General features: G+C 38.1%; 4 protein-coding genes across 9 annotated transcripts; 2 read left to right on the top strand and 2 right to left on the bottom strand.

The window, feature by feature from the left end:
- The first annotated feature begins 97 nt into the window (after window positions 1-97).
- On the top strand, window positions 98-8,127 carry snx5 (sorting nexin 5). Of its 2 annotated transcripts, none has more exons than XM_067385371.1 (13): window positions 98-260; window positions 1,031-1,135; window positions 1,342-1,452; window positions 1,666-1,787; window positions 1,880-2,003; window positions 2,442-2,537; window positions 2,658-2,763; window positions 2,870-2,948; window positions 4,569-4,608; window positions 4,692-4,796; window positions 5,188-5,347; window positions 5,704-5,789; window positions 6,696-8,127. In XM_067385371.1, the coding sequence occupies exons 1-13, from the start codon at window positions 225-227 to the stop codon at window positions 6,744-6,746; spliced, it is 1,221 nt and encodes a 406-aa protein (XP_067241472.1). In that variant the 5' UTR covers window positions 98-224; the 3' UTR covers window positions 6,747-8,127. The 2 variants fall into 2 exon arrangements, with proteins under 2 accessions (XP_067241472.1, XP_067241473.1); XM_067385372.1 differs by having other exon boundaries at window positions 101-260; window positions 4,710-4,796.
- Window positions 8,128-16,106: 7,979 nt separating this feature from the next.
- rrbp1a (ribosome binding protein 1a) lies at window positions 16,107-42,587 on the top strand. 2 transcript variants are annotated; one of them, XM_067386536.1, is made up of 29 exons: window positions 16,107-16,316; window positions 18,068-19,681; window positions 23,877-24,031; window positions 24,167-24,289; window positions 25,860-26,012; window positions 26,401-26,519; window positions 26,885-27,038; window positions 29,731-29,869; window positions 30,157-30,308; window positions 30,543-30,577; window positions 30,881-30,956; window positions 31,063-31,100; window positions 31,206-31,287; window positions 31,379-31,416; window positions 31,529-31,604; window positions 31,887-31,927; window positions 32,053-32,140; window positions 34,608-34,700; window positions 36,076-36,168; window positions 36,288-36,377; window positions 36,458-36,550; window positions 37,633-37,704; window positions 39,652-39,747; window positions 39,839-39,922; window positions 40,064-40,144; window positions 40,786-40,869; window positions 40,952-41,047; window positions 41,242-41,385; window positions 41,473-42,587. In XM_067386536.1, exons 2-29 carry the CDS (start codon window positions 18,085-18,087, stop codon window positions 41,509-41,511), a joined length of 4,131 nt encoding a protein of 1,376 aa, XP_067242637.1. In that variant the 5' UTR covers window positions 16,107-16,316; window positions 18,068-18,084; the 3' UTR covers window positions 41,512-42,587. The 2 variants fall into 2 exon arrangements, with proteins under 2 accessions (XP_067242637.1, XP_067242638.1); XM_067386537.1 differs by lacking the exon at window positions 40,064-40,144.
- Window positions 42,588-47,174: 4,587 nt separating this feature from the next.
- On the bottom strand, window positions 47,175-49,705 carry cfl1l (cofilin 1 (non-muscle), like). The gene is made up of 4 exons (XM_067386567.1): window positions 49,496-49,705; window positions 48,417-48,715; window positions 47,772-47,848; window positions 47,175-47,606 (listed from the first exon to the last, which is right to left on the bottom strand). Exons 1-4 carry the CDS (start codon window positions 49,496-49,498, stop codon window positions 47,494-47,496), a joined length of 492 nt encoding a protein of 163 aa, XP_067242668.1. The 5' UTR covers window positions 49,499-49,705; the 3' UTR covers window positions 47,175-47,493.
- A 33,898-nt stretch (window positions 49,706-83,603) lies between these two features.
- Window positions 83,604-140,948, bottom strand: jag2a (jagged canonical Notch ligand 2a). Of its 4 annotated transcripts, none has more exons than XM_067386539.1 (27): window positions 140,879-140,948; window positions 140,681-140,748; window positions 139,855-140,175; window positions 118,764-118,824; window positions 108,190-108,444; window positions 107,250-107,310; window positions 106,162-106,292; window positions 103,590-103,709; window positions 103,342-103,455; window positions 103,134-103,247; window positions 101,414-101,527; window positions 100,505-100,551; window positions 99,375-99,548; window positions 99,136-99,286; window positions 98,771-98,935; window positions 98,570-98,683; window positions 95,477-95,590; window positions 95,279-95,392; window positions 95,081-95,197; window positions 94,824-94,851; window positions 94,461-94,546; window positions 92,103-92,216; window positions 90,802-90,917; window positions 90,263-90,517; window positions 90,015-90,146; window positions 88,005-88,158; window positions 83,604-86,915 (listed from the first exon to the last, which is right to left on the bottom strand). In XM_067386539.1, the coding sequence occupies exons 2-27, from the start codon at window positions 140,741-140,743 to the stop codon at window positions 86,449-86,451; spliced, it is 3,702 nt and encodes a 1,233-aa protein (XP_067242640.1). In that variant the 5' UTR covers window positions 140,744-140,748; window positions 140,879-140,948; the 3' UTR covers window positions 83,604-86,448. The 4 variants fall into 4 exon arrangements, with proteins under 4 accessions (XP_067242640.1, XP_067242641.1, XP_067242639.1 ...); XM_067386540.1 differs by having other exon boundaries at window positions 140,821-140,881; XM_067386538.1 differs by having other exon boundaries at window positions 140,681-140,904.
- Window positions 140,949-144,179: the final 3,231 nt, after the last annotated feature.

Raw genomic sequence — 144,179 nt, 5'->3', positions numbered from 1 at the left:
TAATATGTTTTTCCCTCTCTTTTCGCGGTGATAAGTCAATATTCGAACAAATGAAAGCGTTTAAAGACTTTTATTTTGACGTGTTGCCAGAAAAAATTCGAGCCGGATGTCCATAGTGACAGGCGAGAGAGGAAAGTGAGGAGCACGAGCTGCATTTGGGAAGTTAAAAGTACAGTTTAATGTACAACCCAGAGACGATAAAATAAGTGAAATATCTTCTGAAAATGACATCTATATCAGAGGACAGCGATAAGGAGAAGGTATGTGTTGCCATATCTCTCTATTATAGAGTCAAAGTTTGTTAATGAAGACTGTTTTGAACACTCAACTTGCTCGGTTGCTTAAAAACCGCCCAGCTCTGCTTAGTATTTTGTACTGAGCAATCGCAAATTATGTCGCTCTTACTGATAGCTATAACTCTTTACTAGCTGTGTTACCCAATAACAACTGCAAAACAGGTTTTAAACTGTCTTCGTGTCATAGTCTATCTATCTCTCTATCTCTCTGCCTGTCTGTCAATAATGATAATATTTTAGCTGGCAGTGTAATTATAGTGATAGTGGCCAGTGCGTCAGTAGTTGTATTTGTTTTGTCAATAAGTAAAAACGAATGTTTTTTTATATATATATATATATATATATATATATATATATATATATATATATATATATATATATATAAATATATAAATAATTTGAGAAAGTTTCTCTTACTGCTTTTTCCAAACTCAACGACTGATCACTACACTGTTTATGCAATGAACGACGTTATGTTCTGTTGGATTACTGAATAACATGTTTTCTTTGCTAACATGGTTTCATAAGCATAGACAATAATATATATATATATATATATATATATATATATATATATATATATATATATATATATATATATATATATGTGTGTGTGTGTGTGCGCAATTTTGTCCCCAAACGCATTCAGGAGTCACATTCAGGAGTTTATTTGAAGCTCTATTCATGATTTTTCTCAAGACGTTTGACATTTTTACAAATCATGCTTTATATAGGTGCGTTCTGTATCAGTGGACTTGAACCATGATGCATCTCTCCTCATTGATATCCCTGATGCCCTCTGTGAACGTGACAAAGTCAAATTCACCGTCCACACTAAGGTGAGCCAACTGATCAAATTTATATGCATTCAAATAAGTCAGTGCTTGAGTAGCTTGCACACGTTATGTATTATTTAGTGTAACTTACCATGATCTATAATAGTTCTTTGACTGTCTGTCAGTGTTTTTATTGTCACATACATTTGATGTAGTCTTAGATGAAGTCTTTGACTCATACTGTCAATTTGCTCTTCACTTCCTCTCAGACCACACTTAGTTCCTTTCAGAAGCCAGACTTTTCTGTGCCACGCCAGCATGAAGATTTCCTCTGGCTCCATGACACAATTGTGGAGACTGAAGATTATGCTGGGCTCATTGTAAGTTTAAAACCCATATTCATATTGTCTAGATTTATGAAAGCTCATCACCAGCAACAGAATGCAACTGTTGGCCGACATGCAAACCACAGAGTTTGTCTACTGACAATCAGTTTGCATTGTACATGATTGGAATAGCCAAGTAGTCTCATATGGAATTGGCTTGCTTTTACAGTGTACTTTCCTTCTTCCTCCCTTCTCGATATTCCTTAGATCCCTCCCGCCCCACCAAAACCTGACTTTGAGGGTCCCCGGGAGAAGATGCATAAATTGGGAGAGGGGGAATCGAGCATGACAAAGGAAGAATATGCCAAAATGAAGCAGGAACTTGAAGCGTGAGTCGAATTCTGCACTATATATTTATATTTTTTCACTTTTTTTTTGCACATAGGTTGTGGCGTATAATTAAATCAGTGTATCGTTTCAGAGAATATCTTGCTGTTTTTAAGAAGACCGTGCAGGTTCATGAAGTTTTTCTTCAGCGACTCTCCTCCCACCCCGTCTTCAGCAAGGACAGAAACTTCCAGATATTTCTGGAATACGACCAGGATGTGAGTCTTCCGCTTTGTCTAGGCCTGTCCTGTTCTTCCCAGACCAGGAAACAGAGAGACAGTGAGAGGGACTGTTGCCATTGCTTATTTCCTGCAAAGCTGCAATGTTGGCAGTTTACACACAAATGGAGAGAGGTTGAAGGATGAGTGCAGAAGATAAAGGGGGATTGGAGGAGGGAAACTTCCTGCTTAGTTCAGCGCAGAAAATCTCTCTGACTGGACAACTGTTCTTTTGCTGATTCATATATATAGATAAAGTCTCAGCCATAAGCTGTAAATCTTGTATTGTACTGATAAGTGTCAGTTATACTGATAACAAAGACACGTGACCTTCTTGGATCTCAGCCAGTGGCGATAAAGACTACGCACTGTGGTTCTGCCTTCTGATTGGTTCATATTGTGCTTGACTTTGTTCTCCTCTTTTCATTTGTTGTTTAGCTCACCGTAAGGAGGAAAAATGCCAAGGAAATGTTTGGTGGGTTCTTTAAGAACATGGTAAAGACTGCTGATGAAGTCCTCATCTCAGGGGTCAAGGTCAGTGTGTCAATCATCTCTTTGTGGGTGTGTTTTTATTATCAGCACAACAGACAGGCAGCAGTGTTCTGACTTGTCGTGATATGCCAGTTTTTTTTTTTATTATTTTATTTTTTGTAGGAGGTTGATGAGTTTTTTGAACAGGAGAAGACTTTTCTGTTGGATTATTCCGGTAAAATCAAAGATGCCACTGCTAAGGCTGAGAAAATGACCCGTTCACACAAAAGTAAGACCATTTCATACAAATGAATTATCTGGCTGCAAACATTTTGGCTATTTGTTTAGGCTAAGAGATATTAATATTCACAAAAAGATTGTCTTTCTTTTCTTAGATGTTGCTGATGATTATAACCACATTTCTGGGGCTCTGAACAGCACTGCTGCAGACAACAATAACTCTGCCTTTAAAAAGTAAGAAGTGTATTATGTCTTGCTTGCTGTAAAAACAGCTTTATCAAAGAACAGTAATACATTTTTGATACATTTAAAGGGTTAGTTCACTCAAAAATAAAAATTGTGTAATTTATTACTCGCCCTCATGTCATTCTACACCCGTAAGACCTTCATTCATTTTCGGAACACAAATTAAGAAATTTTTGATGAAATCCGATGGCTCAGTGAGGCCTCTATTTCCAGCAATGCCACCGAACTTCTCAAGATTCAGAAAGGTACTACAGACATATTTAAAACGGTTCATGTGACTACAGTGGTTCTACCTTAAAGGAGATAAAGAGGATCTTTTCGTCGACTGAGAAACCAAAGACTGTTACTGAGTGTTTGAAATGAGCGCATGCGTAAGAACAACCCCCCTCCTTCGAAGGAACGCCTCCCAAAACTCGTGCACGAGTATTGGAACACGAGTGTTTACCACCAGCATTCGCTGTGTCGAGTTAGTGGATCATTATGTCGGACTCACCGCAGGTAACTCATAATCTGCAGTTGTTACTCCTGTCTCTGGACAAAAACATTGCATGCGGCGCCTGTGGAGTGTGGAAAGTTACTGGAGCGCACGTCTCTCACAAGGAACGTCATGGCAGTGATTGACAAGCCAGAGGGCCAATCGCGTAAATGATTGGCTGATGTTTTTAAGGCCCTACCTCGTGCACAGATGATGTATATTAATATTATTCCTTTCAGTGCACCTAATAAATAGTCTTTTATCAGTTAGTAAAGACAGTTTCAAGTAATATTGCAAAAATGTATAAAACAAAACATCCTCTTTAGCACCTTTAATAATATAAAGCAACGAGAATACATTTTTTTTGCACCAAAAAAACAAAATAACGACTTTTCAAAAATATCTAGTGATGGCTGATTTCAAAACACTGCTTCGGAGCTTTACGAATCTTTTGTTTCGAATCAGTTGTTTGGGGCACCAAAATCACGTGATTTCAGCAGTTTGGCAGTTTGATACGCAATCCGAATCACTGATTCGAAACAAAAGATTCGTAAAGCTTCATGAAGCAGTGTTTTGAAATCGCCCATCACTAGAAATTGTTGAAAAGTCGTTATTTTAAAATAACTATAATATTAAGGTAGAACCACTGTACTCACATTAACTCTTTTAAAAATATTTTTAGTATCTTTCTGAATCGTGAGAGGTTCAATGACATAAAGAGGCCTCACTGAGCCATCGGATTTCATCAAAAATATCTTAAATTGTGTTTAAAAGATGAACAAAGGTCTTACGGGTGTGGAACTACATGAGGATGAGTAATTAATTACATTATTTTCATTTTTGGGTGAACTAACCCTTTAAGCACCATAGCATAAATTGATATGCAAGTAAATCTAGTAAATTAGTAAAGTTAGTAGCTGTTAACAGTTGGTAAACTGGGTGTGTGTGTGCATGCATTTTTTTTCATTTCACCCTGCCAACATTTACACTAGCCCCATCACATGTTGTTTTTATATTATTTAGATTTAAACATTTAAATCAGCAGAATGTACAACAACAAATGCACTCCACAAAACAAGTGTTGAAGCTTGATGTAAGATTTTTTTTTTACTTAATCTTTGTTCTCCTTCCAGGCACTTAGAAAAATGTGCTGATGTGTTTGAAAAGCTTCGTGTAAGTATCTCTGTAGGATTTTTCTAACCAACTTACCAACCAACTGTTGCCATTTTCATAAGATCATGAGTAACATGTTACAGCATTTGTGTGTTTTGCAGAAAGTGGAGGACAGGGTGGCATCAGATCAGGAGCTCAAGCTGACAGAATTGTTGAGATACTACACAAGGGACATCCAGGCTGCTAAGGTGAAACCTTCCCTCTGTTTGTGTTACATCAGTTGTATAACGTTACATAGACCAGATTGTATAATTCAACCAAGTGTTTTAGATTGTATGTTTTATAGTTATTTCCAGAATGGGTTCATTGTAGGGTGGAAACTCACATTTTTGTCCACCAGACCTGCCTAGGGTTTTGTTTTTTTTTTTCATTTTTACCCGTCAGTCAGACAGACATATACATTGTTGTGTTCTTCAAGAATACATCATTGGTTCTTATACTGTAGCTCACCTGCCACTGTGTAAGAGAGTACCCACATTTGGCTGACAACCCTGGGTCGTTGTTCACTAACAACACTCAAATAAGTTGATTTATCCTGATTATAGGTTTAGCAATAATGCATTCCATTCCGTCCTTCAGGACCTTTTATATAGACGTGCACGGGCACTTGCCGATTATGAGAATTCCAATAAAGCTCTCGACAAGGCTCGTCTGAAGGGTAAGGACATCGCACAGGCTGAGGAAAACCAGAAGCAGTGTCTGCAAAAGTTTGACAAGCTCTCAGAGTCTGGCAGGAAAGGTGTGTTGTACAATCAAAATCTTTTTTTTTTTATTTAACTGTTTATTTAACTGTTTTTTATTTAACCCTAATGAATTATACTATGATTGTTTGAGTTTATAATATGTGAAGAGTTAATATGGTGTTTATAGATCTTGGCTGGTAGCCAATAGACTATAGGTTTGAATTCTGCAAGGAGTGATTTTTATGAACTATTGCCATTGTACCCGGTTAGCTGGTTAACTGCAGAGAAATTGGGAAGAATATTGATGATGAGACTATAAAGTGTCTAAAAAGTATCAGAAAATAATTGAGTTTTTGGTGAACTTCCTTTAAGTCACTAATTACTTACTAACATTGATTTCTTGTGTTTGTAGAGCTCACCAGCTTCAAGGCAAGGCGTGTTGTAGCCTTTCGTAAAAACTTGGTTGAGATGACGGAGCTGGAAATAAAACATGCCAAGGTGAGGATGATGAAGTGTCATGTGTCCGGGTGGCACAACTGTTCCTACAGTCATGGAAAACTTGGTAATAGCAGAGAATTTTAAAGTTGTGATTACCAGGCCTGGTAATTTCTCTATTTAAATTTCTTCATTTAAATTTCTATATTAATTATACACTACCATTCAAAAGTTTGTGGAAAATAAGATTGTTTTTAAAGAAATATATACTTTTATTCAGCAAGGATGATGCATTAAATTGATCAAAGTGACAGTAAAGAGATTTATAACATTACAAAATTTTTCTATTTCAAATAAATGCTTTGAACTTTATATTTATAGAGTCCTGAAAAAAAAAAGTATCACAGTTTCCACAAAAATATTAAGCAGCTCAGCTGTTTTCAACATTAATTAATATTAGTAATTGTAAGAAATGTTTCTTGTGCATCAAATCAGCATATTAGAATGATTTCTGAAGGATCATGTGACACTGAAGACTGAAGTAATGATGCTGAAAATTCAGCTTTGCATCACAGAAATAAATTACATTTTAAAATATATAAAAATAGAAATTGTTTTACATTGTAATAATATATTTTACAAAACATTTTACTGTATTTTTGATCAAATAAATGCAGTCTTGTTGAGCATAAGAGACTTCTTTCAAAAATCCATTTAAAACTCTTACTGACCCCAAACATTTGAACACTAGTAAACCTTTCTAGATATACTCAGCTGTAAAATATTTCAACATCTAGGATTGTTTATAGTTTAAAAAAACTTAAAATATAGTAATCATGATCGATTAGGAAAGTCATGGGGATCCGTTAATCAGTAGATTTTAACATGGTTTGGCCCAACATGTTGACTTTCTTCCATTCATTCTCTCTTTTTCTCTGTCGTGTTCTCTCTTCTGTACACTCACTACAGAACAGTGTGTCCCTTCTGCAAGGCAGCATTGAGATGCTCAAAAGCAACTGACCCACACGATGAGCTCACTGGACCATCTTGAGCTCCCTGCATTGTTACCAACCCATTAGAGGGGAACCTGGATGCACCTACTTTAAATGTCATTTATGTGGTTCTATAACCACTCTAAAACATAAAAAAGAGCCACCACCAGCAATGTCACTACCATGTTTACACTTCATCCATTTTTTTCTCATGCCTGGTTTTACTGCCAGAAACTTGCCACCAAACTGAGGGAAGTGTACATGACATCACCCAAAATCTCTCCCATTTATTTGAGTTCAGTAACACAATTGCTGTGTTAGCCTCCATTTATTTAAGTATTCCAGATCTCGCAAGCATTAGCTGAGATGTTTTAGCTCAGATTATGCACACAGTTATAACCACCACAATGACAGAAGAAACAAAAGTGCATGACGTGATTTTTGTTTTGTTTTTGACTGCAATTTTGTACCTTTAAATGTGATTAATCTGCTTTTTGTTGTCACACTGGAAAGCTGATGCATACTTAACAAAAACATTACATAAAACTTGATGTGTGATGACAAACAGCAGTATAAACCTCAGAAGTGTCATGTGACATGGCATATTTTCTATTCAATTGAGATTCATCCAAAGACATGACCCAGTTTCTCATAGATTACTAGACAAAAATATAAGCGCCAAGGGAATGTTGACATTAATATACATTCAAATTCTGTCAAATTATACTTTGCAAAAACAGCACTTTTTGTATTTCATCTGGTTATTTTTATGTTAAATGTAAAGGACAGACTGTAAAATTGAACACTGACTCTGATGTCCCCATTTGGTGTGTGTGGGTGAATCTCACAACTTTCAATTTTGTTACTATTAGTAGTTTGTGGAATCCAGAGCTTTTTATGGTAAAGGTTATGCAGCCATGAATAACTTCCATGATGCTTCCATAAATGTTTTCCTCAAGCTGCATGTTTTCCCTGAACTTAACTTTTTCAGTCATATGTGAAAAATGCCTCTGATTTAAGATTAAAGTAGGTAATTAATTTAGTTTGATAATTGCATCCACACCATTTCTTTATCAAATATAAATCAGCATTCCTTATTCAAATGTATTTTTCTACATGACTAAATGTTTTCTCTTGATGTTGTTACTAACAGTTTAAGACTTGCTACATTTAAATTCAGTGGACCAATATATGTGTAAAGTTTGGTTTTATGTAAAGCCACAAAATTATGTATCTGTGCTGTTCTAATTATGGTGATTTATGTTTTGTAAAAGCACTATTATAATCATGTGCAAACTCAGAGACGACAAATTTTATAAATGATTGTATAGATTAAAGAAAAGTGTTTTCATATGGATTATCATCATTTTTATGAAAGCTTGCAATAATGAAAATAAATATGCCCTGCTTTCCCATTTTGTGGCTTTTTATGTCTTTTCATTCCTCCTTTTTATATAACGATGTAAACGTGAGTTTTTATATACAAGATGTTGAGTGTTAGATCTAAAATGCAACGTGAAGATTTCCCTGAAGTTTATGTGGTTACAAATCTCCATATTCTCACATATCTTAGTGTTCATTGAATGACATATGCTACTTTTAAACATTGTTATTGTTTTAATTTAACCTTTTTTTTCCACCAGAGGGTGGCAGTGCTTATATATTTTTAATGATGTGTTAGTTATCTGTTGCTTGATGTGAGAAATGCTAAATATCAGACATCATAGCCGAGATACAGCTACAAAGAAGCAATAGCTCCTTACCAATGGCGTTGGAGGAAGCTTTAATATTATATTTTATAGATTCCACCACAGCTAGAGATCAATTAATGGGATTACCAGACACATTTACTTCATTGACTTCCTCATTCCCTTTTGCCTAAAACACACTGATTGAAGGTTTCCACGTAAAGCTGCTGCTGTCCACTTTTGGGCTGTACGGCTCATTACATTATCCACTGATTCATATTTTTCTGTCGGTGAGAAAAGGAACTAGTTACTTCCTCATTATGTGATTGTTTCCCTGTCATTGGCCTCTGAACTGTAGGTCAGCAGGCCTTATCTTAGACTTCATGGCCCATTCTTTTTTGAAGTTGTTCAGCCAGTGTTACATAATAATGACTTAAATATATGTAAAGTATTTGTCTCATGATGAAAGTGTTTTCACCAACATGCTGTGACGTTGCTAAATGTTAACAGCTTAGCTCATTAATATTAATGAGATTATGACTATAGGGGAGGAGCTTTCCACAAGACTTTCCACATTTTGACTTCATCAGTTTATAATAGCACAATCTATTTTTCCAATAAGCTGATCATGGTGGTGTAGTGATGTACAGCCTGTGACTCATCATGACTGGCCAACCGTCCATGTGCTGACGCAAGAATGCAAGAATTTCATGGCAGACCACCACGCCATGCTCTGCCAAAAACCAAAAAGCTTCATTTGTAAAATCAATGATGAGGGAGGTTGGACTCTCAAACAAGTTGGAAAATGTTGTCATTTCAGTCAGGATGTGGGTCAGCTCTTCCAAACCACACAATAGATATGGTTGATGTCAGCAGTTGAGGTGGAAATTTTGTGGTTTTGCATTTGAATTGTTGTACATAGGTGTAGAGTTCCTCATCTACTGTATATCTGGAGGCTATCCAGTGACTATTAGATCAGATGTGAAATTCAATGATGAACAACCTAGCAGCACTTCAGTTTTTATGGCCTTTTTTTTTTTTTTTTTACTATCCACTATGTTGTGCTTTGACCTTAAAGCGTAATTGAAACTTTGAACACCAAATAAATGAAAGACTAAAACCTTTTTCCCAAGACTATATACTCTTTATAACAAAATCTGATTAAGTTTGGCTCTTAAAATAATATGCATAGCTAAAAGCCTGTTTGGAGTACTTGATTCTGATCAAAAATTATATTCTGCGCTCAAATATTTTTGTATAATGTCCCTAAACTGGTAACTGATGTGCTAGTTTAATGTCCTTCATGTCACTCAGCAGTCAGCTGATAATAAAATAATTTCAGAAATAAAATAACAGAAAAAATAAAAATAACTGAAATTGAACGTCCATTTATTCATTTATTTGATTAGCAAATAAAAGGTGAATAATGTCAGTTTGTTGATCATAATAACAAAGCAAACCCCCCCCCCCCCCCCCCCCCCCCCACAGTATGATTGGGACCCTGAAGGGAAGTGCACGGCTGAATGTATACTCTCCCTTACATATACAACAAAGTTGAGCAGCTGAAACAGAAATATAAGACGTTAAGTGGGTCATCCAATACAATTCCACCTTCCAGTCATACTAGACTTTCATTGTGCACTTATGATGTCGTTAAATCTTTATATAGTCTACCTCTGTCCCAGTTTCCTTTTTCCTACTTTTCTACAGTTTTCAATATTGCTCTTGGATTACCCAATCACATGTCAGAATTCTGGGTCAGAGTGTCTTGTCCTGTGTTAAAATCAATGACTGCACCTGAACAAAATATGGAGACAGCAAGTACAAAATGGGTCCCCCACCTCAATGACATTTGATAGCATTTAAAAGAGAGAGAGAGAACTAAACATTTGCTTACAAACTTATGTGATTTCTTTTGACAAAATATATCATGAAATATAATCGTATATTGGTAAAAGAGAAATTATAGCTACAATTAGCTTCAAGCTATGACAAAGAATGAGATTAACACAACACTTTTACTTAAAAGTCACTATCGGTCACCATTGAGTGTTTGTAATAACTTCTGACTGTGATGCAATGTGAATTTTGACCAAATGATGAGGCAGAAATATGTTGTTAGTAACATTTTAGAGGAGTTTTATGGGGAAGATACACAATTACAACTTCTGTGGGCCATGAAGTTTTAAGAAAAAGTATGTGAACCACTTGCAGAATCAGTGAAAATGTGAAAAATTTTAACAAAACAAGAGAGATCATACAAAATGCATGTTATTTTTTGTTTAGTACTGTCCTGAATAAGATATTTTACATAAAAGATGTTTATATATAGTCCACAAGAAAAAAAAAAGCAGAATTTATTCAAATGGCCCCATTCATAAGTATGTGAACCATTGATTCTCAATACTGTGTGTGGTTACCTGATGATCTACGACTGTTTTTATGCTTTGTGATGGTTGTTCATGAGTCTCTTGTTTGTCCTGAGCAGTTAAACTGAGCTCTGTTCTTCAGAAAAAAATCTCCATCTCTTGCAGGTTCTTCAGTTTTTATGCATTTTTTTGCATTTTGAACCCTTTCCAGCAGTGACTGTATGATTTTGAGATCCATTTTATCACATTGAGGACAACAGAGGGACTCAAACACAACTATTAAAAAAGGTTCAAACATTCACTGATGCTCCAGAAGGAAACACAATGCATTAAGAGCCGAGGGGTGAAAACTTTTGAATTTGAAGATCAAGGTAAATTGTACTTATTTTTTCTTCTGGGAAACAGTATCTTCTGTTGCTTCCGAAGGGCAGTACTAAATGAAAAGCAATGATATTTCAATAAAATAAGAAAAATTTGGACGTCTTCATCCTGTTCAAAAGTTTTCACCCCCCGACTCTTAATGCATCGTGTTTCCTTCTGGAGCATCAGTGAATGTTTAAACCATTTTTAATAGTTGTGTTTGAGTCCCTCAGTTGTCTTCAGTATGAAAACACAGATCTCAAAATCATACTGCCACTGCTGGAAAGTATATGCAAAAATGCTTGAAAACTGGTGAATCTGAAGGACCTGGAGGATTTTTCTGAAGAACAGAGCTCAGTTTAACTGCTCAGGACAAACAAGAGACTCATGAACAACCATCAGAAAAAATAAAAACAGTCGTAGATCATCAGGTAACCACACACAGTATTGAGAATCAATGGTTCACATACTTATGAATGGGGCCATTTGAATAAATTCTGCTTTTTTTTTTCTTGTGGACTATATATAAACATCCTTTATGTAAAATATCTTACTCAGGGCAGTACTAAACAAAAAATAACATGCATTTTGTATGATCTCTCTTGTTTTGTTAACATTTTTCACATTTTCACTGATTCTGCAAGTGGTTCACATACTTTTTCTTACAACTGTAACTGGTAGTAAAACTAATTACTGTTGCCAGAAATTAATAATATTACGTTTAAAGGAGTATAGTAAGGAGTAATAAATTTAATTTTTTGAGTAACGAGCCACACAGTTATTGATATATACAAAGTGTTTATTTTTGTTTTTGTTTTTTTTACTCATATGTTTAAAGTGATAGTTGATTGACAGTTTAATATTTTATATTAGACAGAACATCTTGAAACGAACAAAAGAATTAGAGAACAGTTAAGTTGATAGTGACAAATGCAATGCTTTTCACGATCACAGCCAATATGAGTATATATTTTCAATGTACAGTGCATCCGGAGAGTATTCACAGCGCTTCACTTTTTCCACATTTTGTTATGTTATAGCCGTATTCCAAAAGGGATTAAATTATTTTTTTCCCTCAAAATTCTACAAACAATACCCCATAATGACAATGTGAAAGAAGTTTATTTGAAATCTTTGCAAAAACGAAAAAAAAAAGAAAAAATCCCATGTACACAAGTGCTCAATACTTTGTTGAAGCACCTCAAGTCTTTTTTAGTATGATGCACACCTATTTTTGGGCAGTTTCTCCTATTCTTTGCAGGATCTCTCAAGCTCCATCAGGTTGGATGGGGAGCGTCGGAGCACAGCCATTTTCAGATCTCTCCAGATTTGTTCAATCAGGTTCAAGTCTGGGCTCTGCTGGGCCCCTCAAAGACATTCACGGAGTTGTCCCATAGCCACTCCTTTGTTATCTTTGCTGTGTGCTTAGGGTCGTTGTCCTGTTGGAAGATGAACCTTCGCCCCAGTCTGAGGTCCAGAGCGCTCTGGAGCAGGTTTTCATCAAGGATATCTCTGTACATTGCTGCATTCATCTTTCACTCGATCCTGGCGAGTCTCCCAGTTCCTGCCACTGAAAAACATCTGCAGCATGATGCTGCCACCACCATGCTTCACTGTAGAGATGGTATTGACCAGGTAATGAGCAGTGCCTGGTTTCCTCCAGACATGACGCTTGATATTCAGGCTAAAGAGTTCAATCTTTGTTGATCTCATGGTCTGAGAGTCCGCAGGTTCTGTCATGTGCCTTTTTCTGGGGAGTAGCTTCTGTCTGGCCACTCTACCATACAGGCCTGATTGGTGGAGTGCTGCAGGGATGGTTCTTCTTCTGGAAGGTTCTCCTATTTCCACAGAGAAACGCTGGAGCTCTGTCAGAGTGACCATCGGGTTCCTGGTCACACTAAGGCCCTTCTCCCCTGATCGCTCAGTTTGGCTGGGTGGCCCGCTTTAGGAAGAGTCCTGTTGGTTCCAAACTTCTTCTATTTACAGAAGGTCTGGACTCTAGTCTATCGTAGCTTTCATTGGCCAAGGACCACTCAAAAGGACGTTTGACTGACATGTAACGCCACCAATCACAGTTCGTTTTTGTTCCGTGTCATGTTTAGGGGCGTGAAAATGTAAAGTTGATGTCCCTAATAACAGACCTACGTGCAAGTTTACTGCAACAATGTATCCGCAAACTTTACATACTTTTGAAAATCCAGCGTTTAGTTGATCCTGATAAGAGCTCATTGTCACAGTTATAAACACAATGGTGTTCTTGTTCCATGAGGGGGTTTGGCATTACGGCATTTGTTTCCAGGTAGACCATTAAAGAACGCAACAAAAACATCTCCCGGACATTCAACCAACCAGAAGACGACTTTGAAAATCTTGAAGTGTTTCCAGTAAGGGTTATGCGCAATCTAACTTCCGTATTCCGTAAAACAAATCAGATCACTTCCGGTTTAGGTCTTTTGTATGTGCTTCATGAAAAAATTTGCTGTTTTATTCAAGATAACATAAAAGGAGTAGCAAAGATGAGCATAACTGATGTCCCCCTCATATGCAGACTGATATTTAAAAGTTTTTTTCATTTTTCTTCTTCACACTAACGTTTAGATATTTAATAGAATAAAACACCTATAACAATGTGATAGGTAGTTCCGCTGATTACCATAAAAGTCCATAGATATGCCGTCAGATCATACAGCTGTTAACAGTTTCTCTGACAAGCGGATGCAATGAGACCAGTTTTCCGGTTTGGTCATGTGACGTTCGACATATGCTACCCTGTTATATGCATCAGAAGTTCAGCCAACGGTCTGTGGGCGTGATGTCTGAGGCTGAGACTAGTGCTATAGGCACAGCGGCAAAAATAAATAGAAGAGAATTAAATTTAAATTATACATACATGTATCCCTTTTCTATACCTTCAATAAGCAGACCAGTGTGTCCACTTCTCTTGATAAAGTTAAAGAGAAGCAGTTTTGTTTACTCTGAACAGACATCAAACACTGCAGTAACAGGTGAGACACGACCATGCCGTCATTTATGGGTGATATAATGTTCTGGGCTCCATCTGTGCTCTAGAGAACAATGCACAAGACTTTTAAATGTTTTGTTTAAATGCAAAAGCATCTTATTTTTTTCTTAATATTTATTATATTACATCTTTGCTTCCAACTTTATTTCTGAAAATGAAATAATGGTAACATTTAATGTTAATATTCGTTTGTATTACATGTACCTTTAAGGTTGGGGTTAGGCAATATTCAACAAACAATGAATAAAAATACTCCTTTGACAATTACTTTTCTAGACCATGTGCTACTGCAGCTCTGACTCTCTCACTGACTAAGCAAACAGACCACGTTGACTTGACCTCGAATGGCTGACCGATAAATCTGAGTCAGCAGTATAACTACAGTTTCATGCCAGATATTTCTACCATTTACATGCGGGACCTGTTGTAAAATTCAAGATGATTATGAAGCAATTATGAAGGATTTTTTTTTTTTTTTATCCCAAGGGTAAACATTTGGAAATATTATGGTATTTATGGACATGTTGATTTGATTTTTAAGTATAATGTATTTATCGTGTACATATTGCAGTATACTTTTTGCAAGCATGTATGATCTGTTATACATAGGGCCAACAGTCTCAGAAAATTATGCACCTAGAAGGAAATAAAGTCTGAATAATGTAATGCATACTATTCTCATATATTGAGATACTGTGAAGTATCACTGCAAAGAAAAACAACAAGACATTTCACCTATAAAGTAATTAAATGTAATACATGAGAGGTGTTTCTTAAGAAGGTTTGGATGCACTAAATTCAGGTAAATCTGCTCTCTACTGTATGTGTTGTTCTTTCAACGCCTTCCTATCCAGTTTGATGTTGTGAGTACTGTTGCTCCATTCTACACAATAAAGAAATGAATGTGGAATGTGAGCATCCACTCCTTCAAAATAACCATTAGTTCAATGCATATGAATCTGTCCTTAGTTGTTTTTATTCTGCTGTGAATTGTACATAATTTCTTAATTATAATTAAATAGTATCATGTTTATAATATAAAAATAATATGTAAAATTTGAAATGTTTTAAAACATTTGTACTAATTTTATATGCCACATTCTTGCAGATAAAAGCCACACCCAATGCTAAACAAATGAATGTGACACCACACACCTAACACAACACAACCACACCAAAGAACAACCTTTCAAAAGTAAATAATTTTTTTTATAGTCAATAAACAGCTCCTAAACTGAGCATCATATTATAAGCTTAACTTAATAAATATAAGTATAAATATATATTAACAAATAAACATAATAAATATAAGTTTAAGCATATATATATATATATATATATATATATATATATATATATATATATATATATATAAACTAATAAAGTTTAATAAGCATAATAAATATAATTTTAAATAAATATAAGCAAATAAAGATAAATGAAGACTGATCCGATTGATCTGCAGGACATTCATATAAATATTCAGCAATGTATTATTTCTTAATTTTCCCCACCTTCTCCATGTTTACTTTCAGTCCTCTAAATTATATATTTTTATGGGAGATACAATCAGGGAAAAACAAGCACTGTATTTAGAATAAAATTAAATTGATTCATATTCTATCTGAAAATTATAAAATATTGTAGACCTGTTTCTGGATATTTACGGAATAATATAGGATAAAATATTTAAAATAAAAAATAAATAAATAAATACAAGCAACCAGACTGGCGCTTTAAAAGGATGCCAAAAATTAATCGTTTGGTAGTCAAATAATGTTTGTAAAGGTAATTTTTTAAATGCCTGGTTGAAAAACGAGTAAAAAACTACAACTCCCATTCGAGTCAAAAAGACCAGCCTTCTTTTACGATAACAAAATTCTATTGGTTTGCTAATGTTTGACTGACTCTACTCTAGCCAATCAGCTGTCTCCTGGATGGACGGAATGTGGGCCACTGACCGGCGTAATGCCAGCGCGAGAAAGTGCCACGACTCCACACAGACATCGACTGACTCCTCAAGCTGGGAATAAGATTTTTTTGTTTTTTGTTTTATTTTTTTTTGCTGGCGTGATAAGGCACTTAGGTTCGAGATAATCACTTCTGTTAAAACTCTTCCTGAAGTTATTCATCCAAACGGAAATCTGCCGCGAGAAAAGGTGAGATTTAAAAGCTTTTGTTATGGCGTTATTCATTAAAAGCTAAAAAGATTTTCAGTAGCAATTAGACGTAAACTTTGATCTCTCCCATGTTTTTACTCTCCTCTGTAACTAAATCTTAACTCATGTGTGTGAAAGACATCTTATTGTAGCTACGAAGCGAATGGCATGACTATAATAAGCGGATTCACATTTTGATTTGGATGATGCTCCGTTGTAGGCAGACAGTTAATATCAGCTTTTCCTTTGTGAGCTAGCAAAGAAAGCTGTCCATTAAATAACACTTTTATGCTTAAATGTATGTAAGAATTATCCGAAAACTGTTTAAAATATAATTCTGGTTGTTCATTGTCTCATGTTTAAGGGAGAAAAGTACAGCTGTTGAGAGCAGAAACTCTCACCCTTGACTTCTTATCGTACATTCATTCAACAGCTATCTTTTGAATGAATGTCAAAAGCGAGTATGTAGTACAAACACTGTTGCATCTAACATTGAACAACCTTTTCATTCAGTTTCGTAGCAAAATGTTGAGTCTCCCCTTCAGTTTCATTTCTTATAACAACTTTATGTTAGATAAAACATAAGTCAACGTAAAGGTGGCCCTCATAATTTCCCATTGGCCCAGTTTACTTTTAGTAGGATGTCACGGTATTAGCATAATGCAGTGTTGTTTGATCTAATATTTATTAAAATCTCCTGTGTGTGTGTGTGTGTGTGTGTGTGTGTATATATATATATATATATATATATATATATATATATATATATATATATATAAAATAATATAATATAATATGTGAATATCTTTTTCCCCAGAAATTTAGCATTCCTACTTACAAGTTACAGATGGCCACTAAACCTCTTTATTGTATTTATTGTGCCCTGAAGGCCGTCTAGATTGTTCTTGCTTCTGGAATATGGAGGATTTTTTTTCCTTTTCTTTCTTTCTTTCTTTTTTTTTTTTTTTTTTGCCATGCATTCGTGCTTTGGTGCACATTTGAAGTGTGAGGTTGGTATGGCAAGAATCCCATGGAAGCAGCAGAGTATAGAAATTTGCTTTGGCAGAAGGCAGCACATGGTGGAATGGAAAACTCTGCATAATTCAGTCTTCTACCAAGTGCAGTGTTTGCATATTGTATAGAAGAAGCTTTTTCTTCGAAGTTTATAGTAGTAGTTGAGGGTAGCATGCTTGGGTGTATTTTCCTACTCACAAGTTTCTGTTGAAAATCATTTTTGGTTGCATGATCCTCTACTACTGAACGCATTGTTTGCATAGGGCCTACTGAATGGTAGAAGCTTTTGTTCATATTTTATAATAGAAGTTGTGCATGTTTGAGCATCTTTTCCTACTCACAAGTTTCTGTAGAAACTGTAGTTTCTGTAGTTTTGTAGTTGCATGGGCCTTCTTTCCAGATTAATAAACTGGATGCTTCTGGAACAGGGAATGTCTATTATGCAGTGTAAAGTTTGTGTGAGTCTTTCTTACTTTCCTCCAGGCCAACATTCAAAAGCCAGCCTTTATGTCCTTCGAATAAATAGTTAAATAGTAAAGCGATAAATATGTGTTTGATAAAGATAATCTTGGAAATTCTAAGGTAAGATAGCCCAACTTTACTGGGACATTGTCATTGTTTAAGGTGCCACTCTTGTGTTAAAAAGCCTTTATGTGGAACTTTAATTGAATATATAAAACATGATATTATTAATATAAAAATGCCATAAACCTCACCTTTTTTTTTATTTTTTATAGAAAGGCCACTAGCAGTCATGGACATCTACGATCCTCAGACCCTTGGAATTATGGTGTTTGGTGGCTTCATGGTGTTCTCAGCTATTGGGATTGCTTTAGTCTCAACATTTTCCATGAAGGAGACATCGTACGAAGAAGCTATAGCCAAGCAGCGGAAGGAGCAAGGGAAGTCCCAATCTAGTCAACGATCAGACAAAAAGAAAAAGGACAAGGCAGCTGAGAAGAAAAATCGTGGTAAGAAAAAGGATGATAAGCCCAATGGGAAGCTCCTGGAGTCAGAGGCCACCCCTGAGGTTACAGAAGTACCGGCCGAGCCCAGTCCACTAATTCCTCCAGCCCCGGAACAAGTTGTTGCACCAGCACCTAAACAAGATGCCCCAGCTCAGTTCCCCCAGCCCACCCTTTCTCAAAAGACCACTCCACCTGCCCCGGCCAAGAAGTCAGCTCCACCTGCCCCGGCCCAGAAATCTGCTTCACCTACCCAAAAGTCAGCTCCATCTCCTCAAACCCAAAAGTCTGCTCCAGCTCCTCCTGCTCAGAAATTGACTTCAGCTACTCCTGCTCAGAAATCCACTTCAGCTCCTCCTGCCCAGAAATCCACTCCAGCTCCTCCTGCTCAGAAATCCTCACCAGCTTCTCCTGCCCAGAAACCTTCTCCAGCTCCTTCTGCCCAGAAATCCTCTCAAGCTCCTCCTGCCCAGAAATCCTCTCAAGCTCCTCCTGCCCAGAAACCTTCTCAAGCTCCTCCTGCCCAGAAACCTTCTCCAGCTCCCCCTGCCCAGAAATCCTCTCAAGCTCCCCCTGCCCAGAAATCCTCTCAAGCTCCCCCTGCCCAGAAATCCTCTCAAGCTCCCCCTGCCCAGAAATCCTCCCAAGCTCCTCCTGCCCAGAAACCGTCTCCAGCTCCTCCTGCCCAAAAATCCTCCCAAGCTCCTCCTGCCCAAAAATCCTCTTCAGCTCCTCCTGCCCAGAAATCCACTTCACCTGCCCCAGCCCAAAAGACCATTTCAGCTGCCCCTGCACAGAAGTCTGCTTCAAATGCTTCAGCCCAAAAGGCTGCTCCATCCACCCCTGCCCAGAAAGCTGCCCCTCCTGCCCCCACACAAAAATCTGCCCAAGCCCAAAAGGCTGTACCAAATGCTCCAGCTCAGAAATCATCTCTACCTGCACCATCCCTGAAGTCTGCTTCAGATTCTCTGGCCCAGAAATCCTCTTCACCAGCCCCAGCCCAGAGTGCTGCTCCACCTGCCCCAGCCCAGAAATCCTCTCCACCTGACCGAAAACCCAGTCCACCTGCCCAGGCCCCTTCCCAAAAGGCTGCTACAGGTGCTACCCTTGCTGCATCCCATCCTATTCCTGAAGATGCCCCACCTGCCCCATCTCCTAAGGATAAGAGGAAGAAGAGAGTCAAAGCAGAGTCTGCTTCTGCTGAAATTCAGTCCAAATCAGTGGCTCCTTTGGAGATGGTTACCAAAAAGGTTCCTGTTATGGCAGTGCCTCCAGTGGGCACTCCAAAAGCTGCCCCAGCGACTGCTTTGCCGGCTAAAGCAGAGGAGACCAAACAGGATGCTCCACCCAAGAAGAAATCAGGATCCAAGAAGAAAGCAGAGCCAGGTATGCTGTTATCTCCACAAAACCACAATTAAGTGGTCAGATAATTGCTAGGCAGGATACACAGACCTGATGGAAGTGGAGGAGGTTGCCCCCTCCTGGTTCCTGTTGAAACCTAAATTTGTTAATATTATAAGACATTTCACTTAATTAGCATTAGGGATGCTAATGATTATTTGATGAATGATTCATTGTCTTTTTAATTGATAAAAATACAAATATACTGATTGCATATAACAAAGTTACAATTTAGTAGTAGTATTCATTTCAGGTACAAAAAGGTAATAATTAAATGTAAAATAACACTATAGTGTTCACTGTGTAAATTTAGAGGATTAGTCCACTTTCAAATAAAAAGATCCTGATAATATACTTACCCCCTTGTCATCCAAGATGAAAAGAAATTAAGAAAAAGAAAATTAAGGTTTTTGATGCAAACATTCCAGGATTATTCTCCTTATAATGGACTTCAATTGTCCCCAAACGGTTGAAGGTCAAAATTAGAGTTTCAGTGCAGCTTCAAATGCCTTTAAACGATACCAGACGAGGAATAAGGGTCTTATCTAGTGAAACGATCGGCCATTTTCTAAAAAAATGAAAATAAAAATGTATATGCTTTATAAACACAAATGAAGCAAGTCTTACACCTTCCCTATTCAACCTACAGAGTGAACATGGCGCCATTTTCGTTTTTTTTCCGTTAGTTGAATAGGGAAGGTGTAGGACATACAGTAGGCGTTTCTCAATGTCAAAGATACTTCCTTGGCAGGACTGGTCCTTCCAAGTCTCTTCCTTCAGAGGCTAGGCGAGGCTCCTCTTTAGCATTCGGAGAACACGTAAATGGAACAGACTAGCAAGTGCACGTCATTGCGTCATTACGTCAGTGAAAAGGTAAAAATAAGCCTATGTGAATGATGGGGGGGGAGAAATAAAAATAAGATTACACAGCTATAATTTCTGAACATTAAATAATTTGCTTCTCACCGATATCCGTTCGCCACGGTGTCTTTTTACACGGAGACATATGAACGCCTTTGTTTGTTCCTTAAAAAAGACGAGAAAGCTATGAATAACGCTGTGAATGGTATAATGGTATAATATTAGCCTTTAATTACTTTGGACAACTAGTTATTTATAAAAGAAATGCCGGTGACGGCAACCAAGCTAACAATTGTTAAATGACGGTCCGGTTCAGTTAGCCATCAATAACGTAATTTGTATTTGTATAATTTATAATATCAACACGGTAGTAATTTGTACTTGCATTTAAATGTTAAACTTTATTTATCTGACATATTTACTACAGTTATAACAAATGTTTGGTAACGTAAATATACTTTACATTTGAAAGCATATTGCCCAGTTACGTCCGGCATTTAAAAAAAAAAATTTGAACAAAATTGCAAAGCTGCGTGCATAGGATTGTGGGTGATTTGAGAACGCGATGGGCGCGAAGGCTACACATATGCATCCTTTCCTGTATATGGGATATTTTTCGAAAGAAGGGCTCAGTCCTTGTTTGAAATTCAGAGGATCCTCGACATTGGAACAGTCCTTCAACGGATGTCGATGATGTAGCATCCTCGAAATTCTGGCTTCCGAGGATCCTTCCTTGACATTGAGAAACGCCTATTGTAGAAGCACTTGCGAAGCGATCATTTGTGTTTATAAAGCATATACGTTTTTATTTTTTTTCCCCGGAATGTTTTCATCAAAAAACTTAATTTCTTTTCGAATGAAGAAAGAAGGGCATGGACATCTTGGATAACATGGGGGTGAGTAAATTATCAGGACATTTTTATTTGAAAGTGAGCTAATCCTTTAATATAGATTAATCTTTAATGACATAGACAACAGCAGGTATTTATGGGCTGCTGTCTCTTTAAGACCTAATGCACAGAGATCTAATATAATCATACACATCCGATTTCTTTCTCAACTGTTTACATTCACTTAAGGCATAACCGACTGTGTTTATGAGAATACTTGCTGAGACGGGTATTTATTTTGACTTATTTGTGTGTATGTGTCCATCCAAGTGCAAGGAGACATCAAAGAGTAATCAATTCGGAGTTTGCATACTATTTGAAACATGCCTGTCTCTGTGTGCGCACCGATAACGGTGCGTGAGTACCGAATTAAATTCTCTTTTGCCTCTTCTAGTGCTGGAATGGTTTAAAACCTATTGAATGTGTAAACTGGCAAGACAAAACGTGCAAATTATAAACTTTTACTCTATGGTAGTTAAACTCGCATTTAATCCGTGAATCACATGTGCCGAACTGTGGGGCCTGGTTCGTATGGTTCAACTACGATCTGTTTAACCTCTAATAATCTCATTTATTTATATTTGTCTTATCTAAGACAGACTATTAATGTGCATGCTCCTCAGTAGATGCTAATATTAGACCCAGAAAATGAAAAAAGCCAGTAGGACCCAGGTATGTCTTAAAGGAAGTTTGGCTTCAGTATGCAATAACAGGATACTTCTGATTGGTTTGCTAGACCCATTTAATACACAGAGATAAAACTGTTTTGGCTAGACCACAGAGATGACATCTACGTGTAATAAACCTCCAAGCTGAGCTTGGAAAACCTGAATATATGGTGTATGTGAAGTGGCTGACTCATGAGTTAATATGCGTGTTACTTCCTAATGTCATTCATCTAATTCAGAGTACCGTCTGGGTTTTCTCTTCTGACAAATAGCGCTGATGTGCTCTATTTCCTTTGTGGGCGGGGTGTTGGAATAGCACTAGTCCTTATTTGCTGATGTTGGCTCTGATTGGTTGCAGAGAGCTCAGAGTGGGTTTATGTCTGAAGTGCTACTCACAGGGGAATGGAGGCTGTGAGCTGCATTCTTCTGCACATGTGCTGGATTTCATGCACATGTGTGCTAGTTCACAGGCTAGACGCATGCGATAGTTTGAGTTTCATTTAAAAATGGTTTCATATTCTGAACATGTCCATGCTGTTGTGCATAAATTTGGCTTTACTTTGTCTCTATTTTGCACAGATGTGCAAAACTTCATATTGTTAAAATCGGAATTAAGCAATGCCACAAAAAAAAAAAATAAAAACATAAATTACTCAACCTCACTCATTAGTTAATCTGTTGTTAGAACTGTCAGCCATTCAGTGTTTTCATTAACTACAAGAAAATATAAAAAATGAATGTTAAAAAATAAAAATAAATGTTAACTAAATTAAAATTAAATATAAAAAATGTAAACATATTTATTTCAGTTAGTTGCGAGACAGCATTTCTATTGTTTTATTTTAAGTTGAAGTACTAAAATTACTAAAACTAAAAAATAAACTAAATGGACATATCTTTAAAAAAAAACTAAAACACGTCAAACACACAATAAAATAAACTTTAAGGAAAATGAAAACTATAAAATAAATTTTTTTTATAAATACTGTGATGTAACGTTCTTTCTCAAACTCTTTTGAACACCTTCCTTCACACATACACAAAGAGTCAGTCCGCATAAATATTTCCCCTCACTTGTCATGAGGTATTGCACTGCTTTGACCATGGGAAAACGCAGAGAGATTTGCGGCAGCGCGCAGGTGGGTTTCCAAATGCACTCAGAATTCCACTCTTCTACGAAGCTCAGCCCTCTTGGCCCTGTTCAAACAATACTTTTGCCTCAGCTGCTCCATTAGAGGAGCACACAAAGGCCTTTAGTGACTGGACAATAGGAGTTTATCGCCAATCCTGGGTGCCATCTCACCCTGGTGCCACACTGCAATCATGCCATGCTGGCACTGTCTAAATAACACAGTGAGTCAATAAAGAACATGATAGCACATGCATACACCACTGTACGAGTCCAGTTAACTGTATTGTACATGTTATTCCCCTAAAAGCTGCACTGTCTGTTCTGTTTTCATTACTGTGCTGATCTGAACTAGAGGGAACATCACTGATTGGATGCTGATCATGCTGTGGGTGTTTAGGAGTGTAATAAATGGGTTGGCGAATTCGCTCTTAAACACGAGGAGTTTAGTAGACACCCTGCTGCGACCAGAGACTGATCTGCCACTGATCTAGCTTTCTGATTTGGTGTCAAAACAACATACTAGCATTCCAAAAGAGGGCAACTCTATCTTCTCAGTGGATGGAAGTTATCTCTGTGTTTTTCTGTGATTTATTTGAAACCTTTAATAAATGATCTGTTTTTCTTTCTAGTGGTGGCTGCAGACCCTGCAGACAGTCCACTGTACCTTCCCTACAAGGCTTTGCTATCCACAGTGAGGAGTATGGTGTTCAGTGAAGGAGAGGCCCAGCAGCTCATTGAGATTCTGTCTGATAAGACTGGCATTATTCAAGACACATGGCACAAGGTAAGGACAATTTCCTAAAGTTTTTTTTTTTTTTTTGTCTTGTTTTATGTTTTTAAATGAGTATTCCTATACCTATCACTTTATTAAAACTCAAGCAGGAAGTTTGTTTAAACAGTGTTTTGTGCATGTTTATAGGCCACACAGAAGGGTGATCCAGTAGTTGTGCTGAAGAAACAGCTGGAGGAACGAGACAAGCAGCTGGCAGCTGAGCAGGAGGACTCAGCAGCTGCTAAAAGTCGACTGAGGGATTTGACTAAAGTGAGGCCTGAAACACTCAGTCCAGTAAAAAAAAAATTAAAAATTAAAAGTTTGACATGTGCATACGCATCAAACATTATAAGTATTCTATTATTATAGACTCTATTAGGTGAAAATTGGACAGTCCTTTGACTAAATGTTTTGCTTTAGTATGATGTTGATCGTTGCAAGGTTTGAACCTAGGATACCATTCAAAAATATGGGGACAGCAAGATATTGTTTTATTGTTTTCATTCACTGCTCCATGCTGGTGGAACGATCTTCCTGCCTTCATCCGGAATGCAGAATCCCTGGCAATATTCAAAATACAGCTGAAAAATAATTTATTTCGTGAGCACTTAACCTTATCTTAAAATAGGGCTGCACAACGATTAATCGTGATTAATCGTTTGCAAAATAAAAGTCTGTGTTTACATAATAAATGTGTGTGTTCTGTGTATAATAATTATATATATCTATATATATAAATACACACACATAAATATGTATATTTAAGAAAAAATGTATATTTATATATAAAATATTTATATTTATATATAATATAAAATATATTTAAATATAAATATTTATTTATACATGCATATATTTCTTAAATTTATACATGTATGTGTATATTTATATGTATACATAATTGTTATACACAGAACACACACATTTATTACGTAAAGACTTTTATTTTGCAAATAATTAATCGCGATCAATCATTGTGCAGCCCTATCTTTAAAAAAAAAATCCCATCGGTTCATTACCTATCCTTTCATTTCACTTCCTTTAATCCCTCTCTGTTGTAGCTTATGATACTCTGAGCAATGTCTGAAACTTGTATTGTGAGCACTTCTTGTGTCTATTTGCCTCTTCATGATGACTCGCTTGTTGTATTCCTCACTTGTAAGTTATTTTACATAATATATAATATAATATAAAAGCGTCTGCCAAAAGAATAAATGTAAATGTGAATAAATGTAATGATCCCAGTCATGAGTCGGAAATGCAGGTGATGAGTAAAACTGCTTCAAATGTCTGTTTTGTTGGCAATAGACGCCTAAGTGCATATAATGTAAACAACACAAATGTAGTGAAATCATAAATTCATTATTCATCATTAACTATATGCTGTATTCCTTAGAGTGATTCAAAAGTTATCTAAAGTGATTCAAAAGTTATCCAGGGATAATGCGATAGTGTATTGTGTTTGTTTAAATACATTTGTTTAGCTGACCATTGATAGCTTGCAGACGATCTCTACGCAAAAGCTGCCCGTGCTCGTCATTCTTTAGCTCCACTCACACAGCACGCCTCCAGGCGCTCGGCTGTTTTCAGAAAGACTCGGTTCAGCGTATGTATCTTTTAGAAATATAATAAAACTAAAGACTTTTTGGAGATATGAAGGATGCACTACTACTCTATAGGTACTCAAGATTAACATGAGATTGGCAAAAACTGTGTGTGATACCGCTCCTTTAATATTGATGTTCAACCACTATACAGCCCTTGAACAAGAAGCCACAAGTATTGTGATGCCCTATTTTCTCGCCAGATCATGACCTGTGTTTGGTTTGTTTGTGTGTAGGAGCTGTCTGTGGAGAAGTCAAAGGTAGCGTCTGTAGAGACCAGGCTGAGCTCTCAGCTGAGCAAGCGAGAGCAGGACATTATCGCCCTGCAAGCACGTATGCAGGCCAGTTATCAAGACCACCTCGCTGAGGCTCAGCAGCTTAATGCCAAAGTGAGAATTCAGCACAAATTCTTTACTGTACACCTGCATGGTAGTGAGACGCTCTGAAAAGTTATGAAATTAAAGTTACATCAGACAAAGAATTTATTTAGTGGGACAGTCATTGAAAATAATCATTGCATTGTAATTTAGGTAATTAGCATGATTAACCACGTTATGAATTGGCTGAAGTATAACTTAATAATTTTTTTTATTTATTATTTTTTTGTAGTAGATTGTACCAGCGATGGTGTTTTTGTCATTAACATTAGTTGTAATGTTAAATTAGGTAAATGTATTAAATTTAACAGGATTAGATGCTTTTAATGAATCGCATTAGTGAGATTTGGCAGCCCTAATGTTTACATGACATGCCTAAGCAATTTCTGTTCGTTCTCAGATCTTGGCTCTCCAGGACCAGCTGGAGAAAGGCCCTAATGCTCAGCTTGCCCGTCTACAGCAAGAAAACTCAATCCTCAGAGATGCGCTTAACCAAGCCACCAGTCAGATGGAGAGCAAGTATGAACCTACAACAACTGCCAAACCCAAACATGTCCTGCTTGCCTAATTGATCTTTTTCACAATAGTTAGTGACAAATATTGTTTAATATCAGAGACCACACCTTGATGTTCAGAATGTTGGACCAATGACATTGCAACAATCGGCCAATGACATTTATTTTTTATTTTTTTTATATCCTTTCAAGTCCCTGGCACCGTTCTCATATGCAACATACATTTTGATGGATACCTGATAGATTTTAGCTTGGCTGTATGTCAGTTTACAATAGCAAAATGTGTTGCGAATAGAGTTTCGTGTTTACTTTTAATCCTACACTGGAGTGTTCAGAATAGTGAAAATAGAATTTTTTTGGGTCCATCAGACAAAATGCTGAACTGGCCAAACTGCATCAGGACTGCATTCGACTGAATAAGGACCTGGTGGAGAAGAATGAGGCCTTGCAGACTGAAGAACAGCTCAGGAAAAATCTGGAATCTAAAGCTGCCACGGCTGAGAAACAACTAACCCAGCTGCAGGTCAGAAGCCCACCCTTCTTAAACCATTCTGTGCACCACAGACACCAATCGTTCGTTTAGTTTGCTGAATTATAGTTAGTTTTGTACCAAAGAGCTGAACAACAAGGGCCCAAGTAGTGCCTCTTATGAAAGATTTCAAAATGCCGCCCTAATTCTTATAAAACATCTCCCAGCATGAGCCCCAGCCTCATTAGAGCATTCTGGTACCACTTGCTGTGCTGTTTAGCCTTGCACATTTGCAGGTACAGTAGGCAAGCTTAGTTTCTTGTAATCTGTGTGTGTATTAAAGAAGCTTGATTAGGCTTGCTGGTAAAGCTCAGACTTTGACCCCCCCCTAGTGCTGGTGCCTCTACTAATGGGATTGTTCACATGCTGGCAGAACATTTGATTGCCAGTTTGATTGCTCAGCAGTGCTCCGTTGGTTGGAACATGGCCCGAGCTACAGGGAAGCGCTTCTTTGAGCAATCTGGAATGTGAGCCTGTCTAAGCAGTACAGTTTCAGACAGAAGTATCTGATTATCCATACTGGAAGCACAGATAAAACGACTTTAGCTTTGAGAACAAACTGCGTTTCTTCACTAATCCACTGCTACAAATCAAAGGCCACTGGATAAAAAGCAGCCTTTTGTTGAAGTGTTTCCTAAGCTCATTTTGAGAATCTAGACGATGTACTGGCATGAGAGAGACATGGGTAATGTCTGGAGAGTGAGTCAGTCATCTAAATTGAAGTGTTTGTGTAGAGCTTGCAATGACTGAAACTGTAAGGTTGTGATAAAATCAATCCAGTACAATCCAGAGAGAATCAATGTTCCAATTTTAAGCTTACATAGTCCCTCCTGGTTAGAAATTTGTTTAAATGAACATTAGGACCTAAAATGACAGTGGCTCCAAACTGTAATTGGACACCTAAGCCACTCTTAGAACTAAATTAATGCTTTTATCATAATATATCAAAATATCAAATTGCATTATATGTAAAGGGCTGAAACTGCAACAATTTTGATAATCAATTAGTTAATAATTGAGTCAATAATTATTAGATTTATTCGATTGATCGGATAAAAAAAAATCCCAATTTTAATTTTTTAAATTTTATTGACAAAACACAATCCTGCCCAATGCTGTCCTTCAAAGAAACGTACCAACTGCTATGAAAACATATAGTGAATATAAGCTGCCTATATCTATGCTACATGCAAAAGAACTATAGAGCAAAATGAATGCTTAAATCCCTTCATTAAAAATAAAGAAAATAAACTCTGTGTTAACAAATAAGTTACTCGCATACATTTATTCTAGACACAGTAAACTGTTATTGTCATTTCTTTATCCTGTAAACGCAAGAAACAGCTTACATTTATATACAATTACACAATGTTATCCATTTACAGTTACCACACTCATAAAATACTTACATGTTGACTTTTTAAAAAAAATGTAACTTCCAACAACAGCTATTTCAGCAAAATAAATATTTTTGCGCTGAATATGAATTCTTTCCCTCTTTGAATGCGGTATCCCGTCTGTGTGATGCCCATGTATGCATCAGTGCTCATTCAGTAAAGTCTGAAGTTTAACGCAGACTGTCAGGATGAGCCTTCATGCAAAATGGAAATACTCGTGTGAATTTGTAACATTTACAGATAACAGATGCGCTGAGGAAACATATCACATTAAACAGCACACGCATCCGTCAAAGCACCTGACGGCAAGCCATGTTAACAAATTATATATAGATAAAATTATACAATTATAAAAATATAATGTTTGGAAACATTACTATTTTTAATGTTTTTGAAAGAAGTCTCTTATGCTCATCAAGCCTGCATTTATTTGATCAAAAATACAGAAAAAACAGTAATATTGTGAAATATCATAACAATTTTAAAATAATGGTTTTCTATTTTAATATACTTTAAAATATTTTTTTTTTTTCTGTAATGCAAAGCTGAATTTTCATCATCCATTACTCCAGTCTTTTGTCACATGATCCTTCAGAAATAATTCTAATATGCAGATTTGGATATTATTTGTTGGAAACTGTGATGCTTTTTTCAGGATTCATTGATGAATAAATAGTCAAAAGAGAACAGCATACAACATAGAAATATCTTCTAACAATATAAATCTTTACTATCACTTTTTATCATTTAACACATTCTTGCTGAATAAAAGTATTAATTTCTTTAAAAAAAGAAAAGAAAAAAATACTGACCCCAAACTTTTGAACAGTAGTGTATATTGTTACAAAAGATTTAATTTAAATAAATGCTTCTTTTAACTTTTTATTCATCAAAGAATCCTGAAAAAAAGTATCACATTATAAACAAATATTAAGCAGCACAACATTTGTAATAAATCAGCATATTAGAATGATTTCTGAAGGATCATGTGACACTGAAGACTGATTTTATGATACTATTTCTTATTATAAGAAAAAGGTTAGCATCATTTGTTTGCAGATGCACTTGGTTTGATGTTTTGTTATTGACATTTTTGTGGATCCAGTTAGTGGGATTTAAAAAATGTGGGTGGGAATACTCCATTCTGTAATGCTTCATAAGAGGGCAGATATGAATATATTTGACTAACATGATCAAACCTGCTTTGTTGATTTAAGACTGATTTCAGCAGAGTTGAGCGATCAAACTTGACCTGTGTTTTCTGTGTTATCATGGTTTGTCCCCTGCAGGCGACCTGGGTGGGCAGCGAACAGGCCCTACAGAAGCGTCTGGAGGAAGTGAGTGAGGAGCTCAGACAGACCCAGAGCAGCAGAAATAGCCTTCAGACACAACTTGAACAAGCTCAGAAAGACACCACTGCTCTAGCAGGTCAGCACCCACTTTTGTTCTTAAGCAGGAAGCACATTGTAGAACCACAAGATGGATACAGACTGTTTCAAAAACATTTCTGTATAACTGAAAAAGCAAGATAATATTTCTATGTGGGCTTCACATCCTGCAAGGTGTGATACTTGTATTATCACCAATGTGCCCTTGAACAAAACACTTAACCTCAGGTTGCTTGTGTACTGTATGTTGCTTTGGAACAAAACATCAGCTATGTTATGAATTAATAAGAAAAAATAAGGTTTCTCTTCCTAACTGCACTGTTTCAGATGCTCAAGCTCGTGTGGCCAGTGTGGAGTCGGAATTGAAAGAGCGGTCCGAACGGTTGGAGAGTCTGCAGAGCCAGCTGAAACAGATACAGGCAGAGAGAGAGCAGCAACTGGCGGCAAGCCAGAGCAAAGAACAAAACCACATTTCAGAGGTGACACTCCACTTTCCATGTCCCAATACATTTATCTGTGCCCCTGTATAATAATGGATTCTGTGTTAATAATTCAAATTCACCTTATATAAAAGTCTCATAAAATGATTTGTAGATGTCAATAAACAGCAACTTACAAATGGGAAATACAACAAGCAGAGATACATATGAATGATTATATGTCAAATGGTGGAGCAGTAATTTCATAAGCATTTGCATTTATCATCATTACAGGTTTTGATTGCTGAACTGGAGCAAGCAAAGAGCAGGTAAGATTTATCTGATTTATCTGTGTTTTATTTAATCATTGTTTTTGCCTTGTTTTCCAATGAAAATATCTATATATGCTTAAAACAGGGCTTTAACTTGAAACAGGACATTTACTTGAGATGCAAATTTGCGTAAGATAAAACTTTTTTTCAGATGACAGTGCATTGAGTTTTTTTAATGGACATTTTCTTTTATTACAAGAATATACATCACAAAATTTTAGTACGTTAATAAATTTGAAGCAACTTTGCCCCCTCAACAGTTGTTTATAATGAAACTCACATTAACTGTTTGTTCTCTAGCTTGAAGGAGAAAGAAAGTAGAGTTTCAACTCTTGAAGAAGAGCTGACCCAACTCAAAAAAACCATTGCCAATCAGGTACCAGTTTCATTAGTAAATTTGACTTTTAATGTGTGTAATGCGTGTTTTTTAAATTTTTGTTTATTGTACTACCTTTTTTGAACCAATCACATGTCTTCTTCAGGTGGATAACACAACAGAGATGCAGCAATTGCAGCACAGGTACAATGAGGATTTTTTCTGCTGCTTCACTAGTGCAGTCCAGTAGTGCTTTGTTGATTTGAATGATTTTAAATCTCCTATTTGATCTCTTCATTTGGATTTAAGTATAAAAGAAAAGGATGAGCAAATGGCAACTCTTCAGGGAGAACTACAACAGGTTAAAGAAAAAAGTTCAGACCTCAACACAGTAAGTTTATCATACGCAAACTTGCAAACCTTAAACAACAATTAAATTCAGACTTGACCATTAATGTCATTTTTCTTTTAATTATTCCCAGCTTGAAAACACAGAAATGCTGGAAAAGCTACAAAACAGGTATGTGTCAGTTGTGATTCAAGTAACAGCTTCAAATTCATATTTTTTTCACATTCTGTTAAGAAGTAATGTCATGTGTTTTTTTTTTTTGTTTTTTTTCCTGTTCTTTTAGTTTGAAAGAAAAGGAGTCTCAGGTGGTTTCGTTTGAAGAAGAGATGAGGCAGTGTAAAGAACAGTACAACACTAAAGTAAGTGAAACTTTGCTGTTATTATTCTGTTAATATGTTTGACTTGTTAAGCTAAAGTGTATAATTTATTAGTTTAAAGGGGTCCTATTATGCTTTTTTTAAATTTTCAACTTTCTTATAGGTGCTGCAACAATGTAAAATATATATATATAAAATAAATAAATAAATAAATAAATAAAAAGACCCCAAATACTAAATCAAGACTTTGAAAAAGGGCATAATAGGTCCCCTTTTAAAAAAAGTGTTTTGAACCGTTTTTATAAACACACTCTTCATTTACAGCTGGCAGACAGCACAGCCAAACTGGAGTCACTACATAAAAGGTACATATTCAGTATTATTGCATGTTTATGTTCCTGTCAGCTACCCATATCATTCATTGTAAAGTTTATTCCTCCACATGTTGAGTGTTTTTTTTTTTTTTTTTTATTATTATTATGTTTTTCAGTGTATCTGAAAAAGAGAGCCTAGTGACATCACTACAACAGGAAGTGCAGCAGCTCAAGGAACTAAATCAGTCACAAGGCAAGAGTTGCGTAAGTAGCTGAGACAATTGTGGATGTGTCATCTTGCATGTACGCAGTGATTCATAGAAATATGCGTAGGCACACATCTCATCATGTCAGCTGGGTATATGGCCTTGCTGTATAAAGTAAATTGTTGCAGTGCTCTTGCATTTCCGTTTTAGGAGTGTTGACAAAAAATACCATATATAGGTCTTTCTGTGTGTGTAAAATGTGATCGGTACTACTGGTACTGAAAATAGTGACACTGATCAAGGAATTATTATGATTTTACTCCAGTTTTTAGTTTCAAAGAAACCTCAAATCATTTCTTTCATATTATTTAAAGGTGCCCTAGAACTTCTTTTTAAAAGATGTAATATCAAGGTGTCCCCTGAATGTGTCTGTGACGTTTCAGCTTAAAATACCCCATAGATTTTTTTAAATTAATTTTAACTGCCTATTTTGGGGCATCATTAACTATGCACTGATATAGGTTGCGGCCCCTTTAATTCTCGTGCTCCCCCGCCCCTGGAGTTCGCACTTGCCTTGAACAGCATAAACACAATTCACACAGCTAATATAACCCTCAAAATGGATCTTTACAAGATGTTCGTCATGCATGCTGCATGCATACATCGGATCATGTGAGTATAGTATTTATTTGGATGTTTACATTTGATTCTGAATGAGTTTGATGGTGCTCCATGGTTAAAGCTAACATTACACACTGTTGGAGAGATTTATAAAGAATGAAGTTGTGTTTATGAATTATACAGACTGCAAGTGTTTAAAAATAGTGACGGCTCTTGTCTCAGTGAATACAGTAAGAAACGATGGTAACTTTAACCACATTTAACAGTACATTAGCAACATGCTAACGAAACATTTAGAAAGACAATTTACAAATATCACTAAAAATATCATGATATCATGAATCATGTCAGTTATTATTGCTCCATCTGCCATTTTTCACTATTGTTCTTGCTTGCTTACCTAGTCTGATGATTCAGCTGTGCACAGATCCAGACGTTCTGCCCTTGTCTAATGGCTTGAACATGGGCTGGCATATGCAAATATTGGGGGCGTACACCCCAACTGTTAGGTAACAGTCGGTATTATGTTGAGATTCGCCTGTTCTTCGGAGGTCTTTTAACCAAATGAGATTTATATAAGGAGGAGGAAACAATGGAGTTTGAGACTCACTGTATGTCATTTGCGTGTACTGAACTCTTGTTATTCAACTATGCCAATGTAAATTCAATATTTAATTCTAGGGCACCTATAACTATTTAAAATTCCTTTTGGTTTGGTCAGGTCACTGTTTAGTTGTGCAAAAAGTCTCAGCTCTTTCTCAGGGTTTGAAATTACCACCCGCCAAACGCGGGTGAAAATCCACTGTGGTTGGTAACGCATATCAACACACTAGCCAATTTGGTGGGTTGTGAATGATTAATAAATTTAAAAAAATTCTAACACTTAATAAATTCTAATAAGAATAAGAATGATTAATAGGAGCCTCAAACATTAGCAAAACAACGTGTAAAGATAAAATGCAGTGCAGCACCACGTCTTTAAAATTTGATCACATTGTTTTCTATGACCGTATGCACGCCGGCGGTGCCCAAACTAAGACTCCGGCTGTTCAAACTCATACTGCACCACAGAGTCACTTGCATAGTTTTCCATTAAAATACAACGATTTAGGACAAATATATATACTTGCTGACTTCACCCTAGGAGATTTTTAACCAACAGGTTTGTGTTTGTGGCTTGAATAAATATGCTTCATACTGTATATAGAAATAATATACATCGCACTTTGTTTTTTCAAATACCTTAACTTGGACTCATTGATGCCACTTTATCCATTCTTGATGTGAACTTATGCCTGTATTGTGATTAGATTCACTGTTTTGAACTTGAGAACGCAAGTACAGAATGACGCGACGTGTGCGTTAAGCCTGCTGTGAGATGTCCACGGCGCAGCGCTTCCCGTCTGCTGTGCGACCGGTTGACGCTCTGCCAGAGCCTTAGGAGACAATTAAGAACCCACTTTTTCCAACCTGTTCTCATATATGCCAAAAAAGTCCCTAGAGTCTTTATTGCTGCGTGCAGTTAAACTTATGGCAATCATAAGGGAAGTCACCAAGATTTTTTTTTTTTATTACATTTTATTTTATTGTAATGGTATCTGCAAAAAGTGATTGGCTGTTCAGCTAAAAGCAGTACAATGATTCAGAATCGGATAAATATATTTAAATCTAACCTGTGAATTTGATTTGGTTTCTCTTTGATATTTTTGTTTTAGCTAGTTGAAGTTCTGAATGGCTGGTAACTTAATGTTGTAGCCAAATTGGCTGGTGAGTGAAAAAGTTAATTTCAAACCCTGCTCTTACCTAAAACAGAAGATAAAACAGAATGTCAACTTTAAGAGGATGTTGTGCTCTTAATGTAAATATTGCGTTCAGTTGTCTCTGAGCATATAATGTCATTACAGGAGAGTTTGGAGGACATGCTGAAATCTTTCCAGACCGAGACCAAAGAAGTTCTTCACTCTCTTTTCCCACACATCAACATAGAGACAGCACAGGTGTCTAGGATTTCAGTTTTCTTGTGGTTTCATTTCTCGGTTTTGTTTTTGGATTCACTTGTAATACTGGCTTGTTTTGGAAATGCAAATATATGTAACATCAGTCCCTCTATAACAGGGGTTCCCAATTCCAGAGCCTCCCCGCTCTACACATTGTATGTCTCGCTTATCTGACACGCTCAGTTGAGGGGTGAGTTCCATTTGACCACACATGCGGTACAAAGTGGACTTAAAAGGGCATTTTGCCATCTTAAGGGAGATTCCAATCTGAAGCAGATGAGTTTGTACGCGGTTGTCCGTGGGTGTAAAGAGCAAAAGACACTACATTTACAAGTCAGCTTTAATGATTACAGGTTAAATAAGATAAAAATATATATTGCCAAATTGTTTATTTACATATTAAACATTGCAACTTATATTTATCACTCAGTTAAGGGTTTTGAATTGGACAGATTAGATTGTGAAATTTATAATTATTTATATGGATGTATTATAAATGAAAGTATGGTAGTTTATAATTAATATTTGTTACAGAAGTAGCTATATTATTGCATAAAACTGTAAAACTCCTCTAATATGCATGACTTGAGACACTGCAGGGTGTTCCGAATAAATGCATTTTATCAAATGAAGTGAACTTCAAAAGATATCCAGCAGTGAACATTTTGTAGGGACACTGTCAATCGGGACACGCCTAAGTTCATTGAGCTCTCTTCTAATGAGCTGATGATCTGAATCCGGAGTGTTAGATAAGAGACATACAATCTGTGCAGAGCGGGGAGGCACGAGGACTACTTGGGAAGCTCTGCTCTATATGTACACTACAAAAGTTTGGGGTTGAAAGCAAGCTCACCAAGGCCTGCATTTATTTGATCCAAATACAGTAAAAACTAAGTGAAATATTATTACCATAACTGTTTCTATTTTAATATCTTTTAAAATGTAATTTATTCCTGTGATGACAGCTGAATTTTCAGCTTCATTACTTTTCAGAAATTATTCTAATATGCTGATTTGGTGCTCAAGAAACATTTCTTATTTCTTAGTTTTTAACTGCTGATTAATATCTTTTGTGGAAAACATGATACATTTTTGTTTCAGGATTCTTTGATAAATAGAAAGTTTGAAAAAGAACAGCATTTATTTAAATGATCGTTTGTAATGTCGTAAATGTCTTTACTGTTACTTTTGAGCAATTAAATGCAAATTGCTTACAAAATATCTTAGTGACCCCAAATGGTAGTGTACTTGTACTTGTCATAAACAATAAGTGGAGTCACTTCATGAATAAATGGATGTACATATCTTCATTCACCTTCTCTATTCACATCCTTAAATGCTAGCTAATCCTGAGTCTCTCATTCTTTTCCTTTAGACCAAATGGCTGCAGGACTTTGCTGTGAAAGCACAAGAGGTGCTAAATCAAAAGCAACAGAGCCAAGAATCCCAGCAAAGCACAGAGCTGGAGGTGAGCATGCTGCAATTTTTGGCCTTGTGCTATTACGATCTTTAGGTGGCTCTTTGTCACCCCCTAGTGGGCATGTAAGGCATATTTGTAGCTATTACAATGCTGTTTTTCTTATGTAGGAGTTAATGGGGAAACTACAGGCAGCCCAGGAGAGTCAGTGCACACTACAGTCTGAGTGTGAACAGTACAGGAGCGTACTGGCTGAGACGGTAAGATTATACACTAACAATTTGTTTCTGCTTAATGAGAATGGTATTAAGCCAGATTTTTTCCCCCTCTTGTTCTATAGGAGGGGATGCTGAAAACACTTCAGAAGAGTGTAGAGGAGGAGGAGAGGGTGTGGAGGACCCAGATAATGGAGTCAGAGGACAAACTTAAGATGGTGGGTCTATACACTGTATTAACACACACATTAACACACACACAAAGTAATTCTGCAGACAGAGAAAAAGAGTTTTAATTCTATTACAGAAAATATTTTTAATAATTGGTTCTGAAGTTTTCACAGACAAGCTTTATTTATGGATAACTTTTCGGCAGGAATAAGAAAGAGCTTTATTGTCATGTGTGCTTGCACACAAGGAATTTACCTTGGTATTGAGTCTTCCAATACACACACATAAACACAAATAGGTTTAGTCAGAATAAACATTTACAGAAAATGAACATGTTTTCAGTATTGTGAATAATATTATGAATAAATAGGAATAAATGAATTTATGAAGACAACAGTGCACACAACAGTGGAGTATTAGACTGGGTAAACCCAGCCTGATCTGCCGGTGATTTGATTTCGCCCGGCAACTCAGTCTGGAAACCCGTACATTCATTTCAACTGCTTCTGTTACACTTTTGCAGGAACCAATCACAGACTTGCTTATCCACCTTAGTCGCTATTGGCGGTAATAACATGATGACGATAGAGAAGCGACAGCAAGCACAACCGTCAATCCAATTCCTTTTAACCTCTCGACGATGCTGTATGACTTCTTTAGTTTAGCAAACAAATTGCTCGAGTGGGTGTAAATACCACTCACTTTCATGTTTTTTTTTTTTTTTTTGCACAACCTGCAAAAATCGCTTTATGCCATTGCTGCTTCTGCAAACTGCTGATCAATGCTACAAACTAAACCTGTCTGGAGTTTTTGCGTCGCTCTGCAAAGTACGTCACCTGGATCGTTGATCTGATTGGTTGAAGGACTATCCAATTGCGTGAACAATGCTCGTTGATCACGCCTCTTGTGCAGTAGAAAATACATACAGACTCTCCAGACCAATGTTCAATTTTAAATTGAACTTGGTCTGGTGATAGCCAGACAAGTGGAGTATTGCACTTGCAAGGCATTTAACTGTTCAAGAGGGAAATGGCTTGGGGGAAGAAACTGTCCCTGTGGGAAGATCATTCCACCAACAAAGGACAGTGAGTGTGTGAAAACTTCAATGTGTCATTTTGTGTTTTCATAGGCACTCAAAAAGGTGCAGGAATTAGAAGAGACAACAGACAGCTTGAGAGTGGCAAACCAGAGCACCCAGCAGGTATAGATTTCACCCGTGGAAATAAGTTTTTGTACTGTAGGAATACAAAAGATGAGATCTTTTGTACAAAAATGTATATTGAGAAAAATGTGTCGGGCTGTATAAATAAACTGTAACCTGAAAATATCCTGTCACTGTTTAAAATATCTGACAAGTTCCTTTATATATGACGCATACAGATAAAGGCATTTATTTCAATAGTTATCTTCTACCTTTTAAGAAAATAAAGTATTATTGAAATATTAAATATTTAATATTAGGACTCAACTGAGTCACATTCAGTTCAAATTTGAAGTAATATAAAGTCTTTAATATCTTAATTGGTAAACAGTTTTAAGTTTTAATCATTTTAAGAGATCTTTAATTTCGGAATGGAAATACAGGCCTATTAAATATAAAACGTGATTATTAAACTTCCAAATTATATGATTTATTTAAATGTAAACACTGCCCTTTTCTAAGTAAAATCGTGTCGCTGTTGCGCATACAGGCTTGCAGCTTCAGTGCACTTCACAATCAGTGAACACCACGGTGAATGTTTACATTATGGTGTTTACATTGTAATACCCTGTAGATGGTTGTAACTGCATATTTTATCTCTCTCATCTGTTTGAATGAGCAGTAGACAAAATATAATTAATAGTCTAGCATCATGCATAAAATTATTTGTACTTTGCTCACACAAATTAAATCTGGCGATTTAATTCAACAAACTCTTGTAGCTTCGGGCCACTCTGTCTAATACAAAGACTAAGAACTTTTTTTTTTAACACATTTAGCATAAAGATTGAACTAGTATTAGCACAATAATATTTTATGTCTGTCTTTAAGCTCATTATTATTGTATTAGCAAAATCTAATGTCACTAATTTGTATGTATTAATATATTGGTGCATAATTTTTTGGAGTATTTTAAAGGGTTAGTTCACCCAAAAATGAAAATAATGTCATTTATTACTCACCCTCATGTCGTTCTACACCTGTAAGACCTTCGTTCATCTTCAGAACACAAATTAAGATATTTTTGATGAATTCCGATGGCTCAGTGAGGCCTCCATTGCCAGCAATGTTACTGAACCTCTCAAGATCCAGAAAGGTACTCAAAACACATTTAAAACAGTTCATGTGAGTACAGTGGTTCTACCTCAATATTATAAAGCGACAAGAATACTTTTTGTGCACAAAAAAAAAAAGGAAAAAATAATGACTTTTCAACATATCTAGTGATGGCCGATTTCAAAACACTGCTTCAAAGCTTTATGAATCTTTTGTTGTTCGGAGCGCCAAAGTCACGTGATTTTAGCAGTTTGATAAGCGATCTGAACCACTGATTTGAGACAAAAGCTTTGAAGATCTGCCATCACTAGATATAGTTGAAAAGTCAATTTTTTAAAAAAAATTTTTGCCGCATAAAAAGTATTCTCGTCGCTTTATAATATTAAGATATAACTACTGTACTCAAATGAACTGTCTTTAGTACTTTCCTGGCTCTTGAGAGGTTCGGTGACATTGCTGGCAATGGAGGCCTCACTGAGCCATCGGATTTCATCAAAAATATCTTAATTTGTGTTCCAAGGATGAACGAAGGTCTTACGAGTGTGGAACGACATGAGGGTGAATAATAAATGACATTATTTTCATTTTTGGGTGAGGTAAGCCTATTTTGATAAGCCATATTAAGTCCTGATAGGATTACATGATACTGAGATTTGTTCTGTACGTATATATGGTATTATTATATTTGTGCAGGTAAAAAGCCTTAATTGATTATTTGATTATAAAAACCCTGCAGATACCCTGCATTTAAACACGAAACAAGCCGATGTTTTGGTTCATGTTACTTTAGTAGTTTGAACCAAGTGTATAAAATGAATTGCATTTATAACACCTCAATATTTCTCATTGAATCTGTACCCTTAACTTTCCATGTTCTTTCCCTGAATGCAGCTGGAGGAGAAAATTGTGCTGCTTGAGGCCCAGTTGGAGAAACAGCTGCAGTCAGCTTCCACTGACAGCCAGAGTCAGTCTGAAGAGATGACGCATGTGAGCACACACTCCTGCCTATTCTGCTTATTCGCTAAAACACAATATGAGATACAAAAGCAAGGTTAACAGCTTGTTTGTTTGTTTTCAGTTGAAGCAGATTTTAGCAGAATCTGAAAGACAGCTGAGTGTGGCCATGATGGAGGCACAGACACACAGGGAGGAACTTTCACAGGTTGGTTTCCTTTGAAATCCAAACATTTGCTAAGGGTTAACACCCATTATTCTTTGTTTACTCACAATCCTCTGCCAAACACGAGGCTTCACCAAATAATAAAGCTGTTGGATTTGTTGAGTGACAGCTTTCATTTTCCAGGTCAGGCAGCAACTGAGTGACGTGACAAAGCGAGCTCAGGGAGTGGCGGAGAACGGGCAGCCTGAGGCGGAGGAGTGTCAGGTTAGGGTGCGCCGCAAAAAGCACCCTGCACCTCACTTGGCAGTATTAGATTAGTACTGTTAGATTTTACAGTACTCAAAACGAAGCAATGCAAACCGAACTAGTCTTTCAAAAAATGGTTTGCTGACGGTCTGTATACTACTGTTATTATATATAAAAAGTCAGTGTTACTGTGTCTCAAATTTGGTCATATTTTATTTAAAGTACTTGACCTTCTATTATTTTTGGTTTTTGAGGATAATTTCCCCAATACCGAATGGTATATTTACATACCATATACATCTTTTTCTCCCTATCCAGTGCTGCCAATGAGATGTTTTACTCATAATTCTAACCGTTCATATTTCAGCATTTTGTTTCAGCAGCTTCTGTTAACCCAGGCGCCTGTTTTCACCTCTGAATATCTCCACTCTTGGGTTTTCTCTCACACTTACCTTTTTAACCACTAACATTTGTCTTTTGCGTTTGAAACTCATTTCTTTGAAGATCTTACAGTTTTTCCGAGGATTTTATGCCTGTTTTCACTCTCATTTTTGAATGCAGTCTGCACTAATGCAACTCTTGTGTTGGCTGGCATGGAAAGGTTTCGCAGTAGCTCTCATGGGTTAGCTGATGTGGTACTGTTTTGTTGGCTTGATCAGGTCCAGACTCAGCTGGAACAGACATTGGAAAAACTGCAGGGTGAACAGGCTCTAAACCAGCAGCTCTCTGCAGAAGTGGAGCAGGTACAGCAGCGTCCATGACCTCGTTTCTTCTTGATTTTTAAAAGCCTATTATTCATTAAACTCATTATTCCATCCTTTTTAGGCTCAGGAGGCCCTCAAAAGACATATTCAGAGCCATCTCGAACAGATGAAGTCAGCTGAAGACACTGCAGCCATGGGGGATGTTGTTCAGCTGAAGGTACTCTGCATTTTGACCAGCTGATAACCAGTATGATGGGGGTTTTTTTTTCTTTTTTTTTATGTGTTCACAAGCTCCAGAATTTGACGCAGCATGTGAAATCACTCTCAAAGAATGGAACGATTTAGTACTTTAATTTTGAATGTAACCTCTAATGCTGACATGACAATAATGCTTGTGACTTGGTGATTTAGGAGTGTCTAGAGAAGGAGCGAAAAATGACCAAAGATTTGGGCCAGGCAGCCACCAAACTCCAGCAGCTGCTAAAAAACAGTCAGGACCAACTTGCCAAAGAGAAGGAGAAAGTCAGAACCCTGCAGGATCAATTGCAAGACAAGGTAAAAACATCATACAAAATAAGTTTATGCAGTAGCACGAATAGCTGCATGTCTATGTTAATGTCGTTTATGTGCTTCGATTTCCAGGAGGGTGATGGAGAGCTGAAGCAAGGCACTTCTGTTTGAGGTGGAAAATGAAACCTTTTGCCAAAAAATGCCTTAAGATGACCAAAATGAAGCATTCCGTAATTTTTTTTTCTTCCTTTTTTTTTTTTTTTTGTCGTATTATAGTCTTGGGAGAAATTGTATGAAGACTTTGAGAAATCTAACTCGTGCAAACATTTTATTTTGGAGATGTGCTGGAACTATTTTCACTTTACATTCCATCTTGAACCTACTGGCTATGTCAGAAATGATTCCTCAACTGCCTTATATATTCTACGTGTTCTCGCACCTCTCCTCCTGATGTCAGTGTTAAAAGGGAAACCGTATGTACGTTACACGTACATCAACTAGTGCAATTGATTACTTGTAAGTGAATGAGTATGCATAATTGTATGGTACATGGGTACAGCATTTTGAATGCCTTCTCTGTAGCTGGCTTCAACACCACTGTATAAGTCTGATAATTAATAAAAAATAAATAGCAATATGGCTTTCAGTGTTTCTAAAAGGCTGTTCATTTCGGCATAGATGCGTCTGGATTTAGAATTTAATCATTTGAATAAATATTTTTAACATTTTAAAAATATCCTCCCGAGAACCAGAAAGTTTTGTGAGTTTAGTATTTTTTCATGTCGTTACATTGTTTAAATGGAAAAAATGGAAAACTGGAAAATGGAAAAATAACATAAAAATTATATTTTATTCATACGTTATGCTATGTCCTCACTAGTGGACACCAGGACTCAATTTAAAACAAAAAAAAACAATATGACATGAATTGGCAAAAACAATGTGATTGTGACCAATACATTTTTAGGTTTCCAGATTTTTTTATACCAAACTTTGTATAAAGATGATTATCAACTATGTTCTGAAAGATTTAAAAGAATGATTTGATACCCCTTTTTCTTTATGCACTGCATCTAATTTGCACATTATGTGTTCTTGGGGCAACATGTAATCAAAAAAGTGTAATAATGGGAGCAGTGATTGGTAAGATTTTTTTTATACTATTATCTAATATTTCATAGGAATACTGAAATATAATTTCTTTCCCTGTTCACTTGTCTCCCAAAATGCCCAATAAACATGCTTTAAAGGAGCGGTGCAATGCTATTTCATGCATTCTGACTTATTTACACTGTTAGAGTTGCAGTCATGTTAAACATGGCCAGAGTTTTTCTGTGCCAAATATACTACTTCCGGCTGTGGGTTCTGGGTTTTTTTACTTAATTTTTTTTATTGCAAACAATTCACAGATGACATTAATAAAATACAACTTTGCATACATTACACAGAATGTATCAACAATACAATTACAACCAATGTCAAGAAAAAAAATGTTGACAATGACTGTTAAAAGAGAAAGATAGCTTTTTTTTTTTACATAGCTAAGAACAGAGAAAGGCAGGAACAGAACAAATAAAGAAAATAGGATTTAAAGAAAAAAAGTATTAATCATGGTACATGAAAGATCTCATATCGCTTCAAAAAAGAAATACATTTTTTGCTATTAATTACTCTTAGTGATTTGATTAAATGTTCTACTTAACATAAGAAATCTATAAAAGTAGGTATCTTCGTAAGAAACCTGTTTGTGAAAATAGAATTTTGCCACAAGGATAAGAAAATTAACAGTAGATTCTAAAGATTTGGTTTTCAAAAGAGCAAACAACATCCTTAATGTGTAAATTACAGTTCATATTAACTTTAGAAAAACAATAGTAACTCAAATCTTTCCAGAAAAGTGATGAAATGTTACATGAGATAAATGACAAGTATCTTCACTTTCTTTTTTACAGAAGGCGCATATATATCGGCTACATCACAAAATTTCGACACAAAAGCATTACAAGGGTATATATTATGCAAAATTTTAAAATGCATTTCTTTATCTTTATTTGATATATACAGTATTTATATGGTAATAACCATGTTTTCCTCCATTGAATTTTATCTACTTTAGAACCCCCAAAAAATTTCCCTTTTGGAGAAATTGAGTTTCGAGATTGAGAAAGTTGATGAATAAATGTATTATTACATTCTTTACTTAAAAGCGAAACACCTCCCAAACATAACTGTGAAAGTTGTATTTGAGTATGAAAGGGAAGCTTTCATCAGACATATTAAAGCATCAGGAATCGCCTTTATAACAGTTAAATTCTTTAAACGGAACGGGACATTGATGGATATTCATAAAACATTCATAAGATAAAAAATCACCATTAGAGTTGAATAGATCAGCAACAAAAATTGTTTTTATTAAACCATTTATCAAAAAAGACTGATCCATTTCAAATTTTAATATCCAAATTATTCCATAAGATGGTTTTGTGGGAGGAACCAGTTTCCAGCCTGATGAATATAGCCAGTTTAATAGGTAATTTACCAGTGGAGTAATTGCATTTCATCAAAAAAGAAAGGCCACCTACCCTAGTAAATATATTATTAGGAACAAAATACCACACATAATCTGACCCAAGCAAACATCTTTTTAACCAATTCATTTTAAATGTATTGTTAGTATAATCAAAAATCAGGGCTTCAAGACCCCCATCACTCCTTTTGTTTGCTAAAACATATTTCTTCAATTTGTGAATTTATTACTCCTCCAAAAATATAGATGAGATTTTTCTTGATTTTATTTGGTGTGATTATCTACAGCTAAAGACAGGGAAGGGTACACAGATCTGGATAATCCTTCTGTTTTGGATAAGAAATCTCTGCCTAAAATTGATAAATCTCTTTGGCCAATTATTAAAAATATATTTTGTTTTCAATAACCATTGAGAAAAATACTTACTAATTACATTTTTCATTATATGAATCCCCAAATATTTCACTTCATTTTTAATTGGTATATTTTCAATTTCAGTTTCTACAGTGTCAAATAAGCAAATAATTTCACACTTAGATCAATTAAGTTTGAGAAGCATTAGAGAAGGCATTAATTGTAGTTAAGACTGCAGAAACTTGCTCTTTATCCTTCAAGAATAAAGTATCATCTGCTAATTGTAAATTTGAATCTCTGTTAAAGGTGATAGAGAGGATTTTTTCATCGACTGAGAATCCAAAGACTGTTACTGAGTTTTTGAAATAAGCGCATGCGTAAGAACAACCCCCCTCCTTCGAAGGAACGCCTCCCAAAACTAGTAAACACTCGTATTGGAACACGAGTGTTTACCACCAGCATTCGCTGTGTCGTGTTAGTGGATCATTATGTCGGACTCACCGCAGGTAACTCATAATCTGCAGTTGTTATTCCTGTCTCCTGACAAAAAACATTGCATGCGGCGCCTGTGGAGTGTGGAAAGTTACTGGAGCGCACAGCCGCGCTCGTCTCTTACAAGGAACGTCACGGCAGTGATTGACAAGCCAGAGGGCCAATCGTTTACACGATGATCGCGTAAATGATTGGCTGATGTTTTTAAGGCCCTACCTCGTGCACAGATGATGTTTATTAATATTATTCCTTTCAGTGCACCTAATAAATAGTCTTTTATCAGTTAGTAAAGACAGTTTCAAGTAATATTGCAAAAATGTATAAAACAAAACATCCTCTTTAGCACCTTTAAAGATAATCAGGCCAGCAAAGTTATTTCTGTGAAAAATATCTAAAGATAAAGTTTCTACAACAAATAAAAATAAAAAGGGGTTCAAAAGGCAACCTTATTCCGTGAAGAATAGGAAACCTTGGTGATGTACTTGAATTTAAAATTATACAACCGGGGTTCAGGTTTTTTTTTTCCCAGAGTATGGCCTGTATGATGTCATAAAGGGAGAAGTGCCTATACAAGGAATTCCACATTCCTTGTATAGGCACTTCTCCCTGATAAGCGTGTGCACACACATCACTCAGAGCAAGAGCACCCCCATCAACATGCTTCATTCGGGATACGGAAGCCGAGAGATTTTTCAACAATGGCTGTGTCTCAATTCAGGGGCTGCTCCCTTTGAAGGCTGCATACATCATCGAGTCATTTAAGAAAAATAACCGTTAGATTGCAACGTAAGAAATTACAATATTTTACACCTCACAATGAATATCAGTCAATTTTATTATGGTTACTTTTCTTAAATATGACATCCTTGATGACATATGCAGCCTTCAAATGTGACCTCCGGAGGACGCAGCCTCTGAAATGAGACACAGCTCCTGTCACCAAAGGACTGTGTTTTTGGTTGTGAGGGAAAGATTACCTTTTTCAGCTTCCCAAAGAACCCAGCATTAAGGGAACAGTGGATGGAGTTTGTTTTTCCGGGGCAGCAACGGAGTTGTATGTTTGTTTGTTCCCAGGATTTCTGTGATGAATGCTTTGTAAACAAGTCCCAGTTCGACGCTGGATTTGCAGATCGCGGGTGGTGAGTAAAGCTGCATCAGATGTCTGTGTTTTGTTGGCAATCGGCGCGCAAGTGTATAAAATGTAAAAAACATGAACGTTTTTGTTCCCTTTTTATTTATAATGATGACAGTTTGCAGACGATCTCTACGCAGAAGCTGTGTGCGCACGTGACTCTTTAGCTCCGCCCACAGCACTGACGGCAGGCACGCCTCTAGCAGTTTGGCTTTTTTCAGAAAGTACAGCGTATCTATCTTTTATAAATATGATAAAACTAAAGACTTTTCTGAAATATGAAGGATGCAATACTAGTCTATATGTACTCAAGATTAACATGAGATTGGCAGAAACTGTGTGTGATACCCCCCTTTAAAGGTACAATCTGTAAGATATTCGCAGTAAAATATCCAAAAACAACTAGGCTAGTGTTATATATTTTGTCCAGCTGATTACTAACAATATCTCTAATGTTTTCAACTACTTGTAAATCATGAGAAAATTCCCATTCTAAACCATGACACGGGGCAGTGCAGTCGCCTGTCAATGACGTCAGTTACCCTTTGTTACCGCCTTTACTGATGTAGAAACCACATGACAACAGTGCCGTGGACAAATGCGGAAATAGTGTCTAGCGTCCAGCAAACCACTAGCTGGCTTCAAGAAATTACTTATTTACTTCTTGCATGTTTTATGGTGGATTGTGTTACTTATTTATGGAACATAATTACTGTTTACCATCTGCCGCTGGTTCTGTCGACAAGGACAGCTCCCGTAAACCTCATACTCATGACCAGAAAAGCGGAAGCGGCGCCGGTGACTGTGTCATAATAAAAGTCCCGCTGCTCGTGAGGCATGTGTTGATCAATCGCTCCAGCTCCTCGTTCAGCTCCCGCAACACTCGGTCCTGCTCTGCTTCATACTACAGTAACGTTAATAATTGCATCCATGAACATGAGTTCTTCCAGACTCCAATCCCTATTCTTATGCACTGTCCGTTGAGATGGAGACCACATGTCCCAAGTTTCCACTCTAAAAACTTGGCTTCATCAAACTACGCCTTTGTTTTGAATAGGCTTCTAGCGACCTCTAGCGGAAAAAAAAATACAGATTGTACCTTTAATGTGCTCTTTACAGGACATCCAGAATTGAAAACTGTGACATGCTGTCAGGGAAATTCACTAAAATATTTCCATTACAGAGGACAAATATCTATTCCTTGTTCCCAGGATAATATGAATGAAACTGTGTCAGAGTTATTGGTATCTTTTGAAAAAAAAAAAAAAAACTTTGAGAGAAACATTTTTGAGAGTTGAGAGAGACACATTCAAAGTTTTTAAAAATCGCATGATTTTATTTTTCAAGTACACATTGTTGCTTTAACAGACCAATTGTAATTTCTGGCATGGGATTTTGGCTGTCACTATACTATATTTGATGGTTTGTCATTGTAAACAACGTCAGGATTTTCTGAAGAATGATCATTAATGTAAATGATTAAATATGGGTTTTTCTCACTTGGTCAAATGACATACAAATACTGGTACCAATGAAATACAAAGTTTATAAGCTAATCATTAGCTAAAACACATTTCTCAGAGGTAAAAATCTTTTGTTTTGACCAAAAGACTGATAATGGGGGTGTTGGCTCAGTGGTCTTTTAATTTTACACACTTTTCCCCTCCAAAGACTTTACGGCACCCTTCCCACCAAGTTTCTCCACAAGATTTAATACATCTTTGTCTGTATGGTCATTAATTTGCCACTCAAATTTCACACCTGTGAGAAGAAAAAAAGCATCAGCAATGAACACCATGTATGTTATTTTAAATTTTTAGTCTTTCTTTTTTTCTGTAAAACTGCTTTGGAACCATGTGAACTGTAAGAAGTGCTTTAAAAATAAATTGAAATATTCATCATAACATTAAAAGGACAATAACCAACCTGTCAATTTCTTCTTAAGATCAATCTTTGAACTTGCATAGACCATTTTACTCCTCATGGGGGCATCATCAGGAGCACTGTACAATAAAGAGGAAAAAATTAGGAAAAAGTGTTGTCCTAATGGCTGCTTCACACAAAATGCATTGTTGTGTTCCACCGTGTTGCTTTTTAATTGTTATTCTATTCAAATGTGTGCTAGACGTGTGCTCCACATTTTTTATATGTACTGAACCCCTGCCCTCTTTTCAATTAATAAGCATTTTAATGCAGTTGTACAGTGGCTAATCCTTTTAAAAGCAATAAACACGATCTGTCATTCTGTGTGAACGACCCCTATTTGAGCTGATGTTATATTTCTGTGTGTGTTTCTGTTGGGTGCTCAAGTTCCCAACTTCAAATGTCAACAATGAGCATGTATTACCAAAGGAAGCATAGGCTAGACTTCAGTAGGATTTTTTCAGAGATATTTTTGACAAATGACAAAGCTACAGCCTAAATTTGTCCACTTACTAAGAGTAGCTCATCGAAATGGCACAAATCACCATTCTTGCTAATATCACTAATATTCTTAGCAACACCCAAACAGCCACAAAGAACACAAGCCTGCAGAAGAAGACTAATCAGTGAGTTACAAGGGCCTCGTACCTAATGATGAAGACCAGGTCCTCCTTCACACTCTCCTTGGTCTCATAGGTGCAGTCGTACATGGCGTAGCGGCACTCTTTAGAAGGAAGCTTACTGATGACAGTCTTGAAGACGTCACCCGTGTTTGCCACATCTTTGACTTTCAAGCAGTTGCTGTGGTCCACTACGATGTTCTTTAGATCTTCACTCAAACGCATGACCACAAGTTTATACCTCTCTTTCTCCTCTTCACCCTGGCGGCGCACCTTAATTAAATTATAGAACTCTATCACCTCATCATGGATTGCTACACCTGAGGCCTGGGTGACAGATGGGAAAGAACAATGATAAAACAAGTACAATTGGACTGTTGAGTAAGATTTTCCTCCAGATGACTTAGAAGAAAAAAACTATTGAAACACAAAGCAGGCCATTGTATGAACCTCAAAAAATTATCTATATTGGATTAGGGAGACACAGGATTACCAATAAACTAGTTTTATTCTTTTTAAAATCTGTATTACCCATCTTTATATATGCTTTAGTTTAAGATATGAGATGGAAATCTGAACCAGTTTGCGGCCTTCACATTCCATTCCTTTACAAACAAGTCAGAGCAAGAAGCCAAGTTACACCTCTGGATATGTTATCTGGAGGGTTATTAATAATAATAATAATAACTAAAATGTTATATATATATATATATATATATATATATATATATATATATATATATATATATATATATAGCCTATTTATAAAATATATAAATAAATACATTATATATAGCCTATTTATAAAATATATAAATAAATACATTATATATTTATACATTATATAAATAAATAATATATATTCCATATAGTTCGTTTATCAATGATAGATCAAATCACAAACAGGAATTAGCATAATGCAGTTTTCAGATTAGTTATAGATTGAGTTTAGTAGGCTAAATCACACTGTAGCACATGTAGCGTACGGTTTTGAACAGTTTTAATGCAAATAATTGCACTGCATTAACAAGAGCCAGTTTTTACCAAATGGTTTAACGGCAAGCAAAGTGCGCACTGAAAGAAAACTGCCCCAGTCTGAGCACTTACCATGCCTGCTGCTTGTTCTGTCTTCTGAGACGGAAGAGAGAAGTGCGTTGATGCCCTGAACCGTAAAGAAGCGCGCGGATCTGAACACGCCCTCTTCACGACAGATCAGTCCTGAATTACCTGACTTTCCACTTGTTGTCCGCAACTCAAACACCTTCAATTGCTTTGTGTTGTGATATATCCCGTTGTCGCCCAATTATTTATATTTCGTACTTGTGATAAGAAAGTCAGATAAAGTGATACGTTTATGGCACATGAAAGAGTTCAGGTGAGTCAGACGCGGTTTGGAGGTGGAGATTGAACAAAACACCCTTATAAGGAAGACAGAATCTCAACAGAAAGCCTGACAAAAACCCTTATTTGGTGAGAGGGGCCCAAATATTACATTTGCATGGATGGGAGGATCCAGGTGTAAAAATGTATGACACTTGAAGTAGGATAATCATTAAGATTATTATAGACCAGCACATTTTTAATGTTTATAATGTGTTATGTTACAGTTTTTTCCAATTGCTAACACACAATTTTTCAAACTAGTCTGGTTTTATCAAAACACTTAACACAATTCACAAAACCACACACCCAAACTGCAAAATACCTCATATATCCTGCAAAATGAAGCACTGCAACCGAAACTACACATAACATTATCAAAATCAAACTTTTGCATGAAATGGCACACACTTCATTCATATTACCAGATTTTTGCCTAACCACCTACACACTGTTGGGCATAATGAAAAGCACCCCCATCTTTAGTATGCTTTGCCATAATACTAAAATATGTATCAGATTGTTCACATGCACAGAAATATTTGCAGATACACACACATGCTGTTGCAACATTTTTATTTTTTTTCCTTCACTACAGTAAACAAGTCAGTACAACATAAGCACAGCAGGTATATTTACATGGGACTGAACAAAAATATTCTTACAAAAAAAGTAAACTGAAAAAGAAAATTTCTGAAAAAAAAAATATATTACAGTAAAAAAAAACAAACAAAAAAAAAAGGCAAGAAAAATAATTAGGCAGCATCTTGCCGCACAGCCGGGTCTGGCCACAACGCCTCGTCAACATCACAGGCAATATCTTCCCTTGCCAGACATCGAGGGAAGAAGCGCCTTGAGTGCCTTATCCATCCCTGAATTGCACCCACATCAATCTCATCACATGCCTCTTCCATGGCCTGCACAAGAGGCATGCGCACAAAGGGCTGCCGGTCGTATACCTTCCACCGCCATGCCGAAAAGAATTCTTCTATGGGGTTCAGAAATGGTGAGTATGGTGGGAGGTATTGCACGAGAAATGTTGGATGGTCAGCAAACCAGTTTTGGACTGGGTGGTATGAGAATGTTGTGAAGTCTGTCCAGAAATGTGAGAATATGGGCTGTGTTGTATGGTCCAAGTTTGGCATGACGGTGGAGGACACCATGCATATTGGAGATGGCAGCGCACATTGTGATGTTCCCACCACGTTGGCCAGGAACATCTATAATGGCTCTGTGGCCAATGAGGTTTCTCCCTCTTCTTCTGGTCTTTGCTAGGTTGAACACAGCCTCATCTATAAAGATGAACTCATGTGGGATTGCATGAGCATCCATTTCCAGTACTCCCTGAAAACAAAGAACAAAAATCACTCAATATGGTGTTATCCAGTACACTGGGAAACAATGTTGTGTGTAGTGTACTGCAGTCAATATAGTACTTACATCCACATATGCTCGTCTGAACTCTTTGTTTCTTTGAGAGTTTCTCTCAAACGGCACCTTATAAAGTGGTTTCATTCTGATTTGGTTTCGCTTGAGAATGCGAGCCAATGTGGACAGACTAACTCGTTGAATGTTGTTGAATAAGGTGTTGTCTTGGATGATGTGGCTTTGAATTTCTCGTAATCTGATTTCATTATTTTCCAAAACCAAGTTTACAATGGCAGCTTCCTGTACCCCGGTGAACATTTGGCCCCTTCCTCCACCATGGTGTCGTCTCTCAGTCCTTTAGAAAAAATAAAATAAAAATATATATAGGGCTTGGACAATGCAGCCTAAATATTTTCCCCCACAGTAGAGTACATTGTACAGGAAACTTGTACAGTTCATGAATGGCTGATGTCATACACTAAGTAAACAGGTGTCACCCAACTGATGCACTATGACATGGGGTATACTACATGTGTACTACATGAAATTTTGGTTACATACCTGTTCTCCAGTCTAAAGGTCCGGATGACAGAGGCGACAGTAAAACGGCTCAAGTTTGGCTGCACTCTCTGTCCAGCCTCACGCATTGTCAACCCATGGTTGATGACATGATCTACTAAGGTTGCTCTGATTTCATTTGAAAGTGTTTGTCTTCTTTGGCCATGAACTCCTCTACCTGCTCTACCCCTACCTCTCACTCTTCCTCCCTCTCTTATTCTCAACCTCCCTCTTCCTCTTCCTCTTCCTCTTCCTCTTCCTCTCTCTGCAATGTCTTCCATTGTTGTTGTAAAAAAAAAAGGTTCTCACCTGTGGTCTTTTCATAGTGCTTACATCCTGATTGAAGTGTTAACAATTAACCACTGAGGTGTTTGGCCAGGTGGCACATGTAATTGGCCAATTAGCTCATGTAGTGTCATTTTGAATGGCAGTGTTTTGAAATGGCAAACATGTGACTTTATGTCAGATTGTTGTGTCTTATGCAGAGAACTGTATTTAGTGAATTTAAAAAGTGCTATTTTGAAATGCAAAATGTGTGTAAAACAGAAAAGGTGTTTAGACTTTTGGAGACTTGAGAAGAAGTTTTGCTCTCTGTGTGTCAGTTTAAATAATTGTGCTGTGCATGTCATTTTAGTGTGTTAGCAATTGGAAAAAACTGTAATGAATAAGTTTATTTAACAGCTCAGTTACTCATGGGCTGGAGTATCGGGGCAGGGATGTTTTTATTCTGTTATTTTAAAAAAATAAAGCTAAATTTAAAGGTGATAGAGAGGATTTTTTCGTCTACTGAGAATCCAAAGACTGTTACTGAGTGTTTGAAATGAGCGCATGCGTAAGAACAACCCCCCCTCCTTCGAAGGAACGCCTCCCAAAGCTTGTGCACGAGTATCGGAACACGAGTGTTTACCACCGGCATTCGCTGTGTCGTGTTAGTGGATTCATTATGTCAGACTTACCGCAGGTAACTCATAATCTGCAGTTGTTATTCCTGACAAAAACATTGCATGCGGCGCCTGTGGAGTGTGGAAAGTTACTGGAGCGCGCAGCCGTGCTCGTCTCTCACAAGGAACGTCACGGCAGTGATCGACAAGCCAGAGGGCCGATCGTTTACGCGATTGGCTGATGTTTTTAAGGCCCTACCTCGTGCACAGATGATGTATATTAATATTATTCCTTTCAGTGCACCTAATAAATAGTCTTTTATCAGTTAGTAAAGACAGTTTCAAGTAATATTGCAAAAATGTATAAAACAAAACATCCTCTTTAGCACCTATAACATTTACAGTATTTGCTGATCTTAAACCAGAATGATGTAAAATATTTATTTTGAAAATGAATTAGCTAGCAAAAAATATATAGTCAACAAATGTAATTTTCTTGAATTCAATACTTTGAAAAGTCATGTATGTTAGTTATGACAACTTCTGATCAATTTGTTGACAGCAAAAATATATCTGATAATTTTAAAGCGAAATAAATGAAAATAGAGATTTCAACACTCAAAATTTTCAATTTCGATTTCAAATATTAGAAAAAAAATGTAATTAAAGAGACGGAATTAAAATCTATTCTTTAAAACTAGAATAGTTTTATTATTTAATGTTTTTTTGAGAGAAAATTCAGTTTCTTTATTCTTCAAAATCATTCTAGGGGGACAGAAATGTTTCCCCAAATGAAGAATAATATTGTAGGAAAATTGCATTCAGTGGTGTTTTCTAATTTTCTGCTTTTCTTTGTTTTTTGTTTTATTATAATCCATGATAATGATGATTCCAAAGCCTAGACAAGTCATTTACTTTACAAAACTTGTTGCATTATTTATCTGTGGACATTCACCTTTTCTGTTAGTTATAGCCTTATTTCATTTGTAGACACTTTTGCTCTGTAAGTTTAGAGGGACTGACAGCACACCTATAATTCTCTGCATTGTTTTTAAAGCTCTGAAGCTCTGTTAGTCCAGCTGAGCATGATGGGACAGGTTCTCTGCTCATGGAGGAATGTGTGTGCATGTGCAGTCCTGATAAAGACATAGAAGAGAAACAGCATTGCTGATATAGAATTACTGCACAGAGACTTTCACTTCTTGTATCACTCCTCTCTCACCTCGTGTTTACGGGTGATTCACAGCCATACTGCTGTTTACTAGGCCTATACAGCACTCTTGCTCTTGAGATCTAGCCTGATTAAATTACACTCAGTGGGTTGTGATACTTTATTAAGAGCTCAAATGTTTGCCTGTAAGTTCATGCTGTATGGAAAAGCAGATGTCAATGGCTGGTTGGAAATATCAACAACTTCATGACAACAGTTTCTGATATTTTAAATTAATAATAATAAATAATAACATTTTATTCTCTAGATGGCGCTACTACACTGCCACAATAATGGCACTGAACTGCTACCTAAACATTCATCCATCAAGTGTGTCCAACTCATTTATGCTGCATGTCTTTGGCAGCATGACCCCCCAAATAATTAGAAATTACTTTTTTTTAGGTTACATTTGAGTCTAGTCTGTCTCAGCAGTCTAACAGCGCTCAACAAGATTACGTAGTAGCGTACACAATAAACATAAAAAAGTACCAAAGTACCAAGCTAAATCACGTCTATATTTGAATCTGCATGATTAAAAAATATATAAACAGTGTAAAGGTGAATTTATGAGGATCTAATCCTAGCCACAAGAGGGCAGTGTAGCCTACCCAATAAGCCTTCTTTTTTCTTTTTTTTGGCTGTTAGTTTGAATATGTTAGCCTCAATGTTATCTAGTGTATAGTGTGCTCCAAAACAACGACAAAAGTCACATTTAAAAATTATGCAGTTTCACTCTGCCACCAATATGGATAAACAATTTTAAATGCCTCATTCCACACTTCAGCTTCTCATCAGATTTTCTGTCCAATCAAATGCTCTCTATCATCTGAAGCCTCCTGACCACTACATTACTTACTGTTTTCTGTTTTGTAAAATGGCAGATAGGCAACGATGATTGAAACAGTGTAAATTGCATTCAGTTTTGGTAAATGAAGCCATGCTTTGCACAAGTGTCACACGAATCTCAGCAGAGACAGAAGAGTAGAAAGTGGACTCACTCAAAATCTACATGCTGTAGGCTATTTTACAGCGCTGGAGGATAACAGAATAATGCATCGACATACAAGCTTTTCAAATGACACATCATTGCCTTTACTAAAATGATAATTGTTTTGCTGTAGTAACAGTTTTTATATTAAATCTAAAGGGGGAATCTATTAGACTGTATTTTTAATACAACTGTGGCTATTACAACCTGTCAAATGCAGCTTTGCCGGGCTGAAGGCACTTCAGTGTGAATTTAATTCAGAATTACTGCCCTAATACCAGATTTTATCAAGGGATTTTTTTGAGGTTACACAAGAGACCGATAAAACTGGTATTAGGTCAGCCAGACTGAAGGAAAAGATAAATGTAAAATAATAAAAAAAAAGGTTGGAGAGATGGAGACAAGAAGTGTAAAAAAAGACCATAACAGTGCTGGTTGGGCATCACTGTTGTACAGAGGGATTCCAGTTCACACTTAACACACTTTCAAAACACACACACACACACACACGTTGGTGCACCTATCATTATGAGGACATTCCATAAACATAAGGGTTTTATACTGTAAAACTGTATATTCTATCCCTCTACACTAACCCTGCCGCTAAACCTGCCCATCACATAAAACTTTCTGCATTTTTACATTTTTAAAGCTGCAGTTGATAACTTTTTTTGGTTAAAAATGATCCAAAATCAATTTTCAGGTTTCTGCGGGAAATTCGAGCGTGCAGCCGTTCGTCTTTGCCTCATTGCATCACTTCTGTAAACAGAAAGGAAGGAGTCCCAGCTATAGGCTGTGCATATAGGATGCTGCTGGTAGCAGATCATTTATAGCCTTTTCTCACAGCAGCTGAAATAATTAAACTTATTATTTTGATGGCGGATTGTAATCCAGAAAGATCCAAATGACAATCATCAGTGACAACTGGAGATTCAGCCGTGCTCAAAAAGAAAAAGACGTCAGACTGTGGAGTGGCTACAGAAATTGAAATCCACAAGTAACGCTAATACTAACTAAATACATTGTTAACATTAACAGTTTGAGAACAAAGTATAACGACAATAATAATTTGCACGGTTTGACCTGATCCGAGCTAAGCGATTTAATCACCATTGGCAGCGTGGTTTATTGTAGGCCTAATGCTTTTTTCCTCAGTTGGTCAGAACAAAAGTGGCAGACATGTTACTTACTTGTTCAGATGATATTTTCAGTGAAAATTCTTATTTTGGTCATAGTTCCAAGACATAGAATCTGTGATTCCGAAGCACAGTATCCACACCGATGTGCTGACTGACAGCAAGCATTAGATTCATCAGCGCCGAGGAGCTGTGCCGATGCACAATGCACGTAATGATAATAATTCCGCATATAACTGCAATTGCAGGTTTCAAACAGAGATGGTGACAAAGAGGCAAAACGTACAGACTGCAGCTTAAATAAAACACTGTTTAGTATGTTTTTAAGCCATTTTAATTACAAGGACTCATGAAATGTCCTCATAAACCATGTTTACGTTGTAATACCAGTGTAATACCCATGTCATTATACAAATGTGTGTCCTCATAAATCATATAAACAAGCACACACACATGTTGGGTTTTCATGTTTAATGAGGACATTCCATAGACATAATGATTTTATACTGTACAAACTGTATATTCTATCCCCTAACCCCTAAATCTTCTCCTAAACCTACCCATTACAGAAAATGTTCTGCATTTTTACATTTCCAAAAACATCATGATTTATGGGAACCAAAAAATGTCCTCACAAGGACAAGGATTTTGGATATTGCCATCTTTGTGGGTACATTTTGCATGCAAAACATACCTTATGCTGGTGGATGTTTCAACAGGGTAGATTTCAATTTAGACTAATTTACTCCAAAGCTTGGTGGTATATATCTATATTAATCAAACCTTTTGGTATTTGGAATATCCACTGTAACAGAATATTCATTTATATTTCTGTATGTTCTTATACAAGCAATTATAGCCCCTCTAAACAGGTCCTACTTGCCCCGTTCTGTGAGGGCCTCGAACCTGGCGTGGGAGTCGGATGCTCTAACAAGGAAGCTAAATGCTGCAACCTTTAGCATCAATCCCTAGAGCATCTCTTGAGATCAGAGGAGTGAGGTTTTACTTGCACAGCGACTACTAGCTGGCCTCCATTACTCATGATACAGGCAGTTGTGAAAACCTAAGCTATTGAAGAAACTCATCAGGAATAAAGAGGAGAGCAATTTTCTTCAAACATTAGAAGAAGTGATAGTAAGAGCGGTCCAAGCACAGAAATTAGTTACTGTGCAAAATTACTAAGAAAAAAAAATGAATAAAATTCTGCATTAGGATAGACAGAAAAAAAACATGCATGTCTGTTTCTTTTGATAATGCTGAGTACATATATTTTCATGATAGAGGCTTAACCAGAATATGAATCTTAATCAGAAAATAAGCATGTAAACATGGACAGAGAAACCTATTGTAAAATGTTCTTGAGTTTACCATCGAGCAATACTTCTTTGCTGTGCATCATGTCAAAGTTTCAGCACTGTAATTGTTCTCTAGTGGTGCACTTATGTAAGCGTGTGGTTATGCAGTTTTGCAATGCTAATTTAAAATGTCTTTATGTTACGGAACCGTTGCTCTGTAGGTCTGTGCCGAAGCGACTGTTAAAATGGAGTTACACACAGTGCGCAGATGAAGCAAGCGTGGCGATTGCTCAAAGACTCTGTGTAGAAGCGTTTGGATCGTTGGTATAAAAGAGATTGTCAAAGTCTGATTGGCTGCTGAGAAGAGGGCGGTTCCTCATCTGGTGCAGAAAGAGATGTTCACTTTGAACCCTGTTAGTTCAGGGGTCTCTTGTGAGCTTACACAACAGGCTTGATGTCCACTGGGTCCTACTGGAGATGACCAACACGAACACATTTTCCCAATCAAGCTGTTCCTATGTGTACTAGTGTGTGTGTTTTTGCCAGCAAAATCAACCTCAGCTCTGTGCATTCATGTGTGTGTGTGTGTTTATGGACAGATCTGCTACTGTGAACTCCATAACCTGAGCTAGTGCAAGGGAGAAGAGGTTAAAGGTTATTTCAACACAACTGTTTTTGCCCCTCCTAGCTCATTTCCAACATATGCAACATTTAAAGATGATGACAAATATCCATGTGAGAGCATTTCTGGCTTCTGATAGCTTTGGAAACATCTCCCCTCTCCAGTGTTATACACTCTAACTGTAGTATGTTATGGTATTATTCTGAAAATGGCAGTGCATACACATTCTTTGGGGGTTGTGGTTATATGAAGTCAGTCTTGAGGCTGAAAATCCCTAAATTAAATGGCAGTGTTGTTTAACAATGTCAGTTTTGAAGAGGAAGATTACCCAGAATGTGTGTGTTTGAGTAACTATCAGCCATTAAATCCAAGCAAATAGTATTAATGCTGCTCGCATTTGATTTTAGGTTATAAAAAGGACAATCAGCCTTACTTTTAAAGCTGTGAATGAGTGAATCTCAAGTTACCATAAAGAATACATACACACACACACACACACACACACACACACACACACACACCTACACACACACACACACACAGTGTGTTTAAGTTGCAGTTTATTGACCAGCTGCTATGGTTACAAAGCAGAGAGGCGGTGAAATTATTTCACTGCAGTCAGATAATGATTTATGACTTCATAAAAGGAGAGCAGAGAGCTGATTAAAAGAGTGTCATGGAAAACAACATGAAGGGACGCTGGTGCCACCAATGAACCCCAAGTAATTCCACTTCTCTCTCGTTCTTTTCTTCTTTCTCTTCTAACTTTCTTTCTTTTGGATGCTCTGGAGAAATAAAGCTTTTGCGACGAGCAAAGAAACTCTCGAGAGTATAAAATCAGTGGTCCTTTTAAATGTTGTTATACGGGTCTGGAGTTCACCAGTCAGCTCTTTTCATCTGAGAATTGAAAACATCTTAGTTGCCAATGAAAGCAGTTCACAAAGGTTTTTAGGGGCAATAATAGGAGCAGTTCAGATTTTAATTCATTCCACAAACATGGAACATGTCTTTTTAATAAATATATGTGTCACTGATCATGATTAGATTTCATTTTCAACTTTAATATACTCAGAGATCAAAAATAAAAAAGAAAATTTGCAGTTAAAAGGTAAAAAATAAACAATTAACACCCGGTTTCAGAGACAAGGCTTCCTAGTCCCAGACTAAAATGCATGTTTAGGCTGTTTTAACTGAAAGCAACTTGCACTGGCCTGTCTTAAAATATGTAAGTGACATTGTTTTGTCTAAAGTAAACACCAATAATGTTTTTTTTCTAAGGTATGTTTATAAAAGCTACTTAAATGTACTTAAATTGAACTAAGGCCTAATCCTGTCTTAATCTAAGCCCTGTCTGTGAAACTGGGCCTAAATGTTTGTCATTCGTATTACTGGCGTTGGGTCAAATGATTTTTATTCAGCTTTAAATCAAATCATTATGATGCAGAGTGACATAAATATATAAAAAAGTCGTCTTTAGATGAACAGCCTTGATGCTATTGGAAACATAGCCCGGCTTTGAGCAACACACTTGTTCTTTCTTTCCTGAATTGAACAATTCGGATGAGAGATTGATTCAATGATTCACTCATGATTACAGCCTTGTTTAGTTCAAGAATGAATCAGTGTTTTTGAATGAATTAGGTAAAAATGCTGTCCATAACTTTTTTTTGTTAAAAGTGATCCAAAATCAATTTTTGAGCATGTACATAACCAGCCAGTGTTCAAAACTCAAAATCTCTTTACCTTAGCCTGATTCACAACGGTAAGCTTGTAATAATGTTTTATAATTATGGTGGTACTGGTGGGTGTTTGCGGGAAATTCTTTTTTTTTTTCCTCAATTGGTCAGAACAAAAGTGGCAGACATGCATGATACTTATTCAGATGACATTTTCCAGTGAAAATTCTTACTTTTGTCATACTGCAAGACTGCAATCTGTGATTCCGAAGTACAGTATCCACAGAAAAACATTAGATTCATCCATGATGTGGAGCCATGCCGAGGCACAACTCACGTAAAAATAACTGCAATTGCAGGTTTGAAACAGAGATGGTGACAATGAGGCAAAACTTACAGAATGCAGCTTAAATTAATGACATGACTCACAAGACCATCTACTGCCATCTACTGGTCTAACTATGTAACCTAACAAAACAGTCTCTGACAAGAGCCAAACTCAGTGACTGGAACTATTGTATTAAAAGTCATATCTAAATCAACAATTGTAATTACAGAAAAAAACACTTATTTTATTTATTTTTCAGATTGAAATTGTCTAATATATTCCCAAAGGACAGTTGCATTAGATTTAATTCAATCTAATTGCATTAGATTTAACTACTGAGTAAGCCAAACACATTATCCTTTATTTCATGAAAATGTGCTCACACACACACTCCTCTCCCCCACAAAACAGCAACTGATAAGAAACTGTTGAGAGCAGTTGAGGGCACAAAAAGATCAGTTTACATCCCACCTGTCTGACATAACAATCAAAGCTCATCTGTCCATCGGCTCTGTCTTACCCCTCCCTTAGTCTTCAAGCAGATTATTGAACAGACAGCTAAAGGGAGTACAAAACTGTCGGTCAGACACGAGTGATAAAGGACTATTAGGCAAGATATGATGCACTGAGAAATAAAGAGATACAAAAGGGAAAGATGGAGAGAAAGACCGAAAGAGGAAGAGAGAAAAAGAGTGTTTGAGGTTTTTCTCACCACACCTGTCCATATGGAGGATATCCGCTCTGGGTCCATTGTTCCTGAACCTTGATGTGGTAACAAGCCCCCAGGATATAAACACACACATCTATACACACAGAAAGGATGAGGGCAAAGCATGGGGATCTTTACGTGCATCCTGAACAGCTTCAGAGATCTGAGTGCTCTGCTGTGTGTCATAGATCTTAATAAAATAACCTTTTTATGACCACATTTCTGCCACATCTCTTTCCTTTTGTTCCGGTTCTGTCAATTTTCCAGTGATGGCATAACAGTCGGATTTGCCGTCCTGCATCTGATGGTCTTTTAAAGTTTTTTCCAACACAATCAACACAGCAAGTCTTTAAAGGGTTAGTTCAGCCAAAAATGAAATTTCTGTCATGACCTTCGTTCATTTTTGGAACACAAATTAAGATATTTTTGATGAAATCTGATAGGTATGACTCGTCCAGACAGCAATTTAACCGACACTTTCAAGGTCCAGAAAGGTACTAAAGACATTGTTAAAAAAAAGTCGACATGACTGCAGTGGTTCAACCTTAATTTTATGAAGTGACGAGAATACTTTTTGTGCGCAAAAACAAAATTTTACTCAACATCTTCTCTTCTGTGTCATTCTCATACGTTGTTTATGTCCAGTGCTTCCAGGTTCTATGTCAGAATGCAGACTCATTATTGGCATTATCTTCATGCTGCTCACTTGATCAGCTTTGGCCAATACTAAGCCGGCATTCGGACATAAACACGGAAGCCTTCGCTGTGCTTACTGTGGCAACTACATAAGGATAATGACAGGGAAAAGAAGAGATTGTTGAATAAAGTCGTTATTTTTGTTTTGTTTTTGCAAAAAAGTATTCTCGTCACTTCATAAAATTAATGTCGAACCACTGTAGTCACGTCGACGTTTTTAACAATGTCTTTAGTGCCTTTCAGGACCTTGAAAATGTTGGTTAAATTGATGTATGGGCGAGAATATACCTCGCGGATTTCATCAAAAATATCTTAATTTGTTTTCCGAAGATGAACGAGGGTGTTACAGGTGTCGAACTACATGAGGGTGAGTAATCAATGACAGAAGTTTCATTTTTGGGTGAACTAACCCTTTAATATCTCATGCAAATGTGCCACAAATGTAACATAATTTGCTTTTGAGGGCTATGTATGAAGTTTTTAACATGATATTAGTAAAATGATTGAAATCACAAAAAGCATAAAACAGTTATCATCTAAAAGCAAATAGATAATGCAATGGCATGAAAAAGTATGTGAACCCCTTGCAGAATCTGTGAAAATGAGAATTATTTTAATAAAATAAGAGGGATAATAAAAAATGCATGTTATTTTTTTGTTTAGTACTGTCCTGAGTAAGATATTTTACATAAAAGATGTTTGCATTTAGTTCACAAGACAAAACAATAGCTGAATTTATTAAAATAACCCCATTCATAAGTATGTGAACCATTGATTCTCAATACTGTGTGTGGTTACCTGATGATCCACGACTGTTTTTATGCTTTGTGATGGTTGTTCATGAGTCTCTTGTTTGTCCTGAGCAGTTAAACTGATGTTCTTCAGAAAAATCCTCCAGATCCTGCAAATTCATCAGTTTTCAAACATTTTTGCATATTTGAACCCTTTCCAGCAGTGACTGAATGATTTTGAGATCTGTGTTTTCATACTGAGGACAACTGAGGGACTCAAACTCAACTATTAAAAAAGGTTCAAACATTCACTGATGCTCCAGAAGGAAACACGATGTATTAAGAGTCGGGGTGTGAAAACTTTTGAACAGGATGAAGATGTCACAATTTTTCTTATTTTGTTTAAACATCATTGTTTTTCATTTAGTACTGCCCTTCAGAACCAACAGAAGATACTTGCATGTTTCCCAGCAGAAAAACTAACTACAATTTACCTTGATATTTGAATTCAAAAATTTTCACACCCCGACTCTTAAAGGGATAGTTCACCCAAAAATGAAAATTTGATGTTTATCAGCTTACCTCCAGTGCATCCAAGATGTAGGTGACATTTTTTCTTCAGTCGATCACAAATGATGATTTTTAACTGCAGCCGCTGCCCTCTGTCATTCAAATAATTGCAGTAGATGGGAACTTCATCTATAAGAGTGAATAAAACTTGCTTAGACAAATCCAAATGAAACCCTGCGGCTCGTGACGACACATTAATGTCCTAAGACACGAAACGATCGGTTTGTGAGAGAAACCAAAAAGTATTTATATAATTTTTTACCTCTAATACACCACTATGTCCAACTCCGTTCATGACTCCTTTAGTGATGTCTGATCGCGCTCTGTCAACGGCAGTGATGTCTGACACTCATTGAAGTATATGCGCGAGACATCACTGCCGCTCACTGGCAGTGCAAACAAAACACTGCATGTTAAAATGATACTCTTATCTTGATAGCAGATGATCGTTTTAGAGTGTGGCAGTCTCTGTTGACTGATGCATTGTGGGGTGAATGGTGATTCTAGTAAGCGACACAGTTCTACCTCTGAGGTTTTGTTCCTCTGGTATGTCAGACTGAATTTTGCATCCCCACCCTATTACTCTGCGACAAACAGAGTTCTGTGTTCTACTGTCTCTTATGGTTTTGCTATATAGGCCACACCAAACCATTCAGCTTTTTATTGAAGACAAAAGACTCCTTGTGAGTTCTGAGTGAACAATGATGTTGGGGAACATGAAACCTTCAGAAGAGTAGTTTAACACCAAACAAAACCTCTTCCCAGTGTGATATAAAGGTGTCTAAATATGTTATCATATCTTACTGCTGGCATTTTTTCAATGGAGTCTCCTTAATATTTATCTCAGCACATTTAAAAAGAACAGAAGGAAAAAACGTACATACATGTTATAAACACCTTTAAGAACTGAATTTACTGGACATCAGCAAATACAAAACTGACAAAATACAGCAGATAAACATTATCCCCTGCCGGACACCAATGTGCGTCAGCATTAGAAGTTGATAACAAATTTTCGAGATTTTAGAGCTGTCTTTAGACAGCTGTGTGGCATAGAAATCAGTTTGAAACAGAGAGCACTTCTGTAGGACAGAGGCACACGTGTGCAACACTCATTCTTCTGGCTATGAGGAAACCAAGCCAACTTCTCCCTGGGACCACACAACAGGTGTATAAGATGTCTGTGTCTTTTAACGTGCCAGTGTTGTGAAGCCTGGGGTCTAATAGGAAAAGTAATCTCATTAAGCAATGGCCGTTCAAACCCCTCCTGTCCAGCAGGAGGCAGTGTTGCCAGAGAAATTGTGCAGGTGCAGACTCAGGGAATAACAAGAAGATGCCACACTGGGATTAAAAAGACAAAAAAGCATAGCCTGAAGGCACCCAAAGTCAGAGTTTATGACTAGGCGTGACACACACACACACACACACACACACACACACTCTCTCATGCAGATACACATTTGTACACACTGCCCATTCAATAAGTATAGCCTCTGGCTAAGTAATACGTGTTTATGACAGAGTGTCTGAGACTCAGATTAATGGCCAAGCTTCCATTACACACAATACACCTTAACAGAGCGCAGACGTGCAAACAGGTACGCACACACAGAGACTGAAGAGCTCCTAGAGAAAGATCATGCATGGATCCACACATTGAAACAATCCTGTATTGCACAGGGTGTACATTTAAAGAAAAAGACACTCAAACAGAGGAAACAATGCAACCTAATGCAATGACCAATGCAACAGAAAATTTATTTCTAAAAGTTCAGGCAGGCTCTGTGTTCCCCACGCAGATGTGCTTGATGGGATTTTCCTGATGTTTTATATTCACATAAATTTCACGGAATGAGCCCATATGCACTCTGATTGGTCACCTGCAGGGTTCATGTGCAGGAAACAGGCAAAGGACACAGGTACTTCATTTTATGGGTGCTTTTAGTGTAAGTGCATACATGTGTGTGCGCTTGTGTGATCTGAGAAGAAATGCATGTCCAGGCTTGCTGGCTGACCCAGGGCAGAAATCTCAAGGAATGCATGAAACACAAAGCGGATATGTCTTTTGATTCATTGGAAAGTTACCTCAACTTATTAAAGCAGAAACGTGATTCAACAGAACATTCAAGACAAGCAAAGTTGATTGGTGCAAGCAAATGGAGTGATACTGCAAATATTGCCTTTATTTTTTCTATTTTGTATCTGCACTATTTTTTGTCCCAATGACATTAATAAGTGGTTCAAATATAATTAAATAACAATAGTAATAAAAATTTGAAATAAATGAAAGTATAAAGCAATCCATCATTAGTGATGTCATTTGTTAAAAATAATCTGGTCATGACTTGTTTGAACCATAACGCACTAAAATTTCCCATGTCGAGAGGGTCAGCTGCATCAGTGTTATGTGAAAAAAGCCATCAATGTATTACCTTAAACCAACAAAATTCATTTTTATGAGCTTAATCAGGTAGAAATATCTCGTTATGGTAACAATTAGGTTGCCACTTCTTGCATAATATGACTATGCTGAGTGATACATTTTTGAAAAAGGATAATTTAGTCTTTAGGTCACAATGTGTTTCATCAGATTAAGTTTGTACAGAGGAATTGCTAAACAGGCATTTCAGCTTATATATGCTGTACACACATAAGCAGTTAGTGTTTTTATAGTCGTGTGAAGTAAATGGTTGTGTGTCATATTCATGGTCACGGTCCTGAGAGAAAACAAAACAAAGACAAAGTGACAAGCAACTGCTGAAAACAGCTGTTGAAACACACACACGCGTGCACGCGCACACACATTTTGCATGTGGAGACTTTCCATGGACATAATGATTTTTATACTGTACAAACTGTATATTTTATCCCATAACCGTAAATCTTCCCCTGAACCTGCCCAGAAAATAGAAAACGTTCTGCATTTATGCATTTTCAAAAAACATCATTTAGTGTGATTTATAAGCTGTTTTCCTCATTAGGACCAAAAAATGTCCCCACATGGACAGGGATTTCAGATGTTGCCATCTTTGTGGGGATCTTTGTCCCACAAAAATTGGGTATACCTGAACCACACAGACTCTCACTCGGAAGGATTGCAAACAGCAATGCCAAAGAGAGGATGTGTGAGTGTATGTGTTTGTATGTATTTGAGCCAATTAGAGAGAAAGAAAGAAAGAAAGAAAGAAAGAAAGAAAGAAAGAAAGAAAGAAAGAAAGAAAGAAAGAAAGAAAGAAAGAAAGAAAGAAAGAAAGAAAGAAAGAAAGAAATAGCAGGGGTTGTGTAGGCCTCTTCTCATGGTCAACTTTGACCCCTTCTCAGACAAGCAGCAGAACCTCAAAATAATAGACAGCAGAGACAGACAGAGATAATTACACCTTTACTGATTACTACTGTAATGATTGAAGCTCTGAAAGGTGTGTGTGTGTGTGTGTGTGTGTGTGTGTGTGTGTGTGTGTGTGTGTGTGTGTGTGTGTGTGTTCGACATGTTAGTTGCATTGCAGTTATAATAGATCCAACATTTAGGACATCATTTAAAAAAACTGTAAAACATTTTCAAACATTTACAAATAATTGCACATGAATAATAATGGCAAATCACAATTACACAATAATTTTGAGTAAGTATTAGGTGTAGACCTTGCGACAACTTCATTGTGTGACAACTAGCCCCAAATATGCTACTCATAATGCCATACAGAGGGACTGTTTTTATCTCTCCACCAGTGTTATTATTATTTATAAACCATCATAGCATAACTAATATTTTTAATTAGCTTTTATTTTTATATTTTCCTTTTAAATTTAAATTTTAGTTTACATTTTAATATTTTCATATTTAATATTTTGTCATATTTAATCGTTTTTAAATTTCTATTTAGCTTTTTTTTTTTAAAGGTGCTAAAGAGGATGTTTTGTTTTATACATTTTTGCAATATTACTTGAAACTGTCTTTACTAACTGATAAAAGACTATTTATTAGGTGCACTGAAAGGAATAATATTAATAAACATCATCTGTGCACGAGGTAGGGCCTTAAAAACATCAGCCAATCATTTACGCGATAATCGTGTAAACGATTGGCCCTCTGGCTTGTCAATCACTGCCGTGACGTTCCTTGTGAGAGACGAGTGCGGCTGCGCGCTCCAGTAACTTTCCACACTTCACAGGCGCCACATGCAATGTTTTTGTCAGGAGACAGGAATAACAACTGCAGATTATGAGTTACCTGCGGTGAGTCCGACATAATGAATCCAAAAAACAAGATATTATATTTTATTTTATTTCAGCTTTAATCCAATGATTGAAAATATTATTGTATATAGTTTTTGTTCTACATTTAGTTAACACTAAATTGTATATCCATGCGTTAGTGGTTGGGATTTTGCCTGCACTGTATCAAGTGTCTGTTTTTGTAGATGAGTCACTGAATCAACTGATTCATTCTGAAAGGGAACACCATTGCCGAGACATGTGCAGCGGTTTATGTCGCGCAGCTTCATTTGTAACTATTTTCGCTGACGGAAGGAAGATAAACTGGAAATATTTTTTCTGTACAGTAAGTTAGTTAATATTAAAATGTCTAATTGTGCAATTTTTATGTTAGATGGACATGTTATAGACTGTTTGAGAGCTGTCAGCCCTTTATCAATTCACTAAAAACACTAAAAAACTAAAAAAATATACAGCTACAGTAGATGCATTTTGGCACACAAGGTTAAGCCACAGGTTAGTGCTAATGTCTTCCAGGAAATCCATCAAATGTGGGCAGTTGTATGTAAAAAAAAAAAACCTTTGAGAGACTGCCACATTCCACCCTTATTTTCATGCAGAGCTAATATCTAACAAACGTCAAGTACTGTGAAAAAAATATTACTGGCCATGCTGTGGATGGGGAGGACTAAATTATGGAATGTAAACCCAAACTGCAAAAGGTCAGTGTTTGTGTCTCAGTCTTTCAGTGATGTCCCACCAACTGTCACCTGCCTTTCTAGATTTATCCAATAGACTAGTGTTGAATGAAGCATCATCACAGCTGCATTGCAGATGTGCCCTAGATTCAAATAGATATTTTGAGGGCTCTAAAGAAGCCCTCAATCATATTGAATGGATTTACTATGAGAATGCATAGCTCTGTAAAAGACTACAGGTGTTTTGCGCTTGGGTCAATCTCAAAGAAAACGATCCCACAGTTGCTAATGTAAAAAATCATAGTTCTCCAAGCACTGTTCTCAATTTGCATAGTCCTCTGAAGAAACTGGAAGAGGGTAAGAATAAAAGAATCAGTACATTCTTTGATAAGATATCAAGTGCTGATCTGAAAATCTAAGCAGTGAAATTCTGAGACATCAATGTCATGTTTTAGAGACGTCTTGACTTTTGTCTCATTGCCAAAGAGTGCATTAGTTTGAAGGGATGATCCTTGCTCTGCCTCTTGGCAAAAGGAACAAATCAAAGAGCAAAGTATTGCAAGGTCTAGATTTATGTTGCTCACCTAACTGCTGCTTGCAGGAGCTTGAGTTTAATATATATACTGTATTAGGCCCCAAGTAAACCTCTTGTCCTTAAAGTTGATGTGTTAGAAGCAGAATAATTGGGCAAGCGTAAGGATTTGAGCGAGTTTGACAAAGGCCAAATTGTGATGCCTAGATGACTGGGTCAGAGCATCTCCAAAACTGCAGCTCTTGTGGGGTGTTCCCGGTCTGCAGTGGTCAGTATCTATCAAAAGTGCTCCAAGGAAGGAACAGTGGTGAACCGACGGCAGGGTCATGGGTAGACAAGACTCACTGATGCATGTGTGGAGTGAAGGCTGGCCCGTGTGGGCCAATCCAACAGACGAGCTACTGTATACACAGAATACACAGTGCATCGCAGTTTGTTGCGTTTGGGGCTGCATAGCTGCAGATCAGTCAGGGTGCCCATGCTGACCCCTGTCCACTGCCAAAAGCTTCAACAGTGGGCACGTGAGCATCAGAACTGGACCACGGAGCAATGGAAGAAGGTGGCCTGTTCTGATGAATCACGTTTTCTTTTACATCACATGGATGGCTGGGAGAGTGCATCGCTTACCTGGGGAACACGTGGCACCAGGATGCTCCAACATGTCCTCCAACCAATACGCCCATATAGGTCGTTTGTCACTTCCCTGAAATTAGGAGCGTTTACTAAAGTTGCGCCCCTATCGACAACCCTTTAATTTGAACTTTTATCTGCATCATATTTCGGGTTTCGCGTAGAGAGCGTTGCAATATACAACTATATGCAATCATGTGATCATACAATCGTGGGTTCAATGGGGTATCATTTTTTTTTATAAAAAAATGAGTTTTGCTAAATGGTGTAAAAAGTCCACATATTGCATTTAAATGAACACGCATTTGGTTGGTAACAACGGTCATACGTCATTTCATGACGTAACACGACACTGTCATTATTTTTATGCCAGCTAGAGGGCACATGACTTTAAAACTTAAATATAGGTCGTAATAAGGTGGTTGAAAAACGATCTTTAGGGTCATTTTTTGGAGGAGGACAGTCTCGGATGCACTATGGGAAGAAGGCAAGCCAGTGGAGGCCGTGTGATGCTTTGGGCGATGCTGGGAAACCTTGGGTCCTGACATCCATGTGGATGTTACTTTGACATGCACCACCTACAGCATCTTTGTAGACCATACCCTTTCATGGAAACGGTAGGCTATTCCCTGGTGGCTATGGCCTCGTTCAGCAGGATAATGCGCCCTGCCACAAAGCAAAAATGGTTCAGGAATGGTTTGAGGAACACAGCAAGTTTGAGGTGTTGACTTGGCCTCCAAATTCCCCAAATCTCAATCCAATCGAGCATCTGTGGGATGTGCTGAACAAACAAGTCAGATCCGTGGAGGCCTCACCTCACAACTTACAGGACTAAAAGGATCTGCTGCTAACATCTTGGTGCCAGATACAACAGCACACCTTCAGGAGTCTAGTGGAGTCCATGCCTTGACGGGTCAGGGCTGTTTTGGCAGCAAAACGGGGACCAACTCAATATTAGGAAGGATGTCATAATGTTATGCCTGATCGTTGTGTGTGTATATATATATATATATATATATATATATATATATATATATATATATATATATATATATATAAATACTTAATTCACAGATCATTTACAATCAATCAATATATATATATATATATATATATATATATATATATATATATATATATACACACACACACACACACACACACACATATACATATATATATATATATATATATATATATATATATACATACATATATACACACTCACATATATATGGATGTATATATAGGATGTATCTATATGGATGGATGTATCTATATATATATGGATATATATATATAGGATGTATATGTATATATATCCTTCTCTTTTTTTTTTTTTTTTTTTAGATCCATTCACCTTTTTATTTGCCTCACTTATTGTCATGAATCTAGTTCCAATGGAAAGTCACGCCCTGAGCAGTCATCTTAAGTTAAAGTTCCTCCCATGAAACACACTTGTTCTTTTTCTCATACACTCCCTTTTTGTATGCAGAGTGTTTAGAGAAGCACAAACGGGCAGTTTTTTATTTTTTGTTAGTCTCAGAATATGGATATTGAGTCACAAATGTGAAGCTTTGCTGTAAATTAAGTTAACAGATTTTTATATGCATTTTCAGTCATTAGCCTCATTTACATAATCCTTTCGAAAAACCAGAGATGGTGTGTGCGATCATGTCTGTCAGCTGCTGACCACCAGCTCAACTCCCTGCTGAGTTAATGGCCTTTCCAACTTTCTTTGCACCCTCTGGGAACAATGAATAGTCTGGATTTTTCTTTGTGACTGTTGGTGAGTGGGTAGTTCATGTCCTTGACCTCCAACATGTGCTAAAAATGTATTGTCCATGACCCCAAAAATTTTTGCTGCATCCTCTTTTTCCTCTTTCACACAGCAATATTGCACACAATGTTAAATGATTCTTCTTTTCTTATTTTAGTCGGCTAAATGTTGATTGGATGGCAAAATGCCGCATTGTAATACGTATAAGTCACATGTGAAGAGTGGCAGCTTGTCAGATGGAGCAGTCAGTGTGGCACTAAATTAATGTCTCAGTGGCCAACCATTAGTGGTCACTTTAATGGGTCAGTTTCCTTTGAACTGATCTGCATCCTCTGAGGATCCAGTCTCAGGTGACGCATTCTGCAGCTACTAGTAATAATGCACGCTGCAGTGTGTGTTTATCTGTGTGTGTTGGATGGTTTATTTTAGGACTGGCTCCATTACCAAGGCTGGGAAAAGTCTGCGTCTCATTGAGGGAGACAGTAGTCTGCCACACCCATTAACACACACACACACACACACACACACAAAATCCCAGGCTACACCCCACAGCCTAAGGCCAGTTCCCAGACTCTGCCAATGTGTTTCCATCTTACAGAAGCTGGTTAATGACAGACCCTAATAAAGACTTGACTAACTGAAGACTCATAATAAATCAATAAACCACTATAATGCTCTCATCTGAGATGCACAATCACATGCCTTGCACACGCTTCCATGACTGCAGGGGAAAACATGTGTCAATGATGACGCCACTGAAGTGAGTCCAGTATCAGTGGAGTGTGTGTGTGTGTGCATACCTGCATGCACACGTTAGATTAAACAGTATTTGATATATTTCTACTAACTTCAGTGTGGGTTAACTGAATTGTACAACTTTACCCTTAAATCAGCATGTAATATGCAGATTATAAATTAACTGATCAAAGCTTTGCAGATGGAAACAGTTTTATTGTTATACTTTTATAGTATTTATTAATATCTAAAATGAGCAAAATTCTAAAAAGTTTTATATTTTCAGTTTTCATTTTAATTTTAAGTTTTGGAAAATCTGTTATGTACTTTTGTCATAATTATTTTTTAAATATTTCCATTCATTTTATTTCAGTTTTAGTAATTTTAGAACTTCAACTTCAACTTATTTGATTTCAGTAAGTTGCCAAGGCAACATTTCTAATTTCCAATTTGCAATATGTAATATTTTTGCAGTAAAATATCCAAAAACCACTAGGCCAGTGTTATATATTTTGTTCACTTGAGTACTTTCAATATCCCAAATGTTTCCAACTATTTGTAAATTTGTAAATAATCAGATGCAGCTTTATTTTTAGTAACAGTAATACAGAATTTTCTTTATCATACAATACGTTTTGAAATTAATTGAATGCCATTTGTCAACACAAGCCATCCAGCATTTAATATGATATTCTAAAGTCGAACAAACTTACTGCAGCGTGCAACAAGTGTCTCACAGCAGCCGCCGAGCAAACACACAGCGTAATGTTATAACATCATTTTCAACCATTCAACACACTCAAATGTATCCAATAATAAATAGAGCTGCGTTACCTCATACTCACGACCGGAAAAGCGGAAGCGGCGCCGGCGACCGCGGCATAATAAAAGTTCCGCAATCGCTCCAGTGGCCTCGTTCAGCTCCCACAACACTCGGCCCTGCTCTGCTTCATACTACAGAACGTTGTTAATCGCATCCATGAACATGAGTTCTTCCCGACTCCAATCCCCATTCTTTTGCACCGCCTGTTGAGATGGAGAACACATGTCCCAAGATTACACTCTAAAACTTGGCGTCATCAAGCTACGCCTTTGTTTTGAATAGGCTTTTAGCAACCTCTAGCGGACAAAATTATTACATGTTGTACCTTTAAGTTGGCTAATTTTTTATATTTTATATTATTTCAGCTTTCAATTAATGAAAATGTTTTTTGGTTTTTTTTAGTAAACAATAACAACACCTGGATAGAAAATCTTGATGCATTTGGAAAATATGTGAGTGTGAGTGTGTTCAGGCATTTCTAATCACAGCACATGACACGTACAGACACATTCAATCAAATCATCAAACATTTTTCCCAGAACAATCTTTTCCATATTGTGGCCAATCAGCTTGACTGATGATGTGTTATTTAACACCTTTTTGAAGTCTTTCCCATGTAACATTTCTACAGTTTTTCCCAAAGGTGTTTAGGTAAAGTGAGTGGGAGAAACACTTTGCATCTCAAAAACCAAGCTGTCAGAGTGAACAACTTAGTCAATGCCACAGTCTTTGCTGCCATTTTTAATTGTTGTGTTTGTGTATAAACATTTCTCTGTAATATCAGTTAATGTAACTTTGTACCTACATTTTAGTGGTTTACTGGGGTTAGTGAGTTTCCTTTGAAGAAACACACGCATGCACATGTTCAGTGATCAGAAATGGAACAGCTGAGGAATGATTGGACTCATCTGAGAGCAACAGCTGCAACTTAACTATTGCCAGAGATATGAGAGAACACTAACACTAACGTACAGACACACACTACACTTACATGACACTGTAAGGTTATAGATCTACAACATGCATAAAGGGGACACTCATTCCAAATATCTTCAATATCTTATTAGAACAGCATAGATAGCCGTAACAGCTACATTTTAATCGTTGGTAGGGTTACTGTATACCCACTATCTGATTTCAGTTTCAGAGAGACCTCCTACCACCGATGCTTGAGTGTGCACAGTAGGTGGATATGTCCGTACAGAGGTGTCCTAAAAATGACAAAGCTGTCAGTGTGTAATGAGATGCACCACTGATTAAATCACTCTTTTCTGGTGAATTCAACTTAAAAATGCATGTGCAAAGTGTTCTTGAGCACCTTGTATGTGTGAGAAACCATCTCCCTGCTGCATTCTCGTTGCTACACACTTGACACTAAAAGGAAAGTAGCCTGGAGCATTCAGTAGTTCAGTGCTTCTCACAAAGGCAATTGAGATGCAGCTTCTCAAACTAGTTTTTGACACTGAACCTGCAGCCCACACAAAGTTACATTACAATATATCCATCATTATCCATAAATATGTTCAAACTCACATACAGACACACAGACCAAAGGAAGGAGAACAAGCAGTCTTAACATTTGCTGTAACACAATACTTGCATTTGAAAAAGCACACAGACTCATGGTTTGTTTATGTAAAGGAGTAATGATTCATTGATAGGTTGACGGTGGCAGCTGCCTGTATGACGACGGACAGCTGCGTTGGGAAAGACAGCTGAACGATCGCTCAGACACATGTATGTGCTCATGGACACACGCTGCATTTTACTGTGTTGGGTTTACAAAAACAAACATGCACCTTATCTTACAATTAGGGGCAATTTGGCACATGGGGCTAGTTGTCACAAAAGTTGTATTTCTGCATCTGTAAGGTCAAAAGTCCAGCTACACAGATGTGCGTTTGCCCCTAGCAATTGTTTTACATGTCAGTTTCAAAGATCTTAAGATAAGATAATTTGTGAATGCTAGAATGCTATCCTCTAAATTGAAATTTCAATATTTGTCAACACTCGGGTAAACAAGTGAACACAATAAAATTAAACAAGCATTTAAAGGGTTAGTTCACCCCAAAATGAAAATTCTGTCATTAATTACTCACTCTCATGTCGTTCCACAACCATAAGACCTTCGTTCATCTTCAGAACACAAATTAAGATATTTTTGATGAAATCTGAGAGCTCAGTGAGGCCTCCATTGACCACAAGATAATTAACACTTCAATGCCCAGAAAGCTACTAAAAACATATTTAAAACAGTTCATGTGACTACAGTGGTCCAACCTTAATGTTATGAGGTGACGAGAATGCTTTTTGTGCGCCAAAAAAACAAAATAACAACTTTTCAACAATATTGAGTGATGGGCAATTTCAAAACCCTGCTTCATGAAGCTTCGAAGCTTTATGAAACTTTTGTTTCAAATCAGTGGTTCGGAGCATGTATCAAACTGCCAAAGTCACGTGAACCACTAAAATTTCGAAACACTTATGACATAACGAAGCCTCGTTTACTGAAATCACATGACTTTGGCAGCTTGATACATGCTCTGAACCACTGATTCGAAACAAAAGATTCATAAAGCTTTGAAGCTTCATGAAGCAGTCTTTTGAAATCGCCCATCACTAGATATTGTTGAATAAAGTCATTTTTTGACGCACAAAAAGTATTTTTGTCACTTCATAACATTAAAGGGCTAGTTCACTCAAAAATGAAAATTCTGTCATTTATTACTCACCCTCATGCCGTTTCACACCCGTAAGACCTTCGTTAATCTTCGGAACACAAATTAAGATATTTTAGTTGAATTCTGATAGCTCCGTGAGGCCTCCATAGGGAGCATTGGACACTTCCTCTCTCAAGATCCATAAAGGTACTAAAAACATATTTAAATCGGTTCATGTGAGTACAGTGGTTCAATATTAATATTATAAAGCGACAAGAATTAGCCTGGGTGCCAGCCCGAACCCCGCCCACAACATTTTTTGGACGGGAAGTTCGGTCTGGACTCGATCCATTGTGGAGTAATTATGCTCGGCTCCCAGAAGGCCGAGCCAATCAAATTGCCAGGGCGGGCTTTAATCGATGATGGACAGGCTATCTGCGGTTACGTAACCACCCACATCATCAAAGAGCGCTTGGGTTGAATTGGTTTTCACCAACGATGACTGCAGCTGGAGAAGTAAGATGTTTAGATTCCGCTATCACGTCTGTAATAAAAGAAATCGACAGCGCATTAATTTTAAAAGGCGAACAAAGAACCGCAATCAAGGCATTTGTCGATGGGAAAGATGTGTTTGCCGTCCTTCCAACGGGATTCGGCAAAAGTTTAAGTACAAGTTCAACATACGTCACTTACTGCGTTGCTCTGATTGGTTGTAGGTCTATCCAATTGAGTGCAGAGCTTTTTTTTTTTTACTGGTTCGGTTAAGACACGCCCCATAATTCAAGTGCAATGGAGCAGTATCAAACTCACATTCTGCCTAGAATATGAGTATGACGAAGTCAGGCTAGACGAGAATACTTTTGGTGCGGCAAAAAAACAAACTACCGACTTATTTAGTGATGGCAGATTTCAAAACACTGCTTCAGGAAGATTCGGAGTGTTATGAATCAGCGTATCGAATCATGATTCGGATCGCGTGTCAAACAGCCAAACTGCTGAAATCACGTGACTTTGGCGCTCCGAACTGCAGATTCGACACACTGATTCATTATTCTCCGATGCTCCCTGAAGCAGTGTTTTGAAATCGGCCATCAATAAATAAGTCGTTATTATGTTTTTTTTGGCGCACCAAAAATATTCTCAGATTTAAATATGTTTTTAGTACCTTTATGGATCTTGAGAGAGGAAATGTCATTGCTCCCTATAAAGGCCTCATGGAGCCATCGGATTTCAACTAAAATATCTTAATTTGTGTTCCAAAGAATAATGAAGATCTTACGGGTGTGGAACGGCAAGAGGGTAAGTAATAAATGACAGAATTTTCATTTTTGGGTGAACTAACCCTTTTAGGTCGAACCACTGTAATCACATGAACTGTTTTAAATATGTCTTTAGTACCTTTCTGGGCATCTGAAAGAGTTAATTGTCTTGCTGTCAATGGAGGCCTCACTGAGTCATCGGATTTTATCAAAAATATCTTAATTTGTGTTCTGAAGATGAACGAAGGCCTTACGGGTTTGGAACGACATGCGGGTGAGTAATTAATGACAGAATTTTCATTTTTGGGTGAAGTAACCCTTTAAGCATGGGACGGCATTTGGATAGTAAATGTCAAAGTTAAGTGTTATTTTATGTGCTTATGAGTAAAGGGGAAAGACTTGCTAGTATTTAATGTGCAGGTTTGTTGGAGATTTAGTAGAGTTTACTATATGTTGGATTTATTTATTTATTTATTTATTTATTTGTTTGGTTACCATTGTGTTGATTGTGTGCAGCTTGTGTTTAGGTTCTAGTTGGCTACATGAATGACAACTGCTTCACCTCATGAACAATAGCTGTGATAATGCAAATATTGAGACTAGTCTCTTCTTACTTGCTGATCTCATGCATTATAAATATTAATAAATATACTAAGAACTTAAAATGTATTGAGTTTGTTCAGCAAAACCTTATTTGTTTAAATGAACTACTTTATGCCAAGAAGTTGTACAAACCTAAATTAATTGCGTGGAAACATTTTCCTCAATATTATTACATTGAACAATGTTTTTTAAGAGTATACTGAAGATTTTATGATTTGAACGTTTGAATTGTGTTCTCAGGACAAGGGCATGTTCCATAAATATCACCAACCTTGAGCATTACCCACTACACAACATCATCTGTGAGTAACTTCTACACTTGTCCTTGAATCACACAGATTCAGACACAGCCCACTGATTGAGAGAAGACTGAGTGGTGTATGCTTAGCAAAAGTACAGCTTCAATTAAGAGCTGATTTTGGATCAGTTTTTCTCATTATGTAGCTAATCTTCTCCATTACACATATGGCAACTGTGCAGACCTCATTTTGGAAGTGACATTTGATGGAAATGACCTGCGTTTGAGACTCTGTTGTAGTTGTACTATCAACACTGGAGTAATTTAGTGGAGACAAGTGGAGATAAGATGCTACACAATGGAAAATTATGGTTGTTTAATTGACTTTTATGATCATTTTGTCACATTTTATTTCATTGTGTTCAATCTACTTAATTATGAACCTACATTAATAACGTTTGTTGCTTTGCTTTGCATAGGACTTGATAGGGAGTTTATCATGTGTTATTATGCATTTTTGAGCAAGTTAAGTGGGTGATTTAATGTCCAATTATGTTGGAATTTAGTTTCTATTTTGTAATTTTTACTATTGAAAATACCTGCCTATACACCAGCCTAATGGTCTCAACCGACTGAAGATTGTGTTTAGTTCAGGGGCTGACCAGGTTATGCATAATATTATGCATAATAGACCAGGTTAGGCAAATGCTTTGACTAGCACTGTCATTGTCAGCAGGGTACGTGGAAACCCATTAAATATTAAAAGGACAAGATTGCAGTGGATATTCAAACAGATTTTTTTATTATGAACATAGGACTGACTTGAAGGAAAATGAATCTGAATGCAGGCAATACACTTGGTCACTTGATATCTTTCTCACAATACTCTTCTACATAATGCAGTAAGCTTCAATGAACAAAATCAATTGAGAACAAACCATAGACTGTGAAAAGGAACATATGTTTACGTTGCTAAGACAGATGCAGCAACATACACATTCAGTGGTGCATCGATACTTATGTAATGCGGTCAGCTGTATGGTTTCGGGAATTTTACAACGGCTTCGAACGCAGCTCAAACGATCAGAAACAAGGGCCAGAACTATTCATTTTATAAATATATTTAAAAACTGCATGATATAACCAACATACATGTTTCACATTCTTTTTGTGAGAATAAAGTGTCCCTACAATTTCTGGAAGTGAACAGCAGTGTTTTACTGTAGCATTACATAAAAAGTAAGTGTCATCAGTATAAACCAGGGGGTTTAGGGTTTCAGATAGGCCTACATTAGGTTTATGTAATAACTGAAATTGAATAACTCAAATGTAAAAATGAAACACTGCTTAGTCACTGTATAAATTAAATTCATATTAAAGCAACAAAAGTTATTCAGTCTAGAGCAATGAGTGATTTTCTGTTTTTTGTTGTTTGATTAGCATTATGCACACAGACGGTTTATTAGGCTGCTGTCACTTTAAGAGCTGCACGGATCCAATATATTGTTACACGCGCGCTTTCTTTCTCAACTGTTTAGTCTATTTAAAACAACTGACTGTTTACATTAATACATTTTTACATAATTTTGTATGTATTTGGCCATATAAGCTGCAGAAGACACTGAAATCGGGATCACGCACTGTCCGAGCGGCGGCTTCCTGTGCGCGTGAGTACTTCGCTTATTCCATTTAATAACATTAAGCATGTCTCACGACATATGTAACAGTCATGTGTCCAGTGTGCTCTCTGCTTGTCTGTCGACCTAAAACTTGGGACTTTTTGTTATATTTTGGGGCATTAAAATCATGCAGTTATTGCAAGCCGTTGCGATATGCATATCACGATATTTCGATAATTTCAAAATATATCCTGCAACCCTATTATACATATATATTTATATATAGCGAAACAACGTTTGTCCAATGAAGGATCTAAGCACTGCATAAGATTGAGAATTTGTTGCCGGTTCAGAAGACATTTTGCATGCTCAAAGTTGCATGTGACCGCACCTTTAGTGAAACATCTAAACTGTGCAACAGTGGGACATCCAGGAGGAAGACTGAGACATGAAGCCACATGAATGCCTGTATTGCCATTCTCTTGGGAAAAAGAGAGAGAGGAATAGCCAGGTGTGTGTGTGTGTGTGCATATAGTGTCGAATAGCGAACTGTTTACCTTGCTTTTCTTTTCCTGCATTACCGTAAACATGGATCCACCCTAAAATTGAGAAAAGAAAAGAAAGAATTGCTTAGCTCATATTTATTATCTGGGATAACACTGGGCATGAGATCTTAATCACGTCAGTAGAGCAGTGAACGTAACACCCTCTGTGTCAGGGCCCGGAATAACACAGGTCTTTTCTTGCCCTAACATCAAATGAAAATCACTCCAGCAGCCTTTTTCCCAAATAGAGATTTAATTCTGGGTGTGGCATGTATGTGTGTGTGTGTGTGTGTAAAATGTGATCCATGCTGCTACATGACTTTTGTGAGCAGAAATCATCTGAACACACACATTCTCGGATGTGTTTGCAAAGTTTAAGCTCATAACTCAACCTGATCAAACCTCCTGAAGTTTGAAAGATTTCATTCACAGATGTTGTTATGCAATTTGGACAAAATTGAAGATATCTCTATATTTCGGGATCTGAATGTGTGCACACATTCTGTAACTCTAAATCTGTCATATGTCTTGCTTTGTGCAAGTGGCTTGAGCCGCTTCTAAATCTCTGAACTCTGTGATGTGTTAAAGTGCTATATGCTAGAAACATTGGTGATGTCTTCAATAACAGTCCTGGAGAATGTTTAATGTAGACCCGCACGGCTCCTCATAAATGGCACAAGTTAAAAGAGGGCAGATCAAAACATGCCCAAGAATGCAGAGCAGGAATTTAATGATTAATCAGGATAATAATACAATCACTGTCCATTCAGTTTCTCAGAAACTAACGCCTTAAATGCCCAAATATTTGTGCTTGAAGCAAATGGAGTTTTTTTTTGTTGTTGTTGTTTTGTGATGACATTCAACAATTTTCCAGTATTTTTATTATGTGGTTTTAAACCACAGATAGGAATGAAAGTTTACGAACAAGAAGAGTTTCGATTGGCAGCTGTTGTAGTTTTTTTGCCAGCACTAGATGAATGAAGTTCAGTTGAGAGCAAGAGGAATTCTGGGATGTGTTCAATGCCAGCATGGAGTCTTAAACCGCACAGAGGGTCTTCAGCAGCTGTTTCCACAAACAATTAAGGTATTGAGACAAGTGAAATACATGCTTTGACTAATCTTCAGTCTCCCACTGGAAATCCAAGCATGGATCCCTCAGTGTTTCATAAACTAAAAAATGTCCAACACTTTAACAGCCTCAACACAGGCTGATAAAAGTACACTGTAAAAAGTGATTGGTTCCTTCCACTTTTACTGAGATTTGCATGTGAAATGTTTATGTAATGTGTATTTGTATTTTATATTATTATTTTTATATTAAATGCAGACTAGATGTTAATTAGAATCAGCCATAATAAAATAAAGGATGAAAGCCTGAAAAATAAAAAAGTCAACATGCCAAATATGTAATACACAAATATGGCAACACTGTTGATAGAGTTGTTTTCAAGACCTTATTTGTACTTTTTTGTACACTGTAAAAAAGGCAACAACTTATTTTCCAGTACCTTTTGAGTCACAAATACAAAGAAATGTGACTTATTTGAAACTATAAAACCCATGTTAGACCTACAGAATTTTCCCAAATGTTGTCCCAACTAGTCAAACATAATCTTAAAGAATTTCATATTTAAAAAATGAACATTGCTGGAATGTGTAGGTATCCCATCAGGCATTGCAGCATAAATAAGTTATGTGCTAATGTAGCTGATTTGATTTAAATTTTTCATCAAATTTTTAGTTATTGTTGTGTTGTGATGTGAACAAAAGACTCTGTAGTTGGCTGAAGGAGGCATTTTGCATTTACCGAATGCACAAATTCAAATTAACAAAACATAGTGTTATTTAGGACAATTAAGACAACAGTTGAGCGAACTTAAACATTTTGAGTGCAGACAACTAAAAAACAAGATCCCTATTTACAGCATTTAGTTTCTGATTTAGTTTTCCTCTCTTTGTCATTCTCTCTGCTTATAAAACAGGAATTTGAGGTTTACCTCAGGTTTCAGGTACTGAAGTCCAAGCTGCCAGATGCCTGTTGGCAGCTTCCTCTTTTGGCAGAACAAATGTGTTCACTAAATTCTTTTCTTTATGTCTGTGCATGCATCTCAGATTGTGAATCTGATACCACTGCTGACTCAGCATGGAGCTAACATCCAACAAATCAAAGCTCGCTCACTCATGCACACACGCAGAAGTACGTACAGTACACATAAACCTACTACTGTTGACATTAGAAGTCAAGTACACTTACTGTCCCACCATACAGTAAGCTTACCAGCACCTGCTCTCCCAATGAAGTATATATTACAGTACGCAGAGAAAAACACTCTCCTAAAATAGACAGCTTTCCACTACCACAGACGTGCTTCAGAGAGCCACAGGATAAAGTCATTTAAGCCCAGAGTTCAGACAAAGGGCACCGGGCCACCTAACAGGACCTGAGGGTGTAAAACCACAAACGGTGTTTATCACAGGACAATCTTTTTGTTAAGAAAATCCTGTTTTTTTTCTACAAAGGAAATAGAATAAGAACATAATTGAAACCCAATCTTTTGATTAGCTGTTGAGTAAATGATTGTAGCCATTTTTGGTGTTTGATATCATAGATGTAGAGCAGGGCTCTCCAGTCATGGAGGGCCGTGTCCTGCAGATTTTACTACCAATCTTGATCAACCTTGATAAAAAGTTTTAGGGTTAGAGCTAAACTCAGAAAGACACTGGCCCTCCAGGATTGGGGTTTAAGAGCCCTGATGTAGAGAATTAAAAATAAAATAAACAAAGAATGAGATTTTCTCATTTTTAAGTGGGTATAATCAAAATCCCTTTAAGACAAGTCATTTCACTCGGCGGCCATCTTTGAAACGCCTCTCGGGCATCATGCAATCTCTTTGAATGGGGAAACATCAAATTCTCCAAAACTGTTCGCCAACCTTACGATTAAATTTCATATTTGAAATCACCAATGAAATCTAACAACAACCGGCTCATAAATTTAGTTTCTAAACGCTCGAATTATGACAAAAAAACAAAACAAAAAAAAAATGTTTCAGGCTGGATCAAGCTAATGCGCATGCACAGACCTAAATGCGCGTCTCTTTGGAGGCGAGCGTCTGACTGGCTGCGTCCGAAAACTGGAAAATGCTGCCTTCCGAGGACACATTTCAAGGTAAGTTAGTAAGGCACGTCCGAATCCAATGTTAGCTTCACTTCCTCTCTCATGAGATACCTCCTCAGATCGATTTTTGAAGGAAGCATAGATGTATCCTTAGCTGCCTTTGATATCCCACAATCCTGTGCTTTCCATTCTGTGACAATTGAGCTAGAAAAAATAAAGATGGCGTCCGAAGGTTGCGTTTGCTGCTCAGTTTGTGTATAAATGTACAATTTTGATCAACATATTTTCAATTTTGATATAATTTCTATCGAGAAATTACTACTGAAGTAATTAAATATTTGTTTAGTTCTCACCAAAGCTCGCGCTATATTGCTGTAGATCATTAAACTGTTATGCTGCCTCGAAGTCTGTCCGAAATAAATTTCGTGAGGTACCTTCATGCACAAATGCTGCCGTGCAAGTCATTCTCTTATAAGATAGCGAGGCAGCAAGACAGACAGCTACCTATGTTTTCGGACGCAGCCTGTTTCTATAGAAACCGGTGATTCTAACGGCCGCTGAAGTGACGCGATGACTTTACCAGTCGGCGATTGGCTCTTATTTAGAAGGCGGGACTTATTCCGCCATATTGCGCGTTACACTTTCTCCCATTCAAAACAAAACAAGTGACAAGTCTTGTGTTAATCTTACACTGACCCTGAATGCCCATTAAGAGTTAAAAGAAAACATACTATATAAAAAAACACAAAAATCATACATGCTCCAAAATTAAAATAGCTCTAAAATAAAATAAAATAAAATATTATTTCATTTTTAACGCTCAGAGCTCAACCACCCAGTCACTGTCATTGTATAAACTAGCATAAACAGCTTCTTTTTTTTCACTGAAGAAATCGTATGGAAACAATATGAGGTTGAGTAAATGACAAAATGTTAATTGTGAGCTGCATTCAAAAGTTGGTCATTAAGATTTTTTTAATGTTTTTGAAAGAAAGTCTCATGCTAACGAAGGCTGCCAAATAATTTGATAAGTAAAAAACTATATGTAATTGTTTTGTGAATATGTAATTTATTCCTTTTATGGCAAGCTAAAACAATGTTAAAGTCTTTACTGTCACTTTTGATTGATTTAATACATCCTTGCTGACCCTAGACCTTTAAATGGTATATCTTTACTGGTTGTCTGAATCATAACTCCTAATGCTACACATTCCAAATCATTGAAGCCCTCCATCACCTAAAACTCCTTCACATCCTCATCCTCCAGAGAGATCTGATAATCCGAGGTCAGTGTTTTTTGAAAAGAAATGTATGGGTGTGTCTTTTTTTTTCCTTTGGGAAATTAAAGCCTTGGGTCCCAGGATGAGTTAGAGCAGGTTAATCTTTAAAAAGAGTGATACACATCGTTACTCTGACTGAGTCAAAACAAAACCCTTGTTATCAGCCTATTCAACATTTTGAGGATTCTTCTCCAGCTTTGGATTTCACTGTCATGCATGATGTCAGCAGCTGACAGATGAGTCCTAAGCTTGTATTTTAGGTCTTCTTTTAAATCAAAAAGTTAAACAAATACGTCATAAATGCTACAAATGAAACGAAAGTGTAAACCTCATAGGTATAAAAGTCTTTAATAAATACTTCTTGGGAAAATCAAACAGATGTAACAAATGAAATGCCAGATTCAGTATGAGCATCAGTGCATGTAGAACTAATCACAGCCAGTAATAATGGACGTTTGGAGTTTGAGTTTGAGTTTTTTTTATCTTTTTTTTTTTACCTGTATTGTGTTTCAATTCTTTTATATTACAATAATGAAAATGGCATGATTCAAAAAGTGAATACATCTGAATTACTATCACATTTTGCATTATCAATTTTTTTCTATATGCAAGTGTTATATTTTTCTGCACTAAAGATGCCAAATGAAACATAAATTGTGCCCTTCATTCAGCCACAGCAACATGCACTGATACAAATTTCCTGACGTTCCAGAAACCTTGAAAAATTGCATTTGATTTGACCCCAATCAAATTTGACAGAACAGCTCATAAATAAAGGAGGGGAAAATATACCCCAGCCACCCTAAACAAGGGAAGTTTTCAGATAACATAATTAAATCTTTACTCATAGTATTCTTTTGTAAAATGGTATTATAGTAATATAGTACCATTTTTTAAATTTTCAACACAATACTCAGAAGATACACTTTAAAATCAAGTTTTTTCTGTTCTTGACAGGGGTCATTTCATGAAGAGACTCTGGTCTGTTTGTGGTTCAGTTTGAATTGTAGCATAATACCAAGCAATGATGTTCTGAAAACATTTAAGAATAAAAATAATAAAAATCTTCCAAAGTCTTCCAACATCCAACTTAAAAGCCAGACAGTCTGGGACACTAATATAAACACATAATTATACCATGACTGGCAGTGGCTTGAAAATGCAGGTGTTTGAGACAAGTGCCACTCGGACACGCAGTATATTTTTTAGTCTTTTAGTTTTTTAGTCTTCCTCCAATGAAGTATTTAGACCTTCAGAAGTAGTGATCAGTGACAACATTTGTTGTTGATTTTTACTTTCAGCATGGTCAATGTGTCCAATCCCAAGTCGAAATTCATTAGGAAAGTCATAAAAAAATAACACAGATAATCTATTCTAACATGAAGACAGATCATCAATGTTTAGAGTATTTCCCCACAGACTAACAGCCTGTGGCCATTTTACATATTTATATATAAAACATTTCCTGGCCAACATAAATAAAAGGAATGACATTGTTGAAAAAGAGAGCGACTGAAGGAGAGAATAAGAAAAAGTAATAATAACTCTAAGAATGACAATAATAAAAAGGTGTCACATAACTTACTAAACTCAAATATACACAGCTATGTCTTTTTTCACTATTTACATATGTACATATGCATATTTTGTCATTATAATGAATTATCTCTTAGTAATTAAAGAACTAAAACAAATTTCCCCTACTGTGTGACCAAAAAGCCAAATGTTTTGTGCAGAGTGAAGTGGCCCTTGATTTTTTACATTATGACTGTTCTGTCATGTGAAAGAACACAAAAAATCAGCTATAATTTCACCTGTCAAGAGCTGAGTGAAAGTGTATCAGTCAGAATACTCTTTTACTGTCTGGACTACGAGTACCAATTCCCAAAGAAGGTGAATTTCAATAAAAAAGTAAACCTTTTTATCTCAACAGTCTTAAGGCCAATTCACACCACACAGATGAACGCCAACAAACAAGTTGGCTGTTGGATTTAAAATTTTATGAAAAATAACTGTCATGTTCACACTGCCCCAACAGACACCAACAACTGCTGATTGAACATGTTCATTCGGGTAAAAACAAACCCCAACCAATTCCAAAACACACTGATCCAACAAAAGGTATTTGTTGGGCGTTTGTCTGCGTGGTGTGAATTGGCCTTTAAAGGGATAATTCATCCAAAAATGAAAATTCTGTTATCATTTACTCACCTTTATGTCATTACAAATGTCATTCTCTCTCTTTTCTGTTTATAGAAAGTGAATGAAGACTGAGGCTTTCAAGCTCCATAATTACAAAAAGCACCATGAATGTATCTTAAAAATAAATGTATCTTTAAAAAAGCCTTCAGTGAATATCTTGACATCCGCCCTAGATCTCCTTGGTGAGAGAGGCAGAGATTGTCTGATTCATGATCTGACAAACAGACCAAAATTTCACATATGGCTCCAAAAGACTACTAATATTACATACAAATGTATTTTATGATACTTTGATGATACTTTATGCTGCTTTTGAACTCCAGTTCCTGAGCGATTAACTACACTCTTATGTTCATTTTTGTGTTACACAAAAGAAAGATGGTCAAATGGGTTTAGAATGACAAGAAGGTGAGTAAATGGTAACAAAATCTTCCTTTTTTGGGTGAACTAACCCGTTAAGTGTGTATGTAGCATTTGTTAACAAAAACAATAAGAACCAACATGTGAGTATCATCAGTAAAAATGTATATAAAAGGTGTAAGAACTATCGTGAAGGTTTAATGAGGCACTTGAATATATATATATACCTCTGGAAGATTTAACAGCTCCTAACACTTGACTTTGGGCAGGTCTGGACATAATCAAAAACACTTTAAAGCTGCCTATCGCTGATTTCTCCTCGGCCCCAAGGGTCAAAGGTCTCGCCACTGTTCACAGACATAATCTCAAAGTTCAGCCTTGTGTAAAAATGTCCTTCTTTTAAGGAAAGTGAGTGCAAGTGTAAACAAAAGAAAAGGATTTTGAAAACCATTCTCTGAAAGTCTGATTTGCTGCATTTATGTGACACAAATCCCTGTTTCATTTGACTACACGATGAAAAAAGGATGAAAAACACCAATCGCACAAGCCCCAGATGCTTTCAGATCAGTCGGCGAAAAAAAATACTTATATGTTTTTCCAGTTTGTCTGGCTCTTTCATACGTAATGATCTTTCATGTGCTCGCTTAAGCTCTCGTTCACATTGTTCTTGCAGCGGTTGTCTTTGCTGCTGTAGTGTGTCCTGTGTGGCTGATTTTGGGCTGCAGTGTGTATAGTGAACACTGCATCCCCTTTCGAGTATGCGAGAGATGAGCACTTGTGCAGTACTACCCCTCTGTCACTCTCTTCATCTCCTTCTTCCTCCTCGTCCTCTCGCTCGGCTCCGTCTCCAACCCGATCCAGAGGGTAAAGCAGGTTCTTGTTCTCCTGCAGAGGGTCTGTGTTGTCTTTGTGAGGAGTGCGAGCGCTCAGTAGTGTCCCACGTTGGTTGTTGATGCTCTCTTCCATCTGCGTGTCCTCTCTTTGTCTTGCTTTCCTGCGTCTCCGGAACCACCACACGCACACGATGACACATGAGATCCATAATACCACAAATAACACACACAGCAATGGGATGAGGTAACCTGTAGAGAAAGACAAAAATTAACCTATGAAGCACACACACACACATATATATAAATATATATATATGTATATACACTGCCCTCCAAAAGTTTGGAAACACCCCTGGCAAAGTGTGGTTTTGAACGATATCAGCATAAATCCTTATCATTTTTTTGTGCAAATACATACATTTCATTTTGATTACATAATAATGGCAATATATACATGTCAAAGTCAGACATGCCCCTTTGCCAGCTGTGATGCCTGGTTACTGGTTTAAACTTGGCCCAGGTTCGTAAAAGATTTTTGGCTCAGCACACCTTAATATCTTCAACAACTGATTGCCAATTAAGTTTAGAATACAATGAACCAATTAGAACCCAGTTTAGGTCAAATAGCTGCTAATGGTGGACATTTTTATGAATCAAATGTTTTTTTATGTATAAACTGTTTATACAATAAAATATGTTTTCGTAGTTTGTGTTGTCCCTTATAAGTGCAAAATTATCACAAATTAAAAAGGATTCATGCCAATATTGTTCAAAACCCCACTTTTCTAGGGCGTTTCCAAACTTTTGGAGGGCAGTGCATATATATATATATATTACACATACATACATACACACAATACAGTCATAAGTTGGGGGTCATTCAGATTTTTTACATTTATTTGGAAGACATCTCTAATCATTCAGACTCAACAAAACAAATACAGTTAAACAGTAATATTCTGAAATATTATTCCTATTTTAATATATTTTAAAATGTCATTTATTCTTGTGATGCGAAGCTGAATTTTCAGCATCATTACTCCAGTCTTCAGTGTCACATGATCCTTCAGAAATCACTCTAATAAGTGATAAAGTGATACATTTTTCAGGATTCTTTGATGAATAGATAAAAGCACAGCATTGATTTGAAATATAAATCTTTTGTAACATTATGAATGTATTTGTCACTTTTGATCAATTTAATGCATTGTTGCTGAATAAAAACAAAACAAAACAAAGCATACTGACCCAAACTTTTGAATGGTAACATCAGAAAGAGGATAAAAGAGTGAAAATGAATGAGCAGGTGAAAAGAGAAGGGACACACATCTTACTCACCAACTTGGGGACGCGGGTCCTGAGTGTCAACTCTGACCTCTCTCACGGCCAACAGTAACGTGCTGTTGTGAGGTTTGGACAGAACATCAATGATGGAGCGGACAACATCCTGTATCTGAGCTCGTCCCTCAACAAAGTCGTTTTGCTCATATGACTGAGGAAAACAAAAGAAAGAGAATGAAAAAGAGCAAATGAAAATGTGCAAACTCAAGTCCTTTCTCTCAGCTTTAGTCCTGATGGTTTACTGAGACATCCACTAATCCCCAACACAGTACTCACGTACTGTCAAACTAATTAGACCAAACCAAATTACAACACTAAACAATTATATCACTTGTTGGTAAACTCGAAAACAACAGTCAATGTAATGGTATTTAGCCCTAATAACTCAGTACACAATGGTAGACTATCTTTAGACAGATAGAGCCACACTATCAAGGTACAGATTTAATTGAAAGAACCTCTCTATTGAAACAGGAAAACATGACTGCCATAGGAATACAGATTGCAAAATCCAGGAAAAGTTCAACCACAAATGAAACCAATAAAACACACATTTGATTATGCAGCAAGTAACGAAAAAGTCCCTGTCCTAAAAAGGGAAAATCTAATTTGAACCAGGAATAAATGGAGTAATAATATTATTTTATTATTTATTATTTGTTATTCTCTTTGGTTTAAATTTCATAAGAAAGCACTCTAAAATGAAAACTGAAAAACTAGAAAAACCTACAGTCAGAGAAGAGGGAAGGGGGAATGATGGAGGCATGTTGAAATGACTGAGGAAGAAAGACAGCACAAATGAAATTTAGAGTAAGGAAAAACAAAATTGCTAGATCAGAAATGAAAGACCTAACTGAGTTATTCACCTTTCCCTCAAATTTCATGATCAAGCCACATGTAATTTTTCTGTGGTAACAGTCAGGGTATAACCACACTGGATTCAACGGGGGACGTCCCAGTGCTGAGCTTATAACATCAGCACAAAGCAAAGTCTTACAAGAGCTCACACCATAAAAGGTTACCGCTCCTTCTCCGGAAATCTTTCAATGTTACAACATAAATCTTAAGGGCATTACAACATCGCAGAAAGAGTAAAACTAAGATTCTTGCCATTAAGGGCTTAAAGTAGAGGAACAGACCCAAGAGTCTGCATTACCACAGCAATGGTCTCAGAGCGAGTGAAGGAGAAAAAGAGAAAGATGAGAGGGTGTAGAGCAGGACAGGTGAGATATGTTAAAGGTGAAAAGCTGGATTTTTTAAAAACTAACATTTAGATAAACACTAAAAGATACAAAAAAGAATCAAATTTTACAAGCCATCCGACTTAAAGTGCCTTTTTTGAAGGAGTGCAAACTGGAGGACAGACAGGAAAATGTTTTAAAGCAGAAACGAGATGGAAAGAGAAATAAACACTCCAAAGTGAAGGAAAACAGATGTGATGGTTTCAGGAAGAGCATGTTATTGGATGAAAAATCAGTATTTTGATACACACTGTTTTATGCTGCCTTCAAGTATTGTCAGAGTGATTGCTTTTATGAGACGAGTACACATAAAAGTAACCACAGTTGTGTTTAGCAGCAGGAAACTTGGGATTTTCTTAGAGGCCCAACTTTCCAAGTTGAAGGCGTGTCCATTAATAGGAGATGCTAATTGATCATAAAAAGCTTTTATTGTGAATGTTAACTGTACTATTACATACTACTTTTTTTTCTGTGGCACACAAGACAAAAACATAGATAAAGCATCAGTTAAAGTGCAAAAGATACAGTAAATTGCATCATTTTACACAGTATCTATTTGCTGTCATGTGAAAACGGCTTCTATTAAATAAATAATGGTGTCAAAGTTAAATCTTCATCGTTAACCTTTTTTCCTTAGCTTGTTACCAGTGTTTGTATGCCAAGATTTATTTCTTAGTGGCTCTGAGACTGAACATGGGTCTTGTTTACAACAGATGAGGTAGATTTCATAGGATTAAAGACTGATGGTTGAAGAGAGTAAGCTCACCATAGCAACCTCCACAGCATTATGGTTGGACGGTGATTGGTCACAAAGAATGAAAAGGGTGTGGTCTTTGGCCAGGGTTCGTGTGATTGGCAGATACGTTAGCTCTGTGCAAACACCTTCAGCAGTTGTGCCCTGTTAAACAAACCCATGAACATGCCACAAATGTGGAAAATCATGTTTATCTGAGATAATTAGTAGTGTATCTGTCTTTCAAAACTTTCAGCATTTACTAAATGAAAAACACTTACCTGCGGGACACTGTCAGAGTCAAATACAAGCGTAACATGAGCACAGTTATCATCTAGGTAGCCGTTGTTGGGTAGGCACCGAGTGCGGGTGGGCTGTAGACTTTCAGAGGTGGAGCATATCCCCAGCTGACTGCAGGGTGGACGAAGGCAAGACAGAACATCATGCTCTACACACTTCTGTCCTAGTGGACACAGGGGGTGCTGTGGCTCACCAGAGTCGGACTGCAACATGCAGGGCTGACGACCACAATGCACCTGCAGTCACAATTAAAAAAAAAAATCAATGAGGAATCTATATCGAGATAAAAATACATAATGAATAAAATTATTAAATGCAAATAAAATCTACATGGAGGTGTCATTTTCTTTATGTAAAAAATATTTTACGTTTGTGAGATTGATATTTTATGTTTGTGAGATGCATTTTCACCTTTTTAAATCCTTCCGACATTAACTTTTTACACTGCATGTGACTAGAATTGTACTGTAAGTATTAGGTTGGTACAGTAGCAGAGTCTGAGGTAGATCATAGGACTCACTTTAGTGCATCTGATGTTTCCATTCATGCACTGACAGCTGTTGCACCCATCCTCCCAACGATCACCGTGATGAAGCTGCAAACCCGAGCGATCGCAAGCCTTCCCAACACCAATGACTACAGATGACAAGAGATGGAGAGGAACACAGAGAAAGAAAGAGGGATCAGATCCTGAAAGTCACAGTACCATTCAAAAGTTTGGGGTGAGTACAATTTTTTTTTTCTAAAATTATTACTTTTCTTCAGTAGGGATGCATTAACTTGATCAAAATGTGACAGTAAAGACATTTATAATAAATGCTTCAAATAAATGCTTTTCTTTTTAACTTTATATGCATAGAAAAGTCCTGGAAAAATGTATAAAGGTTTCTACAAAAATATTAAACAGCACAACTTTTAAATATTGATAATAATAACAAATGTTTCTTGAGCACCAAGTCAGCATATTAGAATGATTTCTGAAGGATCATGTGACACTGAAGACTGGAGTAATAATGCTGAAAATTTTGCATCGTAGGAATAGATTACATTTTTGAAATATTTTAAAATAGAAAACAGTTAATTTAAAGGGGTCATGAATTGAGAAATCAGCTTTTCCTTGAGCTTTTGATATATAAGAGGTCATCTTACTATAAGAATATCCTGTAAGTTTCAAAACTGAAAACTTCCTTCTTAGTCCAATAAAAGCTTTTATTGACACCAGGTCCATTGAATGACTGATCCTGGAATATGCCTATCTTTTAGATAGGTGAAACGCCGCCTCCGCAGAAGAAATCAATGCCTACTACATCACTGCAATGTTAGCCCCGACAGTAATGCAACAACATTATTAAACAATGAAACAACACAGGTCATGACCCCTTTAAATAACTGTGTATTTTGATGCAATAAATGCATGAGATGAAGCAGAGTTATATGTTGTACATAACTGAGTGTTGCATGACTTATAATAATATGCATCATATAACAATATGCCATCATTTTAATAAATAAATAATCATAACATTTTACTTAATGCTTTTTAATGTGGGAGGGACAATGAAATATTTAGCTGAATTTAGCAGTTTTTTTGTTTTTGTTTTTTACACATATTTCATTTTTTCCCCACAAACGTTGATGGAGCCCATGCAGTACCAACACAGACCCTTGTTAAACACTGTTGAAACAGGCAATTTAGTCTGGTCCAATTTTGTTTGGCTCAAGTTAAGGTGTGCTCACACAACATGAGTAGACAGCAAAGATATTCAACACTTCATTTCTCATAATGCAAACAAGTAGGGTGGTCTGTCAGTGGGAACTCACACTCCTGGCAGCGCGGTCCAGCTCGTCCCACTGGGCACAGACAGCGATATCCATTAATCTCATCCACACATGTGGCTCCATACGAACATGGAGAGGACTGACACTCATCTATGTCTGAGATCGATTCAGAGAAAGAAGTAGAGAGAGTGTGTTAGAGTCACAATGTAACTAAAGTAGTGACGGATCTTTTTTTTTCTGTACTGTGACATATGTCCGAGTGAAATGGATCATCAAAAAAGAAAAAATTCAATTCATCGGTTTTTGATTTGATGGAGTAGTTCTGAATGCGAGCTTGCAGTCAATTGTAAGAAAAAGACAGGGCTTATGTGGACTTTATGATTGTAGACATCACCAGAGAGAAGTCTGTGATTTCACAGGAAGACTGACATTTTGATAAAAAATTATGAGGTCAACAGCAACAACAAAAAATTTAAAAAGTTAAAAATATGCATGGATCACAATAAGATAATTTAAATGCATTTAGAAAAAAGATGAATAGGTAAATTTCCATTTCAAGTTTTAAAGGTTAAGTGTGTGTGGTTTTTGCACCACTAGCTGCACTACATGGAGTGCATTAGTGTCCACCCACTTTTTTAGCAGCGTTGGTAATATTTTCTATTCATTTTTCCCATAGGGATTTGTTAAAGCCATGAACCAAGCCAAACAGCTTTGAGGAGAATTACAACATTACAACCTTTTATTTGAAGCAAAAACATATCTGAAAATTAGACAAAAAGACAAGTGTACAAGACTGTGTATTAAAAATGATGGTAAAATATAAAATAAAATGGCTGATATATACATACATATTATATATATATATATATATATATATATATATATATATATATATATATATATATATATATATATATATATATATATATAATATGTATATATATATATGTGTGTGTGTGTGTGTCTGTGTGTGTAAACCATATATACAGTGCCCTCCACAAATATTGGCACTCTTGGTAAATATGAGCAAAGATAGCTGTGAAAATAGATCTGCATTGTTTATACTTTTGATCTTTCATTAAAAAACAATCACAAAATTCTAACCTTTCATTTAAGTAAAACAACTGAAAATGGGGGGAAAAGATCATTATGAAATAAATGTTTTTCTCTAGTTCACATTGGCCTCAATTATTGGCACAGTTATTGCAATGTCCGTTTGCCAAGATAACAGCTCTGAGTCTTCACCTATAATGCCTGATGAGTTTGGAGAACACCTGAGAAGAGATCAGAGACCATTCCTTCATGCAGAATCTCTCCAGATCCTTCAGATTCCCAGCTACATGTTGGTGCTTCTTCTCTTCAGTTCACTCCACTCATTTCTTTAGGGTTCAGGTCAGGGGACTGGGATGGTCATGGCAGAAGCTTCATTTTGTGCTCAGTGACACATTTTTGTGTTGGTTTTGATGTTTGTTTTGGATCAGTGTCCTGATGGAAGATCCAACCATCGCTCATTATAGGATTTCTAGCAGAAGCGGTCAGGTTTTGATTTTTTGTCTGTTGATATTTGGTAGAATCCATGATACCATGTATCTGAACAAGATGTCCAGGGTCTCCAGCAGAAAAATAGGCCCACAACATTAAAGATATAGCAGTATATTTAACAGTGGGCATGAGGTACTTTATATCCATGTGTGCACCAAACCCATCTGGTGGGTTTTTCTGCCAAAAAGCTCTTTTTTTAGTTTGATCTGACCATAGAAGCCGGTCCCGTTTAAAGTTCCAGTCTTGTCTGACAACTGAATATGCTGGAGATTGTTTCTGGATGAGAGCAGAGGATTTTTCTTGAAACCCTCCCAAACAACTTGTGGGGATGTAGGTGCTGTTTGATAATTTTTTTTAAGGCTTTCTGAGAATCAAGACTCAACTAATCTCTGCAATTCTCCAGCTGTCTTTGTCCACTCAAACTTTCCTCCTCACAGCACATTAGGACGATTTAGACACTCATCCTCTTCCAGTCAGATTTGTAACATGTTTAGTCGATTGGAACTTCTTAATTATTGCCCTGATAGTGGAAATGGGGATTTTCAATGCATTAGCTTTTTTTTCTTTCTTGTGAAGCTCAGCAATCTTTTGCTGCACATCAGAACTATATTCTTTGATTTTATTCATTGTAATGAATGATTAAGGGAATTTGGCCTTTGTGTTTCCTCATTCCACTTATTTAATAATTAATATTTTCACATTTGTATATTAATTTGATTAATATAATTATTTTATGTTAACTATTTCATCTTAAATGTTTTAACAATAAAAAAACTTTGTCCTGTCATGAATATTCATAGTTCTTGCTGTATCATTTAATCATGCTTACACACAGTATGTGCAGATGTAATTACTCACTGATGCGACAGTCAGGCCCAGCAAATCCTGGTGCACACTCACAACGAAACCAGTTGACCCCGTCCACACACTGTCCCCCATTATAACTACAGAGAGAGAGGGACAGATAGGCAGCATCTGAGTAATACATTTTTGATCTCAACTGACCTGCATACCAAGATAAAGATGCTACAGGCGCATTAATTAGTAGGCCCTCAAACTAGATGTAGGAGTTTAGACATTTATAGTTTCATTAAGAGATTCACTAAGTTCTGCCAAAGATTTGTGAATGACAAGCTCAGTTGTTTGCGTGAGTGATTGTTATGTTTTTTTGCTCTCCTTTCTGTACTTTTCTTCACTTACTTTATCTATTGCATCACTTACCAGGGATGAGGGTTGCAGTCATCAACATCTGAAAACAGAATGAAAACAGATCTCATGAAGGCAGAACTACCAAAGGATATATCAGAACTAGACCTGTCAGGGCAAATCACAACCTGCCAATGTCAGCACACCTTAAGGCCAATCAAAGCTTTACATGTAGGAGTAAATCACAATTACAAATGCACAAGGTTTAGTTAGAGGATATTTTTGGACAAGAGAGAAAGCTAGGGGAAACAGATAAGTGGGCGTGGTCTTACCCTGAGCACAGGTAGGCCCCTCCCATCCATCCTTACAGACGCAAGTGAAGACGCTGCCCCCTCCAATACAAGTCCCGCCATTTAGACACGGACCGGATTCACACGAGCTGTTCATGGCTAGAGAGAGAGACAGAGAGATAGTGAGAAAGATACAGACTAAATGAGCTCAACATGGAGGTGTTTTGGTTTCTGTCTCACCCGTGTTACAGGTACTGCCCCCCCAGCCGGAAGGACACGCACATCGGAACGAGTCTCCGTGATCGTAGCACGTTCCTCCATTAGCACATGTACTGGAATCACACTGATTGTCTCCTGTAACAACAAATCCACTTTGAGTGCAGGGACATACAGTTAGTGTCCTAAAATGAAAATATATTCATTCATGCATCCACTTACGTGAGTTGCACGTCTTTCCTTTCCAGTTGTCAGTGCAGCGACAGTAGAAATCATTCAGCAGATCAACACAAAAACCTCCATTTAGACAGGGATCACCACTACACTCATTCACGTCTGAAGAGAAGATTTAAGATATATAAGATTATATATAGAACTTTATACATACCACTAAAACACATAAACCATATTCCGGTATTGGCCCAGTATTCAAGCGGACTCGGATCAGTAATGTCAAATCTCGCTATAAAAACAAGCAATCGGTATAGAAGACACTGTAACGTATATGTTCCGTTTTGGTTTTGTTTTTGTTTTTTACTCAGTTTGTTCTGTTCCTGTTGCCTTAGTTCTTTAGTTAGTTTCCCTGGTTGTTAGTCAGTTCCCACACCTGTTCCGTTTTATCTTTAATTACACTCCCCATGTATTTTAGCCAATGTATTTAATGAAACACAATTCAGTTTTTTGTCCGGTATCTTCAATGTTAATGTGGTTTGTGTTAAGTTATTCTCTTGCAATCTTCTGAGACATGAGAAATCAAATTTTCCTTGGTCTTTTGGCATAAAGAAGTCTCATTGTATAATTATTACATCCTGCAAGTTCCATAAACGTCCTCGTCATCCATAAAAAAGCATTTATATAATCAAGCTGTAAAAAAAAAGCTTTGTTTGGAACAGAGGTGGCATGTGACATATGGGCACAATCATTTGCATATGACTGCCTCTGGAGCAAGACAACGACGCCTACTTTTACATCGTCGCATCGTTGGCCCCGCCCACTGATGTTCAGTCGATGAGCAGCGAGTGGATCTAAAATAGGCCTAGTTGTTTATGATAAGTTTGTGATAATAACAAGACTGCGATGCCACACAGACGTTGTGCTGTTTCTGGCTGTGGAAAATGTATCATCTTTGCATAAGCTGCCGATCGTATCCTGATTCCAGAAAAAAATCAATTCAGTTTATTTTTACAATTCACTGTGGATTATTTGATAATTCAGTCGCAATATAGACGCAGGCTTTGCAAAGAGACTTTTACAACATGTATTCGACAGCAACACCACAAACATGAAAGTAACAGTGTTCATTCTAATGCCTGATCTGTGATCTGATGTGTAATTATTCAAGTTCAGACAGATTTTCTTTGTCCCAAAATCGTTTAATACTGCTTTTGCATCACATTGTTCCTCTTAGTAGCATGAAAATAATCAGATTTTTAAATTGTGATTAACTTACATACAGAAAGCAATCAACGTACTCTCCCTTTACAATAGCTGAAGCTGTCAATCACACAGCGTGAGTTTATCTGGACATTTGGCAAAACTGCCATTACTGACACTGTTACACTGCACAACAAAGCTCTTAGGCTAAGGTTACTGTATTCACATCATGTTTGCTGTTAGTTGTGGTGAAAGCATTTCGTGAGAGTGCAGGAATCGAGTTACAATGATGAGATCACTACATTCACACGATCAACAAACTGTCTGTCATCTGCTCAATGCTCATCACTGCAACCTTTCATGTGATGGGAAAAGATCTAAATACAATAAGGCTATAATCAACACTTTTCAGGATTCGTTAATCTAACGAATTCATTAATTCATTAATAGTAAAAGTATCCAAGAGTGTTCCACATGTAATCCGTATTTCAAATGCAAAAATACCAGCCAATCACAGCAGTGGGCATTTACATTGAAGTCTCACAGCAGACACGCCCCTTCAAACAGAGCGTTCAAGCCAGAGGGCTACAATCAGGATAGAAAAATGCCTTTTATTTCTAAATTATGACAATTTTTGATGTGAAAATCATACTTACATTATAAGTGCACCTCAGGAAACATGATAAAATAATAAAAAATTCCACTTCATAAGCCCTTTAATATTCTTATGTAGACCCTGATGCATTTGTGAGGACTTGAATAGAAAGTTTATTTGAAATAGAAATCTTTTGTAGCATTATAAATGTCTTTCCTGTCACTTTTGATCAATTTAATGTATCCTTGCTGAATACAGTATTCATTTTTTTTTTTTTATCTTACTGACCCCAAACTTTTAAATGGTAGTGTACAAACGACTATCTAAATTAAAGGTGCCCTAGAATCAAAAATTGAATTTACCTTGGCATAGTCAAATAACAAGAGTTCATGGAAATTACATACAGTGAGTCTCAAACACCATTGTTTCCTCCTTCTTATATAAATCTCATTTGTTTAAAAGACCTCCGAAGAACAGGCGGATCTCAACATAACACCGAATGTGACGTAACATTTGGGATCATTAATATGTATGACCCCAATATTTGCATATGCCAGCCCATGTTCCCAACATTATGAAAGGGATTACACGTCTGACACTCTGCACAGCCGAATCATCAGACTAGGTAAGCAAGCAAGAACAATAGCGAAAAATGGCAGATGGAGCAATAATAACTGACATGATCCATGATATCATGATATTTTTAGTGATATTTGTAAACTGTCTTTCTAAATGTTTCGTTAGCATGATGCTGATGTACTGTTAAATGTGGTTAAAGTTACCATCGTTTCTTACTGTATTCATGGAGACAAGAGCCATCGCATTTTCATCATCATAAACACAACTTCATTCTTTATAAATCTCTCCAACAGTGTAGCATTAGCCGTTAGCCACGGAGATCAAACTCATTCAGAATCAAATGTAAACATCAAAGTAAACACTGTACTTACGCGATTAGACATGCTGCATGACGAACACTTTTTAAAGATCCATTTTGAGGGTTATATTAGCTATTTGAACTTTTTTTATGTTGTTTAAGGCAAGCACGAGCTCCATGGGCGGGGAGCGTCAGCATTTAAAGGGCCACACACCCTGAATCGGCTCATTTATAATGATGCCCCAAAATAGGCAGTTAAAAAAATGAATTAAAAAAAATCTATGTGGTATTTTGAGCTGAAGCTTCACAGACACATTCAGGGGACACCTTAGACTTATATTACATCTTTTTAAAAAAAAGTTCTAGGGCACCTTTAATAAATGAATCTCTCTCTCTCATAGGACGAAAGTTTTTAGAAGTCCATAACTGTAAGAGACAATAGTTAAGCATATAGAGCTGAAATTTTTACCTAGGTCACAGAGTTGCCCATCAAAGCCATCAGGACAGACACAGCGGAACGAGTCGATGTCATCAATGCAAGTTCCTCCGCTGTTACAAGGATTCGATGCACAGTCATTTATATCTGAGAGAGAAAGCAGAAAAGATTGTAGCATGTATGTTAATATTGAAGGTTTAATAATGGTGTACGTATGTGTGTAATATTACTCACTCTCATGACAGTATGTGCCAGTGAATCCTGGTTGGCAGGCACAGGTGAAGTTTCCTCCTGACTGGCTGATGCAGCGCCCGTGAGGACCACACACATTTGATAAGATGTGTCGTACCTCTTTTGCTGTGCCATTGGTTGTCACGGCAATAGTACAGCTGTCAATCACTAATAGGAAAAACAAAACAAGATTAAACATTCTTGTAATATCAGGATCTTTAAAAGAGAGCATATGAAGTAAAAAAAAACACATAAAAAATAAAATACAAACATAATCTTGTTGTTGCCAGCGCTGTGCTCTACTACTTGAGCTACAGGAACATCATAACATAAATTTGATCAGACCTTCAGTGAGGTCTTTGGTGTACCTTGGCAGGTGCTGGTCTTGCAGTGGTCTCGTAGCTGACTGCATGTTTTCCCCTCATATTCATCTGTGCAGGCGCAGTAAAAATCTCCCTGCAGAGACTGACACTGGGCTTTATTCTGACACGGGTTTGGACTGCATAGATCCACCTGCACCTGCAGAGAGAGTGGGAGAATGAGAGAGGAAATGAGCGACTGAGAAAGAGAAAGTTCTTTGTGTGCATATGAAATTATTGCCCCTCACCTCGCAGTTGGTTCCAGTGTATCCGTACTGACACTCGCACTCATAGCCCGTGGCTAGCGAACGGCACCGTCCACCATTTTGACATGGGGAGCTTGCACACCTGCTCTGCTGCACTTCACAGTGTCTTCCCATAAATCCTGACTGGCACTGGCACACGTAACCATGACGACCATCCTAACAAATACACACAGAAGTGGAGATGATTCACAGGTGTGCAGGGCAGAGGCCCAAATAAGCTTGTAAAAGTTAGGGAGGACATAACCAAGAAATTATGATCTACTCTGATATAAATCTCATTCCACTGTATTTTCTTAAAGGGATAATTCATCCAAAACTGAAAAAAGAAAGTGTCTTACACTTTTGTGTGTGGAACACACACACACAAAAAAAGATTTTTTTGAAAAATGCTAGAAACCAAAAGGTTTTGGTTGCCACTGACTAAAACACATAATATCTTCCTTTATGTTCAACAGAAGAAAAGTTAGCCATACATGTAACTGTCCCATTTAGAACAACCGTGTCCCCCAAATATGCTTAATTACCTTATAGGATTATTTTTATCTTTACCATTTGCATGCTCACACCTGTGCCATATCTACAAATTTCTTGAGAACAGAAGAAAGATGTTATCCTTAATCTCAGTGAGAAGTGAAACTGAATTTACATTCAGGGAAGCTATCGGTTGCAAAATCGCTATGTTTTGAGATTAGCTTGTTTGTGGTTCATTTCACTGAATTTTGCTATTTAAAAAAAATAAATTTTCTTACAGTGGCAAGCAACATCATGAGCAATGACAACCACAGTGAATAACACATGCACGCTACAACAGAAATTTTAACAAGTCAGAAAGGGAGGTATTCACTAATGGCTACAGTATATTCAGTAATGAATCTGGCTCTTGATTGCATCATTTATTTTCACACACTGACTGCATTGTTTACCTAATTAAATGATGCAAATCAGATTACAATGCAAACGCGTTTGGGGTGGATGCAGTACATTACACCTAAATAAACCAGATTGCAGATGATTAATGAATAAGATGCAGGTTTCTGTACCGAAATACAGCACACAAAAGCTGTGCAACTGATTCAACCCAGACATGCCAAATAAAACAGAAATATGCCCACCTGACAGGTTCCTCCATTCTGACACTGACCGTAACAGCTGTTGACATCTGTGAAATAATCATCAACACAATCAGCATAACGTTCTGCTACAATATGTGTAAAAACAAGGAAAAAGAAGAAATCAAGAGTTTAAAATGGCTGTTAGACATGCGAGAGCGGGCAGAATAACAGAACACAGTTAGGAGAAAACTTTTAGGAGACAAAGTAATACTACAGAATAACTGAAGACAGAAAATACATCACTTCCTTTACAAGTTTGTTTCTATTGAATACATAAATTCCAAAGTCTGTGCTTGTTGTTGTTTTTTTGTTTTTTTTACATGGAATTGAAAAAAGTTTCAAAAAGGACACAAAATTACAACAAAAGCATCATAAAAGTGGTCTTCTGAAGCTATATGATAACTTTGTGTGATGATCAGAGCAAAATGTAACAGATTGAAGTGCTTTTCCTTGTAACGATCATGAGAAAAATGACTGATTTATAAACAAATAATTTCTTTGAGTCAGTCGGTTCAATTATTGTTTGATCAAGTTTGATACAAAATTGGTCTGAATTATTTATTCACAAACCTCACTTTTGACTCAATGATTCAGTCACAGCGATTAACACTTTACGTGAAAATCAGCAAATATTGGCATAAATTTCAGTCCATTTGCCATTCAAAGCTATTGTATAGTGGAAGAGAAAAAATCTTATGGGTTTGGATCAACATTAAGATAAGCAAATGATAACAACTGAATTTTTTGGGTGCACAATTCTTTTAAAGCTGCTTTTCTGCTTCATAAAAAGCAAATCAGCTTTAATCAGCATTAGAGAACAGGAAGAAGAGCAAAAGTTTGCTGCAAAAAAAGAGGGGAAAAGTATGAGAGATACAGACTTTGTAGACTTTATGGAGTTTGTATACTGACTGATATTACAGTTCGGTCCCGCCCAGCCTGGGTAACAGTTGCAATGATATCCACCAATTAGATTTTTACAAGCATAAGCGTTTAGACAAGGTTTCCTCGTACACTCATTCACATCTGTGTGAGAGAGAAGAGGAGGATGAGGGGAGCTAGAGATAGCATGGAAGATCAAGCCCCACCACCAAGCACAAGATCTCAGTTGTGTCAAGTCACGTAAACAAACTCAGATTCTTATGATGCACCATGGCAAATACACATCCTCTGTGCTAACAGCTTTTCATTTAAAGGGATAGTTCACCCAAAAGCGAAAATTCTGTCAACATTTACTCACTCTCAAGTTGTTTCAAAAATAGTGGAAGTCAATGGTGTCCATCAACTGTTTGGTTACCGACATTCTTCAAAATAGCTTCTTTTGTGTTCAGCAGAAGAAAGAAATTCATACAAGTTTGTAAAAACTTGAGGGTGAGTACATGATGGACATTTTTGGGAGAACTATCCCTTAAAAAGCATCCAGACACCTTAAAACAGTGGTTATGATAATTTCGATAGCATGAGAAGGCAAATTTCTTTTCTCGATAAATGTGTGGATAACCTGGATTTCTAGACCTGGAAAATAAATACAATCTAATAACTTCGTGGGCATTTTTATGATTAATTGATGTCAATAATGATATAATAAAATATAATAAAATTCATTAGTAGTAGTAGTTTATTTATTTTTAACTCTAGTTATAAAAATAAAGACATTTCTGTTGTAAATTACAATTGCATTATGAAAAATAGCATTTGATATTTATAATAATCAATGTGCTGCATGCTTTACTCTGAAACACTTTTCACAGGGAAAATGGGAAAATGTGTTTTATGTGTACATGAGTCTACAGTGTGTATCAAGTGAGCAGATTAAAGTTGTGTGGCTACGTATATGGGACCGATTTTGTGCCCTGGATGAAATCGAACTGCACAGGTAACACTGCCTGCTCCACACCTGAGACCGGAACACTACCGGAGAAACCTGACCCGCCCCCTATAATCAGACACCACAGCTACAATTCCACACTTCACTTGTTTACAGGTTATAACGCATTTCCTGTCGCACTAGCAGCAGCAGCAGAGTAAAATACTTCCACCACACCCCTTTTGAGCTTCTTCCTCCACCCCATGATCATTCTAATATAGTACCGCGAAAAGATAAATTTAGTCCCCGTCTTGGCAGTTGCCAGGCCTGTTGATATATTTAGCTTTACTTAAATCACCTGGGTCTGGTTACACATAATATTCAGCTATCTGCCGTGACCGCACAGCCTCGGACGAAATTCCATATCACACACATACAGTACATACCCGCAAACTCAGGTTAAATAAACATACAAGCACGCAATGCCAGCATATATACATAGTTACAGGCATATCACACGCTCATGCGCTCACAAAAAAACATCAAAGAGACAAGCATACAGTACGCTCGTGCTGTAACACAATCAACTGTGAGTAATTCATGATGTAAGATGTAAACGTGACATTAAGTTACACACCTCATTACTTTAAACAAGCACTATGCACACTCAGAGAACTGCTGATATTTGAGAGGTGCCATGCGGCCCCCTATTTAGAGGTGATACGATACAGTTAAGCGTGGTACAGTTTTTGTGGCCCTCAATTGATTTGAGTATTAAGTCAGTTATATGAATTACAGTAAACACACACACATACTAGGTCTCACCTATCTGACAGGTCTTGCCAGTCCACTGTGGGGGGCATAAACAGTCAAAGCCATTCTCCAGATCAAAGCAGGTCCCCCCATGAGCGCACGGGTTTGACGTGCACTCATCTTTGTCTGAAACAAACGTACACAAAATGAAAATAAATATGCATAATTGAGAGTATAGTCTGCTTTATTTAGACTAAATAAAAACCGAGTGACTTCTGACCTTTAGCACAAGTTGGGCCATCCCACCCTGGGGGACACTGGCACTCAAACCCTGATGCCAGCTCATGACATGTCCCGCCATTTGCACATGGATTTGACATGCACGCATGCTCGGCTGTAAGGTACAAATACACACACACGTTTTGGTATACCTTGATAAAATCAAATATACTGTAACTGTATTTTTAACCACTAAGAATAGTGTTGAGAATTATATGACAACTTTTGTCAGAGTATCAGAAAGCTTACCGATATGGCAGTTTTTGCCAGAGTAACCCTCAGGGCAAGAGCAGAAATATTCATCTGGCTCTGTATTCAGACAAGTGCCTCCATTTACACAGGGCTTGTGTGTGCCACAGTAATTTAGATCTGTACAGAAACAAACAAATAAACAATACACAATCTTTTTTTTTCTGACAGGAAAGAATATAGCAGAAAAAGCTGCAACACACCATTCAGAGCAGAAAAATGTGTGTGGATGTCAGTGCATGTCTAATGTGAGAGGGAACAGGCCTCAACTGCATTCATTTACTATCTTAACAAAATATTTTCGAGTTAAATTTCAGGTCATAGCACCTGCAATCTCATATAAGAGGGTTCTTTTGTGACTGTCTATGTTTGCTAAAGTTAAAGTACTCTACCATTCAAAAATTTGGCATCTGTATAATTTTTTTTTATATATATTTTCTATATATTATATTTAATATTTATAATATCTTATGTTCACCAAGGCTGCATTTATAAGACAAAATACAAACAGAAATTTTGTTAAATATTTTTACAATTTAAAATAGCTGTTTTTATTTTAATATATTTTAAAATGCAATTTATTTCTATGATAGCAATTCTGAATTTTCAGCATCATTACTCCCTCTTCAGTGTTGCATGGTCCTTCAAAAATATCTAAATATAAATATAATCAAAATAAATAAATATATCATAACTATATATCAATCATAAAAATAATCATTCTAAAATTGCTGATTTGGTGCTTAAGAAACATGTATTATTATTATCAATGTTATAAAAACAATATTTTTGTGGAAACTGTGATACCTTTTTTCAGGATTCTTTGATGAATAGAATGTTCAAAAGAACAGCATTTATTTGAAATAAAAATAAAATATTTTGAGCGATAGTGTATGTGTATTTCTTTTTTTGATAATATAAATGCACTAGAGATTTGAATGGATTTTTATTATCTTTTATACAATATTTTAATTTAATATTTTAATGATATGCTGCTTACAGTTTTTTACGATTGCTTACACACTAAAATTAAAAATAAAACACAGTTACTGAAACTCTACACTCAAGGAGCAAAACCTTAGCCCAGATCTGCACAACAATAAGCACATTCTCAGCCCCACACTTTTTGCAAAACACTACACACGTTGTTTTGCACAACTCTAAACACACTTCTCTACATTAGACACAGAAATCTAACATAATGTAATTTCTTTGCCATTTCAAGACACTTCTTTTCAAAATACCACTCATATTAAACCAATTGATCAAACACAGCCGTCAGGTGTGCAGACACTTAGGTGCTTAACTGTAAACTCAACAATCAGGTGCAAGTACTATAAAAAGGCAAAAGTTGAGTTTATGTGTCTTGAGCAAAATGGAAGGCAATGTTGCAGTAAGAGGGAGAGGGAGAAACATCATTGGCCACAGAGCTATTTTGAATGTCCCGGGACAACGTGGTGGTAACATCACAATGTATGTTGCAATCATGCAGAATGTGGTCCTCCACCAGCATGCCAACTTAGGCCCTTACAGCACGGCCCACATATTCACATTTTAGAAAGACTACACAAAATCATCACAGCAGAAGACCAAATGGATGCAGAGCAGATGAGATGCATTGTCATATGGGACAATGTAAATTTCCACCTATCTGCTCTGGTCCAAAACCGGTTTCATTAGCGTCCACAACTTTCACTCAAATACCTCCCACCATACTGTCCCTTCCTTAAACCCATTGAGGAGGTTTTTTTTCTTTTTGGCATGGAAGGTTTATAATCTCCAGCCCTATGTCAGGATATGCCTCATTCAAGCCATTGAGAAGGCCTGTGACCTAACTGATGCAGGGTCTGTGCAAGGATGGATTCACCTTTCAAGAAGATTTTTCCCTTGCTGTCTTGTGAAAGAGGACATCGCCTGTTGTGAATGAAGTGCTATGGCCAGATACAGTTAGGCCAAGAGATGATGCTTGGGTGTTTTTTCTCTCTTTTATTTTTTCTCTATTTAAAATCATGCTTTTTTTTTCGTCTCCTCAAATGTTTTTGATCATGTACTATACTGTATTTAGAATCTGTTCTAATTTTCAGTGCAAAATGTAACTTTTGGAAAGGCATGGATGAATTGAATGGTTTTACAATGTGGTGAGAAATAAACATTTTCATCAATGTGCAGTACTGACCATGTGTGTGTTTTTTGTTTGTTTGTTTGTTTGTTTTTTTGTCAATATATTCATGTACTTTACTCTAACAATATCTCTGAAAAAATCAAACCAAGACTATATCATTAGAAAAATACAAAAGTTACAAGTGTTTAAGATTGAGCACATCAGTGTGTAAATGAATCAAACAGAATCAGAATGTTTGAACCATGTGTGTTCCATACGGTTTTAAAGTTGGGTTTTGTTAAATTAATGTAAAGTTTTGAATGAAGTGTTTCATTTTGCAAAAGAACTGAGGTGTTCTGCTACTTGTGTGTGTGGATCTGTGAATTGTCAAAATGAACTGTGCATAAGCAATCGTAAAAAAAAATGTAATTTCATCTATATTTGCTGAAAAAAGAATGTAATTTAACCTACCTTTGTCACACAGAAGTCCTCCCCAGTTCTTCTCGCAGGTGCACGTCCAGGGTTTCACACAGGTGCCATGCATACACCCCGGGTACGGCAAACATTCATCGCACAGTGGGCCCTGCCAGCCGTACTTACACCTACAACACCAGTAGAGCATGAGCATGTGTGTGTGTGTGTGTGTGTGTGTGTGTGTGTGTGTGTGACAGAACAGAATTTATGCTAATCAACACATTTATCGTACAGCAGTAAAACCTATTATATCATGTCAACTTACTATGTGTTTGCACTTTATATGATTACACAACTTTTCTATTTACACAAAGTTTTGTCACACATTGCACATGTACACCACAGTAACTCTGAGGGAGGGAAGTCTGAGTATCATGGGGAGAGGAGTGTAAATGTCTTTCCAGTAGCAGACACAGGTCGTGACCTCTGTCTCTTTCCTAATCTTAGACAGCAATGTATTCCAGACAGACTGCTGGTCAAAGGTCATTTCCACCTCACATACTTTAAAAGATTTCTAAATTACCGCAGAGGAAAAGAAACATCACTCAGACACACTTGTGAGAGAGGGATCAGGGGTTATATCCAAAACAAGCATACTACAATACTACACTATTTCTGCAGTATAGCATACTTTATGTAATCTTTCAGTATGCATGTACTGCACAGTAATACTCAGATAACATACTACATTTGCCATTTTACAATGTGCGCTATATCAGAGTCCATTTTTTTCCAAGATGATAACTGACCAAATTCAAGACAAACATAGTGAGGTCATTTCACTATAATAGTGAAAAGTAGCATAGACTATTATATAGTATTTAAAAAAAAAACGCTGTATATACTGCGCAGTATTCCATTCTGAAAATAGCCAACCACTCAGACATTCATAATGGAGGCGGAGCTAATATTATCATTTTATCCTTCAGTTGTCTGCTCAGCTCATTCAGGACTATTTAAAGCTGCTGTGCACACAAGCAAATGTGTGTGTTGTGTGTGCAAAAAAATGTTACTCTAACAAACAGACTCATTCATCTCTTCGGGATGCATGACCTGAGAATAGAGAGAGATCAGCTAACACTTACACACAATCTCCTGGAGTGTCACAGATTCCGTGAAGCTCACTGCAGCCTTGCTTACAGATAGCTGAAAGACAGAGAAATATGAATGAACCTTATTATATTCCTTTGCTCTCCCTTCATTGAGACATGTAATTTACAGTCCGAGACAGATGACAGCACTAATAAGGTGTTCACACTTATAATGATTTTATTGCTGGAGGTCACCCAGAGGTTGTTGTCAGGATTATGTTATTTTCATTGTGTTTTGGTTTTAGTTCCTGTACCTGTTTCTTTTGTTCTCATTTTCCTGCCACTAGTTTGTTCCCATAGTTACTGATGTTATTCACCTGTTGCCTAATTTGTATCCTCATTACTCCCCGTGTATTTAACCCCTGAGTTTTCCTTAGTTCTTTGTCCGTTACTGTCGATGTGCACATAGTTGTGTTTGAGTAATTATTCCTATCTCCTGACTTTTCCATTGTGAACTATATTAAAGATTGTTTTTTCCCTGTTTTTTCCCAATATATATAGTTAAAGTTGGCATTAAATAATGTTGCAATCGTCTGTTTTCTAAAAATCATCTGTTTTCTACTCTATAAAAGTAGAGTAGATTTTGATGATTGTTGGATCATTGTCATTTGCTTCAGTAAATGGTGTGATCTTGACCCGATAATTGTTTTGCCCTCACATGGTGAAGAGACGTCATTGTGAAGGGGAGGGGAAGATCATTAAGTTAAGATTACGAGGGTACATGAATACAAAATAAATAGTGATATGTAGAGATAAATCTTTTAAAATAAACACTGCAATGTTCAATAAAATGATTTTATTGTGACTTATACAGAACCCTGTTGCATTGCTGAACATGTCACAACAGCTGTCACCACCTTTCTTTCTCTCTGTATGCATTGTGTACCAAAATCAATATATATTTACTTATGAATGCATGTATACACTTGCACACCTTTCTTGCAGTCTGGCCCGGTCCAGCCCTCCATGCACTGCATATTGCCAAAGTGATCACATGTGTAATGGCCAAAGTAATCATCTCGGGGGCGACACTGTTTGTTGCACTTGTTGCCGTAGTAATAACGGTCGCAGCGCACACGCACGCTGTACTGGATGCTGGCTGTTTGGCCTTTGTACGGAATGATCCGTCGCTCCTCTCCGGGGTTCATTTCTCCACGATTAATACTCCTCTCAATCAATAGATCATCACCTGTGACAGAGACAAAAACATTGATTTATATGCATGTGTGTGGGTGCGCGTCAATTATGAAGCCGATCTTCCTGCTTCAGTGGAACACACACACTTGTCTCAGACTGCTTGGGAGCCAGTGAGGAAATAATACAATCAGGAACAGACCAGGAAGACCCCCCCCCCCCCACTTCAAGAAAACACAAACACACCCAAACTCCTTCTCGAGAAGCGAAGAGAAACACAGTGACCTTGCGAACAACTACAGTCACAATGAAGGGGAGAGGGAAAGTTTGTATGTGGGTGTGTGTGGTGGACTGGGTGTGTGGGAAAAAGACAAACAGCGTCTTAAAGAGCGAGGGAACACAACTTCAACAATGATTCAAATCTAATCTATGCTGTTCATGAAGGTGGGTGTTGGCTTGAGATTCTCACATTGCAGCACTTTCCATTCCATACAAGAAATTCACACCTGATTAAATTAGCAATATCATCGTCTAGGGATACGACAGGGATAGGGATATGGCTGAATCAGGGGTGACATGATCACCAGAGGCCCAATCACCTACCTGAGGCCAGAGGCTCATTTGCATATTACCAGTGAGTGGTACTATACTAACGATACTATTTTTCCTGGATGGACTAAAATTGATCTTTTAAACTGTAAAAGTTTACAATTTTGGCATCACACAACATCTACAGTGCGAAAAGAATGATTTTCATTTTGAAATATATATAAAAATATATATAAATTTTTGAGATCTATATCTCAGAATGAACTTCTCTTCAATCGGTACATAATAATGTTGTGTTTACAGTTTTTTACAGACGCTAGGACACATTTCTCAATACTTAGGTCACTTTTGCAAAACTCTTCACACAGTGAGCACAACAGAAGTCTATGTGGGCTAAACTGAGGATCAGTTATCATTGCTTTGGCACAAAATGCATTCAATGACTACATCTCTCAAATTTCATGAATTCTTTTCTCACTCAGACACAACAACTGCCAAAACTCTTTGTATGTACAGACCGATTTGCACATGCTTACATACTGTTTTCAAAACTGTTAAACTTATGTTCAAAACAATAACATCATACAAAACTGAATAAGGCAGAAATATGCTGCATTTCTATAGTAATATTGTAATGAAATATATTCTGAATATAAAAAATCAAATACTATCAGAGGAATTAGATGAAACTGAACACCTACACAAGCATTTGTTTTTCAGTTTCATTACCATCCATTCAAAAGGGGAAACTTAGGAATAATTTTGTTCTGTAATGTAAACATGGACCATGTAACATGTACTGCGGTGAATTATAAGCAGTAGAGAGTGTCATTCTTGTTTTATAAAGAAATTTAAAAAAAGAAAACATTGTATAATGCTAACTGATGTTAGTGTTTTTAAGGTCGATGTTTTATGACTGACAAAGTGTGTTTGCTTGGTGAAAACCTTTGCTAGTGTTCTGGAAGAATGAGTTGATTTGAGACATGAATGAAGTGTTTTGGTAGATTTAGTGCATTTTGAATGTGAAATTAACTGCTGTGCCAAGATGAAAGTTGGTTAGGAGAACTGTGTGAAGAGTTTTGCAAAAGTGACCTAAGTATTGAGAAATGTGTCCTAGCGTCTGTAAAAAACTGTAATGTAAAATAATGATGTGCACCGATAAATCATTTATAATAAACAAAATAATTATAATTGTAAAAATCTGATTGTATTTGAATGGTGTACAACTTTTGAATAAATGTATATATAATGTATATAGTAAATATATATATATGAAGACTTCAGAAGCAAAAGCCTCTAAGTGCCGTCTGAAATTTTCTTCTAAAATGGGCATTTTGATCAAGCTTCTATGTTGATGTTCAGATATTTCACTTTAGTGGCAATGAAAAGGACCTATTAATTTACATTAAAGTGAAATTACTGAATCTAAACATACAAGCTTGATAAAAATGCTCATTTTAGAAGAAAATTTCAGACAGCACTTAGAGGCTTTTGCATCTGCAGTCTTCATTCATATATATATATATATATATATATATATATATATATATATATATATATATATATATATATATAAACTCCCACAGGAATGCAGAATATATTTGAAAAAACCCAAGAAAACTGAGGATGTATCAGAGATAGCAGTGTTATTTCTGACAGGTCGTTATGTTTGACCGCTAGCCAAGGTGCTCTATAAATCGTCCTTGTGCACATTCCCTCACGATTCCTTCCCCACAGCCGAAATCACCCCACTCGCCCCATCTCAGTCCACTTGCTCTCTTCCTTAAATGGACACATGATTCCAAAAGTGGAACAAAAGCTATGACATACTTTCCTACTTTCTGACTAAAAAAAGGAATTTGTTGAGCTCTTTCATATCAAATGTGCCATCCCCCCTTTTGCTGTACTCTCTTCCCCCTCTCACTCTCCCCCCACTTATAAACCTAAAAAAACTAGTACTCATCTCCTAATTCATCTACAGCAATTAGTTATAAAAATACACACCAATCACTCCCTCTCTATAAGCTGAAGGAGACACTTAGAGACTGTTACTGGGTAGAGTCACAGTGTGTGTGTGTGTGTGTGTGTGTGTGTGTGTGTGTGTGTGTGTGTGTGTGTGTGTGTGTGTGTGTGTGTGTGTGTGTGTGTGTGTGTGTGTGTGTGTGTGTGTGTGTGTGTGTGTGTGTGTGTGTGTGTGTGTGTGTGTGTGTGTGTGTGTGTGTGTGTGAGAGAGAGAGAGAGAGAGACCCTAAAGATAAGCCAGCTCAAGAACACAGTCACACACATGGATAAGAGCCCTAACTATCAAACAGGTAAGTAGATGAACAGCTCTCGAAGTAATCAGTCGTATTTATCCCGTGAGCTCAAGCAACACTAGAACTTCAGCCTTGATCTGAGAAGCTCTCTTTAACTCAAAACAACAGCTTTAGATAAAGAAAAACCTCAGGAAATGCAGATGATGGCTGCTGTTAGGATTAGAAACAAAGCGTCTTTTCTTAGTTTCTTTTCTTTCCTATTATTTTCTTTCTGTCCTATTTACATCTCTCCATCAGTCTGTCTCCAGTTTGCTCTGTTTCACTGCCTCCAGCACAATGGGTGCGATTCGGCCCCTATTGCCACAGCGATAACAGATCACAAACAATAGACCAAAGAATCGGACAAGGCCAAATATTTTCCCTTATAACCACACAACTCTCTCTCTCACATTGCCAAGTTTTCCTCCATGATAATGTACCCCACCTTTCTTAACTTCCACTTCCTTCTTACATTTTTTTTTTTTTTTTTTTTACTAATCCACTTTATTACCATCTAATGAGCTACCAGCCAGCACTACAGTACAAGTGAAACACAATAACACCCCTTTCTCTGCCCCTTGACGATACGTGAACAATGCAGTTGACCTGCTGGCCAGAAAGAGCTGTTTAGAGGGCTGGAGAAACAGACTTCCTGAAAGGTAAACAGCCCCATGGAACCCTCTCCTCCAAAGGGCCCTTCGCTACCTGATGCCCTGCAAACAACAAAACCGACTTCTTGCATCTAAAGCCAGACTTTTTTGATTTACACCTTTTAGATAACCACAAAAAAACACCTGTAACACCGCGAGGCAGGTATGACACCATGATGATGAATTGATAGCAGATAGGTGTGTGGTGTCCATGAAACAAAAACATTGACAGATATAAACAGAAACAGAAAAGCAATTTTTGCAAGACCTAAAATTCTTTTTGTAAAGAATTGCACATTGCAAAAAAAATTTGTGCACATTGCACATCACCTTATTTCTTACAGAGTCTGAAAACGTTTTGTTTGAAGATTCAGCCTCTACTAAACCCTTCCTTTCTGAGTGCCTACTCTGCTCAGATTGGCCAGATGACCCAGTCTGTTTTGATTTGTCTACCACTTACAGCACGTGTTGAAATGAAACACCTATTGCCATATCTGAGGCTACGTCTACATTAAACATTAGGAGGAACACGTTCAAATGATCTCTCCAGTCAGAATGAGAGGAGGCCTATATATATATATATACACGCATCTGACTCACTTATGTTCCTTGACAGTTTTCAGCATCCCTCCTCTACCCCAACTCACTCTCGGCAGGTTCCAATCACAGCCAGGAATAAGGTGGGAGTTCTCTGAGTTCGGGCCAAATACAGAGGCCCGGACAGCATGCCAAATATGCGTACTTTTACTCTATCTAATTATTTGCATGTGTGAACTCATGAATCCGGATACATTTTAAAATGGCGTTTTTGTTTTAAAAACGCTCTCTGTCCAAACTAGCATTTTCAAGCATTTTCCAAAACTTTGGAAAGTGATAAATACACTTTACTGCACATGTGTAAAACCTCATTAAAGCTCACTGAGATGATACAGTCTGATTCAAAGGGGAAACAGAAGGCCCAATCCTGACTGGACAAGAGGAGGAGCTGGGGATGGAGGAGGGTAATTAGCTTCTGAGAAATGTAATAGCTGCTGATAATACTGAAGGACCTTATATATGGATGCTGTGATCGTCGTAGTACTCCGACAGGTAGACGTGGATCAGCTGAGAGTCAGCTGATGCGAGCTTGACTGATGTGACCTGCTAGAACTGACACTACGCTTGATATATCTATTGGTACAATATGCGTCAAAAAACTAAACATGCATCATCTTTTTCAAAAGCCTCCATTTCACAGTTCACACTACAAAGTGAAAACAGCATTTTCAGTTCCATTTTCGCAGGACAAAAACGCTATCTCAATGTGGACGGAAAGCCAAAACAGACAGAAAAAGAATGAAAACGTATTAGTGTGAGTACTAGTACCTCATCCTTTTGAAGTATGTGCAAAGTGGATTCATCGACAATTCGACAACACAAACCAAACTCATCCAGGCCTCAGCTACAACTACAGGTGCTGGTCATATAATTAGAATATCATCAAAAAGTTCATTTATTTCACTAATTCCATTCAAAAAGTGAAACTTGTATATTATATTCATTCATTACACACAGACTGATATATTTCAAATGTTTGTTTCTTTTAATTTTGATTATTATAACCGACAACTAAGGAAAATCCAAAATTCAGTATCTCAGAAAATTTGAATATTACTTAAGACCAAAACAAAGAAAGGATTTTCAGAAATCTTGGCTAACTGAAAAGTATGAACATGAAAAGTATGAGCATGTACAGCACTCAATACTTAGTTGGGGCTCCTTTTGCATGAATTACTGCAGCAATGCGGCGTGGCATGGAGTCGATCATTCTGTGGCACTGCTCAGGTGTTATGAGAGCCCAGGTTGCTCTGATAGTGGCCTTCAGCTCTTCTGCATTGTTGGGTCTGGCATATCGCATCTTTCTCTTCACAATTCCCCATAGATTTTCTATGGGGTTAAGGTCAGGCGAGTTTGCTGGCCAATTAAGAACAGGGATACCATGGTCCTTAAACCAGGTACTGGTAGCTTTGGCATTGTGTGCAGGTGCCAAGTCCTGTTGGAAAATGAAATCTGCATCTCCATAAAGTTGGTCAGCAGCAGGAAGCATGAAGTGCTCTAAAACTTTCTGGTATACAGCTGTGTTGACCTTGGACCTCAGAAAACACAGTGGACCAACACCAGCAGATGACATGGCACCCCAAACCATCACTGACTGTGGAAACTTTACACTGGACCTCAAGCAACGTGGATTGTGTGCCTCTCCTCTCTTCCTCCAGACTCTGGGACCCTGATTTACAAAGGAAATGCAAAATTTACTTTCATCAGAGAACATAACTTTAGACCACTCAGCAGCAGTCCAGTCATTTTTGTCTTTAGCCCAGGCGAGACGCTTCTGACGCGGTCTGTTGTTCAAGAGTGGCTTGACACAAGGAATGCGACAGCTGAAACCCATGTCTTTCATACGTCTATGCGTAGTGGTTCTTGAAGCACTGACTCCAGCTGCAGTCCACTCTTTGTGAATCTCCCACATATTTTTGAATGGGTTTTGTTTCACAATCCTCTCCAGGGTGCGGTTATCCTTATTCCTTGTACACTTTTTTCTACCACATCTTTTCCTTCCCTTCACCTCTCTATTAATGTGCTTGGACACAGAGCTCTGTGAACAGCCAGCCTCTTTTGCAATGACCTTTTATGTGTTGCCCTCATTGTGCAAGGTGTCAATGGTCGTCTTTTGGACAACGGTCAAGTCAGCAGTCTTCCCCATGATTGTGTAGCCTACAGAACTAGACTGAGAGACCATTTAAAGGCCTTTGCAGGTGTTTTGAGTTAATTAGCTGATTAGAGTGTGGCAGCAGGTGTCTTCAATATTGAACCTCTTCACAATATTCTAATTTTCTGAGATACTGAATTTGGGATTTTCCTTAGTTGTCAGTTATAATCATCAAAATTAAAAGAAATAAACATTTGAAATATATCAGTCTGTGTGTAATGAATGAATATAATATACAAGTTTCACTTTTTGAGTGGAATTTTGATGATATTCTAATTATATGATCAGCACCTGTACAGTGTTTGAGGACGGGTCAAAGTAGTCGTCGTTTGAGGGCAGCCAATGAAGACAAATGCCTATGCATAGAAAAACTTTTTTTTTTGCAGGTAACGGTAGTAAAACAAATGCCTTTAAGAAATAACAGCCACCTTTAATGCTAACGTTATTTCAACTCATCTGTTAGCAGACAGTAATTCCTGTCATCACTCCACCAGTAATGCGTCAGGAACATTCACAAACTCTTATTGCCTCTTTACCGGTTGATGTCTCAACATTCACATCTTGTAACCTGGGTGATCATCTAAAAAAAATGCAGACTAGATCTTGCTCATGGTCTGTCTGTGTGAGATCTAGTCTATGTTTAAAGCAAATGCCAAGCAATGCCCTGTGCTAAGTTTCAGAAAGTCAGAGGACAATTATCTGATAAAGTTGTGTATGTGAACATATCAATGCCTTGTTAGTGTTGTGTGTATTTGTGAGAGAGTATATTCATGCCAGTCCTGTCAGTAGCCCTTTGCTTTATGATTAATTGGCGGTGGTGTATTTGTTTGTACGTGTGTGTGAAGAATAGTAGCATTGCAGCTGCTCAGACAATAATTAGCTCAGACATGTGTGGAAAAAAACGAGCAGCAGTAACAGTAACAGTAATTAATGTCTTAACAAGGCAATGACCTCATACTCTTTGTTTAGGCCCAAACTCTCTCCAGGGACTTTAAACATAACACGCTGAATAGAAACAGTTTCCATTTGCATGCTAAAATGACCTCCCTTCCACATTAAGGGCACTAGCACACTTGCAACAAACTGCCCCACTAGATATTCAAATAAACATAATAAACATAAACTTACCTATACAAATACTCAAATCTGCTGTAAAGTGTCTGGAAAGGTATAAAACGATGCTGTGTGCTTGAGGCCTAAACGAGACATGCGCTTATATGTTATATTCTCTGTTACTTCTACTTTTCCATAAAATAGACTTTGTTCTTATAAAATAAATATAGGTCTTACAGTAAGACATTATTAAATATAATGGATCAGGATTTGCTTATTATAGAGCAGTTCAGTTTTGTTTCTGACCAAACCACAGACTCCAGTCATCACCACACCAGTAACCTCCAGATTATAAATCCTCACTTAACAGTGACTTCAGCACTAACTGATGTCCACCTCAATTGTTTTTCCCAAAAACACATAAAATAACAGTTTACTTTCTAACATAAACTGTCCCCATCCAGTCAAATGCATGAATCTCCAGTCCATTCTCAGTAATGCTTAGCTTTTGATGTTTTAACCAATTCAACCAAACAAACATTTTAATTGCAAACCAGAGTTAAGTCTAATGCTTTGTTTACTTCACTTCTCATTGTGAAGACCACATTAGATGAACAGCTTATTGATTATGTTTTTAAAATACACACTACCAGGCTGATGTCCCTTTAAGACCTGATGCATTCACAGATCCAAAATAAAGTTACACATGCATTTTCTTTCTGGACTGTTACATAACCGACTGTGTTTATGTTAATACTCACCAAGATGGGCATTGTGACATTATTTTTGTGTATTTCACTGTTAATAAGTCATGAAAAAGAGCTCAGTTTGGCACTCGTGAGCTGCATGTCAGAGGTGGTTTTATTACGTTTATGTGCTTCGGGTGTAAGCGAGAAATCAGCAGTGTATCGATACTGCAGAAAGGAGTATTAGAATCGTTTCAGATATTTCAGTATCGATACATATCAAAATATCAATATTTTTGACAACACTAGACCCCAATCATTTGAAAGGCAGTGTATCTTCTTTCTTTATTTCTTCGAGGTAATTAATTAACTAAAATTCTTTAAGTTTATTCAGCTTGTTAGGGTTTATAGAGTACATTGCTTGTAAATGATCAGCCAACACCCAGAACATGAATTCCTTCATTAATGGTACTTCCTGTCAGAGTCATCCTCTATTATGGAGCAAAGGAGAACTACAGGAGGAGAAGAGGAAAACAGGACACATCTGTTTAAGACAACACACACACACATACACACACATCAACATTCACACCATGTGTTATCGTCCTGCACACTGGGTATCCATACCATGACAGTGGACTGCAGTGCTTTCTGATCAAAAAAGTCCAATAAATGAGTCTCTGAATCTCTCCTACAATTATAAATGCAGTATTAACAAGGCCCAAATGGAACCTGCTTGTATTCATGCTTTTTGCAATGTGGAAGATGTTGTCGTGTAAATGAATGGCCAAAACGCATAAAAAGTTTTACATTTTTAGTTACAGTGTTGTGTAAACAGACTATTTTGTGTAAAAAGTGCTTTTTGAGTTTGTTTTTCATTAACACTTTTGATTAGATACAGCTCTTTATTTTAGTTTTGCTTGGGTGGACAAGACAAAAGTGGACTTATACTTAAACCTATACTAAAGGTGTCTATAATGGAGTACTATCCTTTTTAAAATAATGTAGATCAAATTAGCCAAAATATTTAAACGTGAGCATGTAGTGAGAATATGTGGAATGGTAGGCATTCAAATTCTGCAGAAACCTGTGTAATTTTCTGCCGAAATCTGTGTATGCACATACTTCATGGACCTGCCGGTAACCCTTAATGGTTCAAAGACACATCAGAACACAGGAATCCAGCTCCGTTTATCTTCGGAACACAGTTTAAGATATTTTAGATGTAGTCAGAGAGCTTTCTGTCCCTCCATTGAAAGTGTTTGTACGGTAGACTGTCCATGTCCAGAAAGGTAATAAAAACATCATCAAAGTAGTCCATGTGACATCAGTGGGTTAGTTCGAAGTTTTTGAAGCATTGAAAATACATTTTGGTCCAAAAATAACAAAAACTAAGACTTTATTCAACATTGTCTTCTCTTCCGGGTCTGTTGTCAATCCGCGTTCACGACTCCGTAGCGACGCTGCTTGTGACAGCGGTTGCTGCTGTGTAGGAACTTCTTCCATCGCTCTTAGTTCTTCGTCCGTGTATTCGGGTTCAAATAAATATGGCTGAGCAAAAAAATGCTGTCTTCCTCTGTGGCGAAATCCTTAGACATGTTTGCGAAGGTTGTTTTGTTTATAGCATGCGTCTCCCTCAGACTGTAAACAAAGTTCGGGCGCACCGGATAACACGTCAGCAGCGTCTTACATCAGCAACGTCACTGCGGAGTCGTGAACCCGGATTGACAACGGACCCGGAAGAGAAGACAATGCTGAATAAAGTCGTAGTTTTTGTTATTTTTGGACCAAAATGTATTTTCAATGCTTCAACAAATTCAAACTGACCCTCTGATGTCACATGGACTACTTTGATGATGTTTTTATTACCTTTCTGGACATGGACAGTATACCGTACATACATTTTCAATGGAGGGACAGAAAGCTCTCTATCTAAATCTAAAATATCTTAAACTGTGTTCTGAAGATGGGTTTGGAACGACATGAGTGTGAGTCATTAATGACATAATTTTCATTTTTGGGTAAACTAACCCTTTAAATATGTATATATTTTTACACAAATGCATCGCTTCACTTTAGAAGGCCTTTATTAAACCCCCGGAGCCGTGTGGAGTACACGTTTATGATGGATGGATGTGGATGGAGGCACTTTCTTCAGCTCATACTCATTGGTCCCGCTCACTGCCATTATAAAGCTTAGATGTGTCAGGATATTTATTAATATATTTCCGATTGTGTTCATCAGAAAGAATAAAGTCATATACACCTAGGATGGCTTGAAGGTGAGTAAAGCTTGGGGTAATTTTCATTTGAAAGAGAACTAATCCTTTAAAGAACGTGTATGTAGAAATACACGGTGGTGTGTGTCAAGGTGTTAGGAAATCATTACTCACTGTTGTCGGTGGTCGTTTGGTTATCCCAGTCCCAAGCCTCCACGATCAAAGTGTACGCTAGCTAGGAGATAGAAAGAAAGAGATGGTTAGCTAATATACACAGACATATAGGACTCCACAGTCAAAGTCTATGCAAAAGACAAACAGAAAATATCAATGAAATAATACACAGTCCAAAAAACACAAGAAGCACAGACATACACAGTTCCTATTAGTCTGCTTACAGAGTCAAAGTAAAAGAAAGACTCTGATTACACTACCATCCAAAAGTTTGGGGTCAGTATGATTTTTAATGTTTATGAATTCATATTAACCTCACAAAACATAGAAGGGCATCCAGAGACATCCTCAAAGAAAAAAGAGGAAAAAAATATTCAAGTATACTAATATCTAGGGATTTTTTTTTTTTCAATTATTCTAGGGATTGGGTTAGTTTTTAGCCAATATAAAACAATGGAAATCTATTTTATGTCCTCATTTAGATAGCGTGTGAATATGTGTGTGTACCTTTTTAACAGGATGCAAGTCATAACAGTAATGTGAATAACCTGGTTCCCACAGTCTGGTGACTGATTAGCCCGGTTATAAACCAGATGAATGATGAGATGGTGCAAGGATGTTTGTATGACTGTGCATCAGGTCACTGCCACACTCAACAAATTCATAAATGATTGTGTGATGTTTATGCATGCATGTTTTTTCTACACAGACACATGCTTCAACAACGTTCTTTAGTTCATTCATTGCGTGGGAAAATGGTTTGCTAAGTCAAGTCGATTAACAGCATTGGCAGAATGACTTCAAAAGGTTCAAAAGGTTCCTGAACCAGCAGTATTTTACTGTGAGGTGAGGGAGAGGTCATGTTCTTTCTCAAATAAGGGGTAGTAGCATTTCTTCCCTTTAATCTGACAGAACCTGAGTTCTTTTGGGATTACAAACATTGTCCTGGATGGACATTTCAGGAAATGTCTGAACATTAGGAAGAAATTTCTGGGACAGACAAAAGACAGAGTAGCATACATGTAATAAGGTTCTGTAGTTAAAAGAGATTTTCCTTCGGCTTATGTCTGTACAAATGTCTTTCAAATGGTTTCAAATCACAGATTTCCAAAACTTTGAGTTTTTATTTTTCAAAGAGCCACTGTGGAAAACACAGGACATTTCTGAAGAGGTGTTTTTAGCTGGTCTATGTTTGGCTGAAAAGTTTTATTTTTTGGTTTTGGCAGAGATCAGGTTTACTGCAGCAGCACGGTTTGAGAAACATGCCCATGGATTTTGTGTGCTGACGCTCATGCATCTTTTCTCTGGAAGCGTGAATCAGCACGCTACCATCATTGAAGCCAAACCGCTCAAACTTGTAGGTGCATGCAGTAAATGGTAAGAAGGAAAGACTCTTTCCCATCGCAAGACCTTTCATAAAAACCTCTAAGCAACATTCACAAAAAAAAAAAAAAAATAGCATTTCATTGATATTTATATATGCACATTTTTACATGTAAATGGACAGTCTACAACAGATACGTAAAGTATACGTATGAATATAAGTATACTCTTCAGAAAACATGAATGTCAGAGGTTTTTAAATAGTTTTTCCTTTGTAAACATGTACTTCACATGGTGTCTCACTGTTTGTCCAGCTTCTTGCTAAAAGCGTCAAGTGTCAAATGTAACCGGTGTGTTCAATGTAAATAGCCAGCAAGACAATAGATGACATAATTTCAACGTCTTAAAAAAAATGAGAAAATGAATCATAACATTGTGAAAGGAGCACAGGACTACGCTTTTAAAATGTGCAAAACTTACAGAAAATACTGAGCCAGATCTTCTGCATTTTGTTTCTCTAAAATATTTCACAGTTGATTCGATTTAGCCTGGAGCAATCATCACATCCAGCTGAAAACTCCAAACAGACTCCATACTTGACTTTTTGATTTATTGATCATTACACTTCATATATTTTTGTGTAAACCCTGATACAGTTTTTGAGAAGTTTTTGATGCATAGAAATTGCAGCATTTATTTGAAATTATATATGTCTTTACTGTCACTTTTGATAAGATTTTTCTTTTGATCAAAATGTGTTCACACACACTATCACAGGCCCTGTTTCCACCTGGTATTAAGGATGTGGTTTGGTCGATCGGATCACAAGTGGACGACGCTAAACACAGGTGTAAACGGGGTGTTAAATATTTTGAGCTTGTCCACTTGTCGAAAATGCATTCAACCGGATTGCTTTCATAGTGGAAACACTCATGTGGTGGAATGTTTTCAAACAGCCAGAAAAGACTGTCTACTCTCTGCCTACTGAACACCTAAACATGGATTTAAAGCCAGACAGGATTTAAAGTTTGTCGGCTGGAGACCAAAGTTTGGGTTTAAGACAAAAATTGTCCATTAGATCGAAGGATATAAAAAAGCCCATACATTTACCTGCCCATAGACCCTCCCCTCGAAGAAATCAGGGCAGAAGTGGTTGAAAGTGGACAAAAGAGACGGATTACAACACCAGGTGTAAACGGGCATGAGTCTCCCTCATCCACTTGTGATCCAATCGACCATCTTCATACCAGGTGGAAACAGGGCCATAATCATCTTACAAAATTAAATGAACTAAGTCTATGCAGTACTGCAATATTAATGTATTTAAATACTTTATGATGCTTATATTTCAATGCTATTAAAATAATGATTACTGTGGGAAGGACAATGAAGCTAGTTTTTTTATCTTTGGTTGAAGTTAACAATATTGTATTTTGTTTAATGCATATTTTATTTATTTTTTTACAAACATTTTGTTTGACATGAAACAATAATTGGCCCTGTAGTACTGCCACAGACAGTTGAGGAATCAGTGTCAGCACACTAATGAAAGGGAAAGGTGTTGTGTGGCATTAGTTTGCAGCATGAGCATATTAATGTAAACATCTGGGGCCAGATTTACTAAACAGAGCAAATTAGCATGAGCGCAATTCCAAAAAAGTGCAAATGGGAGTGGAAAGTTCTGCTCGTGATCTACCGACAACGTGCAAATTAAAGAACACAGATGCACCCGTATCAGCGTGTGGTTTAAAAATAGCTTTTTTTGGGCGGTAAATAATGACGCAAAATACCAGTAAATTGACTAGCTCAAACCTTAGTAAATCACCTTGCATGATTCATTTAAATACTCTCCTCCCATAAATTTTGCGTCTAAAAGGGAAACTCAAATGCATATGCAATAAGGTCAGCCGTAAAAATAACTGTGTCCACGCCTTTTCAGCGCTGATTTTTCACTGCGTGTATTTAGTAAATCTTGACAGTAGTTTTTTATCGGCAAAAGAGGGTTTGCACTGGCACAAGCTGTTAGTAAATCTGGCCTCTGGTCAATAGTGTAAAAAACAGTTACTAATCTCTATAGACAGCCATCAGACACCAATCACCAGTCCAGGGAGGAGCAGGACAGGGGAAGATTTTATCTTTCCTTAGTTAGAGGGAAATAAGACACCCACATGCATATACACATGCCAGCAGATACACAGGAACACACGCACACACAGGCAATGAATAAATTAGGCTTCCTAAGTGACACTGAGCAGGCAGTGCCACAGATTTTACAGATCAGAGGACAGTGAGGGGGACATACTGTACTGTATATTGTTAGAATCCAGCCAGAATGTGCCTTTCATTAACATACACACACTCGCACCAGGTGTGAACACACCGGTCTATAAGGATTCAGGTCAAATGCAAATCAATGCACAGTAACACACACACACACACGCAGGAACTGTTCCACCTAAAAGCTGAATGTGATATGTGCAGGTTGGTAACACACCTGTGTTCTAAATTCACTTCATACCCAATGTGCTTGGGTTTCCGTTGCACAGAATTAACAATGCTATTCCATTGTGTGCGATTTTCAATGAAAGAGGTGGTGGTTTATTTATTAGCAATAAGCCAAGGATAAGCTCTGTGCAACCCAATTCTTAACCCTAGGGGTTCATTTGAATATTTTTCAAATAAGAAAATCCTGGATTCCCGGCAGTTGAATAGTGAATTTGGCCGGTATTTTTCTCTTTAAATGATGATAGTCATAAATGAACTTTTTCCCTATACACTGTAATGTATGTAATAATTTTGTAAAAAAAATACAGAAAAACTGTGAACACATTTACAGAACAAACTGTATATTTTAAAGTATAAAACTGTAATTTAAGAAAATTTGAATGTAAACCAATGAATTCAACAATGCACACTATTACTAAAATCTGTTTTGTACCTTTAACATATACTGATAACCACCATAATAATGCAGGTGGTAAAAGAGAAAGCCACATGAAGAATCAGAGTTCATCACAAGTAGCTTTTCCACGAGCTGAAGTGTATATACTAATATTAAGAAGGTACAAAGAGTCATTCACGCACACGCAAAACACCATCATGGTAACCCACAATACTTAAATAATGCAATAAACATTAATTATAACATAAAACCCTAATGTACATAACTGATAACAAAAACTATTAAGAAACATGATTATTTAAACAAAATACAATGTGGAGTGTCACACAGGGAATTGTGGGAACATCATTTTACAGATTTTGACTGTAAATTATACATTGATTTTGTCATTTTTACTTATAAAAATTATAAAATTTACAGCATTTTACTGTAAAAATTGCATAAATGTCTGGCAAGAGCTTTTACAGTTTTTCCCTGTATATAATTCGGGAACTTGCTGTTAACCTATTTACAATTTTTTCCCTAACGTTTTTACAATATTTTACCGTTAAAATCACATTCATTTTTTTTACAGTGTACCAATTAGAAAAAAATACTTTTCTAAAATGTATTAGACAAAATTATTTATAGTATCCCAAAAATCAGTACCTTGTTAAATGAGTTAACTTGCCAAACTTAATAGAATACCACAATGCAACTTTTTAGGAGAAAAGTAATAACAGAGATTTATTTATTTACATTAAGGTAATAATCCCCCTGTTTTTAAAAAAACAATAAATATTATCCTTTGAAACTTTTACCTAATGGTATGTAAATTACTTATTTTCTCAAAAAAATAAAATATATAAATCACCTTCTCAGTCTCAGAATGTTTTTTCCTCTTTTATGCTTTCTAAAGTAGGATTCCTAACCTTTTTCATCAGTACTTTAGAACACTGTACTCAATCTGCTTTTAAGATAACCAATTTAAAACCTGTAAGAGTTAAACAAACAAAAGAAAAAGAAAATGAAACAATACTTCTCTCAACCTCAATTATACACTTCAAAAACCTGTGTTTCACAACATACAAGCTCTTTCAGTTCAATATTACGAGTCACGCAGTCAAATATACACAAGTCAGTGACACAGTCGAAATGCATGGGCCAGTGACGCAGTCGAAATATACGAGTCAGTGACGCAGCCGAAATGCATGGGCCAGTGACACAGTCGAAATGCATGGGCCAGTGACGCAGTCGAAATGCATGGGCCAGTGACGCAGTCGAAATACACAAGTCAGTGACGCAGTCGAAATGCATGGGCCAGTGACGCAGTCGAAATACACGAGTCAGTGACGCAGTCGAAATGCATGGGCCAGTGACGCAGTCGAAATACACGAGTCAGTGACGCAGTCGAAATGCATGGGCCAGTGACGCAGTTGAAATACATGAGTCAGTGACGCAGTCGAAATGCATGGGCCAGTGACGCAGTCGAAATACACGAGTCAGTGACGCAGTCGAAATGCATGGGCCAGTGACGCAGTCGAAATACACGAGTCAGTGACGCAGTCGAAATGCATGGGCCAGTGACGCAGTCGAAATACACGAGTCGGTGACGCAGTCGAAATGCATGGGCCAGTGACGCAGTCGAAATACACGAGTCAGTGACGCAGTCGAAATGCATGGGCCAGTGACGCAGTCGAAATACACGAGTCAGTGACGCAGTCGAAATGCATGGGCCAGTGACGCAGTCGAAATACACGAGTCAGTGACGCAGTCGAAATGCATGGGCCAGTGACGCAGTTGAAATACATGAGTCAGTGACGCAGTCGAAATGCATGGGCCAGTGACGCAGTCGAAATACACGAGTCAGTGACGCAGTCGAAATGCATGGGCCAGTGACGCAGTCGAAATACACGAGTCAGTGACGCAGTCGAAATGCATGGGCCAGTGACGCAGTCGAAATACACGAGTCGGTGACGCAGTCGAAATGCATGGGCCAGTGACGCAGTCGAAATACACGAGTCAGTGACGCAGTCGAAATGCATGGGCCAGTGACGCAGTCGAAATACACGAGTCAGTGACGCAGTCGGTGGGCCAGTGACGCAGTCGAAATACACGAGTCAGTGACGCAGTCGAAATGCATGGGCCAGTGACGCAGTCGAAATACACGAGTCAGTGACACAGTCGAAATGCATGGGCCAGTGACGCAGTCGAAATATACGAGTCAGTGACGCAGCCGAAATGCATGGGCCAGTGACACAGTCGAAATGCATGGGCCAGTGACGCAGTCGAAATGCATGGGCCAGTGACGCAGTCGAAATACACGAGTCAGTGACGCAGTCGAAATGCATGGGCCAGTGACGCAGTCGAAATACACGAGTCAGTGACGCAGTCGAAATGCATGGGCCAGTGACGCAGTCGAAATACACGAGTCGGTGACGCAGTCGAAATGCATGGGCCAGTGACGCAGTCGAAATACACGAGTCAGTGACGCAGTCGAAATGCATGGGCCAGTGACGCAGTCGAAATACACGAGTCAGTGACGCAGTCAGTGGGCCAGTGACGCAGTCGAAATACACGAGTCAGTGACGCAGTCGAAATGCATGGGCCAGTGATGCAGTCGAAATACACGAGTCAGTGACGCAGTTGAAATGCATGGGCCAGTGACGCAGTCGAAATACACGAGTCAGTGACGCAGTTGAAATACACGAGTCAGTGACGCAGTTGAAATGCATGGGCCAGTGACGCAGTCGAAATGCACGAGTCAGTGACGCAGTTGAAATACACGAGTCAGTGACGCAGTCGAAATACACGAGTCAGTGACGCAGTCGAAATGCATGGGCCAGTGACGCAGTCGAAATACACGAGTCAGTGACGCAGTCGAAATGCATGGGCCAGTGACGCAGTCGAAATACACGAGTCAGTGACGCAGTCGGTGGGCCAGTGACGCAGTCGAATTACACGAGTCAGTGACGCAGTCGAAATGCATGGGCCAGTGACGCAGTCGAAATACACGAGTCAGTGACGCAGTTGAAATGCATGGGCCAGTGACGCAGTCGAAATACACGAGTCAGTGACGCAGTTGAAATACACGAGTCAGTGACGCAGTTGAAATGCATGGGCCAGTGACGCAGTCGAAATGCACGAGTCAGTGACGCAGTTGAAATACACGAGTCAGTGACGCAGTCGAAATGCATGGGCCAGTGACGCAGTCGAAATACACGAGTCAGTGACGCAGTCGGTGGGCCAGTGACGCAGTCGAAATACACGAGTCAGTGACGCAGTCGAAATGCATGGGCCAGTGACGCAGTCGAAATACACGAGTCAGTGACGCAGTTGAAATGCATGGGCCAGTGACGCAGTCGAAATACACGAGTCAGTGACGCAGTCGAAATACACGAGTCAGTGACGCAGTTGAAATGCATGGGCCAGTGACGCAGTCGAAATGCATGGGCCAGTGACGCAGTCGAAATACACGAGTCAGTGACGCAGTTGAAATACACGAGTCAGTGACGCAGTTGAAATGCATGGGCCAGTGACGCAGTCGAAATACACGAGTCAGTGACGCGGATGAACTGCATTGGCCAGTGACGCAGTCGAAATACACGAGTCAGTGACGCAGTTGAAATACACGAGTCAGTGACGCAGTTGAAATGCATGGGCCAGTGACGCAGTCGAAATACACGAGTCAGTGACGCAGTTGAAATGCATGGGCCAGTGACGCAGTCGAAATGCATGGGTCAGTGACGCAGTCGAAATACACGAGTCAGTGACGCAGTTGAAATACACGAGTCAGTGACGCAGTTGAAATGCATGGGCCAGTGACGCAGTCGAAATACACGAGTCAGTGACGCAGTTGAAATGCATGGGCCAGTGACGCAGTCGAAATGCATGGGCCAGTGACGCAGTCGAAATACACGAGTCAGTGACACAGTCGAAATGCATGGGCCAGTGACGCAGTCGAAATACACGAGTCAGTGACGCAGTCGAAATACACGAGTCAGTGACGCAGTCGAAATACATGAGTCAGTGACGCAGTCGAAATGCATGGGCCAGTGACGCAGTCGAAATACACGAGTCAGTGACGCAGTCGAAATGCATGGGCCAGTGACGCAGTCGAAATACACGAGTCAGTGACGCAGTCGGTGGGCCAGTGACGCAGTCGAAATACACGAGTCAGTGACGCAGTCGAAATGCATGGGCCAGTGACGCAGTCGAAATACACGAGTCAGTGACGCAGTTGAAATGCATGGGCCAGTGACGCAGTCGAAATGCACGAGTCAGTGACGCAGTTGAAATACACGAGTCAGTGACGCAGTCGAAATGCATGGGCCAGTGACGCAGTCGAAATACACGAGTCAGTGACGCAGTCGGTGGGCCAGTGACGCAGTCGAAATACACGAGTCAGTGACGCAGTCGAAATGCATGGGCCAGTGACGCAGTCGAAAGACACGAGTCAGTGACGCTGTCGAAATGCATGGGCCAGTGACGCAGTCGAAATACACGAGTCAGTGACGCAGTCGAAATACACGAGTCAGTGACGCAGTTGAAATGCATGGGCCAGTGACGCAGTCGAAATGCATGGGCCAGTGACGCAGTCGAAATACACGAGTCAGTGACGCAGTTGAAATACACGAGTCAGTGACGCAGTTGAAATGCATGGGCCAGTGACGCAGTCGAAATACACGAGTCAGTGACGCAGTTGAAATGCACGAGTCAGTGACGCAGTTGAAATGCATGGGCCAGTGACGCAGTCGAAATACACGAGTCAGTGACGCAGTTGAAATGCATGGGCCAGTGACGCAGTCGAAATGCATGGGTCAGTGACGCAGTCGAAATACACGAGTCAGTGACGCAGTTGAAATGCATGGGCCAGTGACGCAGTCGAAATACACGAGTCAGTGACGCAGTTGAAATGCATGGGCCAGTGACGCAGTCGAAATGCATGGGCCAGTGACGCAGTCGAAATACACGAGTCAGTGACACAGTCGAAATGCATGGGCCAGTGACGCAGTCGAAATACACGAGTCAGTGACGCAGTTGAAATGCATGGGCCAGTGACGCAGTCGAAATACACGAGTCAGTGACGCAGTCGAAATACACGAGTCAGTGACGCAGTTGAAATGCATGGGCCAGTGACGCAGTCGAAATGCATGGGCCAGTGACGCAGTCGAAATACACGAGTCAGTGACGCAGTTGAAATACACGAGTCAGTGACGCAGTTGAAATGCATGGGCCAGTGACGCAGTCGAAATACACGAGTCAGTGACGCAGTTGAAATGCATGGGCCAGTGACGCAGTCGAAATACACGAGTCAGTGACGCAGTTGAAATACACGAGTCAGTGACGCAGTTGAAATGCATGGGCCAGTGACGCAGTCGAAATGCACGAGTCAGTGACGCAGTTGAAATACACGAGTCAGTGACGCAGTCGAAATGCATGGGCCAGTGACGCAGTCGAAATACACGAGTCAGTGACGCAGTCGGTGGGCCAGTGACGCAGTCGAAATACACGAGTCAGTGACGCAGTCGAAATGCATGGGCCAGTGACGCAGTCGAAATACACGAGTCAGTGACGCAGTTGAAATGCATGGGCCAGTGACGCAGTCGAAATACACGAGTCAGTGACGCAGTCGAAATACACGAGTCAGTGACGCAGTTGAAATGCATGGGCCAGTGACGCAGTCGAAATGCATGGGCCAGTGACGCAGTCGAAATACACGAGTCAGTGACGCAGTTGAAATACACGAGTCAGTGACGCAGTTGAAATGCATGGGCCAGTGACGCAGTCGAAATACACGAGTCAGTGACGCAGTTGAAATGCATGGGCCAGTGACGCAGTCGAAATACACGAGTCAGTGACGCAGTTGAAATACACGAGTCAGTGACGCAGTTGAAATGCATGGGCCAGTGACGCAGTCGAAATACACGAGTCAGTGACGCAGTTGAAATGCATGGGCCAGTGACGCAGTCGAAATGCATGGGTCAGTGACGCAGTCGAAATACACGAGTCAGTGACGCAGTTGAAATACACGAGTCAGTGACGCAGTTGAAATGCATGGGCCAGTGACGCAGTCGAAATACACGAGTCAGTGACACAGTTGAAATGCATGGGCCAGTGACGCAGTCGAAATACACGAGTCAGTGACGCAGTCGAAATACACGAGTCAGTGACGCAGTCGTAATGCATGGGTCAGTGACGCAGTCGAAATACACGAGTCAGTGACGCAGTCGAAATACACGAGTCAGTGACGCAGTCGAAATGCATGGGCCAGTGACGCAGTCGAAATACACGAGTCAGTGACACAGTCGAAATACATGGGCCAGTGACGCAGTCGAAATACACGAGTCAGTGACGCAGTCGAAATGCATGGGTCAGTGACGCAGTCGAAATACACGAGTCAGTGACGCAGTTGAAATACACGAGTCAGTGACGCAGTTGAAATGCATGGGCCAGTGACGCAGTCGAAATACACGAGTCAGTGACGCAGTTGAAATGCATGGGCCAGTGACGCAGTCGAAATGCATGGGCCAGTGACGCAGTCGAAATACACGAGTCAGTGACACAGTCGAAATGCATGGGCCAGTGACGCAGTCGAAATACACGAGTCAGTGACGCAGTCGAAATACACGAGTCAGTGACGCAGTCGAAATACATGAGTCAGTGACGCAGTCGAAATGCATGGGCCAGTGACGCAGTCGAAATACACGAGTCAGTGACGCAGTCGAAATGCATGGGCCAGTGACGCAGTCGAAATACACGAGTCAGTGACGCAGTCGGTGGGCCAGTGACGCAGTCGAAATACACGAGTCAGTGACGCAGTCGAAATGCATGGGCCAGTGACGCAGTCGAAATACACGAGTCAGTGACGCAGTTGAAATGCATGGGCCAGTGACGCAGTCGAAATGCACGAGTCAGTGACGCAGTTGAAATACACGAGTCAGTGACGCAGTCGAAATGCATGGGCCAGTGACGCAGTCGAAATACACGAGTCAGTGACGCAGTTGAAATACACGAGTCAGTGACGCAGTTGAAATGCATGGGCCAGTGACGCAGTCGAAATACACGAGTCAGTGACGCAGTTGAAATGCATGGGCCAGTGACGCAGTCGAAATGCATGGGCCAGTGACGCAGTCGAAATACACGAGTCAGTGACACAGTCGAAATGCATGGGCCAGTGACGCAGTCGAAATACACGAGTCAGTGACGCAGTCGAAATACACGAGTCAGTGACGCAGTCGAAATACATGAGTCAGTGACGCAGTCGAAATGCATGGGCCAGTGACGCAGTCGAAATACACGAGTCAGTGACGCAGTCGAAATGCATGGGCCAGTGACGCAGTCGAAATACACGAGTCAGTGACGCAGTCGGTGGGCCAGTGACGCAGTCGAAATACACGAGTCAGTGACGCAGTCGAAATGCATGGGCCAGTGACGCAGTCGAAATACACGAGTCAGTGACGCAGTTGAAATGCATGGGCCAGTGACGCAGTCGAAATGCACGAGTCAGTGACGCAGTTGAAATACACGAGTCAGTGACGCAGTCGAAATGCATGGGCCAGTGACGCAGTCGAAATACACGAGTCAGTGACGCAGTCGGTGGGCCAGTGACGCAGTCGAAATACACGAGTCAGTGACGCAGTCGAAATGCATGGGCCAGTGACGCAGTCGAAATACACGAGTCAGTGACGCAGTTGAAATGCATGGGCCAGTGACGCAGTCGAAATACACGAGTCAGTGACGCAGTCGAAATACACGAGTCAGTGACGCAGTTGAAATGCATGGGCCAGTGACGCAGTCGAAATGCATGGGCCAGTGACGCAGTCGAAATACACGAGTCAGTGACGCAGTTGAAATACACGAGTCAGTGACGCAGTTGAAATGCATGGGCCAGTGACGCAGTCGAAATACACGAGTCAGTGACGCAGTTGAAATGCACGAGTCAGTGACGCAGTTGAAATGCATGGGCCAGTGACGCAGTCGAAATACACGAGTCAGTGACGCAGTTGAAATGCATGGGCCAGTGACGCAGTCGAAATGCATGGGTCAGTGACGCAGTCGAAATACACGAGTCAGTGACGCAGTTGAAATGCATGGGCCAGTGACGCAGTCGAAATACACGAGTCAGTGACGCAGTTGAAATGCATGGGCCAGTGACGCAGTCGAAATGCATGGGCCAGTGACGCAGTCGAAATACACGAGTCAGTGACACAGTCGAAATGCATGGGCCAGTGACGCAGTCGAAATACACGAGTCAGTGACGCAGTTGAAATGCATGGGCCAGTGACGCAGTCGAAATACACGAGTCAGTGACGCAGTCGAAATACACGAGTCAGTGACGCAGTTGAAATGCATGGGCCAGTGACGCAGTCGAAATGCATGGGCCAGTGACGCAGTTGAAATACACGAGTCAGTGACGCAGTTGAAATACACGAGTCAGTGACGCAGTTGAAATGCATGGGCCAGTGACGCAGTCGAAATACACGAGTCAGTGACGCAGTTGAAATGCATGGGCCAGTGACGCAGTCGAAATACACGAGTCAGTGACGCAGTTGAAATACACGAGTCAGTGACGCAGTTGAAATGCATGGGCCAGTGACGCAGTCGAAATGCACGAGTCAGTGACGCAGTTGAAATACACGAGTCAGTGACGCAGTCGAAATGCATGGGCCAGTGACGCAGTCGAAATACACGAGTCAGTGACGCAGTCGGTGGGCCAGTGACGCAGTCGAAATACACGAGTCAGTGACGCAGTCGAAATGCATGGGCCAGTGACGCAGTCGAAATACACGAGTCAGTGACGCAGTTGAAATGCATGGGCCAGTGACGCAGTCGAAATACACGAGTCAGTGACGCAGTCGAAATACACGAGTCAGTGACGCAGTTGAAATGCATGGGCCAGTGACGCAGTCGAAATGCATGGGCCAGTGACGCAGTCGAAATACACGAGTCAGTGACGCAGTTGAAATACACGAGTCAGTGACGCAGTTGAAATGCATGGGCCAGTGACGCAGTCGAAATACACGAGTCAGTGACGCAGTTGAAATGCATGGGCCAGTGACGCAGTCGAAATACACGAGTCAGTGACGCAGTTGAAATACACGAGTCAGTGACGCAGTTGAAATGCATGGGCCAGTGACGCAGTCGAAATACACGAGTCAGTGACGCAGTTGAAATGCATGGGCCAGTGACGCAGTCGAAATGCATGGGTCAGTGACGCAGTCGAAATACACGAGTCAGTGACGCAGTTGAAATACACGAGTCAGTGACGCAGTTGAAATGCATGGGCCAGTGACGCAGTCGAAATACACGAGTCAGTGACACAGTTGAAATGCATGGGCCAGTGACGCAGTCGAAATACACGAGTCAGTGACGCAGTCGAAATACACGAGTCAGTGACGCAGTCGTAATGCATGGGTCAGTGACGCAGTCGAAATACACGAGTCAGTGACGCAGTCGAAATACACGAGTCAGTGACGCAGTCGAAATGCATGGGCCAGTGACGCAGTCGAAATACACGAGTCAGTGACACAGTCGAAATACATGGGCCAGTGACGCAGTCGAAATACACGAGTCAGTGACGCAGTCGAAATGCATGGGCCAGTGACGCAGTCGAAATACACGAGTCAGTGACGCAGTTGAAATGCATGGGCCAGTGACGCAGTCGAAATACACGAGTCAGTGACGCAGTCGAAATACACGAGTCAGTGACGCAGTTGAAATGCATGGGCCAGTGACGCAGTCGAAATGCATGGGCCAGTGACGCAGTCGAAATACACGAGTCAGTGACGCAGTTGAAATACACGAGTCAGTGACGCAGTTGAAATGCATGGGCCAGTGACGCAGTCGAAATACACGAGTCAGTGACGCAGTTGAAATGCATGGGCCAGTGACGCAGTCGAAATACACGAGTCAGTGACGCAGTTGAAATACACGAGTCAGTGACGCAGTTGAAATGCATGGGCCAGTGACGCAGTCGAAATGCACGAGTCAGTGACGCAGTCGAAATACACGAGTCAGTGACGCAGTCGGTGGGCCAGTGACGCAGTCGAAATACACGAGTCAGTGACGCAGTCGGTGGGCCAGTGACGCAGTCGAAATACACGAGTCAGTGACGCAGTCGAAATGCATGGGCCAGTGACGCAGTCGAAATACACGAGTCAGTGACGCAGTTGAAATGCATGGGCCAGTGACGCAGTCGAAATACACGAGTCAGTGACGCAGTCGAAATACACGAGTCAGTGACGCAGTTGAAATGCATGGGCCAGTGACGCAGTCGAAATGCATGGGCCAGTGACGCAGTCGAAATACACGAGTCAGTGACGCAGTTGAAATACACGAGTCAGTGACGCAGTCGAAATGCATGGGCCAGTGACGCAGTCGAAATACACGAGTCAGTGACGCAGTTGAAATGCATGGGCCAGTGACGCAGTCGAAATACACGAGTCAGTGACGCAGTTGAAATACACGAGTCAGTGACGCAGTTGAAATGCATGGGCCAGTGACGCAGTCGAAATACACGAGTCAGTGACGCAGTTGAAATGCATGGGCCAGTGACGCAGTCGAAATGCATGGGTCAGTGACGCAGTCGAAATACACGAGTCAGTGACGCAGTTGAAATACACGAGTCAGTGACGCAGTTGAAATGCATGGGCCAGTGACGCAGTCGAAATACACGAGTCAGTGACACAGTTGAAATGCATGGGCCAGTGACGCAGTCGAAATACACGAGTCAGTGACGCAGTCGAAATACACGAGTCAGTGACGCAGTCGTAATGCATGGGTCAGTGACGCAGTCGAAATACACGAGTCAGTGACGCAGTCGAAATACACGAGTCAGTGACGCAGTCGAAATGCATGGGCCAGTGACGCAGTCGAAATACACGAGTCAGTGACACAGTCGAAATACATGGGCCAGTGACGCAGTCGAAATACACGAGTCAGTGACGCAGTCGAAATGCATGGGCCAGTGACGCAGTCGAAATACACGAGTCAGTGACGCAGTCGAAATACACGAGTCAGTGACGCAGTCGTAATGTATGGGTCAGTGACGCAGTCGAAATACACGAGTCAGTGACGCAGTCGAAATGCATGGGCCAGTGACGCAGTCGAAATACACGAGTCAGTGACGCAGTCGAAATACACGAGTCAGTGACGCAGTCGTAATGTATGGGTCAGTGACGCAGTCGAAATACACGAGTCAGTGACGCAGTCGAAATAGTGTTCCTTTTGTTACTGTTGGGGCCCAGTACGTTGGTGCACATTAACAGCTGACGAATTCAATGTAATCCACATTCAACGGTCTTGATAATGAATTCACTTACATCCATCCGATGAAATTGAAGCAATGAATGTCCAATAACTTTCTCAACAGTTACTGTTACGAACTTGAAACGTCACTAGCTGTTAAGCCCTAGTCACACTCACACACGACTTGACTCTGCGCGTTGACAAAAAAATAATAAAATAATGAAATACACTTTTTTTCAAAACGAGTACCGTTACTCTACTCTTTGGGCCGTATATTCAAAAGAAATATATGAAGTCTCCAAAATGACGCACTTTTTAACACATGCAGTGAAATTTCTAGCAGTCTTCTCTTGCCATGTGCGATGCTACTCCCTTCCTTCTCCCGCATGTAACTCACATCATGATGTAACAATAAAGTTCAACAGTCATTGGCCAGCTAGAAAACACTTGCATTAAACATACTTTCTTACTGGACATGAACAAAGAGACAGTTAAATCATATTTTGAAATAAAAAACAAACAAACAAAAAAAACATTTTAATTCATGTTATTTTTCAACATGAATCATATTCAACTACATTTTAGGGGTCCCTACATGTGTTTTTGATTTTATAACCAATACGTAAAGTTGAATCAAAACTCTTCAGAAAACATTAAACATGCATGTCAGGGGTAAAGGTGGTAGAGGCTGAAGGTTGTAAATAAATCTCAATTCTAATGACAGACAACTACTGGACAACTACAAAATATCATCACTATCTTATATATCTATTATAAAAATATTATCGAGCCCTGAAACTTAAGAGTGTGGCTGAAATATTGCAGTAAAAATGCCATCATACTTGTCTTGTTGGGTTCTGCCATTCTGTCTAAGACTCTTTTTTTAATCGTTTTTCCTTTATATAGGTGTCTCGCTGTATGTGAATGACTCCTAAAAGTTAGTAGCCATGCAGCAAGACAATCACTGTGACATAATTTCAATATCTTAGAGAAATGAGAAACAAATCAGACCATTGTGTAGCTGTATGAGGCTATGCTATTATCCCACCTTAAAAGTCAATCGCAAGTCTCTTGAAGACATACAATAGTTTTACAGACCAAAATTTAAGCCTTATTTACTTGTAATTTTCCCCTTCAGTGATAGGGACCATGCAAGCAATGCTCAAATTGAATCAAGTATTATGGGGGTGCAATATAAAATATATTTATAATTAAAAAATATATATCTGTTCATAACTATATACCATTTATTAAAGCAGGCTTACATAAAATTACAGGCTTTTTTGTTTAGGAATAAAAAAAATTACATTTTCAGTCCAGGCAATGGCAAACAGAGATATAACAAAGAGAGATAAGCTATTCTTCTTTTAAATGGCTTACCCTAAGTAATACTCAATTTAGAGGGTGATAAAGTAGCAGACCCAATAGGGCAAAAATGGCAAAAGAAACAGGTGACTACTACATATAAGCTAAATTTGAGCTAAATAATGACACTATTGTCGTTTAGGGCTGCTTTACAGCAGAATATCCAAAGTTGAGTTTCCATAATTGATTCTTTTTATTTTCCCGTTTATCACTGTGAAGCTGCTTTGACTCTGTGTTGTATAAAGCACTATAAAAATAAAAGTCACTTGACTTGACTTGATATAAGGCACTTGAAGACCCACAAAAGGCATATGACTACAAATACATTTAAATGTCTCAAAAAACAGTATAGGCTTAATCAGATGGCTTCCAAACTCACTGGAGAGTCTTAATATACTTTTTTTGGCCTTATTTCAGTGACTTAAGTTTTTTGTTTTTTCAATAACCACGCATAAACATTATTCCTTCAAAAATACAAACATGTACATACATGTTCCTCACATATTATTGTGGCCTAGTTTGTGCTGAATACAGTGTAATGACACTTTTGTCATTTATATGTTTATGAACAACTGAAAAAAGCAAAAATGTCAGGGCATGTCAAAACTTCTCCAAGCCCCAAATCAGCCTCAGACTCCAGAGGGTTAATGTCATATTCATCAGAGGCACAGGAATAATTATTCGCAAATGAGTTTCACATATTTAACAGAATGTCATGCACAAACATTTTGACTTATTTTCAACATAATTAGTTTTGATGCCACAAATCAGTTTTGATTACTTTGCAATAATTATAAAATGTAAAAAAAAAAAAAATAGAAATAATGAAAAATGAGTGCATGTTTCTGATTTACGTAAGCAATACAAAAGCCCCGACGTGGAATGGATAAATATAATAGAAAGATAGAGAGAGAGAGAAAATTACCCCTCAAAGAAAGTCATTACCCCAGACAAAGCACAAGATCCAGAATCAGCCCTGGAACATCATGTTTGCATTAATACATCTGATAGTCAAATAGCAACTGTTATCATTCCTGTAACCAGCAGACGACATCACAGTTCAGATGAAAAACACAATGCAGGTTTGCATCAAACACCTGTTATCTAACGCTCAGCCAACTACTGAGCACTCATAGAAAATAGGAGAAAGAAACAGTCGTGAAACAAGAGACCCAACACTCATTCAAGATTTAAAGAAAGCAGGATGGGGTGAAAGGAGGACAGGAAAGATCTGAAACTAAACAACAAAAATAAATGGAAAAAGTAGAGGAGATCAAGTATTTAGTCATACAGGTCCTCATAACCATTTAGAATGATAGAATCAAGTTGTCACTAGCATCCCTCTCTCTTTTTTAGTAAAACTTTCAGTGCAGCTTCTTGGCAGGTCCACATTTATGTGATATAAAACAGAAACATAAATGACAAAGACTCAGTAATTTAAGTGGCCTGACCCCATATCTCAAAACAACCAGATACACTGACTGCTTTAAAAAGAGCTAATGTTATCTTTGGTAAAGATACATTGTTATTGTACATTCCTGTTTGGATTGTAAAAATATCTCTTCTCTTGACTGTGTATTCGGGGTTTAGATTAAAGACTGAAAACATCCTAATCGTGAAACAGAACATGAACTTAGGGAGCTCTTACTTGGAAAAGATAAAAAAAAAAAAAATGGTATGTTTGTGTGTTTGTGTGTGTGTGTGTGTGTGTGTGTGCTTAGTGGGATGAGATTTTTTATCCAAAAACAAAAGATGGTATGCTGGAAGAGAATCAAAGATCTTACAGCTGTAGGACGTCAGGCACAGCAGGACTTGTAAGGCCCATAAACATCACCTTCCGTAAACTGCGTCCCTCCCTTGGCACACCCGATTTGCCAAGAAACTACGGACAATGGCAGATGCAAGTGTCTTGACAGATTTCAAATCAGCTGATGTTGATCTTAATAACAATGATGATGTGCAGAGTGCGTTGATGCAACTGTATCAAACAGTATATTGTCTACTATCATTCCTATTCATTATTGAAGAATCTGTGAAGACTTAAAGGCAGAAAAGCTGCAGAGAAGAACATTATGGGAGGATTATTCCCATTAGCAAGTGTTTGTTTTTGTGGTTTGCCAGTTCCAGAAATAACTATTAAACATCACAGCAGGAGGATTTCCTTCCTACTATGGGCTGTCTTCACCAGTGTTAACACATAACTGCAGACTACACAGACTTCAGCAGTTACAGCAGAGAGGAATCTTCACATGTGCACCAGCTGAGTGTGAAATCAGTCAAATGACTCACCTGCCAAACTGTTGAAACAGCACTTATAGACCTATTCGTAAGTAGGTGACCAGATAACGGTTCTGAGACACAGTTTAGACCTAAAACTAAACTTAAGTATACTAAAAAGATAGAGTCTGTCACCCGTAAAACAGTCCTAAAATGAATAGAAAAAAGTATGTTATAGCCTATGGTGATTGGAAAAACACAGATGTTCTTGAGCACACCAGAACAGAGAGCAAATAAACAAAATAAAATAAACATCTATTGTAAGTATGCTAGCTAGAACAATAGATAGAACGATAGAACGATAGACACACAGAAGTTGATTGAAGTTGGGATTAACTGTAGAACCACTGCAGAGATGTACAAATATTCATGCACAGTCCCAAAACATCTCCGTACATTACTGTGTCCACGATTTTATCTTCCATTGGGCAATTACTGTGTGTTTAAAACAAAACCACTTTAAAAGGCATGTGTACATAACATAAGAACACAGGCAGCTCTCACCACAACGCTACTGTTATCACCATGGCTGAAATCTGGAAGCAAATAAGACTCAAATGCAGTGATTCAGCGTTTTTCACTTCTTAGAAAACAGATTTACCAGGTTTAAAACAACAGCAACAAACTCACACTGATGTAAGCTCTGTGTGGTTTGAGTTAAATGTTTTACCCACAGTAACGTGCCTTGCATTATCTTACAATCTATCTGTTCTGGTCTATTTAGCGACAATGCTGCTATCTGAAACATGATCGTGTAGACAACTCCCACTGCCTCTCTCTTTCTCTTCTCTATCTCTTGGGTTGTGATATCACTCAATGAGCATGCCAGCTCTAGTCAAGAACTCTGTCTTGTGTAAATCGTGCCCTTCTTAAAATAAAACAAAAAATACAATCTCATTTTTGCCCAAAACAGCATTCTTGTGAGCATTCTGGTGCCCTTCACCATATCTTATGATTCTTTCATTAAGAAAAGAAAAATATGCTAAGATGCTGCTAAGATGTGTTTTATTGAAAAGGTGACAGTTTCATTATTGATTCCTTACTACAGCAAAATCAACTGTAGCAACTATTTTGTTGTAAATGTTGTAGACCCCCTACTAAAAAAAGAGAAGTAACTTAAGTCAGTCAGATAGATAGATAGATAGATAGATAGATAGATAGATAGATAGATAGATAGATAGATAGATAGATAGATAGATAGATAGATAGATAGATAGATAGATAGATAGAAATACAATACAGCAATGCATGGTCTTCTTGCAGCCCAGTCCACATGAAGTAAAACACACTACGTCCTATAAATACGACACCATCAGTTACGCGTGTAACTGTATACTCAGCGCGCGCGAGAGACACGCACCAGCCGCCGCTCGCTCAGCCAAACGCGCGCCGTTACCGGAGATGCCCTACTCATCATCTCTACGATTAACGCCAGTGACCACGGTGACACCGAGCTCTCCTCTTTCCACCGAGTCAAACATTTGCTTTGCAATGAGTGTTTAATGCGCAGGCTACCAGTTGGTGTTGTTAAGACCAAGCATGTTTCACTTGCGTCTTGGCCATCTGCTGTAAAATCTAGCTTTGGAACATGGTTTGTAGCTGGTCTAAACTGGTCGTTAGCTAGTTGGACCAACAATAAACAAGCTACCAGCTGGTTATACAATCTTAATGTAGTCAAGCTACGATTTGATACCCATTTTATAAGCCTATTATATGTTTTCAAATACAATATGAACACCTTAATAGGCCTACTTAAAAATATTCAACCTTACATTCAGTCTTCTTTGCACTTTCTCTGATACCTTTGAATTTAATTAGGCTACTGAAAGGAAATTCAAGTTCTGAAAACTCATAAAATCGAGCAGAATTTTAAACAGTCTATATAAAATACTCCAAATAACTATATAGCTACAGCGTCATAGAGGTAGAAAGTGTTCACAAAAAAGTGTTTGTTTGTTGAAGAGCTGATGAAAGAGCGTATCGGTAAACACCTACCGGCCAGGCGAATTGAAAGGGGATGATAACGGTCCCGAGGTCATTGGCCTTGTTTGGGTTTCCATTGAATCCTTTCAACTGAAATGTATTCCCTCCTAGCACGCTCGAGCTTCCAGTGCCGTAAGTACAAAAGCCAGATGTGGTGACCTCCACCTGGTATTCCTTTAGACACACTCTCAAGTACGTGTCACATTCGTCCTGGTCGCACAGACCGTCTCGTGCGCTCCGCGCGCCGTCACAGCAGTTTCCATTCGCGAGCTCACCCTTGTCATTCTCCACGCTGATCAACTGGAGCTCTAAATAACCCGACGACTGGCACACCTAAAAATAACATAAACAGAAGTTGAAATATAAATTACAAACAGCTTGGCTTTGTACGTTTGCATAGAATAAATTGTCTTGTTCCCATTCATGTACAAAATGCAACTTAATAAATAGTGAATTGACTTGCATTTGTGTTTAAGGAGTGAATGTATGGTTCTACAGGTAGGCTATTGCAGAAACACCTACCAATGCACTCGCAGCAAACAGGCTCGTGCAATAATGAAATATGCACTTTACAGTATTATTAATTTAGGCAATGCTTAAAGTTTCAAAGTAGGTCCATTACAGTGTACGCGGACTGGTTTTAAAACGCCTTTAAACTTTGAGGATCACATGATTCCACTGACAGAAGGATAATTCTATTAGGACAAGAATCCCAAAATCTAATTTGACAAAAATGAATGAGTTTCAGGTCAGTGTAAATCGGTTGTTTAATCTATGGACTTTACAGACAGTGAAGGTAAAAGTGGACTTAAAAAAGGCTTAAGGAAGTTTAACTCACCTCAGTCCAAAACGTCAAAATCAGTAACACTATTGAGAAACAAGCTCCAAAATAGTTATGCATGACTCCTATGAAGTTAATACGACATGGTTAAAAAAAGAAAACCAATATATGCATCATCCACAAAAATCCAGCCATACAAAGTGATTCCTTTCTCCGCAAGACCTCCAGAAGATGAGATGAAAGTCACACACTTACATCCACTCACTTCTCCAGCGCGCTGCTCTCACTATATCAGTCAACTACTAGACGTCTGAACGGGCTTGACTGACAGTTCAATAAACCATTGGCAATCATCAGCTGTAGTAGAACGTCTGCGTCAGCCAATCGCATGGTCAGTGGGCGGGGCCTCCAAATAAATTATAGATCTGACAGGATTGACTTCGTTTGTAGAGTAAAAGGAAAACTGTTTTGAGATTTTAAAGATTGCTATTATGTTATTATTTAATCAATTTTAATATATCGCAAAAGGAATAATCTTTCACTCTACAATATTGGACTGCTGAATGGTTACATAATTACTGGTAGAAGTATGTTGACATTTTGCAAACGATTATTACGCAGTATGCAATTTTTTTTCTTAGCATTTTTAAAGCATTTTTCCCTGCTTGCACTCTTTCACAATCCAAATTGACAGTGATGTCAAGGCACGCTTGAATGTTTGTGGGTAACAGATACAGAGCGCCCTCTAGCGATCGATTACTGGCGGATATGAGTTAAACGCATTCCATTATACCGGTTGCCCTCTGCAAAACTTCTGAGGGAAAAAAGTATGTCGTTCACCTTTTGGTCTCATGTAGTCCTGGCTTTTTGTATGTTGTATAATACCCTTTTTCCATCAGTCCAACATAATCCAATAAGTTGTTTTTTTTTTTAATTCCCTCACAAATAGGATAGCTACATGTTGAAAAACAACTTGTGAGGACATTTGAAGTAATAATCACAATTTGAAAGGCTCATAAAACAGCCAAATCTTGTTTTGTGTGTGTGTATGCGTTTTTGTGATTTCTGAGGACACAAATTTGTATAATGACATGGGTATTACACTGGTAATATGACGAAAACATGGAGAAGTCCTCATATTTAAAATAGCGTTAAAAACATACTAAACAATGTTTTATTAAAAATGTATAAATGCAGAATGTTACCTGTGATGGTTTAGTGGTAGGGGTAGTATAGGGGGATAGGATGTACAGTTTGTACAGTATAAAAACTATTATGCCTATGGGATGTCCTCACTAAGATAGCAAAACAAACCTGTGTGTGTGTGTGTGAGAGAGAGAGAGAGAGAGAGAGAGAGAGAGAGAGAGAGAGAGAGAGAGAGAGAGAGAGAGAGGTTCACTAGACTACCAACATGTCTGTTTGTGTGTTTTCAACATGCATTCATTACTTGCATTTCACTCTGATATCTCTATATTATTTGAAGTCAATTTTGTGCCAGATAAAACAGCGTGGGAATGTTTTTTTGTTCAAAGGCTTCCCACCCCTCAGCTGTGATGCCAGACCTGAACTTTTGCTCTTAGTTTGTTAGTGATAGACTAAACCAGATGATATCACAGATTTACTTTATGGTTGTGTCACGTCCTGCTATTTGTTAATCAAATGTCTTTCTCTGTCTTTCTCTACTCTCTGTCTTTAGGAAATGGGTGACGCTATAGTCCTAATCTTGCCGTCAGACTCCATCCTGCGTTCCTCTAGTGCCGGTCCATAGCCAGAATAAGGGAATAAAGAGAGGAAGTCAGCCCGAGAGCTACATGCAGAGGAATTAGATGTGAACAATGCTCGCTGCACTCTGAGGATGTGACACACTGCGGCTCTGATAGAAAGAAAGGCACCTGCGTTCTTTTGAGTTCACATAACATGTACGGATTGGGGAGGGGGTGGGAAACATTGAAATAGTTGTGTTTTTCAGTGAATGCACATGGAATAATATCTACACCACAGATGCACACATTATTTGCTTCTGAGGGTATGACCTATTGAAAGAGTTGTTGTTGTCATCACTGTCACTCAAATAAAAGGTGAGGTTTGGCCCACAGTCAAAAATGCAATTGTAGTTTTGATACAGTGTTGTTGATTGATTGATTTGTTTGGTTGCAGGATGAGATAAAAGATTAAAGCTTTGTCTCTTAATATACAAGATTACCTCAGGTGCAAGATTACATTCATGCAGTGGCCCTAAATAATATTTTAAGGATATCTTAAGTGACCAAATATATATGGGCCATTTGCTCTCTCTTTATCTTGTTCTCTCTCAGTGCTCTTGAAGATGCAGAGAGGAACAGAAGTGCAGAAGAGTTAGCAAGCAGGTGTGTCATTGGGAGGTGTGAAATTCTGTCTCAGGTTTATAAATGTCAGTGATGGAGTGTGAGAGTGCTTAACCTCTGACCTCAAGGCAGACTTCTATTACAGCTAATGCAGATTCCCTCAGTGTTTGCACTCTACACCTCTTTTGGGGTCACTGAAGGGGTGTGACATGTCAATGGGCTGACCTGAATATGTCATCTTCAGAAGAGGCATCTTACAGCTCACCTCAGCTTGCCCTGTTCTGATTGATCTCTGGAAACCAATTGAGGTTCCTAAAAAAGGTGATTTACTGTTTAGATCCTTTTGCTTACTCTTTAGTTTTACATTTTCTTTTAAATCACATCTGTGGATCATGGTCTCTTGGAAAATACAGGGCATATCTTGAATTGTACTTACATGTTGTGTGCTTTGGGGTTCCACTGCACAGCTTATTCATGTTTTTCTGTGTAAGCATGATCTAGATGAAGGTCTTATTTTTCAGCATTTTGCACATGGATGCCATGTCCAGTTAAAATAAGCACAGTTTAAAGGGTTAGTTCACCTAAAAATGAAATTTCTGTCATTAATTACTCACCCTCATGTCGTTCCACACCTGTACGACCTTCGTTCATTTTCAGAACAGAAAATAAAGATATTTTTGATGAAAACCCGAGAGCTGTCTGACCCCTCCATAGACAGCAATATAATCACCACTTTCCAGGTCCAGAAAGATACTAAAGACATCGTTAAAACAGTCAATGTGACTGCAGTGGTTCAACCTTAATTTTATGATGCGACGAGAATACTTTTTGTGCGCAAAAACAAAACAAAAATAATGACCTAACTAAATTGTTGATACAAGCAGGTTCCACCCCAAAATTACTCCAGTAGTTAAGCCAGTGTTTTGTCTGCCTTATCAGGGCGCTCAGACTGCAATTCCGTTTAATGCCACTAGAGAATTACTCACTTCACCTTCAATTAAAAAATTGGAAATATGCCTGAATGTTTACTGAAAGTTGTTTTTTTTTCACAAGATCCAGCCTGAGACTGTAAACCGCTGGTAATTAGACAGCTATGTGACCCCGCCACATAGGCCAGTTTTTGAAGCCCAGCTGTGGTTTTTGATCCAGGCTTCTGGGAATAGATGCCAGGCAGCGTTTAGGTCTGCGGCCCACGAGGGTTAACCTCAGGCGGGTATGTGCGTGCCTAGCAG

Source organism: Chanodichthys erythropterus, chromosome 5 (assembly GCF_024489055.1).
Source record: "Chanodichthys erythropterus isolate Z2021 chromosome 5, ASM2448905v1, whole genome shotgun sequence".
Lineage (NCBI taxonomy): Eukaryota > Metazoa > Chordata > Actinopteri > Cypriniformes > Xenocyprididae > Chanodichthys > Chanodichthys erythropterus.
The sequence above is the reverse complement of the archived record's forward strand: the minus strand, read 5'-3'. Positions and strand labels throughout refer to the sequence as shown.

Excerpts from the sequence above, each read along its gene's own strand:
- rrbp1a (XM_067386536.1), top strand. The coding sequence starts at position 18,085 with ATGGACATCTACGATCCTCAGACCCTTGGAATTATGGTGTTTGGTGGC. Across the intron at positions 31,928-32,052 it reads CTGGAGTCACTACATAAAAG|TGTATCTGAAAAAGAGAGCC; the intron begins GTACATATTCAG and ends TATGTTTTTCAG. Across the intron at positions 32,141-34,607 it reads AGTCACAAGGCAAGAGTTGC|GAGAGTTTGGAGGACATGCT; the intron begins GTAAGTAGCTGA and ends ATGTCATTACAG.
- snx5 (XM_067385371.1), top strand. The coding sequence starts at position 225 with ATGACATCTATATCAGAGGACAGCGATAAGGAGAAG. Across the intron at positions 1,788-1,879 it reads ATGAAGCAGGAACTTGAAGC|AGAATATCTTGCTGTTTTTA; the intron begins GTGAGTCGAATT and ends GTATCGTTTCAG. Across the intron at positions 2,538-2,657 it reads TCCTCATCTCAGGGGTCAAG|GAGGTTGATGAGTTTTTTGA; the intron begins GTCAGTGTGTCA and ends TATTTTTTGTAG.
- cfl1l (XM_067386567.1), bottom strand. Across the intron at positions 47,849-48,416 it reads GACCTGGTCTTCATCATTAG|TGCTCCTGATGATGCCCCCA; the intron begins GTACGAGGCCCT and ends TTTATTGTACAG. Across the intron at positions 47,607-47,771 it reads TCTTAAGAAGAAATTGACAG|GTGTGAAATTTGAGTGGCAA; the intron begins GTTGGTTATTGT and ends TTCTTCTCACAG.
- jag2a (XM_067386539.1), bottom strand. The coding sequence starts at position 140,743 with ATGCATAACTATTTTGGAGCTTGTTTCTCAATAGTGTTACTGATTTTG. Across the intron at positions 103,456-103,589 it reads TGGCAAAAACTGCCATATCG|CCGAGCATGCGTGCATGTCA; the intron begins GTAAGCTTTCTG and ends TGTACCTTACAG. Across the intron at positions 98,936-99,135 it reads CAAGACCAGCACCTGCCAAG|TGATTGACAGCTGTACTATT; the intron begins GTACACCAAAGA and ends TTTTCCTATTAG.